This window comes from Anopheles marshallii, chromosome 2, assembly GCF_943734725.1.
Source record: "Anopheles marshallii chromosome 2, idAnoMarsDA_429_01, whole genome shotgun sequence".
Lineage (NCBI taxonomy): Eukaryota > Metazoa > Arthropoda > Insecta > Diptera > Culicidae > Anopheles > Anopheles marshallii.
In genome coordinates, this window is record NC_071326.1 from 51,348,636 (window position 1) to 51,490,277 (window position 141,642).

Sequence of the window (141,642 nt, forward strand, 5' to 3'; positions counted from 1 at the left end):
GATAAAGCTATGAATTGAGATATTCGTATAGATGATCAAAAGTGAAATAAAAATATACAGCTCTGTTCCTGTGCTGTGTTCCTATTCCATCTCCGGATCGTTATCAACAGACCCTGTTGCTTGTCAGACTTGCCTTCCACCATGTGCCAGGTAAACGTGGAAAATGTGATCCTTTGATTAAAAAAAAAAGTATGCACCAAGATGTTCATCTTTTCAGATCTTTTCGGGTGTTTTGTTTCTGCCAAAGTCGTTGGTCGAAATCAATCTGCTTTTTTAGTTTATCGACATGGACATCCGTTATCGTAACCGGATAACGGCACCGGTTATCAGAAGAGCTGATAAATTCCATGACCCACGTGTGCCAAACTAGAAAAAGGTATCCAGCAGAAGAATGTGCTGCGTGCTTCGCTTTCAATATAACGCTAACACAGGCCAGCTGAAACTCGGAGACAGAATTTTACGGTATTTTCTTGTTAAATGTTATCTATATCCTGGGACACGGGCAATTAACGCAAAGGCTAGTTACATACAGGTGATAGCACCATTGTGATTGTATAAAAGTCCCCCTATCTCGAGTTTTTTCGATAACCTCGTTGATGTTGAGATACGTGTAAGTCAACTAGCCATTTTACAAACTGATGAAATTTAACCTTAACATTGGGGCGGTGGCATGATGAAAGCGGCGCCGGTCTTCACACGAACGGACAGGATCAAAATCCCATCCGGACCAAATTCCCGTACGCAGGACTTGACAACCAGCTACGGGTAAATAAAGACAGAGAAATCCAGAAATGGCAGACCCTCTTGAGGTTGTTGTGCCGATAATGAAGAAAGTAAAACTTAACCGCTCAGAATATTTATCGCAAAGTTAATAGCTGTGATTGTACAGAACTGTCTATAGTTCCAGAACTGAAATACACCAGCAAGGCTTTAGGATACATTCTGGGGTAGGGGTGGTGCGCTAACACCTCCCTCGGTGAATTGCTCGTACGATCTGATACCTAACACGAGTAGTCACCGGCAAGTCCTTTCTCAAGCCTCCCCGTGGCGCTGCTGGATACGGATACACTGGGCCTCACTAACTCAGAGTGTCTTAACTAATTGAGAAGGCTGCGGGCCGCGAGATGTATAGGAGACTGGCGGTGGTTTCCACGAACCACCAACGGTTAAGCCTAAAATCCGTTGTGTCTGCACAAAGGCCGTGAGATGCATAGGAGCCGGATGTAGATCTGGACAAGCCTAAAATCCGTGTTTCCCATACGAGAGGGGCAAAAACATAAAAATTCGTCAATAGCTATTTTATGTAGGCCATATCATGGCTCCAGCCGGGAGCAGAAACATGGATGTCTTGTGTCTTGTTGTTCGAACGCCTGTGACTTAGCACCACCTCCTCAGTCACGAGAGGCCGATGCAACATTGGGGATAAGCGCGGCCCGTCTGTGTATCTCCAGCATACGTGCCAGCGAGTACTCCATATGGACTAGTTATCCGGAGTCTCGCACAAGCAGCAATGACCTTGATTTCCATGAGGCGAACGCGTGAAAACTACTGTTGTGAAACCTTCGAAAGTGGTCATCGGTGTCAGTGACCAAAGCTAACAACGGTGGGACGAATGGCCTAAACGCTGTAGGGAGCGACGGGTCCAGCATCTGGCGAGCTGGCTCGATCCTCCAGGTCCATCTACAGTCGTTGACCTGCATAAAGTCTTCACAGTTAGCCACACGCAGTAGTTGGATGGCAAAGGACGTGGTCACAAATACACCCCCGGCAGTCGAACGCTGACGTTGTCACATCTCGGATGGACACGTCTTGTAGTCAACAAGTGGTAGTTGGCTGGTGTATTCTGTGGCAAGTGTACTTTCGGTGCGAGAGGCATCGTAGTATGCGCCCGCTGTAGGGGAACGCCATGTGGGCAATCCCGCCACTGCAGCATAGACTCGTGTGGTAGGTATGTTGATGCGTGACTTTGAGGCAATGGGGCTCGACAGCCCCCAACCTCTAGTCTATACGCGTCTGTATTACCGTACCAAACACGAGGGGAGTAGGTTGACGCACTGATGGTTGCCTTGCGTAACTGTCCTTGCTGATACCGTGATCATCTCGAACGCCTGACATCTAACCAATGTCACCGCGCGGCGCCGTGGTAGGGGTTTGTCATCTTCGTGCAAGTATACAAATGTACCCAAGCAGACCTATCGCTGACGTAATGTCTTAACGGACCAACCGGCATTGGTCCTGAGGCCTGAGGAGTTTTTAGTCCGTAGGCGCTCCGGCAAATCGGGCAGTTCCCTGGGTGTGGTGCCCCCTGCATACGAGCAGGCGTCCTCTGGACGTGGGTTCTCTATGAAGATTTTCTCCTCCGACAAGTCCCTCCCATAGAAAGACATTGATCGAACACATTGAAAGATCTTACCAGCCATAGTATGTGAGGAAGGAGGACCCTTGATGCTAAAGACACTATAGAAGGGGAAACATAATACGTAAAAAATATGATGTCCAGTACACACATACTCCTTTGTATTATCTCCTTTATATTGTGTATTATCAGTACACGATTTACGGAAATTAAAAAGAAATTACACTACTATTGCAAGTGTTGGATGAAACCTTTTTACGTGTAAAAACTATTTAGATTTTGTTTTGTTTTATTACTGTACTCCACAATGAGTAGCTCAGGAGTGTTCCTGTGGGGATTATACTATTTGTTCTTTTTATTCTTCTTCTTTAACGACACAAATACCTCAATAGGTCTAGGACTGCCGTTTGTGCATTTCTTTGACTTTAATTACCTATAGCCTGGATAGTCAGTCGTGCGCACGGGGGATTGGTCCGGGTGGGATTTTAGACCGTTTTTGTCGTGTGAAACCGGCGCCAAATACCTCACCGAGCTGCCCCGTGGGCATTATACATCTATTATTTATTCTACAACTAATGAGAAGCAATCGTTCCACGTCCACTTCACGACAGTGCTTGTTCCCCAGGCATATAACCATTCATCAACATTCGGGGAGCTGAAATATGTCAATCAAACGAAATCAGTTCGTTTGATGTTGAGCTACCGCACGGTGTGTCCTTCACCACTGTAAGCAAACGTGTGTTGTTTCCCTGTCGTAAAAGAATGTTTACTAAAGGCTTTAGCATTGCGTTGCTGTTGGCACACGTGTGGTTAGGATCTTTGGGACGGCTGGACAGTATTCTTGAAGAAATATCCATGGATCCAATGGTTGAACAAACGATGCGTGCGCTGATGTTGCGCTACTTTCGAAGTGTACGGGTACTGCTTCTTGGCCGCTATCGTGAGCTTGGTCAACCATCGGTCGAATGTAAGTGTAGTCGAATGAGATAGATTAATATTTTTGAATTTTGGTATTGTTTGCTGCATTTTTAGTATTATTACTTCCAGTATTCGCATCACTTCAATTACCGTTGTTGATGTTTACTCACGAACTGCAGAATGTGCCAGCTACGGAATGTATGCAATCGACAGTGGAAAACGAAACCCAACGCAGCCAAATTGGAATTGGAACTGCTACTGTTAGCGCGAATGAAAATGTCTTTATGTTTCCGGAACATGCTGAGGTTGGAGTGGTACTGCTGTTTAGTACAGTATGTCACTTTACACGTTACAGCCAAGAGTTCCATCCGCTGCATGAACGTGAGCGCTATGTGCATGGAAACTATCTGATCTTCATACAGCAGCCAATACTGTCGATCGCGAACCTCCGCACAGCCGTTTACTGACTGTGGCGCTATAATTCGGTATTAAATTTGGTGATATCTATTGGTCCATTATTGGCCGAAGCTTCAACGGGCATCGTAAGCTTCCCAAGTGACATTCTGTTTAAACTTAATCCATAAATAAAATATAAGCTTTATTTATGTCCTTATAGAAGCTGCATTTCTTTAACCCCTTCCATGCAGAGGAGATTGAGCAGCTTTTGCCGTTTTACATCCGGGAGGATTTTGTCATGAGTCCCACCGCTAGCGTCAAACTGAACATTTTTAACGGCATCCCGATACGTTGCACAGTTTTTCCGCGAAATCCAACGCTTCTGCCGTGGGATAGCCTACCGGAATCTTTTCGCAGTGTCCAGTATGTGCAGCAATCTGTCTACGCCTCGAACGGATCGGGCGGGCTCGATGGAATGCTGCTCGGTAACATGGCGGAGGCGATGAATTTCACTGCTGAAACAATGGATGCATCCGACGGATTGGAATATGGATATAGGCTGAATAATGACAGCTATGTAGGATCGCTCGGCGATCTATTACAGTACCGGACAGACGTTTCGTTTAACATTCGCTTCATGAAGTATTACGACACACATGGAATCGAGTTCCTGCATCCGATATACTCCGACCAGCTGTGCATCCTATCTCCAAAGTCGTTGGAAATACCTCAGTGGTTGGCCATCTTTCTCTGCTTTCATCCCAATGTTTGGGTGTCATTTGTGGCGATTGGATTCTTCGGAGGCTACTGTTGGTACGTATTACGACGCTGGGGACTATGCAAGGTACGCCGCTACAGGCAACGTTTGCGCAAAGGTGACCGTACCCAATGCTCCGTGCTATCGATCGAGATGTGGCTGGTACTGCTGGGTGCAAGCTCAACGCATTTGCCAGTTCGAATGATCGAGCGGTTACTTCTTACAGTGTTTCTCATTGCGAACGTTATTATATCTGGAACATTTCAGGTACTTTTCTGTAATGACTGTAGTATAGTCGAAATATTGTGTTGATGTGTGTATCGCTTGTTCCTAGGGCACTCTGACCACAGCGTTCAGCACCAAAACTTACTACAAAGATCTAAACACCTTGGCGGCACTCGATCAGTCTGCGCTGCCGATCGCAACGTCATCCCGTTCACTGTTGGACATATTCGGAAATGCTTCACTCAGTCCATTGTATCAGTCACTCAAAGGAAAGCTTCAAATACTGAACGAATCCGCTCGTCACCGAGCAGCCTATCAACGGGATGTGTGCAGCATCGAGCGTCATTCAGACGTGCATCTGATCATCAACACTGAGTATAAACGACCGAACGGACAACCGATGCTGCACGTCGTTGAGGAGTGTCCTCGCGTGTATTCGCTGGCCTACATCGTCCGGAAAGGTTGGTCATTCGCACCACTGTTCAATGCCGCCATATACCGCTTCGTCGAGTCTGGTCTGTGCATGAAATGGTACTCCGATACCGAAGATGCACTGATAGTGCAGAAACGTATCCAGCAGCTGATCGAACATCGCGAGGAGCCAGCACTGCGGAAACTTACCGTCGTTGACATGCAAACATCATTTTACATCATGGCAATGGGAGTATTTATCAGCTTGATGGTTTTCGTGGTTGAAACGTTTATCGGCCGGCGAGAGTAAATGGGAACATGGCATACATTGTTTGATTTTATCCTTGGAGTACTTTTACCCTTAAAAAACATAATAAAACTGTGAAAAATAAAAGTAATATGTAGAACGCATCCTTAATCGAATGTGAGTGAATTTCCTGATGTGCTGCCTGATGACGCAAGTGTAGGTGATAATTGAATAAAATATCATCGTTGCTGATGACGTTTGAATGCGAGACTAATTTTCTAGCAGGCAGCGGGTACACTGGAAGGAGTTCTCGACACTCGACACATACCACATGCAAACATCATCATGTCCGGACGTCTATCGATTGATCGTTGTGAAAATAAGGTTTCCACGGTTGTGTTGAAAGGGAACCAGAAAAGAATGCAAGGAAGCGATCAATGATGTGGATGGAGGAGGAAAATTAAATTATATACTCACTTTCATTGGACGAGTCCATCGATAGAATGTAGCAATGGGCATAATATACCAGCACACCAATTAAGGAGGAGTGCGTCAATCGTGTCGACATCCGGTTAAAGGGATGTCTTTCGCAACCTTATCCCAAGGTAAGCATCTTCGGTCGACTTTTTACCATTTTATCAACTAACGCAGCACCTTTCCGCGCAGAGGGAAATAAGTGCTTACGATCATCTTTTCATCACAGCCTTCCGAAACTTTACAGTCAAACAGTTCCGCTGCCGGACGCGTCCGTCTGTTTCCATGAGTTGTCCTTTGGTGGGATAAAGGCAAAGAAGGGAAAAAAAAAACAAATCAAGCCACCAATGTAACGATGTTGCCCGTGGTGCCAAAACACTGCTGACAAAATGATGGGGCTCCCGGTTTCTGATTACCCTGATTGATGGTACATCACGTGGTGTAAACGTGCGAAACTTGCCGGCAAGGACATGGACGTGATGTGGTGCGGAAAACGGCGTGCTAAGTACAACACGAACGGAAAGTTCGGAACCTCCCTTCCCGTTTCGACATTCGGCGAGTTCAACTCTTCAGGTACCTAAATTACATTTTTTTACCTCTTAATCATCCTTTAAAGTAAACCCAGCGGAAGGGAGCGATTGAAACATACGGAGAGAAAAAATATGCTTTGTGTCGGACTACTTTGTGCAAAAGTTAGCAGAAGTAAGCAAAATTGTTGAAAATTTTCCGCATTACACAGCTGGGTGCTTATGTACCTTATTTTCTCTTTTTTGTGAGATGGGGTTCTAAAAGCTTTTTTATTGTCTGAGCAAGTGCTAACGTTACACATTTTTAACCCTCTGGTATAAATATGTATATCTATTATATCTATCTTGATAGACAATTCATTACCCGTTTGCACATTAACTGGATGCCGTGGAAAGTTCCCATTGGAGCTTCTTATTTCTAATGGATAAATCTGTTAGCCTGCTAATCAATTGAGAGAAACCACAACACATTGGATAATTTCTACGACCGTACCGGCAAATCATCCGGAACCTGGTGAATCTTCCATGTGTTCCGGTGCCGACGGGTGCGATAATATATCGAACCAGTAAAACAAGGCTACTTCTGCCGGAATTGCACGATGCCATTGCCGAGAGTCAATTAAAATGGTATTGATTGAATTTGCGCCAACCATTCACCCACCGCTTCCTCCCCAACACGTCATCCATCAAACCGTGGTGTGACGTAGGAAGGCTTTCATCCAGGACCCGTTTCCCGAGTGGCTCCACAAGAATGCTTCTGACAGTTCCAAGTGGTACTTGTGCGTGGCGCCAGGATCTGAATTCAAATATCCCGTCCGTGCTCTGGCATTGGCTGGCATCGGGCAACCTTACCACCACCTCGTACGCGTCGAGTTATCATCGAACATCGCACATGGTTGAGTGAAATGTTTTCCTGCTGAAATGTTAGCCGGAGTACGGAATGTGTGTAGAGCATTTTTTTTTGTTTGGTCTTCAACTCACCATTTCACGGCGTAGATCATATTTTGAGCGGAAATTGTCGCATGAAATGCTGACAGAATAAGCACATGTTCCGTACATCTAATTGTACGTGTTTCTATTTTCACTAAAGATTATGTCATCGGGTTGGAAGTCAGTAATTCATGGTTTGTGATGGAACATGTTGGTTATATGGTATACTGGTTGTTTTATTTGTGTGAGACACTTAAGAATGCTTTGAATGCATATTTCTAAATATTAGATGTGTGAATGTTTTGCATGTGTCAAAATTATTAAACTTTTTTTTTCGTTAGAACGGCCGGGCCGTATCGACTTGTTTTACCACGTAGCCGGATAGTCAGTCCTTGCTACGGGGGATCGGCCCGGATGGGATTTTGGTACGGTCCGTTCGTGTGAAGACCGGCGCCGCTACCATCATGCCACCGGGCCGCTCCAAAAAATTATTAAGTTATTAAATGTTAAATTGTCGACAACGAATTTGTGTATAAAATGAAAATTTCACTGTTACTGCCACATTTTCTATCCAAATATCGTAAATGAAATGGCCGAAGAAATCCGCGGCGAATTTTTGAACTTAAATCCTCGGAAGAAATGTCGGTTCACTTGTTGATTAACACAGTGTACGCACGACGGTATCAGTAGTCTCAGTCCAGCTTAACCCAAAGCTGGTTGCAAGTAAGTGTCAACGAGCGGAACGATAAATCTGTTATGCAAATTGTGGTAAGTGAGTAACTGATATCATATTGTTGTAATTTGAATTTCATGGGCACTAGCCACACGCAACAGTTTGGTAGCGCAACAGTTTCGTACACCAAATGGGGGTGGGAAGGAACCGATTGGGGGTAGAAACGAGAGGACAGCACGAATCCATCGAATCTTCCTAAAAGGACTACCCATCCCTTGGCTCCCTTTTTCTGCGATTCGTGATGTATAGCGGACGGAACTGGATGCCGGATAAGCATTCAGCAGCACACCAACCACTGCCATGCTCTGTATGGGATGTACTTTTTGTTTCGCCTTTTTCCTACCAGTATCCTCGATCTGACGATAGATTCCGGGGTGGAAATGAACGCACATAAATTTTCATCACATTTCTTCAATTTCGGATAAACGGTCTGGAAGAGGATAACGAAGATGCAGGATGGTCAGGGGAACGACCAGAATCGATGGAATCTGCCTCAGACTACCGTCCGCAGTCGAATGGTCGAAGATGTCCTTGCTGTTTTATGGCACGAGTCTGACCGAGGTATACAGCAACAAGCTGGACGAATGGAGGTGCAAATGGATGGAAATAAACGTAGCAAGCAACGGGGAGGGTTAGTGGTAGCGGTAAGAAACGGTACGCGCGGCTGCCACTTGTTGAAATTGTTCTGCAATGATTCTTTTTTTTTCCTTTCATCCACTGCGTATGGGGTGGGATGGATGCTATTCATACGGGTGTACTATTTCACCCTGTTGCGCTCATCTTAAACTGCTTCGCAGGAACCTTTTCCACGCTGGCGAAATCCTGTTCCGGTGCGGAAAGGTGAAGGTAAAAGTTCTGTGGCGGCTTGCGGAAGCAAAAACCCCAAGAAGCAGAAAAAAGGAAGAAAGACGATTCTGTCGTCGGAAGCAGGAGCGTTCTGTGGGCAGCTATCTAAAACGCGAGAAATACGAACGCCACACATCCGAAGACATTCTAGCGAACTTCCTTCCACTAGCAGAAGCGATATAGTGTGATGATGATGATGGTCGCTCGGTATATCGTTTCTATTTTCCTGGGTGTTTTAGTTATTTTTTTTATTTTGCTTTACACCCATTTAATTGAGCTCGTGCGAATCAAACAAGGACGAACTCTGAGACGAAGCGACGAGGTGACATGAACCTTTTCCCATGGAAGCAAAGAAAGGGATGCCTGTTTTGGGGAAGACGAAAAGGAGGATTTGGCTTTGGCAGTGCAATAAAAGAACTGTACCGCTCGCGGTAGACATTTGCGTCCCTTCGCCGAAAAATACTGATGGAGAAAACTGTTGCTGGTAAGGTTTTTCCGAGCTTTGTTCGCTTGGGTGTGGAAACGGGACAACCATTTGCTTCGTCCCGAGCGTATGATACCGATTCGGAACGGTTCGGTAAATGGTTTCGGTTGAAGCGGATTCCTTACCAGCATCCATCCTGTTAGCAATCGACCATTCGTCGGACGTCTGCTAGCGTTGCTCACAGTACGAGACTGGATCTCGTCCCAGCAGCAGGCCGCGTTTCTCTCTGTTCCAGTGGTGAGCATCAAGCCAAACAGGGCCTTGTGTCGTGTACGGCATTAATCGGCATTCTGGCCTGCTGGCACATTCGGTTCGGTTTATAAGATTACGCTCGTACATTTTCTGAGTTTTTAGTTCACGGCAAAACTCTTGCTCAAGCTGCATACGGGAAATTGTACGAAAAGTGTGGAAAAGTGATAAATCTCAGACCCGGTACGGTTTTCGTTTGGTTCCGCGTTACATGCTGTTAACATAAACGAAAAGATGAACGATCTATGTGCTTCAAAATCAAACAATTATGAACTACGATTGCCCAATTTTTGAAACTTGAAGGTGATTTTCGCAAAAATAAAGTGTTTTCCAGTTAACCGCGCGTGCAAAATCCCCGAACAAACCTTGCTCATAACGTCCATAATGTTACTGCCCACCAAACATTACGCGTGGAGAAGAGTTATTACGTAGCCACCGTTCAGCAGATTTTACGTTTCATTTCAATATCATTTTTCGTCATCTCGCCTCACTTGTCCCAACCACTTCCCTTCAATAGTTCCGGGTGCGGTACCTAATCGAACGTTAACGCAAACGAAGCGAATCTGCAGGGTTCAATCTGCCGTCGCCCTGTTGTGCCGTCGGAAAATCGTGGGAATCCAAACAGAAACCGAAAACATAGCGTTGACTCTGTTTCGATTCCAGTCGATTTTGCGAGATTTTTATTCGTTTGACCGTTAACGTTCCGCAGGCTGCAGTCGTTTCGTTTCGAATCGCAACAAAAACAACACACCTGCACACGCACAAACACAAAAAAAAAAGCATTAGTGAGAACACGTGGTGTTGCTGGTGTCCAGTGAAGCAGACTCCAGGTGGGTGCCGTTCCCGGTAGCGCCAACGTCCCTGACTTCCGTGCAAGGAAGTAAACCACAAACACACGCCAGGGAAGGAAAACATTGTGACGTGAAAACTCACAGAACCGCAACCGTCGGGTACTCGAGCGGTACGGTACTGTCGCTGGCTTGCAAGATGAAGTGACATTAATACGTAGACTACCGGTTCTTTTGCGATCCCTCCCGTAGACCCACAACGAAACCGAATCATGTAAGTAACCAAAACGGTGTGTTGAGTGTAGCGAGAGCGTAAGTTGCGGAATGTTCACTGCCAAGTTGCTAATCCCGCTGTGAAGTAAACTGTTCCTAAAGCGCAATCTTTCCTTTCGTATTGGTTTTTGGTGGAATTTTGGGAACTGTATATTTGTTTTTCCTCCTTGTCATTACTCCCTGAACCTCTCTGTGAATCCAACCATTTGAATCCAATTAAAACTCACTCCCGAAAGTTCCGACTCCAGTTGCTAGTTGCCTAGCAACGATGGCGACGCTTTTCCTTGCAAGCTTTTCTCAGCCGAAGCCAAACAAGTATTGTGTACCATCCGTGTACCGGGTACGCGGAGAGATTTCGGTGATGTATCTATTTATATTTCTGCTGAACTTGAAATACCGGGAAAATGTACGACAGCAAAAAACTAAACCCAACTCGTGCTAGCACCCGCAGACGTTTGAGCAAGCATTCCCTCCCCGCGGAGACACAGAGCCACGTGCGACTTTACACGGTGGAACAATATTTTCCACCTCTCCTAATCGAGCAATCTATTCCATACCGCACAAACGGTGCATTGCAAATGGCTTCCGGTATGTTTGCCGTTTTGCTTTCCCTACTGCTCGCTTTTCCCCCTGACGCACCTGACTTTGTGCTTTTGAGAGCCAAACGCGAAGAAGAAAAAAAAAACACATCATGAAAACTTGCAAAAAATCGAGCTCTTTCACAGTCGGTTAGGGACCCGTTTACAGGTCGTTATCATCGCTGATTGTTGCTATAAAAGCGGTCGCTGAAGAAGAATCCCGTCAGACGATGGGAAAGCCCCGCGTAACCGGAAGGAAGCAAGGACTCGAGGCTAGCAGAAAAACAGCAAATCACGGCGACAATCGAGAAAGCGTGAGTGCTACACTCAAAATGTATGTTGATTCGTAAAGCGGCTCAAAGACGGCACTTTCCATTTACCGCCGGTTATTGAGGTGTAGCTTAACGGTTTTCTCTTTATTGAACCTGATCGTTCCACCGAATGCCCGATTTTCTTTCCGTTCAATCAAACGGCTAGAAACAAGCACAATTACGCTGTACGCGGCATGCAGAAGCTTGACAGAGCAGTGGTGCACGGGTCAAGTAGAAGTCAAAATGTATCCGTGCGAACCCAATCTGGTGACGGTAGAGCAACTTTTTACATTAAAATTTCATCATATTTTACCGGCTTTCCGTCCGGTTGCGGGAAAACTTCCGTTGTATCTCAATTAATCTGTGAGGACGAGATAAAAAGACCAAACGGTCCTACCGTAGTACACAAACGTGGTTTCGCTACGGAAAACACCAGCCGGAAACTAGTCAGTTAGATTCTAGGAACCTATTGAAACCGACAGCCTCGAAAGCTGTTTATGTTTTAGAGTCTTTTCAAACCTTTTTCCAATGTGTTTTTCTCCGGTCGTAAAACGTACCTGTAACACACAGTTTAGCAGAAACAGAAAGGTTAAAAATGTTAATATTTACCATAAAACTAAACCCATGTAACCTATGAACCTTTCAAAAGGATGTTTTTATCTTTTATCTGTTAGAACATAAACATGATAAAAAAACGATAGGATGACTGTAAGCATTAGGATTAGTTCTTCAGCAAATATTAATTTAAACCAATTAAAAAATTTCCTGAATTGCAATATTTTTCATTAAGTACTGTAATGATTGTTTAATTATATGGTAACCCATTTGTTGTTTTCGGTTTAAAATTGTACTGTTCGCTAAGTCAGTAAATTACACTGCCAATCGGTTTATGATGAAGATCCACCATATCAGACAGTTGCTAGAAATACTGATAACCGATCTGTACAAACATAGCCAGAGTTCTAAAACAAAACAAAAAAAACAAGTTTCAATCCACTAGCCCTGTAGCCAAAAAAGTTCTCGGAGCAAATAATCAACATAACATCAACATAACATAAAAATACACAAGAAAAGAGTTTCAACACTATAACTTGTAAATGAGTTTAGAGTTTATAGTAAAAATTCATATAAGCAATTGCAGTGGTCATTCTGGGGTAACGTAAAATTTCCCTTACCTTGGGTCAAAGGTCAACACCGATAACAAGTTGCTGTCTACCAACCGGCCTTTCTGCCCGTTTCTTTCGAAAAGAGATGATGCGTCTGGGGCGGCACGGTGGCATGATGGTAGCAACGTCGGTCTTCACACGAACGGAACGGACCAGAATTCCATCCGAACCCATCCCCTGTAACAAAGACTGACTATGCGACTACGTGGTAAAATAAGTCGATACGGCCAAGCCTTTCTAATGAAACCAGAAAAAAATGATGAATCTAAGATACTAAATAGTACATTACCGTTTGTTCGAAATCGTTGTTTCAACATTTGTTAATTTTTTACATAATTCTCTGAACTTTAACATACAATAACAAATAAATGTTAAATTTTACGGTAGAATTCTTTTGAATTTCTTTATTCCGTTTGTCTTATTACATAGCTGCAATATTTTTAATCAATCATATATCATATAAAATTATTCTTTTGTGTGATAAATAACTATCCCTGCAATTATTTCATTCAATGTATCTAAGGAATTTAATAACTGTTGATTATTAGACGAGCTGTTGGCTAACAGTACAAGTAATGTAACACAGTATGCATATGTATTGTACAAAAACTTAATAGTCAAACATTCAATAATTATACGAAATATGTGAATATGCAATATATTAGCTGATTAACTATCCTAGAACAGTTTGCCTAATTCTTGAACCTGAGAGAATGGAAACAGAAAATGATTTTTAATTCACCATATAGATAAAGGAGAAAATAAATAAATAAAAAGGCAATTCAATTTTTTATACAATAAATGATAAATGGCAAAAATGGCAAATGGTAAAATTCTTATTGAAGGAACAAATATTGAAAAGCTTAAAATACAATAAAATGCATACAATCCCTGAAGAATTATATCTATAAGAATTAAACTTTTACATTTTATTTTACTTGCAGTTTCAAACTTTAAATCTTTCATTGCTAAACATGCAAGATATTAACTCATAAGAGTGTCATAAGATTGTATAAACAGCTCTGAGCTTATGCAATGCAGTATTAATTTTAAAATAACTCGCATGTCTTGGGAATTTTTAAATTCATCCCACTCACGATTTGTGTTCGATACACGGTTCTTGCAAACTTCGCGATAGTTCAAGGTGTAACAGTGCGTGATGCCACCACCAAAATATTTTTCCGCTATGTGATGCAATTCATCAAACGTTGGCGCAAAGTCATGGGCTTTCCTTAGCATTGTGCTTGATTCGGCTGATAAACAGCTACTTGTTGCTTGCTGCGGGAAAACGTTTCAGTGCTACTTGTTCTTGGTTACTTTATTTATTCTAAAAAAACACGTTTTACTGTGTTACTTACTTACCAAAAATCTTCAAAGAATTTGAGGTTAATAAGTTGTTATAAGCATTTATCATATTTTTAGTATACTATAGCACCTGTACTAAAATATTGGTGTTAAAAGCATAAGTACGGATATAAAAAAAAACTTGCACAAAAACCTAACAATTCTCTGCAGAAACTGCAGAATTGGTGAAAATGATAAAATTGACCTTGACGCGTTGTATTCCTTAAAATGGAAAAAATAAAACACAGAACATTTGCCAAAACATGATTTTTTCGTTTCACCGAGCAGAACCATCCACCGGTTTTAGCCGCTCTACATGTACCGCCTGCAGGTGCTACCATTTCATTCTAAGCAACAAAAAAAACAATACAAACCGAAATTTACTTCTACTTTCATGTGTGATAGAGCACAGTAGGTATGGTGGGAGACTGCCTTGCCTTGGATGTGGAAGCAGTGATCCAAAGTGATGCGCCCCAACAACATCGGCTCTGGCTAGAAAGACAACACACAAATCACCAAACACCTCTCGCAGTTGAAACTGAAAACTAAAACGAGGAAAAGAAAGATGTGAAAATCGTCCCAAAACAGGTTTTTCATCCTGTCGGCGTTTGGGAGCCCTGTTATGTTTGGTGATGCTCGTTGGGGCTCTTTCGACCAGGAGCTTTTGAGGCCTGCTCATGCTCACATGGGCAGTAATTGCCATTGTATTAGCAGAAGGAAAATGTCATGCCTATGGTTTTCTCAGATGAATATCAATGTAAATATGCCTAATTATGAAGTTATGTCTTCTGAATTAGTTATCAAGAAAATCGTATTACAACAGCAATGTTATTGAACCGCTTTAGTGTGAGCAATGCAAACTTCTAGATACATAATGTATTCAACCGGGCATTTCAACAAAACGTCTGTAGCACACTGTAGCGCTGCAAAGATTCGGCTGACCATCCAATAGAACCAACAGATGAAAGTCATTCTATGGGAGAATGGAGAAGCGAAAGATGCTGTGGCGTGAATCTCGTTCGGGGCGTTTAAAGAAGAACCAGCAACATTAGCAGCAGCCAGCATGTATGCAGGTACCTGTTGAGCTGCGTTGCCCGTGTTGTTCCAACAAGGATTATTACCGTCAAACGTATGTGAAGCTTTGGAGGTTTGACCGGTCTGCATATTGATTGCCGAACTCGAAGAACGTCCGAAAAACCCGGCAGATGAAGAGAATGCATACAGCTTCAAGCTCTAATGCCTGTTAGGGATGAGTTGAGATAAGTGTAGCCTTTTGTTGCTGGACAAGAACTGGTATCTGTGGCTGGTTGATGTGCGTGCATGTAACAGAGCTTTATCGTATGCGTGTGCGCGCGTGTTCTGACAGAAGCTTTGAAGAGTAAACGAGAGATAGAAGGAGAGACAGAAACATATCGAGAGTGATCTTAGAAGCTGCCTGCAATAACTGGTGGGGAATAGTGACAAAGATAACAGAGACGTATCGACGGGAGAAATGTGTTGTTAGTTTTTCTTCGCCATTCACGCGGCAAGCATCGGTACGCCAGTTCCTATCGGCTCGAGCGGTAGATTCCGCCGAACATTTGATTGTGTCGGTATTTTTTTAAATCATAACGACGCCACCAACGATGCGATAGCGTGGCTTCTTGAACCAACTAACCCAACTGTGCGTTTGCATAAGTGTACAGTGAAGGTCTTTGTGGCTTAGAATCAGCTTACAAAGTGCCATTTATCGAGAAAATTTGTGATTATCTTTTGGGCTACAGGACGGGTGTGTTTTGTATCAGTGTTGTGAATGATTGGTACGGTTTAGATGCCTCTGTGCATTTTTGTTTGTTGATCTGTAGTATATGTTGTGTGTGTGTGTAGGGTGAAGAAGCTGCAATTTCACGCTCGTTTTTTCCTCTATTCCAAGCAGGTAATGTGCGAAAGAAATGTAATCTATTTACATGCTGAAGGTCGCTTCTCGATGACATTTCATTCATAACGATCTTGAAGTTCACTAAACCATAAACGACACATTTTACAAAACTTGTTCACACCGATGTGCTAAACCGTAGAATTCACTATTTGTGTCGGCATGCTCTGTTCGCGGTGGATGTACAGGATGAAAACCTCATAAGTCTTTTATTTTTTGTTCTTAAATATTAAGTCTTTTGTTTTTTGTTCTTAAATATTTATTACTTCAAAATAGTTTTTACATAATAATGATTCTTCACCGTAGTGTAATTAATTGAAAAATAGTTTCACCAAATATTTCATACGGGAACAAATATTTGCTTCGTTTGATCGTTGACGTTGGCCATCGAGATATTCTACGAGAATAGTGAGTGTTTTCTTTTCTTTTTCAAACAACCAACATACCGCCAAACTGAGTACATTTAACGTCTCTCTGATTTATGGCTATTTGAGGATGACATTTTATTTTGTCTTCTTGAGACATCTGATTGACTGTGTACTTTGACCAATCACGAACTGCCTCGGTTTCCACTGGATGCTGAGACACGATCGTCATTTGCACTCAGACGTGACGAATCGAAATTGCCGCATCTGTGCTACCTTATATATTTTATTGATTCTCCAGTGTTATTGTATTCTCAAGAAAACAGTAGTTGCTTGTCCTTCCCAACGGAAGATTTGGTTAAAAACGAGCAACAAGACGATAAGCCCTTGGAGACGTAAAAACGGCCACTCTCCGTGAACCGTGCCGCTTAATTGTCAGAAATGAGGAAGTTGGCAAAATATAATCAAGCTAACACACATACGGACACCGATCGCCGTGAAGCAATTCGCGACCACATTTAGCGACTCACAAACGTCCAACAATCTAATAACTACATTTCACCTCACTTAGCCTGCGCAAAGATCGTCCAAACAAGCCGGTGACATTCATTGACCACGGTCGAGTGATTAGCACGTGACGACCCGTTAGTTCCAGTTTTGGTCACAGCGTCCGGACGGTGGCCGCCCAGCGAGATGCAATACGGCGCAGTTACCTTTTGTCTTCTCCACCGTGCGGTGAACTACCGGTGCACAAACGGGTTGTGCAAGAGGCTCAATCATCTTTTACCACGCATAGTTCACATTAGATAGGAATCTTGCCATTCCGTCCCACACGACTCTGCCTGCTGGCCGTTCGACCCGCTAACCTCAAGCACCGGCACCTGTCACAAACATCATCGAATGTAATCATCTCGCATAGGTGACCACGCCGGAGTTGGCGGTTGGCGAAGCAGGGAGTCCAGAGTCATTTGCACTGTGCTGTTTAGGCGCTAATCGGTGCATCGCGCACCATCCGGGAATGGTAGTGAAAAAGTGTGCTGCATTGTGAGCATCACGACCTACGCAACGGTTTGCATGAATTGAAGCGCGCGTGATAGTGAACTTGAACGTGGAGCTGAGCATTGTTGCTGATGGCAATGGAGGTTCTAATTTGGAACGTGTGTACTTCTGCTACACCGGCCCATGCGTTTGTGGTGAAGGTGTGAGCACTTGTAAATGGATACACAGTGTATTAATGAGGGCAGTGTTTTGAAGCTGCACAACGAGAAGCAATTTCGTTGAACTTGCACGAAATAGGAAAATACATACCATGTTCGAAACATTATAGGAAATTCGGTCGAGGCAACTCCATAGAAAACCGTTATTGTGGCTGTAAGATGATGATGAAAAAAAATCATTGCACATTGCTCTGCTACTGTCCAGGCACATTCCATACGGTAGCGCATAGGTATAACATGTCAATATTGTCAATATCTACCGAGCATTACCACTATTTATATTATAAGTGAGGTATTTTGATTTTACAGAGCTTGGCATTGTATTGAGGCATATTTATTTTAACCTGATCGTAAACGTGAATTAGCTTTATGCTCTCGTGTTCATGGGGCTGATAACTAATGAACTTTTATTCTATGTTCTAGTAGGCCATTTACGCTGCTTGCTTGTAATGGATAATATTATCTTGTGTTAACAATTGTTTCAATTAGAAATAAAAACCATTTCCAACTGTTTGCCTAAATCTTCCAGTTCAAAGCAAAAATTTAGATTGATCAAGTCGTAGAAATTCACCCTATGGTTTACGAAAGTTTGCAGAAGCCATATTGGCCCAGTTACAGGGTTCACAGCACTACGTGATGTACGCAAAAAAAAATTCTTCCAGGCTGATTGAAAGATTTATCACATCAAGACAGAAATCTTCCTATATAAAAATTAGATTTTGCATTGGCGGCGTTTTACAGGCTATATTCAGACTTCTATTCTATTTATTTATTTAATTATTTATTTATTTAATGATTTAACTCATGGGGGTCTCCAAACTACGGCCCTCGAGAGTCTCCAGTGCCCACGACGCTATTGCTAATATTACCATTGTAATGAAAATGTCTATTTTTGGAAAGTTTACAAGTTTAGAAATTGTGAAATAAAAATCATCTCGAGAGCAAAATCTCTCTAAATTATCCGGAAGATACAGGGTTTGGCAATAGATAGAATCCGACGAGTGCAACTGTGACGAGTCTGTTCATGTGATTCAGTAAGTTGGATTTGCCATATCCTGTCTAATGTAAATCCCTGTAATGTGTAAGTGGCCCTCACGCTAGCATAGTTTCAACCAATGCGGCCCGCGGACTGAAAAGTTTGGAGACACCTGATTGAACTCATACATTGGTTTAATAAGTAAAGTAAAGTAAAGTAAAGTAAAGTAAAGTAAAGTAAAGTAAAGTAAAGTAAAGTAAAGTAAAGTAAAGTAAAGTAAAGTAAAGTAAAGTAAAGTAAAGTAAAGTAAAGTAAAGTAAAGTAAAGTAAAGTAAAGTAAAGTAAAGTAAAGTAAAGTAAAGTAAAGTAAAGTAAAGTAAAGTAAAGTAAAGTAAAGTAAAGTAAAGTAAAGTAAAGTAAAGTAAAGTAAAGTAAAGTAAAGTAAAGTAAAGTAAAGTAAAGTAAAGTAGGTGATACTATTTTTTCACATGCCCTGGTGTCCTTTCTTTTCACTACAGGTATGGCTCCGAATTCCATTGTGCGTCCTGATATGGATAATACCTTTTCCACAATTACAAAAAATCAAGATTCCCCAATGCCGTCATTAATAGAATATTACTGCCTCAGATCGAGTGAAAATTCTATCTCGTTTCCACCTATGATTACTGAGACCCATCTCAATAATCTATATTTTCCGGGCTGCATAATATGCTATTCTTATGTCGACTGACTTAGTAACAAGGAATGACTATCCGGCTACGAGGTAAAATAAGTATAGTAAATGGCATAGTAAATATAAGAAATGGCAGGCATGACTTAGTAGGTCGTTACGCCAAGAAGAGAGCGAGAGATATCGATCACTTTTAGTGTTTAAAAAATGCCCGTGGACAATGCTGACCCGGTCACTCCCTCCCGACTTCACTCCCGTCATCTTCGCCGGCTATTGACTGTGTTACCTTTTTGCTTGCCACTGCGTCACGTGATATTGTTTTCACATGCCGATTGAAACATTTCCTAACTCCTTGTACCTAATATATTGTGTACATTTTCAGGGTTTCGTAATTTTAACCACCTTCACAATTGCAAGTTTCGCGATGTACGCTTAAACAATTTGTACGTTAAAATCATGCCACCAGGATAGTTGTTCCGTAGTATCCTACTACGAAACATCTAACTTAGACATCCAACGATCATCTCGTGATCATTGGCATTTCATTGGGTAAAAACTGTACAATCTGCGATATTGTAAGAAAAACCGAAGATAAACCGTACTCTTGACGAAAAAATCATAGAAGACGTAGTAAAATAGGGAAATCGTAAATGCATGTCAATCCAAAAACCCGTATATTTCACACAAATCGGCGAATTATGGACGTTGGAGGCATGGGGGAATAAAATTAGTTATGTGATTTAATAGTCGGAGTTTTCGTTCAACAACTAGTAGTAGAATAGTGAAATACCTATAATGACAATACAACAACTCACAATTTATCTTTTAACATGCATAAAAAAGTGTAACTACATGACTTTCAATATATTATTTATAGGAGAAAAAGGATTCATAGATCAAAATAGCGCTAGGTCGAGTTTCAGTGTGCAACTATCATTTATTCTAGTTCTCGTTGTAACGAGTTTTCCTAATTGGCCGTTACGACAGATGACCCACTCTTGGTGAGATATTCTTCTTCTTTATCGGCACAACAATCTTAAGACCTTGCCATTTCTGGCTTTATTTACCCGTAGTTGCGTATAGGAGATTGGTCCGGATTTTGGTGCGGTCCATTCGTGTGAAGACCGGCACCGCTACCATCATGCCGCTGGGCCGCCCCGTCTTGGCCTTTGTGATACCCTTAACCATTTAATTATTGGAAACGTGGTAACGCATATTAGAATGAATGCTTGCTTTGGTATGGTATGCGAAGACCAAATGTCAAACATTGAAATGTCGCAATTGTTTGGCGAATGGATTCGATTTCAAAATGAGATAAATTAAATGAGTGTGACAATTAAAGACATAGTTTTAATGTTCCTCCAATTCACTTAATTTATACAAAAGTAAACATTCGGCATAGTTAAAAAATGCCCCATATTAAATTAAATCTTTTCCAGTCGTATTATGGTCTGTGGGAACGTCTTTCCCTAATTTCTATATTATCTAAAAGTAATTGGAATGATGATTGAAAACACAAAAAAACTTATTTCAAAATTAGCTTATAATTGATCGAAACATCCCATGTCCGAATAGTTTGGCTGGCATCTCCAGAAACGTTATTATAATGCAGCGTGGCATAACCGATTCGTGGTAGCGGAAATAAAAACGTCACCTTGGGAAATCATGAGATATGAGACGGGATACTTTTCAATTGTCGTAAGACAGTACGGTCTGCTGTCGTTCGCAACCGTGCCGTAACCATCCTAATCACCATTAGATCCTTCCACAATCGTTGCGTACAGAGTGGGCCCCCCTTTCCGAAATCCCCCTCCGACGTCATCATTTGTTTTCCGACAGTTCTTTTCCCAACATCCCGTGCAGTGGGATGTCCTTCCAGCATCGCCCGTTCCCCAGTCCCTTCCTACCAGTAGTTCGCCAAGCGTCTTGGGCGGCATTTTACTTTAATCTCGCCAGCAGCATCCCGGTTTCCGCAGGAACCGACCCATGCCAGCAGCAGTCGGTCTTTGATCCCACCTCGCTCGTTTCGCTTTCGCGCATCCTTTTCTTTGTCCGCGTACATCCCTGCCTTGCTGCCGCTTGCATCGGCACGCTCCGCAGTGGCAAAAGAAAGTAATCCGCTTTTCATTTCAATCTCTACTTTCCTGTTCCGCTTTTTGGCGATGGGCGCCCAACCACCAACAAACGACCCAACCTGGACCATCGATGTAAATGCGGGTACGACAACTGACAACGTTCATCACCCGGCTTCTTCAACCCTCGTCCACGGCATGTCTGGCATGCCTTGTTTTGGGGTACTTGCTCTCTGTCGTTTGTACGCCACCCTTCAGCCACTGGTGTTGAGTAAGCTGAAATGCAAGCAACGGTCTCGGAGGGAAACGGTCAGGGACCCAACAGTAGCAGCAGCAGCACCGGCCACAATCACTGCTCCTCACCGAAACCACCGCCGCCCGGTTCTTGGGCATCGTTGAAGGCAAACGTGATAAGATGGCGCGGCTCGCGGAAACTGGTGCTCGTCATCGTCGCCATCGCACTCCTGCTCGACAATATGCTGCTGACCGTCGTTGGTAAGTGCTAAACATTGTGTCAATGGGAACAGGAAACCGAGACTAATTACATATGAACTGAAATGAACAAAGAAAGCGATTATGTATTATGTGGTACATTCTAAACTCTGGAAACATGAGAATACATTTTTAAAACAATAGAAAAAAAACACTTTTTAAATTTACAGTTTGAAAAATTATACTTGGGTTGTTTGATATTTGGACTTAACTTACTACTACTCGTCAAAATAAATGAAGGAATAGTGCTGTATAGCTCTTTCCCATTAAGTTCAATTACTACAGGTGGGGTTAATTTTCCATCTACATCACAGTTAAGAGCATGTCACTGTATAATAGCCCATCCTTTCCAGTTGGAGCAAATCAATAATGATGTTCTAAGCTTAATAACATAACGAGAATACGTCATTGGATCATTAATCTCGAAGTACTTCGTACATACCTTTCCATTAGGAGCGAAGAAAAGCTTTTGGTTAATTACACATCAACTGCGGAAAAAAGAATAGGTGTAGAGTGTACAGTAAATACGCAAGGTTTCGACGTTGTAAAATGATTTTCACTCCATCATCGCGCGCACAAGCTTCACACCATTTTTCTACAGGAAGTACGCAAAAACAGCATCTTTAGCTAATAGACTAATAAGGTAGCCACGGCAACGCCAATGAGAAACGATGAATCCTAATACCCTTCCATCGCCTACTCACCGTGGTCTGCCATTGCCTCCTCGGTCGATCGATGGAAAATTACAATCTTCACAATGCACGCCACTGCTGATGAATGCTATTTTCATCACCACTATGACGGGTACAAGGCCACCTTCTTCAGCTGCTCACGATATCGGAGAGAGCATCGGTTCACAGAAGTTGAAGCAAGCAAAGCTTAAGAAACCGTTTTGCTGCCATTGGATGCAAAGTGAAATCATTTCCCTTCGCACAGGATTACCAATTGCTTTTGGGTTGGGTTGGGTCGCGAATACACCAATCTTCCGATCCCCACGCTGGCGCTTTGCTATTTTGCCGATTCCTTCCATTTCCACTGACAGTAACTTTAGCCGTGGATTGCTACCCGAAAGCGTCGCAAAAAGGCAACATAATAGAATGAAAATTGTTTCTTTTAAAGCAGCTTCATTGCCACTTACTCGGCAGCAGATCCTAATCATTTGGCAGGGACGTGTCTATTACTTAAGCGAGTGCCGTTTCTTGCTGTGCTTCGAACGGTACGGAAATGGAACGGAAAATGGTCCCACCAACCGGAATTTGCTGGCAGTACCGGATGCGAATCGCAATCCGGGCGACGATTGTAGAAATCGTTTCGTCTTTAGTCCTTTGCCCGTATTACGTACGATCTTTCTTTGGTAAAGTCTTTATGGCATTTTCATGCTCATCTGTTGCATTCGATTGCGTTCGTTTGTATGGCTTCCGTTGGATTATGAACGCTAGGAAAACGTCCTACAATCACCATGTAAGAGATGAACCTTTAATTTATGCTGATAAGATTGCTGTTTTATAGGCAGAGAGTTCATAAAGCGACTTTATTTAAACATGGTGGAATTTGTATCAAACTTGTATCAAAATGTGTATAAATACCCCATAGAAAATGTGTTCTACACCACGAATGTACAGGAAAAAAAAATTGCACATAGCAAATAAAGCTTGATAAATAAATACCGGGACCTTATGAGCTCTCGAGTGCTCGAACACATTCCATACATGTACCCTGTCTGAACAATGCATGAAAGTCTATCAAAACGTATGACAAATGGATAAACTGTTTCGGTCATTCCAAGAACGAGAGCTTTTTAAAAAAAAGTACGGTGGTAAATTGTTGAAGGACCGATTCACGCTCATAAGTAGCACCAGTACAAGACCATAAGTACAAGAAAGATAAAAAAGAAAAGGAAAAGCGGTTCTTTCCTTGAAAGTTCCCCATGCCATCAAGTGCTGCATGCAACTTGTTGCATTTTACAGCACACGACCGGCCAGAGGAGTGGAATAGCAAAAGAAACACATAATTTCCCTTTTGTTCACTGTGCTCCGTGCAAGTGGCACATGGTTTCACCCGGAAAACGATGCATAATAATGCTGCTGCGACTAGCTGCATTCATTCAATTGTGCAATTAATAAAGAGAATGCTGCCGAATCAAATGCACTACATGAGCATTCACTCACTTAATTAAGCTTTTGTAACAGCCTCAAACTGCAGTTGGATAGCCTGGAGTGCGCATAAGTTAATTGAATCATGCTTTTGATGTTGCTGTTGTTTAAGATAAATGTGATTTTCCTCAGACTAGAAAATGTAGAGTCTTCCTGACAATAAGACAGCATTACGATATATTTGACAATTATGTTATTGTTGTAATTCTCTGTACGTTTAGAAAATGTTTCGGCATATGTGAGTTAAGAACTCCAATTTTTTTCTCGTAAAGATGTAATTCGAGTAGGTTGATTGTTCAATACGATATAAAATAGTATTGCGTTTACTGTTAAGTAGGAAAGTTGGATAACAATAACTATTATTTTGAAATATACGGTTTAATCTCATTTGCTGTAAATCTGGAGATTTTTTTCATCTCCGTTGTCAGAATTGGTTATAGTGTCCTTATAAAGTGTGGCAAGCAAACTATAAGCATATTTCAGACAATGATATAAATTTGTCCATGTTTATCGCTGCTTTTCACACATTGGAACCAGCTTTTATTGATTATATTAGTCAAGTACTGGGCGTCTCCAGCAGTATGTGGTGATACATATACTCTCTGATATCCGCTGTTAAAAAGGGTCACAATATACGCGTATTACATTCGAGTGCACATTTTCTGCGCACATTGAGTTTCTGTTGGTACATCTCAAACATAAGCACGACATTATTTTTTAGCTGTATAAGATTTTTTTTTTTTTGCAGATCAATCACAAATTGAAATGTCAAATGGATTTGGTTAAGCCATTGCACACGTAAGAGTGCTCTGTTTAAAAAAGCTGCGTTTAGCGTCTTCGTTGGTCAATTTTTGTAGATATTTTGTGTTCAGTAGTATGCAAAGTACGGATAACATCGCGTCGTAAAAATGAGCATCGTAAAAATGTCAACAATTGGCATTTAAAGGATGCGATTGTCATGTTATTTGTAATAAAATATTAATAGATTTTCGCAAGAATAACTCCCAACTCTGCAAGTTTTAAACCAACCCATAGTAGCTATGCGGAGCTTATTATTATAGATTTTACGCGTGTTTTAAAGGGCGCGATGACTCTTTAGTGGAATATACATCTCCAAAGAGGTTCTCCGAGGTTTTAGAAGCTCGCTGGCACGATGCCGCGTGCGTGGTCCAATATCATTTTCTCCGGCACGATAATACACCCAGCAGAGGATAATGAAGAATAGCCCCATTAGCGATTAATCCCCAGTTATAACGGATGTAAGGATAGAAAAGGTAACATCGTACACTCGTAAATGTTATGGGTTTTGGGGCATGCGACGCCACACAGCAGCATAACAATCCTTTTGGCCATATAACACATTTGCTATTCGCATTGCGACCATCGATCTGCTGTACTTCGGCTCGGGAGAGTCGTATTTCAGGTGGCTAGTAGATTCATCACCGATTGGGAAATTGAGCGTTTCTTGCCAATGTAAAAATGGGGCGGTAGGGTGGCGATAAGAGCACACATCCGTCCTCCCCGAGTCGACTCGAAATTGCCAGGTATTGCAAAACAGCTCGGATGGGTTTCTTTTATACGACGGTTATTTATTTACGTTCTCGAACCACACTTCACATAAAATTCCAGCAAGTGGAGAATGAGTAGCGAAGCACCGAAAGCGGTCCCGAATTGTACGAGGATTAAATTAAACGGTATTATTGGGTGATATTATGCGGAAACCGTTGAAGTGGGGCAATGTTATCGATTGTACACTTGTTAAAACACGGGCGCGGATTCAATACCTGTTTGTCCATTGAAACATTGTGGTCAGTGGTACATGATGATGCTGGACCAGGATTTTTACAAATTCAAACATGTCGGAACGTCCTTCGTCCTTCTTGAAATGGTGGATCAACTAAAATAAAAGCAATCTCTGTTCTTGACACACGGCACCACCTGTAACCGGTGCGAAAGTGATCGATTCGAAATACTATAAATCATTCGGATGGTTTGCTATTGTGTTCGGTGCACTGCGCCTGTCCCCGACAGGAAAGGCCAAGTGGTTCAATCTTTGATAGAGTATCACGTTCTATCGCTTGCGACTGACAGGCAGAACACAGAGCAACGGGAAAAATAAGGCCACACAGACGAGTGATACTATTTCACATTTGATACCCGTTCTTATTGATGAAACACTAGCAATACAATTGTTGTGCTTTGTTTTACGATAATCTTAATGACATATAACACAAAATAAAAAGTTGTTTGTTATTGTTGTTCTTTTAATGTACTTAATTCGTTTGGATTTTTCATTCGATCAGTGCATAATCATTTAAAATCAAGACTCACCATCCTCACCGTTACTACCGTTACATGAAACCATCATAGCTCTCGATATTGCCAGAAGTGTAACGGGGGATTGTTCGGTGGTTAACCACCCAACATGAGCAGAGACACGCATTACATACATACGTCCGGTCGTTCATTGTGCGCTGTTGACGTAGCAAGACCAGACGAAAGGAACATAATTTTCCGATTAGCAGCCATTATGAATCGGTCGGTAAAAAAAAAATGACAATGAATCACGCTCACCGCCCATTTCCTTCGATTCTGCTACGATACCCCTACCTTTCCGGTCATCCATATTCAACAGTTGTCCGGATAGTAAAGGGAACGATCAAACGTTTCCCCGTCGTTGCTCGGAAATGGCTAGAGCGAACAAAGTCAACGAGCTGGAAATTCGGTTTACTTTGGGTGCCCAGTCCATGGTCACAAACGCTTCCTGGACGTCGTACGGCACCGTTTCGGTTCTATAGCCATTAAAAATGTGTGGATCAAGCGTAGTGTGTCTTCGGTTGTTCCTCCAGAATGTAATGGAGGCGCCTGGTCGTGTGGTGAAGCTGTGGTATGAGTGCGAATAAAGCTGCACTACAAGTGAAAGGATAAAGGCAAGGCGTGAAAAATCGTTGCTTTAGTGGATTAGATCTGATAATGAGGGTGTCTTTTTCCCTTTGTTTTGTTTTCTTTTTTTGGCATTCGATGATCTCACATTAGAATTGGTGATGTGAACTGATCCCACCACCATGAACACAGGTCGTACTGTATTATTGTTTAACACATCACTTTGGAAGAGGAAACTCTTTCGGAAAGCTCACAATACTGCTGCCGTTTCCAGCATAAAAACCGTACTTTAATATCATGCGGTTTGTGTGGCGCACCTCGCCTCAAACATGAGTCGAATGCAATGGTGGAAAGGGACGAGATAAAAGAAGTGCTCAAACACCCTCCCAATCACCGAGGGTTGTCTTCTCGACCAGGATTTGCTACGTGCCTCGTGAGGATCATATGGATCTCTCTTACCCTTGGCGAGCAGCAGAAGCAACAGACAACGCCATTAGCCGTAAGCCGTGCGAAATGGTGCCAGCTAGTGCTGCCAAGCTAGGGCCCATATTGTTTCCCAACGTTCCGGCAATGGAAAAGCTATGTCTTTCGGGTGCTTTATAATGTCTTAATCACCATATAACTCCTAGGAATGTGATAATATTTCGCATTGTACTTTTATCGTGCTGAAAGCATACGTATGTTTCATGCCTGCACGCTTTGCGGATGTGCGAGACAAAGACGATGGCCGGGCTATGACTAATCGTGCTGTATCTGTCAAAGTCACCAATGCTTTACTATTTTTGAGCCGGGTATGAAACGAACATTGGGTGTAATGCGGGCATTATCACCTTTTTTCCCATCAGTTCCCTTTGAAGCGCAAAAGAACGAACTTCTGTTTGGTGAATACAAACTGATAAACGCAATTTGAGGCCTGGACGTTGCAAAAACTTATTTATAGTCCAACTATGAAGGGTATGTTCAGAGACATGTTTACAAAGACATTTGATTAAAATTTTTCTGGTAAATTCTCTTTCGATTTCGAAGTTCGTTTCGTTAGTGATCAGAGTTAGTTAGTGATGCTGACTTTGATGTGTCTTTTAATGTATCCTACCAGCATTATTGCTTCCAATCCTTTAGATTTATTTAAATTGCATGACAATTGATAACATCATTAAACATAAGCGAATTTCATGCTTTGACCGAGAAAAAAATACCTTAAACCTCCATAGTAGAACCAAAACTTGAAGTAGAACAAAATATGACTTGAAAAAATAAAATGAAATGTTCTCGTAGCTTCATTCTTTGCGGTCATGGTGGTTCTTACTTACAACCATGATTTTCACCACGAATCATTTGCTCTTGTACTTTACTTCTCGAACAAAGTAAATACACGTTTCGCCAAATAGCTTGAAATGTACTACTTTCCTTGGTGCGGGTACTTTCTCTCTCTCTCTCTCTCTCTCTCTTTCTGTCTCTCTCTTTTTCCTTTCTTCCTCACTGTTACTCTCGCTGTATCAAACACACCGATTTTTTTGCTATTGAAGCGTCAAAAAATTGCGGTGACGATGACAAAGTCCGTCATCAGACACACTCGGAGAGCTATAAAGCAGAAAGGGTAAAGTAAAAGCCATAAGCAGCCCCAAACGGTCACTTGCTAGACGAAAGCCGGAAGGCCACCAGCATACTTTATGAAGGAGAAATGAGTAGCTGTCAGATGTGGTAAACGAAGTCCCGTTCCACCGTGGTTTTGGTTCGGTGAGGGAAGAAAATCATTTATAATTTACCGCACAGTCGTTAGCCAACATCATTGGTTTAATTTGGCATTGTTGGGAGAACACTTCCTGCTACTGCTGTTGACCCACCATTCGCCGTCCAGTCGTCGGTATGCAGGGTAGCGATCGTTTGCGATGTGGATGTTCGTAAGAAGGGGCATTTGCCTTCAACATTGTTCACATTCCGGACGCTCCAATGTCAATTCCATTGCCCGTATCCGTAACCCATCCGTGTCCACTGGGTGAGATAATGGAGCGATTGATAAACTATTTCCCACAGAAATTCCAACGCTCACTTTTCATATGGTAGGAATGCGCTACTGGATCGATTTGTCGTTAAATAGACTGTCTTCGATGAAGTAGGCTACAGATTCGCTTGGAAAACGTGAAAATAAAGACGCTAATACACTGATCAGTAAAGTAGAATAAATAATAAAGTACGTCAAATTACGTGATTGAAATACTATTTACCACAATTTTACATAGATGAATGAAAAACTGGCTATTAATGTACAAGGTGTTAAATATTCAACATTACATAAAATTTGCCGTTCGTGTATTTTTTTTTTCTTTAGATCGGCCTGGCCGTATCGAATTATTTTACCACGTAGCCGGATAGTCAGTCCTTGCTACGGGGGATCGGCCCGCATGGGATTTTGGTCCGGTCCGTTCGTGTGAGGAACGGCGCCGCTACCATCATGCCACCGGGCCGCCCATACATATCCCTATTTTTAAATTAAACACTCTAAGCGTTGTCACTATAGCATCGAAATTTGGATATTTGTTTTCATTGTAATCATATCCTTTATACATTTAAATTTATTCTTAAATTTATTATATTTTTAATTCAAAATTACTTAAAAGCCTCGAGAATGTTGGACATATCCGCAGTTATACAGTGAAATATAATATTCATAACATTACAAGTTTATATTCTTCATTCGGTCGGATCCGCTATATATATCATGTATTGTGAGCTCAACGATTCAAGTGAATGTATTACGAGTTGAATACATCAAAGTATCGGTACTGACCACAGTCGATACGTGTATAAGGAAAAGTACGGTCATATTGCAGTTTTACAACTCAATCTTTAATCCTTAATATGAAATATTTTACCGTAAATACAATGCTACTACTTATTACAATCATTAGAACACGATTTGGTTCACTAGCCATCTAATACAATAATTTCAAAAGCGTTGTTACTGAAGGTTCGAAACGAAATATTTCCGAATGTCGTAAAACTACACAGCATTAAATAATAGTTTATGTTCGGCATGCAACAAAATACACAATGCAACGGTAAAATATAACCAAATAATAGAAACAAGCGAAACTTTTGCCCTTCATCTACCGTTTGTGGTAAATTGTGAAAACATTAATGATGCACGCACATCGGCAGCTTCTGCCGAAGATGTAAACGAAAATAGATAGCACAGATCAACGCGAAAGCCAAAGGGAGTGAGGATTTCGGCGCGAAACAAGCTGTTAATGTCTTGTTTATTAACAGCTAAACGAGTTAAAGGGTAATTTAATTGGCGGACTATGGTGGACTTTTACCAGCAAAACAGTACCTGCCGGCGGCAAGTGATGATAGCGATAATAACGACAAGCTCTCGTGGTTGGTAGGAAGCGTGGAGTGGAGGAAATTATTCTACGAAACGAGCTGTAACTAATCCTTTACTCCTCCGGGCACTAGAGAATCGGTGTACCGGTGCTAACGCCCACGGATCTCAGGTTGCTTTTCGCAGCTTCCCACCACCCACAGGATGGAGTTGCTTTTTCTGACTAATTACCGTGCAGACATCGATTGGCTTGGGTGTTCACTCTCCAGAAGATTGCTCCAAAACCGAAGGTAGCACAGCGATTACTTTTCCCGTTGGGATAATCTACGGAAAACGTTTACAAGGTGCAGTGCAGCACTGGCGTTGAGTGTGGTTTGTTTGCGATAAATTTACGACATTTTATCCACACTATCAGCAGGGAAAGACGAAACAATTTTCACACATCCTGCCTGAAAACGATGAAATTCTGAGAACCCCTTGCTGGAAGCAATTGCAAATAACGTTAGAATGGGTGTCGATGGCTTTACTTCTAGAAAATGTGCAATGTTAGACGAAGCAACGTCAAAGGCATTGCCAACGATCCAACGAAGTGTGTTGAAGAGTGCCCTGAAAGCACTGTTGTAATAATTGAATCATCAAAATTTATTCGATTACAAAATGGTTCGCTTTCATGTGCTGCCATCATACAACGCCTTCGAGCACTTCATTTTAGTCTGATTGTCTTTGATACACCAGGGCCCAGACGCTGGTGGGCCAGTGGTGGGCGCCAATTGGCCCAATGGTTTGGGATGTATGATAAAGGGAAAGATTGTGGTTCTTTCCCTTTTTTTGCTAGAACCCGAATGAATAGATCAATACATTACACAGACCGTTCGGTGAAGATGGCACAACAAGGATAGGGCGATATCAGATGTAATTGCGCTCCGTAATGCTTTGTACATCAAGCGGATGGTGTTCGATCGGAGATGATGAACCTTTCGATTGAAGCGATTGATTGAAGTGTCTTTTACACTGAAGGTGTCAAGCGTAAAGCGCTTTTGCCATTTTATCCTTATGCATTGTACGTAACGATAACGTCTTGCTAAAATGGATGCGTTTGCATCGCTAATATAAAATATGCCCTTTAATGTGAAATATTTAATGTTAAAATAGCGCATATAAATGTATGAGATGTCAAGATTGGACAACATACATTAATATTAGAAGTAACTATTTATATATAAACACAACATAAAAAAAACGGAACCACAAGCAGTAAACATGCCAGCAAAGGTTGTAGCAAAATGGAAGCAAATTTCCGTATCCCACAGCACTGGCACTATTATCGAAACAATTAGAAGATAATTAAAACTCGCACTGCCAGGAAGGTGGTTTGAGTTAAAGTAAAATCTCAATTAAACACACAATCAAAAACTAACAAACCAAACTCAGTTAGCTGTCTATCTTCCGCTTCCGCTGCTACGAACCAAACCGTGGCGAACGCAATGTTTGCCTTACCGGTAAAAACCATCGGCAAATGGGGCCAAACCACCCTACTTCCCGTACGTTGCGTATCCGTGATGCAAATTCTCTGCAATGATGCGACCCGTAACCGGGCCTTAGACAGGGAAGGAACAGAATTGACAGTTTAATTTCAACTTTCATTTAAAACTAAGATAATTCAATTACCTCACTACTACGGGGAGAGGACGTGCACTGCGTATACACGCTAGTCTCAGCTAGTCGACGGTGAGTTACCACTCTCGCTATGATCATCATCATTTTCTTCACCGAGAACGGCAAATGATACTGGCTCTTCATGGCCTCCAAGGTATCCGTGTCGTGGTGGTAGACAGATGGGTGGGCTCCGTTGATTTTGTTATTACCAAGAGGCTAAGAGAGCCTCTGTGCCTGTAGCAGATGATGCTATCGATGTAGTACTTTGTCTTTGAAGAAATGTGCTGTGCTGAGGTTCAACTGTGTCCGGAAAGTTTGTACTTGGTGCACATGGAACAACTCAATGTTGTGGGCAGCTTCCGTTTGTACGACCTTGTGAAAATAACTGCCCCAGGGTCATAACAAGGCTCTGCTTGTTGAATACCTTACCGAAATGGTGTGTTTATGGTGACCTGCCGAACGAAAAAATCACGCTCCATCCGTAGCGCATCATGCTAAGGCACCTTAATATCACTTCGTTAAAATGAACATCTGTGGGACGGGTTTGGAAGCTTCCGTCCGCCCATCGATTGCAGGTATTTGCTGGAACAGGTTTTACGATCTACGTTTCGACCTGGCCAACTTCCCATTCCGTGCCATAACATCCATCCGTTTCTCTTCCCCCACTACTCCTGCAGTGCCAATCATTCCGGAGTTTCTTTACGACATCAGACACCCGGATGCGCCGCTGGCCAGCTTTCCTAAGACACCGCCAACTACACCGTGCGAGAAGGAAGTGACGACACCGTACAATGGAATCGATATCACCACGCAAGGTTACGGTAGGTTATGGATGGCGAGCCTTCTGCCACTGTGCCATTATATGACGTGAGCGATTTTGGTTGATTGGTTCGTTTTAATATGTCGCCCCATCACATTGCGCTTTGCAGATAATGCCAGCTGGTACGCGGAACGGGAGGAACGGCACAAGGAGCTGGTTGAGGAAACGGTCGAGGTTGGGCTTATGTTTGCGTCGAAAGCATTCGTCCAGCTGCTGGCTAATCCGATCGTTGGACCGCTAACGCACAAGTACGTACCTTGGGGTTGTTGGGAACTGCAGGACTTGGCCCCGCTCATTTCTTGAATCTATTTTCCTTCTGTTTGTTCTCCTCACAGAATAGGTTACAGTATTCCAATGTTTGCCGGATTCGTCATTATGTTTATCTCTACTTTGAGTAAGTAAGCCATTGCAGCGCAGCTCACTTCGAATTGCGAACAATTGAAATTTTAACAACTTTATACATTTGACCATTCCAATTTCCTTTGTGCAGTTTTCGCATTTGGAAGAACGTACTCCGTTCTATTCCTGGCCCGAGCATTGCAGGGTATCGGTTCGTCCTGTTCGTCGGTATCGGGCATGGGAATGCTGGCCGACCGCTACACGGACGACAAGGAGCGTGGCAACGCGATGGGCATTGCGCTCGGTGGGCTTGCGCTGGGCGTACTGATCGGGCCTCCGTTCGGTGGTATCATGTATGAGTTTGTGGGCAAATCAGCGCCGTTTCTAGTGCTCTCCGCCCTTGCCCTTGGCGATGGGCTGCTGCAGCTGATCATGCTCCAACCGTCGGTCGTCATCGAGGAGTCGGATCCACCATCGCTGAAGGCGTTGGTTACTGATCCGTACATTATCATTGCGGCCGGTGCCATTACGTTTGCGAACATGGGTATTGCAATGCTCGAACCATCGCTACCGATCTGGATGATGGACAACATGGGTGCGAGTCGATGGGAGCAGGGCGTCACGTTTCTGCCCGCCTCGATCAGCTACCTGATCGGTACCAACCTGTTCGGTCCGCTGGGACATCGTATTGGCCGGTGGCTAGCTGCTCTGCTCGGTCTGGTTATTATCGGGCTGTGCCTGCTGTGTGTAAGTGTGGCCAGGATCGGATGTTTAGCCGTGTTCTGTCTGCCGTTTTAATCGTTTATGTTACTACTCCTGTAGATTCCAATGGCTACCTCCATCAACCATCTGATCTTGCCGAATGCTGGCCTCGGTTTCGCCATCGGTATGGTCGATTCCTGCATGATGCCCGAGCTAGGCTACCTGGTAGACATTCGACACTCGGCCGTTTATGGTAGCGTATACGCTATCGGTGATGTTGCATTCTGTTTAGGATTCGCCATCGGTCCGGCACTCAGGTACGCGAGCGTCTATTTGTGTGGAAATTGAAACTCAAGTAGCAAAAACCAACCAAATGTTTCGACCAGATTCTTTATTTACCAAAACGCTGACCCTTTTCCCACTTTCGGTTATCTTTTCGTTCTAAAGTGGCACCTTGGTAAACACCATCGGCTTCGAGTGGATGCTGGTTGGGATTTCGATCCTATGCTTCGCTTACGCACCGCTGATGACTTTCCTGAGAGCACCACCGACCAAGGAGGAAAAGAAGGTAAGCATTAACGGTGGCATCGACAATGCTGGACTTTCGCTTGAAAGCGGACCGTGCAGTTCGTCTAACGCACCGACAGCGGACCCTACGACATGCAATACCGGCGGAAAATCTCAACCGAATGGGAAAATCAAGAACGGAAATGGTAGCGCCAATGGAGTCTCCGACACAACAGTTGTTTGCCGTGACAGTCCGAAAGGGGGTGAAAATTACGTGACGAAGCTTTAAGTCTTCCAAGTCGTAAAACCCCATTTACTCTAACTTTGCTCTCAGGCTCCCCCATTTTCCCTCCGTTTCTTAAAATACACAAACACATTTATCGTAAGCGAATAAACTCGCCATCTTAAGGATACATGCAGAGTGTTTTACAAAAAAACATAGCGTGATTTCTGTTTTTAGTGGTGATTCAGTTATTAATTCCTTTGTTTCCTAATTTTCTGTACATTGAAATGCATTTGAGTATCGATTGAATTTATTGCTACAAAGTATTTTAGTTGTAAGAAGCAACGGTGTACCCTGTTTGGAAGTGAAATAAAGATTTGAATAATAATTTTCATATATTCTGTTACTTTCGTTCTGTATGATTTGTACTTTTTATTTTCTTATATTTAGCTAGTTATGGTTTGTATATTGATATTTTTTTTATTTGCTGCGCATAGTTTAACTCTTTATCATTTAATTGATTTCAGGTTTTGAAGATTCGTAACATTCCTGTATGAGATATATTCCATGGCATTGTTCCTCATAGTTCGATGTAACTCGATCACTTTTGGGCGATGGATCGAATCTTCTCTGGATCCTAATTCACCTTAGTAGTTTTTGCATTTTGTCGTCGTCTAGTCTTGTCTCGTAAAAAACGTATATTGAAAGCATTAAACAGATCTTGTTGAAGATCATGATGAAACTCTCAAGCAAAGGTCTCTAGCAGTTTCACAAATGGCTGAATAAAACATGGAATAATATTGTATGCAAACATTAACACACTTTATAAATAACACTTCTGCATTCCGTTTCTTTTCCAGTCACTCATCGTTGGAGAGCGCTCATCAGTCCGTTACGTCACCTACCAGAACGAGGAAGAGGACGAGTAAAACTATACCAAACAGCATTTCAAAACATTATCCAGTTAACCAATATGCCTCGAGTGTGTACCACTTGACGCAACTCCAATAAGAATCGCTATGAAACAATAACCAAAACCAAGAGACCAGACACATTTTAAAGACTGTTACAAACAAAAACAACGTGAAAATGCCACACAACAATCATATGTGTATAAATGCAAAATTTGTCTAAGCCTAACAGCAATGAATGATAGAAAGGAACGCGCAACTATCAGGAACAATAATTTGGCCCCAATGGGGGAAAACAATAACCACACTTGTTATGCGAAGCACAGAAACGACCGTTTTCCTGTTGATGAAAATGACGATTACTGCAGGTGGGACAGAAGAATCAGCCCATGGACATTAGCATGTGGCTATTTACCTTACAAAACAAACGAACGATCACGCACATGTCCCTCAAATTCCACCATTTACCGCATATAATGAAATATCTAGCTTGTAGTATAATTCCACTACTATGAGACACTTTCGAACGGAAGATGGAAGAAGAAACTCTAAGCTTAAACAAACTATAATTACTCCCTGCAAAATACTAAGTCAATCGGTTTCGTCCCTGATTTTGATTGGCACTATATTCGATGCTTTAAATGCGATCGCTAACGGATATGGATCGTTGTGCGTTAAGCAGATCAACCGTCTCAGAGGTTGTCATAAGTAATTGAAAAGTGACATTCAAAAGCATGGACCGAAATCGACCTAGCCTGCTGCGACTGGACGAGACTACACTAAACAAGGAGTTCAGTAATGAGGGTACTCCTTCGATACTTCGAACGGTTTGACAGCTCTGTTTGTGCGTATTTCGTGGTGAGATAACGCCAATCGAACATGCGCAAACACGATCATGCGGATCCTTCTGCGTAAGTGTTTAACGTTTGCTCTATTGATGGAATCGTTTGCAACCGATAGGTACAGATAGGATCGATTTCTATTCGGTACGATATTCCTCAACTATTGACAAATACTACTCCAATGTGCTTCTCGCAGGTAAAACATCACACCATGAAAGAAGTTACAAGACATCGTCTGGTATGCGGCGTGGCTGTATCAATGCTGGAAATCATTATTTAAAATGAATACATACTCTCTCACATGTTATCTACTTGACAACTTCAAGTTGTACTATCGAACTGTTACACTTTTTGCAAAATATCCTTATCGCTGTTTAGCTGTAGGATGTTGCAAAAAAGAAAAAAAAAATCTGACCAAAATATGGGAAAACAAATACGATACCATTTGCATGCCCCGGCGAAGCAGATTTGCAACAACGGGGTATTGCTTGCACTCTCCACAACTAAAAAGCGTTCGGTAGAAACAAAACGCGCTACTAATCTCTCCTAAAAAAAAATACTGCATTGTTCGTTACCATACGCTTGGTGTCTATGGCTTGTAAAACTTAGAAACATGTAACGCAACGCACATAAGTGTGCGATATCCGCAACCCAATTAGAGTAAACATATGAACGAGAGACTACTTCTTGCAGATACATCGGCTGGCAACATTGAAGCCCTTGCGTCGCTCAACATCCACGACACACGCAGCGACGGTGATAATCTCTTTGCGAAACTTGAATGGCTGCAAGTTTTGCTAGACACTATCCCATCCCAGCCGAAATGGAATGTAACATTTTATAACGCATTACTACGTAACTATCATTACAGTGTACATTATTAGTTACCAATAACAAAATTAAACCAAAATACATAACTAATAACTAATCCTAGAACAGGTATCAACAGGCAATACAAAGGACTACTACTACAGGACTACTTTAAGTAAACTTCACCTTTCTCCTTAAAATATGACTAATACATCAATCAATCAGCTGGTGTAGAAATTGAAACACGTTCACCAACAAATTGAAGTTGAAGAGCTGATGCATTAATAACTTGCGCTACGTTGTGCCAAAGGACAACTAAACGCATAACAATTATATATCTCCCTATTCTTAACAAATGAAGAAGAGAAACTTCACTGAAATAACTACAAGAACCCAAAGAATTGAACTCAATGATGATGAATTGCTGACTCAATCAAAAACTAACATCAATCGAACATCGATAATGCGTTGTACAGGTTTTGTAATATCATGTCAGACAGTTGCAAACGAGATGAATTTCTTGTTCCAATTATGTTATTACCTGCCTCTTGCATATCTTCTGCCTGCGAAAAGGACAAAAACTGTCAGGACGATCGCAAACAACAGCAAAACAAAAATTCACAAAATATTCATATATTAGTAAAAGGCCAATGGACCTGTAACCTCCCAAAAAAACAGCTTTCTCCATGTACTACCGATTGTCGTGTGCTAAACTTTGTGTTCCGCAGTGTGCGTACGTTGTTTGGATTATCTGTTGTCAATCGTTGTGCACATCACTGTTACAATAGGACGGGTGAACACAGCTGTAGAAAAGAAAATTCGGTCCACCGTGAGCCGTGTTATTGTGAGTTAGACAATAACTTTTTGCTGATGTATCTTTGAACGAGGAAAACGTTTGAACGAATCTTATCCACACATCCAAAAGCATGAACGAATGTTTCGAATCATCCAAACATCCAAAGGCGTCTAGTAACTTGTTTAGTGCTAAAATTGCATACTAAAATAGTGCTACTAACCATCGTTGTATTTAAGTACCGCACATCTAAATGTTACCGTTCATTCGTTAATGGTTGATAATTAATCTTGCAATCGAAATAATTTTGTGCATTACCTATACTCTCTTACTCTACTGCTCGATTGGTTTTACTTTAAGTTCTCGCTGTTATGTACCGTGCTAACCGAAAAATCATGCACGCGAAACATATGTATGTATCGAACTAACTATCAATACAAGGCTGGTATGGGGTCACAGATTCACAGAAGTTCGTATCAATGGGTAGTTGAACGAATAGACTTAAAATCACACTAAGCTATTTAACATTAGTCCATTAGTCGATAGATACTAATGAATTACATTAGTCCATTCATTTCATTATTCGCTATAAAATGAGCCAAACCTAAAAATTTTAATGAGAAAAAAATGCTTATTATACATTTTGTATGATTGATTCTCATATAGCCCACACCGTCTCCCTTATTGTATACTACAGTTTGCGTATAAGATTTCACAGTAAAAAAAAACAAAACTACACTCATTAACCAGCGCAAGTAGAATTATTGTCGGGATATGATGCATGTTGTTAGACATATTTTAAAAATGTAATTCAAACGATCGGGAATTTTATTGTCCTGTGTAACCCGTGTTTTAATTATTTTTATAAGTTGTTGCTCTCATTTAAAACCTAAAAACTAACAAATCTACAATCAAATGATCAACACAAAGACAGTTCATCTATATATCCATTTATGCGAAATATAATACCGAACAGCTTTATGAGTAGTACGTGAAACATTTAACTGTCACTAACAGATAACAAAAAAACCAAAAAACGAAAAAAATGCGATAATCGCGTACGCTCCAAACAAACGTGTAGCTTCGCCTAACCTTGGTGTTGTAAAGCATGGTAGCAGTAATCTACATGTTTTTAGTGCTTTAGTGACAGATTAATGGAAGCAGACGGTGGTAAAAAGAGGTTAGACAAAATATTAACAATATTTACAAGTTATCGAAACGCAAGATATTCCATTTGTTGTACTGTTTGATATTCAAATATGACCTAGGAATATCAATAAATATACAAACGATCCGTAGATTATGCTGTCAAAAAGGAAAATTGGTGGAGGCAAACGAAAAAACATCATATGCTATACTAATAATTGGTAATAATATATACACAGTTTGTAATACCAAATCAATCGTGTAGTAGATACTCTCCAATATATATATATATATATAAATATAATTATACAACTATACACAGTAGGTATGGATATATTATACATGGTGATAGAAATCTATGGGAACGATGTTATAGTGCGAATGGCAAAATGTTTTGCAGTGGACCGTAATGGTTCTTTTTTAACACGCGTTTATCAGTGTATCCATTGCTGTGACTAAGGCAAAGACAGGAAATGTAACATTTAACTAGTATATAACAGTGGTAGCTATTGTACGTGAACAGAGGCAAACGCCTGTCAAGCAAACCGCTATTATAACCATGCTGATACTAATATGTACAATCAAGACGAACAAAATGGGGAACACAGAATAAAGTTGTTGGTGACATCTATTGCGCTGGCGTTGTTTATTTCTTATACCCTTGGTGTATGTTTATGCAAACATATTTACATATTCCAGTATCTTTGGATCGCAGCGAAAATCATGCATGATGGTGTATTTCAGCATACAGTACTTTTTGTAGATTGCTATACTCTCCTCGCTTACGGTCGGAATGGCAATGTCGTTCTGAATATCCTTCTCCATCGTTCCATTCGCAATAATAATTTCATTGTTACATATCGAAAGTCCACCACTTTCGTTCATTTGTGCGTGGCGGTTGTACTGATGAGGGGAGGATGGTCGAATTGGCCCACCGAATGAGCTACTGATTCGATTGATTTCAGCATACTTTTCGTACCTAGATGAAACAAAAATAAACAATACACTACTATCATGCAGTAGAAAAAAGTAATCAGTAACCCCAACACATACTTCAACATGTCCGCTTTTTTGGGCATTCGTATTTCAAATCCGTATATGTCATTCGTCATCGGGAACATGGAGCTCAGCGTTACCGGATCCTCTGCACGGCTGCTATTGTTGCTGCTGGTTGGTGCGGTGTTGCGATTACTTTTATCCTCCTCATCCGACTCTGATTCATCGTCAGAACGATCGGACGACGAGCTGTTGGCCGAACTGGTCGATGATTGACCAGTCAGGGAAGGATTCTTCAGTGCCGTGCTTTGCTGTCGGCGAATAGGCTCGAAAGGACTAAAGTGGGAGCGAAAAGCTGGCGCAAGGTTTCGTGACAGATGGCTCAGTTGATAGTCGATGTGCTCCTCGAACGAAGTGAGCTTGTAATCGTAATGGAAGTTTGAATAGTAATCAATTATTTCAGCATCATTCGAATGTATCTTGATCAGCTCCTTCACGACACGATTCTCATCGCTCACTGCGTCGGGCAAACAGTTCAATACGAATGGACTAACCCATTGCGTGAGCGGTGTGGATGATATTTGTCTAATTTCATCGAATCGTGAGTTATGTATGTAAAAATCCGTCTCCAGATCCCAAATGTGTAGGGGTTCTGTAATAGGCAAATGTTTGACCAAATGTTAATACGATAAAAAATTTTAAAACAAAACAACTATAACATTCGATACTCACTGTTCACCTCCGATTTCGAAGGAATGTAGTAGCCGAGAAATAGATTGATGCTGTGTTGTTTTTCCGTATCGCTAAAGGTATTGCTGTAGTATCGACTAAGCGTTTGCATTATGTCATTACCTTGCGAAGCCCATACCGCCGTCTTCCGATAGGTTTTAATCCGGTGCACCAGTTGCGAACCACCGTACTGCAGCGCCAACGTATCGCCATGATCTTCATACAGATTCTCAAGCATCGTTATGCAATCCGACTCGAACTCCAGTTTGCGTTCCTTCAAGAATCCTAAGTCATACAACTGGTGTGCCAAAACACATTTCCCAATCGCAAATTGTGCCGTATTGGTACGATCCAGACAGTCGACACAGTTCACACGCACAATTCCGGTCTGTCTTTGGCTGCACTCATCGTCCAAATAAAACATTCCTGTCTGCTGGATTACTGTTTCAGCAATTTTTGCCAGCTTTTCCATCACGTTTCCCGTACCTCGGCTTTTGCGAGCCATATCGAAATCGATGTAGCGAATGCGAAGGTTCGGAGGGAGAAATTGATTTAAATAACTCACCGTCGTTTGCATTTCTTCGCTAAGCAAACTTTCATGGCGACGTTTTTCTCTTGTTTTCACCAAATTCAGTATGATAACCGGTGCGCCATAGTGAAACATTAGGCGGTGGTAGTGCTTACCTGCCGTTTCCCCGTATGGATCGGAAAGGTCGATAGCAATCTGGGGTTTCGGTACCATCTTGCTAACGTCTTGCGACCAGTGTGAAGGCACCGAGCCCCGAAGCTGCGTAAAGCTACACATTCTATTGCCATCCAGCACAATCTGCTCCGTTTCTACCTCATTCGCAACGTCACCGTGAAAGTTAGCACCACGTTTGAGGAATCGTGTACCAGCATACCGAGTGCTGCGGCGCGCTATCAAGCAAACGTACACTTGCCGTCCAAATATACTGATGCTTGACTGGCTAATGAATCCATGTATGATTTCTAGCATCCAATCCTTGTGAATAATATCCCGCATTGGCTTAAGATGAAACGAATTCCACACGAATCGTTCCCGCGATACTCCCCGGAATGCATACGTAATTTTTTCTCCGGTTCGGTTCTGCCAAACAAGTGGTTCATCCTTGACAATATCGCACCGCGTACCAACAAACTTGGGTGCGGCCAGATTATATTGCAAGCTGTGGGTAAGGTCGTAACTGTAGCTGAAGTAAAAATTACTATTTAGATCTACGTTATTAAACATCTTCACGTAGCGCTGCTCCAGCGGGTGCATCTGTTTACTGGAAGATTCGTTCACGCGAATCATGGCAGTATCCTTGATGGTGTAGATTATATGCTTGCCAATGAAGGCGCAGCGAGTGCGCTTGGTGACCAGTATCAAATAATACCCTTCGAGGAATTTAACAAATCCCAGAACGCCGTACGCACTGATCGATCGTATGAAGGAACGCGACTGAACAAACTTACGGATGTCGCCCTTTTCAAGTTCGTTGGGATTTTCATAGATCGTCAGCTCCGGAGCACGCCTATCTATTTCTAGTACGCGAAATCGCGTCTCCTTACTGTTGCTCCCGATAAGGTACAGTTTCTGGGATGTAGATGTTACACAAATTAGTCACCATAAAACGAGCCATTGTTAAATATCAAACATACACCTACCGCTTTTGTCTCGAATAAAGCCACCTTCTGTATCGAGCTTATTAGTGGGTGAAATCGAACGTTTTGATCCATCGTTAAAAAATTACTATCTTTTCAATCACTTCGTTACCACAATTAATCCAACCCAGTCGTTTTCGCACTGTTTACTGTCTCCACTTGTTGTGAACAATTTAATCGACTGCAGAAATTGTCATTGTTTCATCGACTACTGTGTATGCTGATTCATAACATTCGACGAACACTTGTTTATGTTTAAAGATTTTTACCTGTTCCTAATAGTAAAAAAGTATTGTAATTGGATTTACATCAAACTGAACCATTTTATTCTTGCTCCCGATTATACTTTCGCTTCCATTCCGATTTTTAAGAATTAATTTCTATTTTGCAACTGGGAAGCGCTTGCTTTAGCGTTTTTTCCACTTCTTGCATATTTTTCACATGTGGTAAATCGAAGGTTTTTACGTGCTGAAGCTTCGTTAGTTGCTTAAGGTGCAATAATCCATGATCGGTAACATTGCCACACTTGGAAATTTGTATTTCTTCCAGTGTGTTGGCTACGTAACGCAGCTTCCATAGCGCTTGATCGTCAATGTACACACAGTTGTGAAGTACCACTTTCCGAAGTCGGGTCAATCCTTCGAGATGATCGAAGCCAATATGCATTATTCCCGAATCAGTTCCATCAAGCTCCTCCATTAGCACCGGTAGCGATTCTTCCGGCAGCGCATTAAAGTGTACGTGTGTTCGGTTATCCTTGACAAATTTTGCCTTTGCTCCATTCTTCAGTAACCATTCGGCACAAAGACGATCGGGACCAACTTTCTTCAGCCGGGCACGATCCACACGGTTGAACATCATATTCACCCAGCCCCAAAAAGGTCGGTTCATTGGTTTTGGCAGAGTCATCGAGACCTGTACATGCAAAAGCACGCCCGACATGGTCCTTAGTGTTAACATTGTCTAAAATCTTAGAAAAAAAACATGAACTAGATAAGATACAGGTTTCCATTCCAGCGTTTAGCATTAACTTACACAAAATTATTGTTAATCCTGCAGAAAACCCGGTGATGTGCCGGCACAGAGCTTTGTATTGAACTATTTGACAGTAATGTGTAAATAAACACAATATTGCATAATCGGCAAGGGGAAAACTAAAAAAACACAGTAACGCGCAGAATCGTGAATCAAAACGTTTAGCAGTATCGAAAAAAAAATCGCTCACTAAAAATGCTGTCAGGGGTCATTAATAAAACATGAATAATTATTTGAATTTTTATTTCATTGTTATATATTCCTCTGCATAGTACCTTAACATTCTTAGCTTTCTAAGCGGTTTTATTGTACGTAAAACATTTAACGAATCATTTTTCCTTTGGCGTCCCATCAGCATTCCTTGTGCTACTATTACTTTGCTTTGTACCGGTTGACGTGGAAACGATGTTGAATTTTTGCAGCATTATATTCCGTCCTACCATCGCAGATGAAGCGCTCGCAGCGGAAAGCGCCGAGGTGGTAGTTTTAATCAAAATCTTATTACTTCCGACGATCGGAATGCTACTGGTCGCGCTGACACCACTCACGGATGTACCCTGCATAATGCCGCCACTGGTTGATTCTTTACCAGTCAGGGCTTTTTGCAACTTATTTCCGCTGTATGAATTGATGACGTTGATGGTCACTGGAGTTCCAGTGACAGTGCTTTGTTTCACGCCACCACTACCACCAGCACAGTTTACAAACCCAATTTTGCTGCCAGATAGCAACTCGCCCAAATTCTTTACTACACCACTGTTGTTGACACTGGTCGTCAGCGGTTTGGTCAAAAGAACCTTCGTAAATTTGGCTTTACCACCTGCTCCAGTCGTCACTACCGTGCCCGTAGTGTTCGGTGGTGATGCGCTGGAAGCGACAGCTAAGGGCAGATTAATTTTTGTTCCCACGGGCATTATCATACTGGGATCAACGGGTTTTAGCGTCCCCTTATTGATGACAACCAACTGTTTTGACTTTCCAATCGCTAGAGGCATACCTCCAGAAGGTTGTTGTAGCGTAATGAATCGATTACCTGACGGCTGCACCGAAACGACACTACTTTCTGTATTTCCAGACGTTGGAGAACCTCCTAATGTTGTAACGGTGGTTGTTGCTGAAGCTGCAACACTGGCAGGCCGAACTTCTTGCTTTGGTTTTTCAGGGGAACCCTCTTGAATAACTCCATCGTTATCGGCAAACACAATTGGAAGATCAAAAATGTTTGTCTCGGTCAGATCCTTGGTAGCTTTACTACCATTTACATCTCCGGCAGAGCTGAAAACTGTTGGTGTAGATCCCATACTGCGTACGATAGTAAACTTTGGCGGGCTGCTAACTTCATTTGAGGATATGCCACTTTCATTCACACCTGTACTTGCATTTCCTATCACGGAGACGACCGGTTTGGAGGTTGATTTGATAGAGTAAAACTTCTGCGTCGTTCCGGTAGCTGGTTTCAGATGAATGAGTTGATTAGATTCAATCAACTTCACATTCACATTATTCTGCTGTTGCAACACCCCAGTGGACATAGCCGAATCTCGCTTCAGTGCAGGAAGCACAATAGGTGTGCTAGCCCTGGCGGAGATGATCTGTGTAGCACCAGATTCATATTTCAGCACTTCGTCGCTATTTGCGAGCGGAAGAATTATTTTCTCACTCTTTATTTGTTTCTCAGGTGTTGTAGGCAAAATGCTCTGAACAGCAGTGTCCAATAGATCCTGCGAAGACAGCGATGTAGATTGGGAGAACTCTTGGTTGGATTTAGTTGGTCGTCGATTGTGTGACTTTTTCTGTTGTTTAGAATCAGCTTTATGATCCTGGACATGTTTTCGCTTGCGCTGTACCGCGAGATCAATTTCGTTGCGCTGCGTTTGGACGTGGGGCTCCGATTGGAACGCACCGTTTACGAACTGTCCAACCACACCGGTTTGTTTCGTTCGTGGCGGACTGACCAAGCAGTTCGTAGCAAATTCTGCTATCTCGTCGGCAACCATATTATCCACCATCGACTGGGTAACTCCTTCGATTTTACGTTTCGTTTTAGATACACGAAGACATTCGTCTGCTGCTCCCACCACAACAAGTGATGTTTGAGTAGACATGCGATCTCGTAGCATTTCTATTTCTTCATGACTATAAAATAAAAACCGAGATGGAAATTCGATTTAATATCATTTTAACTATGATCGATACAATATTTTAAACAATAAATTAGCATTCTTACCTGGCGCGAGCAGAATTTTGACCAATGACGAATAATACAGGACAAGTAATGTCAACAATGTGATCATCAGGTGTACCACGGACTCCGTTGTACGTGTGGTATGAAAATCCCAAGCAAATAACACAACTTACGGACTCTACCAATCCGATCTGAAGGGCAATAGCGGAACCAGCATCAAAACCCACCAAAATAATGGATCGATTGGGTGTGTTGTTGCGTACATGTTGTATTTTAGCGCGAGTGGAAGTTATCATATTTTCCGCTAAAAGCTCTAGCGATTGTTTATCGATATTTGTCTTGTTCTGTGAACCTTGTATTGGTATCACTGAAGACATCGTGGCAAACAGGCTGAACCACTTCTGTTGACGAGCCGTCGGTTGCGAGAAATTGGGAACCGATGGCACTATAACGATGTACGGCTGACCGGGTAGTTTGCGATTTTTGTGCGACACTATCGGTTCCCATGGCTTCTTCAGCACCGGCCCGAGCAGCTCCTGGCCTACATTGAGTGAGCTTCCGAAGATCATTTTGTTCACCAACAGTGGCAGTTTAGCGTGCAGAGTTTGAAGTATATCGATGTAAATAGCCAAATATGACGGTGGCAGATTTTCCATCAACAATACATGGAGCCATTGCGTTAGTCTGGTTTCCCACGAAACGCTCGCCAGTGCCTGCCGCAGCCGGCTTACTGATTTATCAATGACTGTGCGACGATGCACTGGCTCGTGTTGTTTTTCCGTGTTTGTAAGTCTTGCCAGGCGGTCCATATCCAACAGCCGTGCTACACGGTCGAACAGATTAAACTGTTGCACAGTCCATCCGAACCTGAAACCGATACGATACTGTCAGCACAACGAAAGATCAAAGTAAATTCCATACAACTCTTACGTGTTTACTCGTTCCTCCCAATCTTCTTCATCCGACACGGAGTTTCTAGCTGTAACAACAATGTTTTCACTTTCCTGCATAGCCCGTCGTGCGCTTTCCTCATTGTATGACGGAATCGGTGGATTATACGACTCCTCTAAATCAATACGTTCGTCGTGAGAATGCGTGTGACACGAGGGACACTGTGGCGGCCGATGTATCATCAGTGTTCGGGTCGTTGCAGTTTGACTGCTTTCCAGCAGACGAAAATCTCGCGTATAACTATGTTCCATGATAGGCGTCGTCGTGATGTTTGCTTCTTACTTCCTTCCCAAACGCACTCTTCCAGAAACCGGTAAATCTTTGTTTACTGTGCGGTCAACTGTTCATAAAACGCTTTGAAGAACAATTGTAAAATTGGTGGCAGATAATACTCGAAACTATACTCGGTAGAAAGTATATCAATTGCGTTTTACAAACACTACACAAGAGTATGCTGTTAGCTTGCACAAACAAAATAGCGTTTTTCACAAATGGCGGCACACTAGACCGCCTCAACGGTCATAGCGAATGACATTAGGAAGAATATATTTTAGAACATGCAGATCGCCATTTAAATTAGAGTAAAAAGTGTTTTGGGTATTGCTTTCATTTGTTCTTGGACAATTTGTTAGAAATAATCGTATCGACAATGTATATGATGAAACATTCTACGTAAATATTAAAACATGAACCAACCTTTGCATCGGGCTTCATGATTGGCGTCCTTTTTCCCAAAAGAAACAGTGTTGCCAGTTTCATAATTAGTTGTTCGTACGCACAATCTGTTAGCAAATCACGGACTTCGAACTGATATTCGTTTTTCCTCTGTTGTTATTTTAATTACTTGTTCACACATGCAGGAACATTTTCGATCGTTCTTTCCGTTGATTCGATATTCCAGCGCAGAACTTTGAACCATTCGTTGAGATATTAATAAAAAAGGTGGGCCAAGGTAGCTACACGCATCTGCAAAACTGTACACACCTTGTAGGGGATTGTTTTGTTTTTACCCATTATTTGGAGGAAAGCGCGTGTACAGCTGCTGGCATAAATAGTTACCTATTTAATCTACTTGCACCCCTACCAACAAGTGAAGATGGACTCTGCTCCGCGCATTAAACAGGAACCAAGTATGGATTCGCCATTCATAGAGAAAAGTAGCAAACTAATTAGCAGCGTTCCGATGGAAGCAACAGTGAAAACGGAGCGCCTTCAATCATTCCGTGAACCGCGGGATCTCACTCTTGCCAATGGTCGCCCAACAAAACCTCCGGTAAACAAAAAAGTTTACACTCCAAATTTGAACGCAGTGAGAAACAAAAATACGTAAGTTAAGAGGCGACAACAAAAGAATAAATGAAATATCTTTTAACGACAAAATGTTATCCATTGTAGAGACGTGAAAACTGCATCCACAGGTCCAAAAAGCAGAGTTAAGACTGATCGCAATAAAAATGATAAAGATACTAGGAACAAAAAGGCAACGATGATTCAAACATCCGGTATCTTTTCGGATGGTTTAGCTCAGCGAAGTCTGATCCGAGCATCCAAGTCTGGTACGTTGCCGCTCGGTACATACCCTGCATGATCTAATCATTTGATTTGTTTTATTTATCTATGCAGACAAATCTAGTTCTTCGAAAGAACCAGGAGACTCAATTAGGAAACCTGTATTTGCGAAAGCAGACAACAAAATAAATGTGGAAGTTGAGCATAAACTGATACAAAATTTGTACAACGATAATGATGAAGATGTAGCGGAGCTGGACCAAAAATTGGAAAATGGATTAAAATTTCCAGTAAAGCTCGAAAACTGTGAGTTTAAACTAAACGATTGCCATCATCCAGTGTCGCTAAGCTGCATGCTTTATACTCATTTTAGCTGATTACAAGATCAAACCACCGGAGGTTAAGGCGGAAAATATGGCAGAACCAAAGTTGGATCCATTGAACTCGGTTGAAAACGTCCTATCTGGTGAACAGTCGAACAAGATCTTCCTTTTACAACTTCCCGATGCATTACCCGGAAAAAGCGATAGCGTTGACAAAGGTGTACCAAATGGCAGTGATTGTAAGGTTGAAGCTACGGCAAATGGCGAAGATACTCCACAGTATTGTACGGTTCGTGATTTGGCAGAAGGTTACATCGGTAAAATAATTAGGTATCGCTCAGGAAAGGTGAAACTAAAGCTGGGAGAAATCATGTTTGACATCAACCTAGGCATGGATACGGGATTCTTGCAAGAATTAGTTTCTATCAACACTAATCAAGCAGAACGCAATGGCAACATAATTAACATCAGCACTATCAACGCAAAGCTGAATGCATCCCCGGACTGGGAATATTTATTCAAGAATTCTACATGAAATATACGGCACTAGGCGGATATCTAGCTTTGTTGGTTGGGATCGTTGGGCGGAGTATCCGCTACTCGATGCAGGTTCCCATCACGGTCTAGAGCAAAGTTAAACGTGGTAGGTTGGACCAGTGCTAGTTCGATCGCCTTATCGATGTTTTCGCGCGTGATGAATGTTTTCGACAGTTCTTTCTCCATGCGCACCTTCGCTTCAACCTGCTCCTTTTTATTTATTTCCCGTTGCTCCTTCAGGACTATCCTTTCCAGTATATACTCCTTGCGAGCCGCGCGCTCTACAGCCAACCGTTCTTCACGTTTAGCAGCTGTTTGCTGGTTCCACTCGTCGTTTCTGCGCAATGCTTCTTGCCATTCCGCTTCCTCTTGTTCGGGAGTTTGCAGTACTAGACCGGCCCGAGAAACAAGCTTGTACGCTTCCACCTCATCACGCAGAAAGTTGCGTACCGCTTTCATTTGAGTGCGATAGTTATTGTGCAATCGTTTTAGCTCTTCTATCTCCTCCTCGATCTGTTTCTTGCGTTCCGGCACACGAAACAGTTTGCTTTTGGCTGTACCGAGCCAGCGTGGTTTTCGTCGAAAGCGAACTGAGGTGTATTGAAGAAGTGCCACTGCTCTCGATTTAGTAAAAACACCAGAAAATGCTGCCGCTAAGTTTGCCATTGCTAAAATTCTTTTCCTCACGGTAAATTGGACACGCTTGTTGACTCTGTGTTGATATTGAATAATATTACTTTGAAGTTTAGATGCGAATGCGATTCAAATGACATTAGAGGATACCAAATTCCGAAGCACGCATTTTTCAAATTTGTACGGACTCCTGTTCAAGGTTAGAATAACAAGTTCATGATCGGTTTCGGTTGAAATTCAAAGTCGTTTTACAATTTATTTTTCGTTCAGAAATGAAGCAATTACATTTATAAACAATACTTTTTTATCCGAAATGTTGGAAGCGATTGTCAAAATAACTGTCATCGACGCGCGTTGGGTTTTGTACATTTCAAATGAAGCCATTCCGATTATCCGTGGCGCTGAAGTGTTGGGCGAATTCCACGGATAAATGAGATTTTATTTCTTGTATAGCTTCCGAAGAGTAGCTTTGGCCGTGCGGAGTCCGCCTCGTCAACGTAAATAGTTTCGCATCCCGTGTATTCTGTGCTGTACAATCGGATCATCATCGGTGCGCACATAAATGGTAACAGTTTGTTGTTCTTTACAATAAATATAAAGCACACGGTAATGAACAGTTTGTTAGTGACGCGTTGTTGCTTCTCCGCAATGTGTATTGCATACAGAGGGTCGTCGTATGGAACGGCGCTAGTAGGTGTGTGCGGTGAAACGAGAAGAATGACAACTTTGTGCCGACCGGTGTGAAATAGTTTGGTGTAGCCACAGATGACTGTATTGAGAAGTTGTGATATATTTTACAACAGTTCATCACGATTGGGTATACAGAAGTGGGAAGTGTAGTTGTAAAGGAAGCAGTTTTAATGGCAATTTGAACTAGATATGCAAAGTGCGCTAATGACAGTTGCTGGCAGTGATAGAATTTACAGTTTCAACATTTCATACTGTGGCTGTTGCGTGTGTGTTAGTGTGTACGTCGCTGACTAACGCCAAGTACCGATTATATCACCCCTTTCGGGTACTATTCTCTCGCACCTTTCCCCACCCTTCGGCACCCCTTTGGGTGGGGTCTTGAGCGATCTTCTCCGCAACAAGAGAAACGTGCCCGACAGCCACAAGAACGAACGCGATCAAAGCAAAGATACTAGCGTAAAAAAAACCGGGTGCGTCCAATGGTTTTCTCGCCGCTTGCTTGACTGTGGTGGGAAGTATTCTGCATTTACGTGCGCGTTCGGGTTCGGTAAACCCTCAGCAATAAGCGCGTGTGTGGCTTCTGTTGTGTATGTGTGGGTCCGTGTGTTTTGCATATAAACGTATGGAAGCAAGCAAGAAGCGTTCGTCCCCGCGCTCGGGCGCGTACGTTTTCCGGTGACCCTGCCGGCGGATGTTGCTGTTGAATGTTTATAGTTTTTCGTGTGCTTCTGCACTGCCTAAGCCCTCGGAACGTTCCGTGCCGGAAATTATAAAACCGTGACTAGAAAGAAAAGCTCATACCACATAAGCTGCAAGAAAATGTTGGGTTTTTCCTGCTGCATGCTAGAACGGTGAAGAACGATCGAAAAAGTGCAACGTGGTCTTTACTATCATGTTTTACGATGTGTTTATTAGAATATTGTTTCCTTTTTTGCAGGTGTTTGTGTCTAGTTTCGGAAATAGTGCCTTGTGAAACTTAAGATGCAAAAATATCAATGAATTTTGACCTTGTTCCATCGTCGCCAAAACAGCGATCTCGTTGGCATATATTTGGAAGTGGAAAGGTGAGTAGTATTAGTGTAATGCATGTGTTTGGTTTGTTGTGAATTGAAAAGATGCTGCGAAACACCTGTTGCTTTAGAGTTTGGAGACCCCTGCTTAAGATGATGGGATAGCAGTTTAATTCTATGTCTTGTTCTTTTATTTTCATAATAATAGTCAGGCCCTACATTTACCATTTCACGCTATGCAACATATTGCAAATGCATTCCCATGTTATTTATACGATAAGATTAAAAATCAAAACAATGGTCAGCCTTCGGAGCTAAAGGTTTCTTACATGAACATGGTTGCGAATATCCTAATTAATACTAAATTTAATTATTCATTTTAGTTTAAAAGTTAGTTTAATGTGTTCAGTTGTTTCCTGTCTAGTGTTTTGGGTGAATCTGATTTGGATCCATGAAATAACCTTAACTTTGAACACTTTTACTGTTTGGAGAAGGAAAGGTCTTCAAACGATTGTGAATTGTATCTTAGATTAAGCTACCTACAGTTGTAAGCAATACGGGCCAGGCCCGTATTGTTGAATAAAAAAGAACCAATATTTAAGCTAAGACTTCTGCTTTCTTCTGCTTAGCTTCGGAATCAGGAATTCGTATACTGACCCATTAACCGCAGTAAAACCAGCATTGAAACGTTAATAACGTTGGAGTATTTATGAACATTTTGAGAGTCGACTTAAGCTTTGCATGACTACTCATTGATGATTCATATAAAGGACTCTTTTCGAAAGATTCATTCAGCACAACATGGTTTTGTTCCAAAGTGTTCTGTGCCACGAATCTTGTTTAATTTCTTTCGGAGTGTATCGAACCTATACCTATACCAGCCTGGGATTTATGGCAATAATTAGAATAAGGCACAATAATGTTCCTGTGTTCCTTTGAATGCTCTTTGCAAAACGTCATGACCATGTGTGGTGGGGCAGGAAATGCAGAAAATGGGTTTTCCTGTTGACAGGTAGTTATCCCAAACCGAAAAAAAATCCTAAATGTTCGATAGAACTACAAGCGCATCAGACAGAGAGGGTGACATACAAGCTAAGGCAACAGGAAGAACAGGCAAACATTAATGTTTAAAGGGAAACATTACAACGGCATAGGAAGATGCACATCTGTATCCGTTTGATTGTAATATGAAAAGGTACCTGTTCCTTAAACATGGATGATATAGTGTTTAAATCATTCGAAAATAGCAGAATTCGAAAACTGTAACGTGTAGGTATTTGTATGCGATTTGGTTTTGCTTCTCCCCACATGAAAGTGGATACGTTCTTCAGCATTTTTATGGTTTGATCGTTCGGTTTCACCCACCTTCCTGTCCGCATTATAAATCTGTTTCGTCTAGTGATTTCAGTTCTTAGTTTTAGTGTTTATTGCAGCACTTTCCATACATTGAGGTATGAGATTATAGAGAGCATATATGCTAGGATCAAGGATTACATTAAGTAAATAGTGTTCGATAGGTGATACACGGATTTGTTTGTCTTATTGGGGACAGTATTTGTCTAAGCATCGCTTATTAAATTAGTGAGACAGCTATTTATATGTAATGGATTGGGTGGACCATTTTTCCCAACCAAGTCTTTGATGCATGACAATCGCCTCGATCAATAATCATCTCGTAATATAATAGTCAAACCGAACCCGTAGTTGTTGATCTATTAATAAGCGTCAGCGCAAAGGTTTGTACTCGTTTGATTATTTTCCGCCGATACTGTATGTATCACCCAGTTGCGATCAAAGTAATGATCGAAACACGACGACGATGGTGTTTTTTTTTTGTTTTGTGAACACACTTGCGCGGCACCTCCGGTTATCCACCCACTTGAAACGACGAAACCAGGGGCTGGAACGCATCCTGCACACGATTCTCGAATGACTTCAGCTTGCTCTGCTCGCTTCTTGCTTTTTATGTTGCACGAAGTTAGTGCATCACCCCAATACCACCCCTTTTCAGTGTGCAGCCATTTCCGTTCGTTCCCGTTCCGTCACTTGATGTTAGCGATGACCGTGGTGGTGATGGTGTGGCGTGTCATTCATCGGGAATGATGTCATACCTTTCTTCGTACCAAATTACTTGCTCACCACCACGTTATTTCTTCATGCTGCTGGGTCATTTTCACCACCTCCCGCATACTACGTCCTCTGCACCGCCAGCACACAATCTTGAAGCTTAGACGATGCTAATTTTCATCCACCCAGTTGCTACCTTTCATGCTGGGGTTGGGGCGTCATTTGTTTGCCGTCGAAGCATTTAGGTATTAGTATATTTACTGCCGTGCTTTCACGTTATGATGCTTCAATGTATGAGGTTCGGTTGCAATCAACTTTTAGTAATACAATAGTTGCCTTTTTTTGTTTTTTTTTTGCAATGTGATCTTTCCACTGCCGGCTGAGCATGTTCATTTGGACAGTTTATGTTTGCAGAATCATGAACAAAAAAACATTTTAAAAATAGAAAACAACTCGAGAGTGGTGGCGCACCCAAATCTTTGAAGTGGCCAGGGCAACGGAGCGAAATCATGATTCTTAGCGCGTGAATACGAACGGCGCGCGTATCAAATGGTTGTGTTGCTGGATGTGTTTGCTAAGAGCAGTCGGCTCCTGCTTCCCGGGCAGAGGAAGTGTTTATTTTCTAAACAAATTATGTACCGCAATTGTATATCAGATCGCATTTCGGGAGAGCCACGCCACGCGGGTGGAAGAAATGCCAAGCAGGAAAGAGGAGGTGCGCATTCGATGAGATGGATGGGAAGGGGTTCCAACGCTGCCCAAGAAAATGATCGTTGATGGATGATTGGAATAGGATGTTTGTATGGGTTGAATAACCGGTTTCTCAAAGATCGAAGTGATTTCTTAGCAAAATGAGCCCGAATTTGATACCTTTCCCAATGTTAGATGCATTAAATGTACTTGCTTGCAACGTTTTATTCTTTAAAGTTCATGAATTTGTTCTTATTTAAAGACGTTGTTCTGTTGTTGTTTTTAAGGTTGACGTTGTTTTGTTGCTGCTTGGTATATCGTCATGTTAAACATGTATGTATTTATTATTAACCCATCGGCTATCGGTTTATATAGTCATTACTAATGTATTTAATGCACAATTTTGATCATCATCGATCGATCGATCATTTCAATAGTTATGACAGTTAGAACCCTGCGATTCCGTAACATTGATTAATCATTTTAAATCACACGATAAAACAATATTTATGTGCATTTCATCAATCGATTGACTAATATATATATACACATTTTTTTATTCTATTTATTTCAGACATCACCTGAATCGCTAAATTGCCTTGATTGATCTTGAGAAGATACGTCATATTGGAGATAATATTCGTACTTTAGTAACGAAATACATCGAAACTCTAATCCACAGTGTGCCTTTCACAATCTGTTCTAAAAGTACAACTAGGAAACAAAACCAGCATCGAAGTTAAAGAAAACGTATTTTATAAAACCTAGAATCATTGCGATTCCAATCCGCAAAACAATCAATTGGGTAGATGAACTTCGCAACTGAAATTAACAATTCTACCTATCTTCAATACAATTCGTTCATACATCTAATGTAAATAGGCAGTGGAGGTGGAAAACATTATAAAGGAACTTGTAGCACAGAGCATTGTGCAAAAGGGGCTGGAGAAAACTTAAATTTCAATCCAACGAAGCTGCCTCACACGCTACACGGCTAGCAGTGGAAAGTGTAATCTAGCGAAAAGCCATAGAAGCAACATAAAAGTTGCTGGTATTTTGTACCGAAGTAAATCCAGTATCTCCATCATAACCAATTCGCTCATCGCAAACGCTCGGCAAACAACAGTGAAAGAACAATGCTGAAGTTTATACGTGGAAAAGGCCAACAACCTTCGACGGAACGGCAGAAGCTGCAGAAGGAACTGTTTGCATTTCGTCGGGTAAGTTGAGTTCAGTTATTTAGGTTTACACTCTAATGCGTTCGATCTCCGTAGATTGTTTGAGGTAAAGTTGCATTGCAACACAACATTTGTTAGGTTTTTTATTGACGCGTCCAGCCGTATACACCCGGGATAAGATGTTCTTTCACTGTTTGGAGAAGGAAATACCTCCAAACTATTGTGAACTGTACGCTAGATTAAGATTCCAATAACAGTACGGCCAGTCAGTATTTGCTGAGTGACCTTGTACGTGCTTAAGTCACGTAGATTAAAATAATCTAACTTAATTTAATTTAAAATTTTGTTTTGTATTTTATTCGCTGTTGTTTTCTGTTGAAGGCTTATTATAAAATTACCCACCCGGTTGGCTATCTCTAACTTAAATTACCAATAGAAGAAAAATCAGTTTTTCATAAGAGTGCCATGGTTTAATGTGTCATGGAAACTTGAAACCCAGAACAAATGCGTGCCTTAAAGGTCGTATGTTATCGACTACACGAATTGTTCAGGGCCTAACGAATTAGTGGTCATTGTTCATCAAGGCAGTATAAGCGAGATCAGTTTTGAAGTCGCTGGAATCACTCCGATTTGGGTTTAGAACCGTTGAAATTCTCTCAGATGAGTCACAAACAGCATCGATTTGTTCGCAAACACAATCTTATCTGCAATCGACATAAGCTGTAATAATTACGTGAATTATACATAAATTAACAATAGACTACATTTGATGCTATTCGATAGTTGGCATTTCCTTAAAAAAAGTCTAATGTTATTCACATCTCATAAAACAATAAATAGAATATGTAACAAGTCTCTTGAACAGTAAAGTGCAACAGAGAGGTTCTATCAGAGAGGTAAATTATAATCTCAAGTAAAACACTGTTGAATCTGGCGCGGGAAATCAATTAAAACGCTGAGAACCACGTGCAAGTGTTACCACACCTGTGCGTATCGGATGTACAGATGAATGAATGCAAAGCTGCTTACGCATATTACGTGAGTCATGTGAATAATTTACCCAATGCTACTCACATGCAAATGCTTAATTGTGTGTTTGTATTTATGTTTTTTTCTTTTACTGACATTGCACAACTGGTGCGCGTGGTTTTCATACACTGCGTGTAATAATAAACAATATGTTACTTTCACATTATAGATAGTACGTGACGCGTTTATGAAAATGAATGACAATGAATTGTCCAACCGATTAGAATGTTTAGCTATTTGAATGTTTAGACTGCTATTTGATTTAAACATTATGTAACAGTTGTTATAAAGATAATTGCATTGTTGAATTAGTTTTTGTGCATTTATATATTATTAGGCAAAAGAACAAGGATTTGTTATGCTGCATTTGACCTTTATTTCAATGATAAAATACAGTCTTCTAAAGTCGTAGACAAATTGTGTGCATCATCAAAAAGTGGTTCGGGTATTGGTTCTGTATTTGCAGCAGCTCACGTAGGGTTGAGTTAAATTATGCCTGGCCGTCTATACGCCTACGCATCAGTACCTTTTAAGGATTGGATCATGAACCGTACAGCTTCACAACACCGTGTAAACGGAGAAAACAAAAAAAAAAAAAAACAAAAAATAACAATAATGAATCACTGTTCACTTTCTATCCTTCTTTCTTTCGGAGATACACTTCCGCCTGTTTTATTCGATAAGTTCTGTAGCGTCGTTAACGTTTGAGGTGGTGGATCTGGAACGGACCGCAAAATCTTTGACTCCGAACTGTGTTGGCGTCTTAGTACGCCTTTCCAACGTGATGGCAGAGGGAAAAGTAAACTAACGGGTTTTTAGCGGTGCCTTCCTCAACTTTCCCATCTGCGAATGAGTTGTTCCAGAGCTTTAAAACTTGTTAAATTACCACGGCTGATAATGGAGATCGTGGATTTGCGCGGGTAGGAAGGTGCTATGCTTTTCCCTGAGATGATCTTAGTCTAACTCTTGCTTGGTAGACCAAGTAGAAAGGTCACCGGAATGAACAGCACCACCGTCATGAGGAGCAAGTAGAAGACGAAAAGATATAAGTCTTTCTGTGGGTTTGAGGCGCATTCGGGGAAGCAAACGATTTGGAATACGTCAGTAAGGAAACAAAGAGCACGTGGATCAAGAAAGCGATCTGTTGTTGAATGTTTGGCTAGTGTTCACTGCCCTGTAGGTATAGGTAGACTGGGCGACTATCATAATTGCGACATTAAGCCATTGAATGTCACGACTGTTTCACCTCGACGAGCGTTTGGTGAGGCACATTCTTTCCATCTCCGCGTCGTGAAGCCGGATGATGAAGAATAGCAAAGTTATGGTCTAGAGAAGCATGCACCCTGAAGACGTTGTCGGTGAGTAGGGTAGGAATATCCCGTTAGTCTGAAACCACAGCTCTGCTTCAATCTCGACAAAACAGAGCAACCTCCTTGTGGCCACCTAGATGGCGTGCCATCGCCTAGTTCTACAAAACATGCCACACCTTGGAGACCGACCGAACACCAGTGCGAGGTGGAAAGAAAAGAAAATATTCGTTTTTTTACGCCATGGTAAACTGGTAAACTGGTCCATCTTTACGTTATATTGTCACCAAGTGGCGGAGGGGTTTTGTTGTGTTAGGGAGTGTTCTAACCATATGTTGATAGAAAAATCGATAAAAAGAAGCGTTACACGGTATGGCAAAAGTAATGCGAATCCAAACTTCACTCAGTGTTATTGTGTAACTAGAAAATGTTCTGTTGTAGCTGAAATAAAAGGTCCTATTTCAACTGTGTGATTTCATGCAAGGGGACAGATAACATTGAGGAACTGTAGCAAACAAAATGTTACATATTTGGTAACGGGTAACGGACGAAGTGGTTGTTTGGTGATATCATGCTTAACCTCGTTCTTCCACTTGAAGGTATTTACTTAAGATAACAGGCTCGAACCCAGTCAACGAACACTTTCCAAGGTGCACGCACCATGCTTCCACGACTGTATGTTATCAACAATTTCAAATTGCTCTACATGTTTGCCAATGCTTATGATTGTGTGCAGCGAAAAGTATAAATATAAAGTATTGTCATTTTGAAAACCTTAACCAAAGTGTGCCTTGCACATTGAAATCAAATATTGGCATGAATGAATGAAAGCTTATTTGCACATCATTATGTTAAAATAATATAGAAATGTACAATTTGTTCCTTTTTCGCCCTATTTCCTTTTGTAATATAAAACAGTATGGACAACTTAAACGATTGCAACATATTCGGTCGCTTATCATTGGCATCGTATCATGAAACGCGGATGTTATCTACGAAGGGATTGTTTCTTTGTGGTTTGAGCATAGAGCGCTTAATCATCGTTTCGGGATGTACCCAGGTTAGACCGTAGTCGCTTGGTACTTTCAAGGGCCAACTCTCGAAACGCACCTCACCAGTCTGTGTCATATCAGATTCGTGTCGTTATCTTTTGATTCACCTGTTTCTTTCGCTGTGTTTGAACAGCGATAAACCCCCGCACCCTTTTTTATCGATGGATCCGCTAACACACAACAGCACACTTTAGGGTTGGTTTCGGTTATCAATATTCTGTCGGTGCACTAGCTACGTATGGTCCAGCCGGAAGGGAAGATATGGACCCTGAGATTTCCAATGGCGATAAATAGAACAAAAAAACGACCCTAGGTTTACAGATAAATTCATGTGATGATGTGGTAGCTGCGGTGACCGTGAAGGAATCGACAAGAAAGTATCGATAAAGAGTAATGATTTCAGTATTGAAGAGAAAAAACCGATCATAAAACTGTAATGTGGTAAATAAGTATAAGGTACAAAACTAAAAGCGTGTTGATGATAACAAATATGTCGCTTTTAGTCACTTTTTCAAAGATAATTTTATTTTTACTTAATCATGCTATTTTTTTAATTAATCGTTTGTAACTAGTCATTGCTTCATCTGCTAGATTTAAATCGTTTATTAGTATTGTTTTACCTATTTATTAATATTTATGACTTTTCGGTTTTGCTTTTAGACCGCCCAGCATGGCTTCCCACACAAACCATCCGCCCTGGCGTACGACCCGAAAAGCAAGTTAATGGCCATCGGTACTAATAGTGGCGTCATCAAAGTGTTTGGCCGTCCCGGTGTAGAGTTTTACGGTCAGCATACATCGCCTGGCAACAATCCGGCCGACTTAATCGTGCAAATGCTCGAATGGATCCCAGGTACAGGACGGCTTCTGTCGTTAACGGCTTCAAACCAATTGGTACTATGGGAACCTGCTGGCACGCTGCTGGTTGCTATTAAGAACCTGGCCTTTGACGGCAAACTGAAGAAGATTTCTTCTCTCTGCTGTTCGTATATGAAGGACACGGTTTGGATTGGCACCGAAGGTGGCAACGTGTATCAGTTCGATGTGCGCAGTTTCAGCGTAAAAGAGTCTGTTATCTATCACGATGTGGTACTGGAGCAATTACCCACTTCCTACCGATTGAATCCGGGAGCGATTGAATCGGTAAAGCAGCTGCCCAACAATCACAATTTGCTATTGATCGCTTACAATCGTGGCCTCGCCGTCCTATGGGATCTGGAGAGCGCGAGTGTAAAGCAATCATTCATTTCGCCCGGGCACGGGCAAAGTGTGGGACTGTTCATTGCACAGGATGCTACGCAGTTCACTTGGTATCATGCGGATGGATCGTACGCTACCTGGGACTTGGACAGTCCGATACCACCGGAAAACCAGAAGTACGTCCCTTACGGTCCGGATCCTTGCAAAGCGATCGATCGCTTGATTCGGGGACATCGTGGACGGTGTGAGCTGGTTGTCTTTTCGGGCGGAATGCCTCGGTCGGCTTACGGTGAACATCAGTGTGTGTCGGTACACTGCAAAGATGGCACAAAGGTGGCTTTTGATTTTACATCAAAAGTAATCGATTTTTTTGTAACGTTCAACGATGTCCGACCGGAACAGGCGGAAGTGTTAGTGGTGTTGCTGGAAGAGGAACTGGTTGCGTATGATTTGACAGACGAAACTTTACCACAAATCAATGCGCCCTATTTGCATTCTTTGCATGCATCTGCCGTCACCTGCAATCATCTGGTGTCACAAGTATCACCGGATGTGTATGCCAAGATCAGGCTGGCAGGAGAGCTGCAGATGGCCGAATATAGTTGTAAAATTTGGCCCATCACCGGAGGTTTTCTGCCCAACGAACCAGCGGATGATGACGAGCAGCCGTTGGAACGAGACGTACTGATTACCGGTCATGAGGATGGATCAGTGAAATTTTGGGACTGTTCGGATGTCTGCTTGACGCCGCTATTGCACGTCAAAACCGCACCGCTGTTTAACAATAGCGATGATTTCGAGAACAACCTAAACGCATCTACCGAACAGTTGGATGATGGCGAACCTCCATTCCGTAAGGCTGGTCAGTTCGATCCCTACTCGGATGATCCTCGATTGGCAGTGAAAAAGGTGCAGCTGTGTGCGCAGACGGGCACGCTAGTTATTGCTGGCACAGCTGGTAATATAGTAATGGCAAACTTTGAAACATCGCCCCACGACCCAACTGATGAAACGCAAACACACGGACCGTTAATCGTGACTACGATGAATTTAGTTAGCGATCGTGATGGATTTGTCTGGAAGGGGCATGACCAGCTGAAGGTAAAGCGCGCACTGTTGGAAGAAAATGTGCCTATCATCGAGGGAGTGAACTTCACGGGTGTTCTTCAGGTCCTACCACCAGCTGCCATCACCTGCATTGCTATGCAGAGTAAATGGTCACTGGTTGCAGCCGGAACAGCCCATGGCCTCGTGCTGTTTGATTTCAATAATCAGTCTCCCGTGCTGCATAAGTGTACTCTAAATCCGAATGGTAAGGATGCGCTATTACGCTACTAGTTGGTAATTGTTCTAATTAGTACTCCTTTATGCTTTCTTCCCCTATAACAGATCTCACTGGTGCCGGGGAAACACTTTCTCGTCGAAAGTCTTTTAAAAAGACATTACGCGAATCCTTCCGCCGTTTGCGCAAGGGTCGTTCGACAAGAAACAATCCAAATGCTGCCGGTGGTGGACAACATCCGCAGTCGGTTGCAGAAACGCGTCCGGTAGAACGTCAAATCGAGGCTCGTCCAGTCGATGACGGCATGGGATCGATGGTTCGCTGTTTAACCTTTGCGTTAACTTTCATTACCAATCAGAATGTGTACATTCCGACACTTTGGGCTGGTACAAATTCCAGCTGCGTGTCGGTATTCGTCCTACATCTTCCCCCGAAACAGCCTGCCATAACAGCAGCTACAGGAGAAAATGGAACTGACGATCCGGTACAATCGGTAGCAGCACCGCAAGGGCTTCCAGTTACTGGCAAATTGGCCAAGGAAATTCAAATGAAACATCGTGCTCCGATCATTGGGATAGCGGTTGTTGACAGTGTAAGTGATGTGATGGTGGACGCAAAAAACGGTGTTTTTGAATTTAAAACCTTTTTGCATTATGATTCAGAGATTATAATGTTGCTTTAATTGCTTCCACTTTTACAGAATGGCGTTCCTTTGGAATTTCAGAACGTGCCTGGACCGGCACCACATCGGGTGCTAATTGCATCAGAAGAACAATTCAAAATTTTTTCGTTGCCGCAGCTGAAACCGGTCAACAAGTACAAGCTAACCGCACACGAAGGAGCACGTGTACGGCGCATTGCATTCGCTACATTTATGTGCACGGTTCCAACTTCTTCTTTGGTGCACTCGAGTCCTCCGAAGTCCATGCCAAAACCGGTCTCATCACCGCAATCAACAGAACAACCATCCGCCGACAACAACACAACAGTGGCCAACGAATCGAACGTTGGTTCTGATGTGACGAATCATTACGAAATAAGTCTACTTTGTCTAACGAATCTGGGCGATTGTCTTGTACTGACTGTTCCGGAGCTTCGTCGTCAACTGAATTCGGCTGCAGTACGCCGGGAAGATATCAAGTACGAGTGTTTGTTTCGAATGTGTTCTACATAAGTAAACTTAACATTCATTTTGCTTGGAATTTATCTTTTCAGTGGCATTTCATCGCTGTGTTTCACAAGCCACGGTGAGGCATTGTACATGATGTCATCTTCAGAGGTGCAGCGGATCAGCCTTTCCGCTACGAAAGTTATTGCTCCGAATGGTATGATTGATGTGGAAGATTGGTCAACACCGATCGAAAATGCTGCATCAGCCGAAGAAGGCAACGACCAGGAACCACAGACACAAGAAACCCCTCAAGGTGAAGCTTCATCTGAGCAGGAGGTTGAAAATGTCTCTGGTTCCGTTGCCGCTGCGAAGAGCGAACCTTCGGTTTCACGCGAAAAAGACACCGGCAGTTCGATGGCTCTTACAAATGGCACTTCTAACCCGAGACTTAGCAATGGTGTTACTAGCGGAGATGAAGCATCACCGAACAAAGCCAACGAAACGATCACCAGCTCGATTGGTGACATAACGATCGATTCCGTGCGCGATCATTTGAATTCTACAACGACGACCCTTTGCTCTACCACGACTGAGGAAATTGTCGGTAAGATTCTTCAAAGTCATTTCGCACACTGTACCAACACCTGAAGACATTGCTTTTTTTCTTTTTGTTTTAGGTCGGCTTTCCGTATTGAGTACCCACACAAGCCAATCTTCGTCCACGGCCAAGAACAGCGAAATATTGAGCTTAAATTCATCGAACATAAGCAACCTGAAAGGAATCGGGTAAGGAGAGATTATATTATAGTTTTTTTTTAATTTCTCATTTATCATTTAAAGATATCAAACATGCAAATGATAGAAAAATGTTTCATTTCTTTAGCTTATATTGGTTGTTAATTATATTATTGTGTTTTTTTTTCGTCAATTTTGTAGTGATACGACGGAGAAAACATCCAACTCGGCAATTATAAAATCAATCATCACCACCGTAAAGCATGGTTCGAACGTAACAAATGGCGAAGCGAAAGAATCGAACAAAACGTCCACAACCACTACTACGACCACAGCAACAAGCACGTCCGTCAACGGAAACGATTCCGTTCCACCGCCGCTTCCAACGACGGCACCGCCACTTATCACCTTGCTAAGGAAAGAAAGTCAATTCTAAGAGCTTTCAACGCTGGTAAATATTTCTTTACTCACACCCGAACCCGGTTGTTAGTGTAAATGGAATAATGAATGGTTAAAGTTTATAAAAAATCTAACGGGACAGTATTTTGTATACTGATGCATTAGTATTCCGAAGGGGCTGTTACAGATGTCGGGGCGCTAATAGTAACTTAACTCGACACACAAGTATTAGATAACTTTCTTATCATGTGTCAACTATACCGATGACAAGTTTGCTTTGACAAGTTGTAATGCACGAGGCATTACACAAGACGTGTGTGAGAACAAACCAGAAAACACAGAAGCCGTCACCAATTATGCCTTTCCACGCGCTGTGGATAACACAATGAACAGAGAAATATAAAAAATTATCAGCAAAGTTAATGTTTCGACTACCACCCTAATGTCAGGTTATTATTATATGTTAGCGATAGAGAAAATCCTTTGTAAGGCATCTGCGACCAGGAAAACAATAAGACAATGGCGTTTTTATTAGATCTATTCTTACCTTGAAGCTATGTTTTTAATAGATAAAAATATATTCAGCTGTACGAACTGGTACGAAGTGCAAACAAAAGCTCTTTCACACCATTTATAGAACGCAAAGAATCGAACGATCATTGTAGCTCCATAACCGAAACTGAACAAGTGCGGTAGTGCATCAAAACGATTTCGAAATTAATCTGCACAAACACTCCACAGTTTTATACTATGTGGAAATCAACACACATCCTATATAATGATGTGTCCATAGTTTCAGACGATTCTTATGTTGTAAATCCATCGATCTTTGCGTAAATGAAGTGACAGCCTTAGCGAAATGGAAGTAAATGATAGATTTCTTAACGTTAACAAAAACGAATATTTCTTATTATGAGTGGGTAACGTTCCATCATGCCAATCTGTTGATACCAATTTAAACGGATTTTTACAACCGTTGTACCAACAATGATTCTTCCCAACGGTAGAAATTACTGCATTCACAACCGTTCCGTCTTCGGTTCAAAACAATTAATGTTAATGTTGCAAACGAAGTAAAACAAACGTTGGTGTTTAATGTAGAATAGTATCGACAAGAGCATATAACTGTTTACGAACATCTGTGAACCCAACAAAAAAGAGAACACAGAGCATTTTAAACCTTATACAGTTGGTGAAATTTTATATTTTAAAACGAAAATTATAAGAATGATTGATTTATATATTTCTTTTTTTATTTTTAAGCAAAACAACAATACGTTTTCGTAAACAGAATTACATGTGTCTATTTAATCGCATGGAAACATGGAAGTATTCGACGCACCAGGTGTATGTTTTTTTTTTACAGAAGTCCGAAAAAAAATTAAACCCAAAAAATTTATTGGGTTGTTAACTCCAGTACCCAAATAGCGCAGCGTCAGAATAAAACAACATTTTTTACATGTATAAACATTTATTTATGAAATTTTGTCATCGCCGGTTTCCCATTTGTTTGTCAGTATCCTCTCTAGTACATATTTTGTCGTGCTATTAATTCAATTATTCTGTTAGGAATTGGTTTGAGAAATTATTTTCCACCGTAAATAACGCCGAACTAGAGCCTTTTCCTTATTTTCCCCAACACATTTTCCTGTTGCAACATCTCGTGATCAACTATTAACATGTTTATGCTTCAAACCACTTATCTAAAGCTATCGAGTCATGCAGGCTTTGCGTGGCGCCACCAAAGGCAGGCAAAAGTAAAACGGATTTTACTGTAAAGTAATGTAATGACACTCTGTTGCATCAACATATTTCTGCGTGTTTCGTTATTTCCGATTGTCCCTTTTATTACAAATGAGTGAAGTTCTCCTTTTTCGTGTTTTTTTTTTGTTTGGTTTGTTTCTTGGGTGTGGGCTGGGGGGTTGGGTTTGGCACACGGGAACCGCACAAATTAAGATGCTTCTGCGACACAGCTTACAGAAAGAATTCCACCAGTGTATGTGTTGCTCCACATTCCACCTGTGTTGCTAGTGTATGTGCGTTATTATTGCAAAAGAACAAAGAAAACCCTAAATGGCAATGAACTTAAGTTAATCTACACGAAAGGATTGGATGTATAAATTAACCCTGTAATCAAGTAAAACAAAAACTCATAAATTTCAGCTAGCAAAATCGCAAACAAATGCAACAAAGAGCTTTCTATTGACTTTCTGTGTGCTCTCACCCTTTCGTGTGGTTTTCATATTTGAACAAGAACATTTGAGTCGATTAAACATGATGATAATGCTTAATCTCTACGGATTTACATACGATCGTTCAGTTTTTTTTGTTCTTACATCTCAATTACATCGCAACCATGTTTTCGCTGTATGTTTGTTTTGTTTGCTTATGTTTGCGCGTATTTGTGTGTGTGTGCTTTTTCTTCTAAACTTCCCACTTTTGCATCATACTATTTTATTCGTTTGCCAGATATTGCATAACTGTATCATATGTACTAAGGTATGTTTGTAACTTGCTTTGTTTCATTACCTTATGATGCTTTTTCCTACTCGTTACGGGCTGATTCACAACCACCCCAGTCACTAGAGAAGCCCTTGTGGGTTATAATTTTACATTTTACTACACTTTCGCTAGCATTATCATGCGATGCACGTTTTGCACACGCACATCACCGGTTCGTTCGTGTGTCTTGCTTCTGTTAGGTTGCAGACAATAGGGAATTTGGAACCATTTTATCAACGGTTCGTTTCTTGTACATCATTGATGTCTCTAACATCAGCGATCGTTTGTTCGCAATTATTTGACGCTTTTCGTGTATTTCTATTTCACGAACTTTATATTATTTTTTTTACTATCTTTCCTATCTTCGAATAGTTCTGCTTAAGCTATACGAATCAGAATACTTTATGTGTGTGCGCATTATATTTTCGTTTCCTTCTTCTTGCTCCTTTCACGCCGTCCCATCTCTAGATAACACTGGCACTGCCTTTCTTAGCTTGCTGGTAAAATACACGTTGCCTATCTCCATAGAGCTCATTCACGACCATAGGTAATCTATCTTATGTTTCATAAAAATTAAATATAGTTTGTTGCTCTCAGCATAATCAAACAGTTAGTGTCTAGGTTTATCTTACGTGCTATGCCTTCGGATTACATCTGATTTTTTAGTCTCCTCCGACATCCTTCTGATACGCGACTGCCATCACTTATATTAAAACATAGTGTCCTATTTGATGCTTTTTCTGTGGTTCGTAACTGTTAAGCCATCAAACATGGTGAATTATTTGTTTTATCAGATTTATTTTTGAATATCTGCAGTAGTAGTGCATGATGGCGCGGCTATCTTATTGCCATCACTTAACGAAAAGGCTTTAAACAAGAGCTAAAATAAACATGAAATCTTTGAGGTTTGGGTTGTTTTTCTTGTTCTTTTCGTTTTGTTTTCACATGAATCACGCATATGGCACCTCGAACTGGCACTCGCAACTATTGCTGCAATGTGCGTTTGGTGATGCTGCTGAACATACGGATGCAATTGAACATGGGCAACGCAAACTATGAAGAGTCTTTGTGTATTTTTTTACTGTTGTTTTCCAATCATGTAATTGCAAGCCATCGAAAGGTTATTCCATTTCGGTAACATAAAAAAGCGCTTGCTCCGCTTTCTATTCGTTTTTTACTGTTTCTCTTCAAGCGGAATGACATTCATTTTAAATATGTATCTTACTAGAAATGTCAATTCCATTTTTGCTGTTAAATTCGATCTTCGAATACATACTGGGTTAACGGATTCCTTACTAAGCTATATGTAGCAAGCCACCTGGCCACCAAACGTATAGTAATCCGATAAATATATATATATATATATATATATATCGTTATGTGCCTGAAATAACTGACCATCTCAATTGGGTAGTTGGGACAATTATATTTGTCACTATTATGTGCACATCATTCCCTTACAACATTTAAACCAATACTTCCGCTTCCCTTTTACGTCACGTTTTACATCATCATCTCTTTGAAATAATTCTCAATGTACACATTACATTTTTCATCTCCTTAGCGCTGATTTACTGCGTTTTCTAGTTGGCTTGTTTTCTTGTTGATGACTTACTTCTCAAGTAATGTACATTTATGTATGATCTTTTCATCGCTACATTTATTATTTAGGCCTTGTATGCATTCCGCTAAATGATTCTTTTACTGTGTACAGTATTGTTAAATTTATTTTTCTTGTTTTAATGTTTACCATCTTAAACGACAATTTTTGCTCTTTTTATACGTGTGTGTGTGTTTCTTTACATTTATCATTAATTTAGCCTCAGGTCACACAACGTGCAACGGAATAAACCAAACATTATTGAATTATGACTAGATTAAAATGACACTATGGATCCATATCCGCAACCAACATATGAAATGTACAAAATTTGACCATTTTCTTTAAAACGCATAGTCAAATAAGCATCTTATGAGTGAATCACATTACTATTAACTGTTTGAAATTTATCATTAGTTTTAGCGTATGTTTAATTCCAAACCGTTCCTTTCCCCCTTTTTTTCGTTCATCGTTCAAAAGCTTTAAATTCGTTGCAGTTCGTTTCATTATGTAAACTCGAATTCCTTATATTGCATCTACTAACTTTCAACACAAAACCTTGTTCCAGTGGGTGCAAATGAATTAAACTAAAACATAAGAATACGATTTCGGCATTCTGTTAATATTAGAACGTCATCAGTGTAAAATACCAAGTTAATAGTAATATATCGAACAGTTTACGTATTTTCTCTTCCATAATCAAAAACTAAAACAGAATTATCGCTAAGATCATCAGTAAAATTGTTCCAAACATATGGTGAAAACGATTAAAATTGTTACCTTTATGGTATGCTCGAGGGCTTAGTGTTTACGCGAATCCTCTTTCAAAAGAAGTCAATGCTTTTCGCAGAGATCATTGAAAATTTCCAATAAACCATTGAAATGTACGCCACATGTCAACATATTTCTTACAAAGGACACGCAATGGTTGAATGGTTTGTAAAAATTAACTTTTCATTCTAGCGTACGTTGGAGCTTTCCTTTGAGTATCGATCGTAATTCAGTACAAGGTTTTATGCCAGTGCAGCAAACCAAGACACGTAACCAAGGAGTCTGAAACGAGATAAAAAAAGAATACAGCATAAGTTCTCATTTTTTTCTTATTCTTAAGTATTAATCGGTCATACGAAATAAATATTTTGAAATGATGTTCAAATGGGATTTACTTTACGGACTAGAGCTTAACACTGTTTTCACATGGGAGCGCAATGACACTACGCGAGCGTTTTTAGTACAAAGTAGGTCTGGACTAGCGTAGCTGTCATCCTCCACTGCGTAGTTGAGCCGTTGGAGGAGGAATTTGAATTGAAAATTATAATTTTAATTGTTGAATTGTCGAAATATTTATGTAAATTCTTGTACAAAATATTTGTGGAAGGTCTTTTCTTCTTGACCTTGGCTGTAGTTCTGTTGGCAATGTAGTAGTGATCCCACTGATACGGTGATGGATGCAAAGACTCTAGAAAGATAACTTAGGCTCTCCATTCCTTACCCAACCTCGTGGGAGGATGGGTGATATGGGTAAATTTGACGGAGGAAGAATAGTCAGCGCCTGCTTTCCATATCAAGGGTCACTTTCATTGCTACCGGACTGTAAACAACTAGAAAGCGTAAGTCCTCCAACCGGACTGGTGATTGGGGAACAGGCCTTGCAAGCAACCCTCAATACACACGAAACTTATGGAAACCAAGAAAATTCGAATAGGAATAACAGGACTCACTACGAAAAAGGACTAACGATTGAAAACTCGGAAGTGAAACTGCACATCCCTTGCATCACCAGGAAGTAGACCTTATTCTTCCGGAAGGAGTGAGTGTCCGCGGCTTCGCAGTATTAATTTTCAGACGAACCAGACGTTAAAAAAGTTAGGTAAAATTTTAAATCTTAACTTACAATCATTCAGACAGTGTCAAATGCGCGTATTTCACATCTTTGCGTGTCAACACGAGGGCTTCGCGCGTATTATCAAAATCCATAAAAAATCCTGTTGACAGCTACGTCGTTGGATCAAACCTCCCCCGTGTGAACACAATGTAAGAGCACGTTTTACGCTTGGCAATCTCTCACTGACAGTAAAACGATAAGGTTTGCACCATGCAGATGTGCTGCTTTCGCACGCTGCATGTGGTATGTGGCCGAAAGAGACAACACAACGTGTGTCGGTGTACGGTGAGAAGGAAAACGAGCACAGGAATGATTATGGTGCGAGCGAGATACTTGAGCAACTGAAGAAGAATAGGTCCAGTCCATTTTAGCCTTTCCTTTTGCTCGAAAAGCCGTGTCCGTGAGGTTGGAGTGTTGCAAATATTTTAGGTGCAAAGAGACCATTTCACACCTTGAATAGGAGGTAAAGTTAATAAACAACTGTAGTTCCAGCTAAACGTTGCAAGGTGTTCAACAAGGTGTAATTATTCGGCCTAAATCCACATCGGTCCCATTGCAGTTGTCGTCGTTGTGCTGCTGATCGTTGTGTAGCGAAACAACACAGCACCACACACAATTACCTATTTGATCTAGTCTGGTTGGTTTCAGTGATAGCCCACTAAACACACTACACATCTCGTTTACACAGTGTTACCCTGGTCTGCTTAGACGTTTTTGATTTTGTGCACATTTTAGTGACCGTCCATCATGCAGCTGCTTTCCGGATTAGTGAAAACAACCGTACCAAACTATCTGTCGGGTTTGCCAATCCCGGACAGTTTCGGCGGATGGTTCCGGCTGGGCTGTAAGTATTAGGTAGAATTCCTTCAACATTCGTCTGTTTCATACCTTACGCGGCATACAGTGGATTTGACGTTGATACACGAGCACAGTTTTTAGGCCGTTCATGCGTAACTTATTGCTCCATCGAATCGAGCAAGCAAGAGGAAGATTAAACACAGGGTAGACGTAAAGAAATTAAAAAGTGGGGTCCTTCACCCGTGCTAGATGGCTCCATCTTTAAAATATGCCATCATACACTAGTATCGTGCTCTAATCTGCACTCACTGGGAGGAGCTGTGGGCTTCTAAACAAGCATGAGATTCATTCTGCTCGTTATGTAAGATTTGTTTGTAGTCAGATACAGACAGTAACCTTAGTGGGACGCGTTACACATTGCTTCGTCACATTCATCATGGAAATTTAGGATCCTATGATAACTCGATGATCTATTTCCTTTTCGAATTCTTCCTACAATTGCCATTATGTTTTTACAAAAACACTATACATTTTTGTTCGTTTGTATTACAGTTAAGGATTGGCTTTCGTTGATTCCACCGACGGCAGCCATGGCCGGAGTCGTTTATATGTCATATTTGGCCTTCTGCCCGGAAGCTCGTCCGAAGCCGTCAAAGAAGGCAAATAGCAAGATTCGGCTGGAAGAACCCAAAGTCGTGGACATGATCGATATTGAAGACATTGCCGAGAAAGCCGCTTTTTGCCGATGCTGGAAATCCAACAATGTAAGCGTTTGACATCTGATCGTATGCCTCGTGCCTCATGCCGAGGCACAAAACCCTTTTTTGGGTAGTAAGATAACATATATCTTTCTTAAACACTAATCCCATTCTGTTTTTTTCTACAGTGGCCGTACTGCGATGGATCACATGGTGCTCACAATAAGGAGTGCGGCGACAACCTCGGCCCGGTTGTCGTTCAGCGAAAGAAGAACTAAAATTCAGCAATACTTTAATCAACTATCCATTGCACCATGTATTGCGGAAATGGTCAGTGATTTCACTTACACCAGAGTTGTTTGCACACTAAATTCTGTACGGTTACGGTAACGGACAGTTCAAAACTTATTGGAAACGTGCTATTTCTGTCCCCTGTTGTGATTTCCCTTCAAAATTAGCATATGTAGAAGAGGTGCATTTGAGTAGAAGATTGATTAAATCAATTTTAGCTACTACTGAAACAGACCACTTTACTGCATCTAGAGCTTACTTCAAACAACTTGTGTAAACTTGTTAGCTACAAGTGCATGGTGTTTCATACGTTAATGTAAAGTAGGTGTATGAAATAATTCGAAACTGTATGTTATTTGAACATTTCGCAGCATTTTTCTTGAAAAAAAAAACAAATTTATTCCATTGGGATGTTTTCTTTTCAAAATAAAAAAAAAAATCTTTTTTCGCAGACACTTGCCATGAAACTAGCCAAAGAATACATCCGAATATTTTATACAAAACAATATCAAAGCCCACGCACTGTCTCCTATCGTCTGTCGATTTGGATGTTATCTTCACCCTGATCAATAAGATCGTATACAACTTCAAATTAAGAAAAGTAACGAAGATACTGTATGCTAAGTATCTTGACATATATTTTTGAAAGCACTGTCTTTAAATTGGTTATAGTAATTGTTTTGGAATCAATATGTCCTTAACTTTCATCAACAGTCATAAAAGTTTTATTTACCATTCCTGCGTTGTAAATTGCTTTCATACGTATATTTTTACAAAATATGCTGAAATGATAAGGTTTAGGGTTTTTGTAGCTCTTTAGTCTGGGTAGCATTCAAAACCAAAAGAAAAATGTAACAGTTTCAAATCAGGAAAGCTAGCTAAGCCTATCTGTCTGCCTTATTTAATTCGCCAAATTGTGACTGCAGCATGTCTCAGTGCAAAGTTCGCAGTATGTTCGGATCTACCGTGTGTTCCAACATGATTTATGATCATGAACGTGATATATGATCTGTTCTGATCATATGATCTGAACGTGCGGGACAACAATCTTGTCCAAATATGTGGTGTTATAATATTCAACGTTAGTTTTTGCTTCATTATCGATAGATGGCGCCTCAAACCATCAACAAAGTTGGATCGTTAAATCGTGGAACATCAATTTGGGATGTAAGCATATTTGTCTCGGATACTGTTAATAGCCGATCATTTAATGTCATAAGAGTTTTATCAGGACAAACAGTATATCATTTAAAAAAATGAACTCATGACCAACGTGCGATAGTATCATCTTGCCACTATACCTCTTCTTTAGTTTAGATGATCCTAAAACATCATCAAGTTTTAATTCCAAGCTCTTGTCGGACAGAATTATGAACCGATCTTTTAAGACATGCTTAGACGTGTAATTTTTCACAATGAATATTGCTACTTCTTATAATCTTAAAATGATGTTGTATTTATTCGTGTCGGATTGGAGATAACTGGAAATTTTGCTCCCTTCTAAAGAAAACGTCTCCTGGTATTGCTGAACACCGGGTCATAATCGTGCAAGACGATTTCAATAAAGCATCACTTGATGATGTGGCGCTGAATGTGCTAATGGCATTATAAATAAAGTAGCGACAACCAGGTTTCAAGCTTTTGAATATTACAAAAAAAGTTCCTCTTAATTGATTCATTGCGTTTTCCATGAAAAGCTTCATCTGATATAATCATATATGTTAGTGAAAGGAAAGGTAGAAAAGCTGCCTTCAACGCTTGTACCAGATATACTAATCGCATGTCTTTAAAGCGAGTAAAAAGAAGTAACGGCTAAGGTGTAGATGAATAGAACATTTAATGTATTGTATTTACAATACTTACCAATTTTGTAACTACTTGTGACGATCCATATCCATCTATTGGCAATTACTACGCAAGCATAAAAACCCAATTGTCGAAAAAAACATCATTTGTTAATTTTCACCAAACACAGTAAATACGCACGCACTTTGCGTGCAGAGTGGTTATCACTATTGTCACATTTGTTCTTCATTTCACTATTGTCGATAAAAAATTAAAAAAGTTCATTTCAAACAACACCACTACGGCAGGAACAGGAGATCAACTCGAAAGTATTTTTCGTTCACAAACACACACGCACACAGAGTTTAAGAAACAAACGATCGATGTTCTTTATAGTCTCCCGCTTCGTTCCTTTTTAGTAATATGTCCTTGATACACCACACTGGTATTACACCTTCATTTATCATCTGCACTGTACGCTAATTTGACGTTCCACGCAGTAGTACGTTTTATGATGTTTTTTTTTTTCTTTTGTTTTGTTTCGTTTAATAAGCAATAACATTAAAGCTTTATTTTAATCACATTGATTCATTTTGTTTTTTTTTTTGTTTTTTTTTTGTGTGTATGTCCCTTTTTCATGCGTGCACACATTGCACTTAAACGCATTTTTTCTGTGATTTTCATTCGTTACAAATAAATTTGATTTTTTGGGATTTTTGTCTCGAAGAAGGAAGTGGCTTTATGCTTTTGAGATGAACACTTGAACGTAAAACAGTGCAGTAAATAGAATACTTTCCTTTGCGCACAAACAACACACCTATGTATCAAGAACGGAAAGAACTTTCCCCCGGCTAGGCCGAAGCGCACAATGAGACATGGGCACGGTGGATGAACAGCAGCAGTTTGTACGTATACAAAGCAGAAACAAATCGCTCGCGGCAGACAGCGGTCCTTCAGCCAGCAAATCACATCTGTCGGTAGGGCGAATGAAGTTTAAGGTACTGTATTACGAGGCTCGGTCCACCACTGACAACTTCCGGCGGTAGCGCCGACAGGGGACAGTTTTCGATGCTCATAATCGCCAGATTTTGACACAGGGCCAGCTCGTACGGTAGCTTTATTAACGACGGATTATCGTTGATGTAAAGTGATTCTAAGTTCTCCAACGTGCCGATCTCCTCCGGCAGGAACTGCAGATTGTTCTCCCCAACCGACAGGTACGTCAGGTTCGTCAGATGACCGATGGTGCGCGGTAACGCGCTAAGTTGATTCGACTGTAGTATCAGCTTCTGCAGATCGTGCAACAGTCCAATCTCTGATGGAAGTGATTCTAGTCGGTTCTCTTCCAAATCAAGCACGCGCAGCTTCTTCAGGTTACCTATCGTGTTCGGTATTCGTTTCAGTAGATTGTTGGAAAGGATCAGTATTTCCAAGTTTTGCAGGCAGTGTATATCGTCCGGTAGTTTCGTCAGCGAGTTTGTGCCAAAGTTTAGTTCCACCATCTGCGTCCACGTACCGATATCGAGCGGCAGTGAGGTAAGTGCATTTTCCTTCATGTTTAGCTTAGTTAATCCTTTGGCACGGGAAAATATTCCATACTGTATCTTGTCGATTTGATTGTGCTCCAGATTGATGCTCGTCACGTTCGTGAACTGCGCTGGTCCACCGGAAGGGTAGCTGTGAAATGCGTTCCGCGACAGCGTGATCGTAGTCAAGTTGCTCAGACTGGCCAATAGCCCATCCGGTAGCTGACTAATACCGTTCCCTTCCACGTTAAACTCGTCCATATGCGTACAGTTCTTTAACGATACTGGAATTGACGTGAGCTGGTTGTACCGTAGCCCGAGTCGCATTAGGTTCAACAAATTTCCTATCGATTCCGGTATGTCCAGCAGATCATTGTGCTGCAGGTCCAACGCAGTTAAGTTGACACAGTTACCGATCGCTTCGGGCAGGTGTTTCAGATGATTGTGCGAGAGATCGAGTGTCGTCAGATTAACCAAATGGCCGATTGCTGCTGGCAACTCATGGATTTTGTTCTCGCGCAAGCTGAGCATCGTCAGATTGCTTAGATTTTTCAAATTGTCACCAACCACACGAATCCGGTTGAAGCGCAGATAGAGCGTGGTCAACGTGTGCAGCTTGTAGATCACATCGGGTATGTCCGATAGTTTGTTATGTCGCAGATCGAGTACTTTCAACTGTTTCAGGTTTTGCAGTGAGTCAGGTAGCGACGTTAGCGAATTTTCATTCAGTGCCAACGTTTTCAGATTAGCCAAGCAGCCAATCTCCGGCGGAAGGGAAGAGATCTTGTTGCCGTACAGATAAAACTCTACCAGGCTCGTACAGTCTTTCACCGAAGCGGGTATGACGGTGATGGAGGATTTGCTCAAATCGAGCCGTTGGATGTTTTCCTCTTTGCAGCGCTGAAACTCCTTAATCACGTCAACGTCGGCCTGGATCGCTTTCCCCTTCTTGGTGGTCGGTTTGGGTTTGTTCGATTCCGGGTGCTTCACCGTCACAACCTTTGGGCGAATGATTTCCGCAGGCATCTCACTGCCGGATCCTCCACTACCGCTACCGTAACCACCGCTGCTCGCTGCTGTACTAACGCTAGCACTGTTTGCACTTCCGGTACCAACACCACCACAGACGGTCGAATAGGATCCTCCGCTACCGCCGCTGCTGCCACCAGAAGTGTTTGCTGAGGTGCCGGTACCGCCTCCACCGGAACTACCCAAATTCATGCCGCGAGCTCCACTGAGTGCTGCACAATGCTGCAATATGATCGGTTGTTTTGAGATGTTAACGTACTGTAGGAATTGTCTTTTCTTTTGCCGCACACTTCGAAGCACAGATGAACAGCTGATACGATTCTGTTGAACAGATTCGCTCAAGTTGTCGGTACGTGCTGACTCTACGCGCTGTTGCAGTTCCGTTCACAACACGCAATGCTCCATTAACGCGAGGAATTACTGTGGGGAAGGGAGGAAAAAATAATGTAATTTTATCTTATTATTCTACCAAAGCTGGTGACAGATTTTCCGATTCCAATAAGTTACCGTAGAGTTTCCCTCCCTAGTACACCAAACAATTCGTGACACGATGCTCCCACACCCATTCGGGAAGGTTGGGGGTTTAAATAGGGATGGTTTTTGCCGGACGTAAGCTCGAACCATGGTGTCCCACCCCACACTCATGAAAATCCTTGACGAATTCTTGTAACTAGCTCGTGAAGCAAGGAGTCAGCGCCCGAAAACGTGAGAGATTGTGAGAGTGCGGAGGAAAAACATGTAGTTTCAGAGTCGGCAGTGAAAAACGTTGAGCAAATAAGGGAGTCGTAATTTTAAATGCACCCGTATTCAAACCCCCCAAGGTGTGAGTGCAATGAGAGCGAGGTGGCGAGAAATGGCGAGAAAGAGAAAGGCTCAGATGAAGATTGTTCGTTCGGCCCACAATGAAATACAACACAACCAAAGGACGACCCCAGGGATTGTGTAAGCAAGCGGGCAACTAACACACAAGGACGCACCAAAAATCAGCTAAATGTCGGGCTAGTACACACTGAAGAAGAAGAAGAAGAAGATGATGAACCTTCCCCCCGTGACTCAGAAGAGCACCTGACGTCGGAGAATGGGATTGGTTTACACATCTTCCAGGGGGTTGAAAAGAAAACATCACGAAACTGACTCACCAAAACCGTTCTCATAGGTTGCTTTTACTTCGTGAATTCGAATGTGTAGTTCAATGAAATTTCTAAATTTGCTGCTTGGTAGAGTTTGCTCACACTAAATTCTCTCCAAGATGCCCAACTACCAATCGAACCGGATGATTTCACTTAGTTCGAGGACAGACATCACCACTTTAGCTCACTTTTTGTGTTTATCGTTTCTACACTGCTATGCTGGTTTCACTCCGTTAGGGGTTGAATTGGCACAAGAAGAGAGGATGCAATGTAATCGGATCCTTTATGTTTCAAGCATCCTGTTACCAATTTCTGTCCACTCAAGCAGAAAGAATAGGTTTACTTTCGGTGGTCAGACAGGAGACGCCGTGTACCTGGGCCGCGGCGGTTCGACACAAAATTCTGCCTGTTCGATTAAATCTCAGACAGCATTCGCAGCTAATATTCAGAGCATGTTTCTCACACACAAGGCTACCTCTGCACCGGACGCACAGTTCATTCTCTTGAATTTCTCTCGCCGACATTTTATCAACAGCATTCAACAAAACTATGTATCCCTCCCAAAGCCATCCCACCTGTACGTGACATTGAACCTTCGTGAGGTAAAAATCTGCCAGAACCCCCCTGTAACCAGCACCTCGACAAAACAGGGCCCTTGAAAATCTTCTAGCTATCAAATGAACTGCACTCAGGATGTTATTTAATTCGATGAAATGCATGCGAAAAAAGCGCGAATATGATTGCGCGCACTGTCTGATACGCAGCGGCGATTTAGTTGCAGTGAAGCAATCAGTAAAAACACCCTCACTTGCTATGGCCATCCTATGACATTCAATTTGATAGAAAAATGGAACGAACGGTACGTCCGCCTGCTCGGGAAGGGTTACTATCCCCAAATCAGATTGCTGTTATTGTGGGTGTAGCTGGTGCTGAGGTTTGTTTCAATGCTCATCTGATGTTACCACCCGATGCGTCCCCGACACAGCCGGGCTCGTAAAAAATCATGAACCATTTGCTCGCTTTTGGAAACACTACTCACCCCAACAATTAGAATTAGGATGTGCTAACTTTGCCACACAGCACTGGTTAGTAGCAGCAGCAGCAGGACACACAATTATCACTGAATGGCGCACGTACGGTGTACGGCAGGTACGGATAAAGTCGGAACGCGAATTCTCGTCACTTTTTCGCTAGTGATGATGCTTCCCTACGTTTTGAAAATTTGACCTGCTGTCAAAGGAGAATCTTCGCTCGCGCATTCTCACACATTCACGCACACTGATAAAACATCGTGAGCGTGAAAGAATGTACGACGTGCGTGCATCTCTTCTTCTCCACAAAACATTTACTCGTGCACCGTACGAATCATCTCCGGAGCGCAAGGGGAAAAAACATGGGAACAGAGTGAAACGTTGCTGCGAATATAATCCGTTTGCTAGAGAAAAAAGGCAACATGTGTTTATTGAGAATCCAAACATTGAGACACGTAGAGAGGCATGTATCGAATCTTTCGCACTTTTTTTTAAAGAAAAATACGAATAAACTTTTAACTAAGAACAGACATTATGTACCAAAATCCGGCTCTCACGACAAGCAAAAAACGACCTAAATGGTGGCTGTTTCAGAATTTAAAACGATTTTCCTACACTAACTATTTGTTAGTTATTGTTGAAAGTGTTTAATCACTTTCATTTAATGCAAACAATCATTGAAAACTTTATTTTAAAAAAGTTTGACAGTGGTACGGTGATGAACGAACTTTGGCAACAGTGTGGTCGCACTACTTCTGTCAAAACAAAACAGCCATTCATTTCCATACGTCAGTCGCGTTGTATGTTGAAGTTATTTCACGAGTGAATTTTTCGTGCTCGTTGCGTACGTACGGTGAAGATCGCGGGGAGTGCAGTTGCCGTCAAGGTAGCAATTCCCTTTTTGCCCCATCCAAGTGTTCAGCTGAAAGGGAGAAAGGGTAGCTTTCTTTGTGGTGGCTGCCGCAACAGAACGACAGAAACGTACTTGCCTGTTAGTAGCCACCATTTCCGGGTACGTTCACTAAACTTAGCCAACAAAAGCCACACTCCTTCTCCAATGGCAACATTACTTTCGTCTGTGCTACTGTTGTTTTGTCCTTGATAGTGTGCGCGATTTGGAAGTGCAATAGATAGTGCTGTGGTTGTGTGTACGCAATTTAAAGAGAAGAAAAACCTCAGCACCATTATCCAGCAACATGAAAATTTAATTGTCCACCATCTCTAGCGAGAGTTATGGTTTGGGGGCATCCATTAGTGTCGTTTTCTCCTCTGACCCGAACTTCATGTGAATGCGTTGAATTGGGTAGAGTTTTCCGATAGATCAAGATGCTTTCCCGTTGAGTTGGGTCTTGTATGCCGTAAGGAAATGATAACGTACATGTGCTAAGAACGTGCGATGAAGCGACGAAAAGCTTCATCAATCCCATTTCGACCTTATCAAAAAGTAGCAGTGGGTTTTTTTTATCAGTGTTACAAACTACTGAAGCTAGCTCGAGCTTCTGGTGCTGAGAGATTCGTTGTGCAATCACATGATCTCACCTAACATTCGGAAAGGTATTAGAAGGAAATAGCTTTCTGATGAATAATTGGAGTTTTAGCAATGGAAGTGCAATAAATAAAACGCCTGGAGATCATCCGCCTGTAAGGGATTTGTACGGTGTTGAAGCATGTGCAATGCTTAGATAGCGGAATGGAAAAGGAAGGAACGAATTAGGGGTGACGTAGATTATTGATTTTTCCTTCGCAGTCGCATTACCTGGCCTAGGTTGCAACTGTGTGCGAGAGTTAGTGTGTGTGTGTCTGTAGTGCGAGGGAAGGTTTGTTGTGTACAGTTTTATGTGAGAGGCTTAGCACTTTAGCGATATATCTAAGCTTCGTGACGAATGATGTTTGACGAACCCCATTGATTTCACTTTGTGTGTTTAGTAGTACGAATTACCAAAGCAGCGGCTGTTTTTATTTTGTGTAAAAAGTCCTCGTTAGTAACTTGATAAGGAAGTCTAGGACCGTGCAATGTGATATAGAGTTTGAAGTCCAAGGTGATCAAACTCTGTACCTTAACGGTTAGCGAACGCAAAAAGAAAAATCTGTTAAATATTAGCACTGATGCTTTTTTTTTTAGCAAAACTACGATAAAATCATTTTTGTCTACGCTGCCATGATGCTTTAGTGCATGATGTTCTGAGTGTGATCGTTTACTTTACGGCGTGTTAATCAACTTAAGACGCAGCGGTGAAGTACTGCGTAATATACGACCAGCACATAATAATTGAAGTATTTATTAACAACCATGTATTTTCGAACATAAACACGTTCCTAAACAACGTCATTCAATGAAGGCTATGCTAACGTGATTGTAATCTTGTATAGTTTACTACACGTGTGAGCTAAAGTTATCAGTAGCAGAGGGTAGGACGGAACACTAAACGTGCTGTTATAGAAGCAAATCTTATCAATTTGAAACGATTTTTTATAATTAGCTAACACTTTCCCAAATTTTTCTCAAGACTGAACTGACACACGATGTCTTCGTTGCGCTACGAGATGGACGACAGCATTGAAAGCGGACTGCAGCAGCAGTCAGCATCGGGCAGCGGTCGCAAAAGTGCGCTGAATGCAACGCCAGGCGATGATCTGTTCAACAACATGATGGGGGCCGACTTTAGCATAAGAAAGCGCCGCGTTTGGGCCCCGGAAGAGGTGTCGCTCGCGTCCGAAGATATCGATCTGCTGGACGATGATGACGATTTGGAGGAGGAGGAAGACGATGGGGTCGGCTGCCCGTTACCGTCGACACCGGAGGATAATCAGCTGCTCGAAGCAGAAATGACCGAAGTGCTGAAGGCAGGCGTTCTCTCGGACGAAATTGATCTTGGTGCACTGGCGCACAATGCGGCCGAGCAGGCCGAAGAGTTTGTGCGCAAGGTGTGGGAAGCTTCGTGGAAGGTTTGTCACTTCAAAAACCTGCCGGCCTGGCTACAGGATAACGATTTCCTGCACAAGGGCCACCGGCCACCGTTGCCTTCGTTCAGCGCTTGCTTCAAATCCATCTTTCGCATACACACCGAAACCGGCAACATATGGACGCATTTGCTGGGCTGTGTGATGTTTATCGGTGTCGCCGCGTACTTCCTGACGCGCCCATCGTTCGAAATTCAGCTGCAAGAGAAACTCATCTTCCTCACCTTCTTCATTGGGGCGATCATTTGTCTAGGATTTTCGTTCGCCTTCCACACGCTATGCTGTCACTCGGAAATGGTTGGAAAGCTGTTTTCAAAGTAAGGTTCCATGTTTCCCCGGATCGATTAGAGCACCCCAATAATTTCAGTTGTCTCTTTCTACCTTTTCGTTTGTGTCTAGGCTCGATTATTGTGGTATCGCCTTACTCATCATGGGTTCGTTTGTTCCTTGGCTCTACTATGGGTTTTATTGCCACTATAAGCACAAGCTGATCTACCTGACCGTGGTGATTGTACTCGGTATTACTTCGATCATTACTTCCCTGTGGGATAAGTTTTCTCAACCAAATCTGAGACCGCTCCGTGCAGGTGAGTATGATCATGTGTGTCATATCCCAGCTAGACTAGATCATTACAGCATTTTGTCCTTTCCTTCGCAGGTGTATTTATGAGCTTTGGACTGTCTGGCATCATCCCAGCTATACATTACGTGCTTATGGAAGGATGGTTTAGCAAAATTTCCCAAGCAAGTCTGGGGTGGCTTATACTGATGGGACTGCTGTACATTCTTGGCGCCCTTTTCTATGCCTTGCGCGTACCCGAACGGTGGTTCCCGGGCAAGTGTGACATTTGGGTAAGCGTGAATCGGAGCATAATATTCCATCCACGTTGTAATTATGCGCCGGTCGGGTAATGCTTTCATTTTCTCATTACAGTTCCAATCGCACCAGATATTCCATGTGCTTGTGCTGGTGGCTGCTTTTGTGCACTATCATGGTATCAGCGAAATGGCAATGTATCGGGTAACAGTCGGTGAATGCGATATTCCTCATCAGCATCCTGCTATCAGCTTCTAAACATGCAGACACGGTAAGCAAATGTGTGTACCACCACCATCGAGCTCAAGATCCGATTCCAACCTCTACGGACGGGCATGTCTTACATCACACTCATATAAAGATACAAATAGTATATTAACATCTCAGTGAAGCAGTGAGCAGATCACAGCGTGCGGAATCGGATTTGCAAGACTATTGGGAAAAGGAAGGAAACACAACAGCAGCAGCAGCAGCAGGATAATTTATTGTAGCATTGTATTTGGGAAGGGTACATGTTTTTAAACGCAAATTTTGCCTTGAAATATGAGTAGTTTTTGTTTTCGCAAAAAGGTTATTTTTCCATCCTAATACGAAAGTTTGTTTCGGAATATGATTTTTAGTACATATAGTTCTCAAAACTAATCCAGAAACATGTTATTAATTGCTACCATTTATGCTAATCAACAACAACAAACACTAGGTTTGCGATACTATGTCCCTGAATGGATGAGCAACATTAAGTAATTGATTCACGACTATAACATAGACCATTTTATCCAAACAATGTTTAGGTACTTCGCGCCCGCTCGACGAAACATAATTAGCTCCAGACGTATCCACACTTCATTAACGGCAAGCGAAACACTTCTTTATTTGCATACGGATGCATTGCAGTAGAACCTTCATTGCGCGCAGTTGGATGATAAATGTCGTGAGTGCTAAATGATTCTGGTTTGATGAGTATTAATTTTCACACGCATACATACAACTAATAAATGGGAAAAAAATCTAGGGCGGGCCGCATTTTAAATAGACAGTAACGAGTAACTCCTTCATTTCCATACATTTATCACACGGGACTTACTTTAGCAAGCAATTCATACACCATTCAGCAAACGTAAACAAATGTAGCTATTTGATAAAAAATCATCAAACATGCATCAAGAAAATTGAACTGGCGCGCGCAAGTCGACAAGCAGCGTAAAGGGCTTTGCGCCAGAAGGATACATTCTGTTTTGCGATGTTGCTGTGTTGTTGGTTGTGTTCATTGTTTGAATACACATGGGGAGCTACAAACAAGAGGGTAGTGAGATAAAAAAAATCAAACAAATCTTGGGAATATGAGGATTTCGAATCGGGGTAGACGGGGAGGGAAACATAAATGTTTAACCATTAAGTAAGGGCTAAACCAATTATTACAAACACAAGGCACACGCAAACACACTACATGGTAACACGACAAAAGTGTACGAACTATGGGAAAGTTAAATACAATTCATGTGTACCGACAAAACCAAACGAAATGGATCGTATTATGTATTATTTGGCAGAAGATGACAATTTGCTCCGGTTTTGTGCTACGTTTAGAAAATTCTTTCACATGCTTAGCCACTCCGACACGAACGGGTCCTTTAATACAGTTTGTCGTCGTTTTATTTATTTCATCAATATTTCATATAAATTGCTATCGACTTGTACGCTTCGCACTGGATCATGCAAACTTCGGTACACCATCCATCTCAGCGGAGTCCATATGATGCGGTCATCGTCGTCTTTTCCGAGACGGAAAGAAATAACAATAATCGTATGTGTATAAAGAGTATAGTAGAAAAAATAAAATGCCAATAGATTCCTCTACTAGTATGCTATTCGCGCTCAACGCCAGTGTTGGATTAGGTGTTTCAGTTTTTCTTTTGAACGCACTATCATTTGCCTTAATTATTCTTTGCGTCACAAAAAAACTGGACCAAAAACATCTTCTACGTGTCTCTGCGCATAATATGCTCCGAGTCTTATACAATATACATGTTTTCTTGTTGTAGATGCATCGACTTGTTTTGAATAAAATGGTGATAGTTAACGATAATGCAATATATAATTCACAATGATTTCATTGAATCCGAGCGTAAACGCATTCTCATAACTCATAACAAAGGTAATATATAAGGTCAAATATTTAATATTTGATGGGCAAATGAATCAAATAAAAACAAAAGAAACGAAATGCGAAACTACCTTCGCGAAGATTGCTTGCAACAGATTTATGCTCTCCCCTCTTCCTAATCTAAACAGCCAACAATAGAATGTAATAATGCGACCTATGACAACGCTGCTTTCAACAGCTTCCTGTAACTTCTTCACTAAAACATTATGCTTGATGTTATGGGAATAATGATATTAGACTACGGAAAATTTGAGTTAGGAATTTGAATTCTTCCTATAACGCCTTATGAAATGATTCGATGCGTTCGTTCTTGTGTTCATGTAGATCTCATGCTTCGACTGCTCCAACTACACTGGTAGATTACTTATCTATCGTTAATGCCTTTCCCTTCGACATTTCCAATCATTCGTTTTCACTAGATCACGTTCGGCCGTTGTCAGCGGATTGGTCCGCTGGCACATAGAGCAGAAATATTGTTCCACAAAGACGGCTACGTTTTTATCGCGTTTGCTTTACCACTTTTCCGGGTATGGGGGGATTTTTGGTAGTTGGCAATCAACAACCCTTAAACCAGCTCTTGTAAGGCAAGTAAAGACTGGCGCAATAGTTCATACTGCCCTTTAGCGTGCTTTATTTCCAACTCTGCCAGATCGGTCAAACTGCAAAGAGACATTGGATTTGGTACTGTTGACTAAGTCCTGATCTTACATATACTGCATAAATTACCTCTTCTTAAACGCAGCCACACGGCGCAATCTAAAGCTGACCAGCTCTTCCTTTCCCCGTGCCGACATGGATTCAAACTTTTCGCACGCCTGCGTCTGTGCACTTTCCGCCTGCAATGACAATAAACACACGATGATGTTAAAATTCGACGTGCCTAGCAAAGTGTTTGGCTACATTCACAAATGCATGCAACTTTTTTAGAGTAAAACCATTCCCACCTCCTGCACTTCCAGCGGCTAAAGCGGCCATCGTGGAAGAAAGCATAAAAAGAGAGAAAAAGCGTTGACAAATGGGGAAAGATAGAAACGTACGACGTGAGAAATAGTATTAACATTAAAATGATTAATGGTAGTTGTGATGCGTGTGTGTGTGTGTGGGTGTGTGTACTGAAAGGCCAGTCCGATGCATGCTGTAGTTGTGTTCCGGTTAAATGCGCGAGTGTTTTTTAAATTCTTACCGCGTGAACGTCCTTGTTCTTGGCCCGTGCCTTTTCCAAGTTTCGGTTGGCAGCTTCGTACGCGGCCAAGCAACGCAAACGACGAATTAACAATGCTTTTGCGGCATTGCTATCCCGCTGATAGTACCGCAGAGTGTCGCCAAGCTTAAGGTCCTGATCGCTCGCGACACGCCCTTCCATATTCTAGCAAAAGGGAACAAACAGGCAACCAAAACAGATGAATAGTTTCGTCTAAAAATGTTGTCTCGAATGCTACCAATACTCACCCTAATTTTCTCAAATATATCAGATGTCTTCGCCAGAAACTTCTCCATTGAACCATGTTCCGCAGTCGATAGTGCTAGCAGTTGCGTTGAAATGCGCACATGCGAATCGGCCACGTCCTTGTGTTTGTTGGTCATTTTCTCCGTCCGTATGGCAGCCTCTTTCAGGTGTCCATGATACTCGCCCAAGAACTGCAGCTCGTGCTCGAAGAAATCGTTAACATCCTTCACCGTAGCACCGAGGTAGATTTCATCCGTAGTTTTACCGATGCTCTTCACTAAACCGCCAAAGATGTCGATCTTTTTCTTCATTTTCGCGCACAGATCCTGATCGTACACAAGAAACACCTTCAGGTGCGAATCTTCCCGAAACACCGGATGCGTGGCAAGGCGCGTCAGGAAGACTTCATGCATAGCAACAGTCTTTTTAAAAGTGGCCAAATATTCGGCTTCCAGCTCCTGTTTCATCTTTTTGAACTCTTCCTTGGTCATGTTCCCTTCGCCTTCACCTAGCCGTTGCAGCTTTTCGCGCGATGCATCGAAATCGGGCCGGGGAGGACAGGGTGGAATAATGTAACCGGCATATTCCTCGTTCTCTTCGAAACGATCGTGCAGCCAGACGAATTCTTCGTGCTGTCGGACCACCAGAAAATCGGGCTTGTCAAACCCGGACAGATTGGTGCGCGTGTGGACGGTAAATTTCACCCGTTCCTTTTCGCTCAATGCGTCGGAAATGTCGACCTACAAGTGTAAAACAAATCGTGAGACCCGACTAAGAATACGGCGAAACAATGCGATTAGGATAGAACATATTAAGATAGTTGGATGTCTTACTAGGAGCGAGTTTTCCGGAAGGGCGGCCGTCGAACCAGTAGTGGATCCACCCTCTACGGAACCCTGCCGGGATGCGATAGTTTCCGGCGCTGTAACGTTTGGGCTGGTCACTTGCTGTGGCGATTCATTTTCTTCGATTCCATCCTGCAAAAGCCACCATAACGATCACTAAGCCGCCCACATATGCACGGGTGCTCTTATCACAGCACTACGTGATGCATACAGCTATGCCTCCATAATGCTGTGCCAGCACGGCACACAATTTTATTATTACAGTTTATACTTGCCATCATCTTTATTTGATTTTGGATGATTCTCTATCTCAGGATACGCTACACCCGTATTGGTTTTTCTTCTTTTGGGGGAAGTTGACTATGTGGGTTGCGAACAAAAAAAAGTACAGCTTATACTGATAAACCAAATAGTTAAACGAAACTAATTTGATGAATCAGTCGTGCGGTGCACCGAGATACACTGCTGTCGGGGTACGCTGAGTTGCAAAAAATCAACAACTGAAAGTAATGACTAATGTATCTTCACACCCCAACGATCCATCAAGGGTTCCACGCAATAGGGGCTGATTTAAGTGACTTTGTGACTCGATAATTATTTTTTTCTACTATCTTCCTACTGTTCTCTGCAAAAGACCTCGTCAGCACAATATGTATTGTAAACTTCAGCTTTCGACAGATAAATTGATACGAACGAAATGGTATGTATGCGGGCGAGTGCGTGAATGTGTGTGAGTACGTGATTGCGCATGGGTTGGTTTTGTATTTGTCAAAACGAATAACGGTAACATTTATTTGTTCACGAACTTTGACATAATACAATCAATTTCGATATAACTTGTTTAACAGCGGTTTGAAAACTCAATGTTAAAAAGTTTTGGAGAACTATATTGTTATGATAAATGAGGCAATCAGTACAAAATTCCAATGCAAATCCGGCAAACTGACAGTCAAGAAAAGAAATGTCAGATAGAAAACAAACAACAAACAATCTTCAGCGTTTGTTTGTAGACAAAAAAGGCAAACCTGCCCGGTGCCGTGGAAATAATCTTGCACATCGATACAGGATGGAAATTTCAGCAATAGAAGATCTTAAAATTATCCCAGATGTGGTGCAACCATATCCAGATCCGTCCGTGGGACGCGAAGGTGTCATTGTAATAGACAACGGCTCATTCAACTGCCGCGTCGGCTGGATGTTAAAGGAAAAACCAGCGTTGATATTTCGCAATCTACTGGCCAAGCCTCGGAAGGATCGCACCAAAAAAGATATCGATGTTGCGACGGTTCCCGTAACCCAGATCGGTAACGATATAGTAAACATCGAGGCGATGCGCTTGCAGTTGCGCACCCAGTTCGATCGTAACGTCGTAACACACTACAATGTGCAGGAACAAATTTTTGACTACATTTTCACAAAGCTCGGCATCAACTCCGAAAATGGAGTACCTCACAAGGTTATGATTACGGAGTGCTTATTCAATCCAAACTACTGCCGCAGTTTGATGTCGGAGCTACTCTTCGAATGCTACGACATACCGGGCTTGTCGTATGGGGTGGACAGTTTGTTCGGCTACTATGCAAATCAACGACCGAAACATGGTCTCATCATTGCCACCGGGTACCATACGACGCATGTCATACCGGTTATGAATGGTCGCATCGTCGTAGAAAATATACGGCGCATAAACATAGGTGGATCGAATATGATTGCGTTTCTGCACCGTTGCTTGCAGCTTAAGTACACCTTCCATATAAATGCCATCACGTTGAGTCGATCGGAGGTTTTGCTACACAAGTATGGTGAATTTGCGTACGACTACATGGAAGCGTTACAAAATTGGGCTTCCCTCGAGTACTACGAACAGAACGTGAAGAAAATTCAGTTACCGTTTAATCAGACAACGACGACCGCAACACTAACTACTGAGCAAAAGTTTGAGAAAAAAAAGGAGCTTTCAAGGCGCTTGGTTGAAATCAATGCAAGACGTCGTGAGGAACGTTTGGCGCAGGATGAAGAGCTGCTCATACAGCTGCAGCAGTTGGAGGAGTCTGCAGAAGATGGAGATGACATTCGCGAGGCTCTGGCAGAGCACAGTCTCAAAGATGTAGGCGAGCTGAAGCGAATGATAAACACCGTGAACACTAGAATCGATAAAATGCGTCAAAAAATTAATGCCTCTACAGCAACCAGCTCTCATCAGATACAATCAGAGTCGGACAAACTGTTACAACCCCCACAAAATATGTCCGTGGCCGAATGGGTCGAAGAAACACGCCGCAAACGGGACGCCATTATAGACAAGCGACAAGCACGACGGCAACGCAAGCAAGACCTTGCCAAGCGACGCACGGCAGCTGCCCAGGAACGTATGCGCATCATTTCACATTTGGCTCGTAAGGAGAAAGGAAGTGACGATTTCGGAATGCGAGACGAGGATTGGGATGTGTACAAACAGATCAGTCGCGATGAAGATAGCGACAATGAGAACGAAAACGAGCGTTTGCTGGAGTGCGAAATTATTCTCAAACAGTACGATGCTACATATGAGGATCCGTTGCTGACGATGGCTGGCAATGCGGCTGAGCTGTACCAGTTGCACGTCGGCGTGGAACGTATCCGTGCGCCGGAAATTCTTTTCCAGCCGAGCATAATCGGCAGCTACGAGGCAGGGCTGGCAGAAACGATCGATTTTGTGCTGAAGCTATTTCCAGCCAACCAACGGCACTGCTTGGTGGAAAATATTTTCCTTACCGGAGGATGTGCAAAGATTCGAGGCTTGAAGGACCGGCTGTCGAGGGAAATGAGAGAAATGTTACCATTTGAGACTAGATTTGATATCGAAATTGCCCGCGATCCGGTATTGGACGCGTGGAACGGAGCGAGTAAGTTTTGCCTAACGGAAACGTTTCGCCAATCACTAATCACACGTTCAATGTACGAAGAATATGGGGGAGAATACATAAAGGAACATGTCAATGGGAACGTATATTTTCCGACTCCAAAGGTTTCTGACGAACAGATGATTAGTTAAGATCCAGTAGTGTGAACATTGATATCGAATAAAATTGATAAAGATTTGATGATAATGTGTTTTATTTTGTCCAAAGCTGACGAAATCCTCTTTGCCGTGTTCGTGCGAAAGATGCTCAGAAATATTTTGTATGTGGAAGGATAACGCAGCAACTGCTACAATGATGGTCTTTATGAGCTGTACAACGAACTCGCTACCGTACAGTGATTTAGAATCAAATAAAAAATCTCAAAATAAGTGTTTTTGGTTTGCTCTGTAGAATAAATTCACCTCGCTTGGCATGGACCGTCAAGTGATAACGATCGGTTCAACGATCAAATACTCCTATTGTACAACGTACAAACTATTGTAGACCACTAGTTTGGAGGACTCTCGCTGGAGCCAATATCGTGAGGTTGTTGTAGCTCCGTTTAGGTAAGCAAGTGAAACTTCTTTATTTTGTATGAACAAATAGTTTCGTTTTAGCTGTACGAAATAAAGTTTTATTGAAATAACTCGCACAACATCAATCGTGTGTATGCGCTAACGGAAAATTCGTATTCCTACACGTTGGACCATTCAGTTTGACAATTCAGCCCAATTGTTCCAAAGCTCGAATAAAAAAACACACACACATTTGTCAGAGCACTGCCTCATTACTTTGGTTTCGCTTTGCAAAGCCAGAAGGCCAGCTGAAGCAAAACAAGTGTTATTTTTCTGTTGTGATCATCGTTTTATCGGTGATGGGCCGGTGCAATTCAGCCGTGCTAAGGCAGTGATTGTTTATTTGGGTGTCTTTTTTCGTTCCTGTAAACTGCACACGTTGCGGCTCCGTTATCAGCTCAGGGTTAAAAGTGATCTTTCGTATTTGTGAAGTGTATCGAACATCAATAGTACATTGTACAGGTTTGGGAAAATTGTCATCGAATGTTCATGCGAGGGGACAAAGAGCAATTTTGATGGGGCTAGAAGAATTGGGCAATAAAATAAACCTACGGATGCATTTCACCCGATACGTAATTGAAGTTGGAAGTTGTTCGGGGTGGAACACTGTACGCTCCGTGTCGACGTCTTTAGTAACTCCCTCCTAGATTATTTGTTTAGGAGAGAAGGGAAACTGGATGCTTGCAGGAGCTGCAAAAGCGAACCAAGTTAAAGCGTGACAAAGTTGATCACTGGAAATAGCGGAAGGGATGATGAGTTGGTGAAACTGTACGCACAAAGCTGGAAATAAGGCTATCCAACCGTAGTAAACCCGTTGCGTATGTTGAGTGTCCGTCGTGAAGCGTGAAGAAAGAAAGGCAAGTCTAAACTAAGTAGGACAGTACGAGAATGCCAAATTCTTTCGAAATTTGCCGTAACTGTTTGAGACGTTGTGGAAGATGTTTTGGAGCATAATATTCAACGAATTACGAAACACTCAGGCTATAGAGTAAAACAAATATCTGCTACGACAGGGGTGTAAGCAATTCATCACCAACTAGTTCAGCGATGTTACGACTAGCCAGCGAATGACAACGATTGATAAACCTACGGTCCGACTTCGTAACACAGGAAAGTGATCGCATCGGACTTCCACACGGAATCACGTAAATCCGAACGCGTTGGAGCTATTAATTTGACCCCGATTGCGTAACCCTACGATAATAAGTGGCCTACGGAACCTTTTATGATACCTTGAAGTTACCGTGCGAAGCTACGTCCTACGACGGCTGAGTGTGATTAGTTAAAGTTCGAATTACGAACACAGCACAATCGACGTGTTGGTAATATCTGTGGAGAATTCGCAAATCCAGAGTAGGCTGATTCGATCGCAAGATGTCGATTGAGCAACGATTTAATGCGGCTGTTAATGTGATCAGGGGACTGCCAAAGAATGGTAAGCATATTAATCCATGCCTCCAAAAAAACAGCGATCCAGTTCTTCATCCAAAGAAGACCATGAATCGGCCCAAGGTACGGTATCTTATCGGACAAATTGTTTGTTTTCAGTATTGACGGTCACTTCCGATAAGATTACAATGGTAGTAGATAACATACGAGCTGTATTAAATAAAGCCGAAATGTTTATTTGCGCGATGAAAGAGATATTGATTGTGGATGAATATTTAATGAAAACTAAATCAATACACTTGACCGCGGTGTACAAATTGGATTTAAACAGGCGATGACAATGACATAGGCGCTATCTTATAACAATTGTTCAATATAAAATAAAGTTTTTTCATGATCAAATTTTTTTTAGTTCGAAAACTACGAAGTAAAATTTCGTGCCACTGTATGTAACGCACGTAAGCAAGGCCCTCCATAAATTAGCGTACAATTTTGCACATACATCAAGTTGCGAGTTTGAATAAACGTTGGACTTTCTTCCAAGCGTCAAACCCCTTCCTTTGGATGCGTACAATACTGAAGCGAAATGGAACAAACGTGTCCGCCACAGCACTGGCAGAGGTTTAACCTTCATGGATGGCTCGAAGAATTAAGTGGCTCAAAACAAGTGACTTGCAGGTTGCAACCGACGTATTCAGCGATATAAAAAACGTTTTTTGACACCCATGGCCGGAGGAGCGCGAGATTCAGCCATCGCCGCCGTGTGTAGGGTAACGATATTGTACTGAAGTGTCTTAGTTGCTCTTGTACCAAACCAAGCCGCACTGAGTAGCAAGGCCAAACAAATCTTTGCGTTTTTTATTTGAATAAAACCGCACAATAAATGCGTACTACAAATGGGATTTGGTGACCATGGTCATTTTTTGGTATTTGCTTTATGTTACACCTAAGTTGGTGTTGGAAAATGTTTTTAAAAATATGAAACTTATCAATGGAAAGTAGGAGATGTTCTTTGAAAACCCACACACATACACACACAAACGTACCTTCATTTTGATTCTTTGCTGAAAATTAATTCTTTCTATTTCATGTTTCGTTTTCCATCAGGACCATATCAACCGAGCAATGATATGTTACTACGATTTTATTCATACTTCAAGCAGGCCACAAAAGGAAAATGTTGCGAACGTAAACCAGCTTTCTGGGATGTTATTAATCGGTGAGTGAACGGTATTTCAATAAATCGTCTGTTCCTATACCAATGGCTCTATTTCGATTGTTTTACCAACAGTGCCAAATGGGACGCTTGGAATCGGTTAGGTGACATGGAGAAGGAAGTGGCTATGCAGAAATATGTTGACGAATTGAAAAAGGTATACCCTGCTGGATGAGTTGGAAGTGGTTTTTGAGTGGTGAAATCTAATCTGATGTCTTAATCCATAATTGAATATTTCAGATTGTTGAAACAATGTCCTATACTGACAATGTGGCCAACTTTATGGAGTACAGCATGAGCGATTTGGACAACGTGAGTATTCAGGATTTAGAAATGGTTGCTCCGGAAGCAATTAAAAAGGTTCGCTCGCGCCCCAACTCACCATTTGCATCGCGAGAAGCCAGTCCGAATCGACTGTCGCCAGTCACACCTTCGCCTCCACCAATGATGTCCTCGCAAACTGTACCGATGGTAAATGGACATGTGCATAAGCCAATGGCGATCAATGGGTACACCCATAACAGTAACGGTTATCACACTGGTCAGAATCAATATCATCAGACGAATGGTGTTGTTTCGTCGACGCTCAGTAACGGTGCTAGCTCTGGGCCGTCGGAGTTAAGCGACGACGAGTACATCGACACGTACGATGATGACTTCGAAAGCGAAACAACTACCGTGTTCCGTCCAATTGAGGCCGTAAACCACGTCCATTACTATCAGAATGGCGTGTCCAATACGGCGGGCAACGGACTGCCCTTGGTTAACGGTGGAGGACCGTACCTCCACGGCTCGGAAGGAGCTGGATTTATGCGAAATGATGTGGCGGCTCAGATTACACGAACGATCGAACGGCTAAATATCAGCGTACAGCAAGTTAATAACCGTGTGAGCGTAATCGAACAATCCGTGGCTGAACTGCGAAAACAGCAACAGCAACAAGTCGCAAAAATGCGTGCTTCCTCCGTGCGGTCGTCACGACCCACCTGGTGGCCCTTTGCAGAAATTTCGCCCGGACTGTTGGCATTCGTGATCCTTTGGCCGCTGGTGATTAATCGAATAACTGGCAGCTGGGTACAGCGGAAGAATCACTGAAAAGGTGTAAAAATATAAAAATATCGTCAAAACGGACACATGTCGCTAATGCTTTATAGTCGGACGCCAATCGCATTACTGGAACGATAGAACAAAAAAAAAAGAAGTTGTGAATAGTTATAACTTTTAGCCGAACACACATTGCAGCGTTTTTATTCGCTTAGTAAGTAGACCCATTAACCAGTGCGAATAACACTTTCGTACTACGGCGCCGTAGCAAGACTAGCCGATACCGTTTGATGTTTCATTTCATCGCAAGACCAAATTCCAATATTCTGCAACGCAATCACTTGTACGCTTCAAACGACGTATAACAAATTAAAGCAAAGTGCAGCATGTGCTAACAGCATGATATGGGTGGTACGGATCGGCATCGTAACACAATAGATTTTGGTTTTGTAAATGTGAAGAATTAGTTGAAAATAACATTCCATTACATCCAATGCTGATGTAGGGAAACGTTAGTAGTTTCTATGGATGAGGAGCTAGCAGTCAAGTAGAGTGTTGCTGTAAAACCTGGTAATTTATCTATGTCTCCACACCATTATGTAATAGCCGAAGAATAAGTGCAATTTTTATGTCATTTGTTGTTGCTGAGCTGACTATAATATAGCATATAATTCTATTGTTGTGTTTGTAATGGTTATTAAGACAATTGTTTTATGGTGCGGACACTTTTGTTATCGACCTTTTTTTTTATTTGTTTGTTATCATTATCCTTTTGGATTCTATAAGAAGATATTATTCGTTGTGTAAGGTTTGGGTTTTCTTTTTGGTGACATTATGGAATTTTGCAGTTAAGAGAAGAAAAATCAAGTGATGGGTGGTTATAAATTAGAGGAAAATGGAGCGAGGAGAGGGCAAAAACATTGATTCTGTGCGATAGAAAATGATAACATTTTCAGCGATAGTTAGGCTTTTGCTATGGGTAGGCGCATTGATAGAGAAATTGTAATAAGTCTACAATTGTTCTTATGGTCCGATACTAATAAAGGAAGCGCTATGAAATGAAAAAATAAGCATTTGAAACACTTTGAAAACGGTAACAATATCCAAAATATAATGTGCCGTATAGGCACATGCATGGCCTACATGGCTGAACGAAAAAAAAGAAAATTACAAAGGAAAACATATTCATTATGCATGTACCGATGTCATTCATTTCTTAATAGATATGGATACTTTATTTTTTTATTTGAGATAATTTTAATAGAGAATTAATTTCAATAACTTATCAAACTCAATGCAGGTGTAGAAACCTTCATATATTTGTTCTCGTAGATATATTAATCATGCTGCAGAAGTCACGAAAGCTAAGAAATCTCCTGCAGGTTCGGGTGGGAAGAAATTAATTTATTTTCCAATAAGCTGCTTCAAACAAAATACAAAATTAGCAAGCAGTTCTGCGTTCTGTCAAAATAAAATGTTAAAATTGGGGATGTGAAAAATACTAGGCTACGGTTTTCAAACAGCTTTCAAATCCCATAGGAGGCTACGATCCACCAACAAAAACAAAAGAAGAAGAACGCTCTTCAAACAGTTGATGTTTTCTGCAGTGCACTGTGGTTTGGTGCTGTCATTCTTTGACACATATTGATATAAACAAAAAAAAACGAGAAACGTGTTTCTTTGTCGCAATATGGATTTTGCTAAGAATATTTTACAAAAATATGGCTGGAAAGAAGGTAATGTTACTAACCGATAGTTTGAACGATTCGCAATCTGTTCGTACATCATTCAACGTCAACGTTTTTAAGGTGATGGGCTTGGCAAGAAAAAGGATGGAATTACGGTTCCCATCAAAGTCAGTATAAAGAAAAACACTAGCGGATTCGGAGCAACTCAATTGAGTGAGGCAACTAACAACTGGTGGGAACGTTGTTACAATGAGGCGACCGGCAATATAGAGATACAATCTGGCAAGAAACACAAAAACGGAGAGGTTACCCTTCATCAGGTGAACAAAGATGCGGTTGAGATTACCACCAAAAGTTATTCCGTAAACAAATTGAAGCGAATGAATCAGAATGGCTCCAAGTATGGAAACGTATTCCTTAAAGCTTCTACGTTGTTAGGAAATACGGGTCGAGAGGAAGAGGATCCTGACCACATCCGTATGGAGGATATCAAGTTTAATCCCGTAAAAACACTTACGGACGAAGAGTTGTTTGCAGCCTGTGGTGGTCGAACGGCCCACAAGTAAGCTAGAGTTGAATTGAGCAATTGGGAGGTTGAACGTAATAAATATGAAATCTTCTTGTTTCATTCGCACAGAGGTGCTCGTCATGGATTGGGCATGAATGGTAAGCTGGCACGCATCGACGAACAGAACAATAAGCTTTTGCAGCAGTTGGAGAGCAAATCATTCGAAACTGTGATAAAATCTAACGACTGGCAGGTACAGCTAACTAAAAATGGGCGTAAAAAGTCGAAAAAACAGAAGCGAAACGTACAACGATGGATTGAGCACAGTTCAGCGGATGTTGATGAGCAAGTGAAAGATATGGTCCATCATGCAGATTACGTGGTGGCGAAAAACAAAAAGAAAAGAAAAGCCCAACAAAAAACCGACCAAGAACTGGCAAATGAAATGGTGAGCATGTTTGCGGGATTACCGGAAGAAACCGGCGTAGAAGAGAATAAGACGGATGTACAGAAAACTAAAGCGAAACGCAAATCAAAAAAGGCTCTATGTTTGAATGATGAATTAGATCTTCTGAGTGAAAAAATTCGTAAACTGGACCACAGTTCGGTGACGATTAAAAAAAAGGACAAAAAGAAAGTGAGCAAACTTAAACAGGCGATGAGCAATGTTGGAGATGATGATACTGCTATGCTTGATCCGGCAGCCAAGTATCGCAAGGACTATCGTACCGACTTGAAACAAAATAATCGACTGCTAAAAATGCAGGTGCGTCACGAAGTTGCGGAGGAAAAGCCCGTCAAAAAGCCGGTCACTCTGCTGCGATCTGATTCCAGTGACCAGGAGGAAGAGGACGTAGTGCAGCGCGTAAACGACGAACAGAACCAGTACAGGTCGAAAATGCGTGCCACAGTGCCAAAGATAAACATTATCGAACCAACGGAAGATGATTGTTTTGCTATGGGGCAGAGCTTAAAAGAGCACCATAAGAACGATGTGAAGCGTGTGGGTAATCGATCCTCGAGCGGGAAACGCAAGAAAACTAAGAAAAGGGAACGTCAATTGGCACAGCTAGCGGACAAACTGTCCAAAAATTTGTAAACGAAAAGCAATAATTTGTTACCAACACCAACATTTGGAATGGCTTTATTTTGAAAAGGAAAGCATATATCGTATCTACACGCGTATAACATCATCTTTCGTATCCGCGATTTTAATCCACCACGGTGGGGCTGGTATTATACATGAGATATAATGCTATTTTTTCATTTTTTTTTATACCAAGTCAGAAGAAAAAAATGGTGTTGTTACACACTCGGTACGGTATGCAGGTGGTCGAATGAAACAACTGTCGTTTTATTCTATTGCTGCTCTTGTTTCGGAAGAGCAATTCCGGTGCACCTCATGGATAACATATACTTATCCACGTGAACATAATAAAGTGCATCTAGAAATGCAATGTCCGAAGCTCAATACACATGTGATTAATTTGATTTCGAATTTGAAGGCAATAGAATTCTTTTGTATTGCTGGAATTGACTCGCTTAACCTTTCGTTGCTTTCAGTTTCCAAAACAGTATCTACCCTTTTAAATTCGTTTAGTGGTGATGACTAAACCCCAACACTCACCAAGGTACCATCTTTTATTTTTTTTCATATGGCAAGAGCGAATTATTTGCAAAACGTGCTAAAACAAACGAATAATAAGTAGGTAAACAATGCAAAGAACATATTTTCAAGTAATTACGTTCGAACAATGATTATTGCCATATCCATATTTGCAATTCATTTATCACTGTCATACACATTGTGCCAAATGTTTGACTACCCTGTACTACCTGAGAGCCCACCTCATCTTTGGTAACTTCGATCAAATGTGGTGCAAAGCACGCTCTTTGGGTCGGCTACACGGATACATTTGCAACAAGTTATTAAAGTTGGAATGAGAAATAAACAATTTTCCTTAAAAATGTAAAACATATAATGTTTTCGTAGAGATCGCAGAGTGTAAACTTGATAATTTACAACCACGGACAAACTGCCAAAATTGTCACACTAGCTGTCGCCCAAATTGCTCAAAACGTCAACCAACGTGCATTGGCGGGAATTGATTCGCAGCAGGTAAACAAAACAATGGCAAAGAAGTGGTTGTAGAAAGTGGTCCGCAGGTGAGAATAGGAAATAGTCCATTATATTGGACGGTATCAAAGAAGTTTTGAGATAAAGGAGCTGCAATGGGTATTACGGGTCTATTGCCATTCCTGGAAAAGGCGAGCAGTGCTTGCCACTTACGTGATCTGCGAGGCAAATGTGTAGCAATAGACACGTACTGTTGGTTGCACCGGGGAGCATTTGCATGTGCAGAACGGCTAGCACGAGGTGAATCCACTGATACTCACATATTATATTGCCTAAAGTATGTCCAGTTGTTGCTGTCGCACAACATCAAACCGATTCTCGTTTTCGACGGTCAACATCTGCCAGCCAAAGCCGCAACCGAGGCGAAGCGGCGCGAGAGCAGAGCTAATGCTCGCAAACGTGGAGCAGAACTATTGCGTCAAGGGCGTATCGAAGAAGCACGAAGTTTCCTGCGACGTTGCGTCGATATTACGCACGAAATGGCACTGCAGCTGATACGAGAATGCCACAAACGGGGCGTAGATTGTATAGTAGCGCCGTACGAAGCTGATGCACAGTTAGCGTATCTCAACCTCACGGACATCGCACAGTATGTCATCACGGAAGATTCGGATCTGGTGTTGTTTGGCTGCAGTAGAATCCTGTTCAAGCTGGACCTGACGGGGAATGGACGGTTGGTAGAGGCAAGCAAACTGCACCTTGCGATGGGTTGCCGGGAGGACCGTTATAAGTTTGAAAAGTTTCGATACATGTGCATCCTATCCGGATGTGATTATGTGGATTCGTTACCCGGTATTGGCCTTGCGAAAGCGTGCAAGTTCGTGATGAAAACGGAGGATCCCGACATACGACGAGCTTTGGCAAAAATACCGGCTTATCTAAATATGCGGCAACTGACCGTGACGGAGGAGTACAAGGACGAATTCCTGAAGGCAGACGCTACATTCAGGCACATGGTGGTGTACGATCCCCTGCAAAGGCGACAAACTAGACTGACGGATCCGGATGAAGTGGAAACTCCAGAACAGTACTGCTGCAATGCAGGCAAATTTTTGGATGAAAATACCGCATTTGAGCTGGCTGTCGGAAATTTGGATCCCTTTTCTCTGCGCAAAATGGACGATTGGCATCCTGACTCAGTGGAAAAAGGGGAACTTACTGCAATGGGTAGAAAAATGTTGAACCTCAGCATCTGGAGGAAAGATTTCAATGCACAGAAGGATGCGAAAGCTCAAATGCAAACACAGAAAATTTCATCGTTGTCTGCATTCGTGAAACGATCATTGCAAGCCGTGGATCAAACTGACCACGAGTGCAAGGAAACGATCGAAGATGTCTTGCAGGCTTACAGTATTCAGAGCGATGAGCCCGTCTCGAAGCGATTATGCCAGGTACAGTCGGCTATGTCGACTACCGCATCGAAAGTATCAATCGAGTACAAACACTTAGAGGCACTAGATGTGCTAGGACAATTAGATCAACCTGCCACACCGAAACGGAAGCGTAATCCATTTGCAGTTTCTCCTAGTAGACTTGCTGCCAGAAGAGCCGATTCGGCTGATGAATTGCTTTCACCAACGAAGATAACGGCGGCAAACCGATCACTGTTGCATAACATAAGCCCGGTAAAGAGGATAGATTATACTCAGCAACGCAGTCAGCTTGCAGTGAAAGAGTCAACCAATGGTGCAGCTACTGTAGGTCGATTGGGTCGTTTGAAATCGACCCATAGCAAAGGTGTGTCGGGTCTTGCTGATGAACCAAAAGTGATTAGCCGATTTTTCTGCTCACAAGCAAAGTTACAAATGCCTCAAACGAATATCAGCTCTATTATAGGTGGTCCCATTAGTAGCCCCAGTAAGAATTGCAGAACATCTGGCGGTAATATACTGGTGTCGCCCACTGCCATTGTAAAGGAAATAAAAAGTAAACGAGATGCCCAAGCTCTTAAAGCGACTGCGCTTTATCTCAGTTCGCCGGAAGCACGATTACAGTGTCGTGGCGATCGTACGCCAGTGAAACGTCGGCCCAATGCATCGTCACCCGAAACAGATGCGGAAAAGGGCGAGATACTAGGTAAGCTGGATGGTGGTATGGCATCGGCAGTTGATATTAATGCGCAGGTCGATGAAGCAGCTTCAATGGATGAAGATATTAGTACAGGATTAAGCTCTTCACAGAAAGAAAATGACGATGTTGAGATCACTGTGACTGAAAAACAATGTTCAAACCAAAAACCACGTACCGCACGATTGGCGTTGTTTGAACGGCAGGTAACGAAAATATTGAACCAAACTCCGAATCCTTCGGAGACCGTGGAAGAGGAGCTTGCAATTGTTCTTGACGACGATAGTAGCGATGAGGATAACGTAAGAAAGCTTCAAACAAACGACCGACAGCAAGTGTGTGATGTAATATTAACCGTGAAACATAAGACTGAAGAACGAAATTCTGCACTGCCCCATCACAGCACAGCAAATGTAGAAACATCAACTAAAATTAAGGCACGTTCGTCGTGTAAACGGCCAGGATTGTCTATCAATAGGAAATTTACCCATTCCAAAACGGATAACAGTGCAGGATTGACTCAAACTCGATTGTCCATGTTCGGGTTTCAGAAAAAGGTAAGCTTCAAAATCAAATAAATCAATTTATAATCATTTATCTGAAGTTGGAATATATATTTTTTACAATTTCATTTCAGCCTTCAATGCAACTGAACAATTAATAGCTCTACTAGCGTGTGCCATCTGTTTACTTTGGAATCGAATGCGGATAACGACGGATAAGGATAACGGACAAGATATATTTTCTCTATTGAAGTTTTACCCAATTGAAAGAGAATGTCTGCTTTATTTTGTTCTAATTTTAATTAAAAATCAGATTCCTTGTGAGTTTATCACGCAACAAACGGTACGTATTAGTTAGTGTACAAAACACCCTTAATGCATGTTTCGTCGGGTTGTTGATTAAACAAATATTTGAAAATCATGTTTTAGTCAGTTCAAGTAGAAACAATTTTGCAAATGATTTTTTTTATTTAGACATTACACATTGATTTATCGCACGTCTGTTAATCCACTTTGGTACCATGTTCGTATTCATGGTACTAGTACGATTTCATTTTGCTGCCACATTTTCGATTGAGTTTGTTTTAAATGTAATACAAATAAAGAAAAATGGAAAAAACGGTCCAGTTTTGCCAAGATCCCAGCTCTAAATCGAAATCGTTTGTTCATTACTATGGATCTTTTATGGTAAAATTTGAAAATGGATCGTTCAATTTTAAGTGTTGTCCCTCCTTACATTATTGGCTGGACGAATACACATTCGTGCCTTACCTAATCGTTTTACTATCGAGTCTAGTGGTAGTTACACGTCGGTCAAGGATAGCTTCTACTTCGACAGCAGAGTATTGTTGTGGATAATCATATAGAACACGTACCGTTTTTACAGGCAAAGAATGTATTTTAATACTACTTATTATTCGCACGCTAACTAGCGATATCTGATTTTAGTGAAGAATTGAAATTCGGGACAATATGTTATAAAGATTCAGATCGATTAATCTGGTTCATGAATGGCTGTGCAATCTTTTCTGGCGTTAGGGCCTGTAGCCTGTCCTTTCGAGTAGTCAAATTGTTGAGCATATGTCTTCGCTTATTTTGCTCTGTGTTTTGCGGATGACGATTCTATGATTTTTTTTACACTGTTACTAAATGATTTCTTTAAATTTGGCCTACCGTAATTAATAGTTGGTTACAAATTACTTGAATCACGTCTTACCGATTCATCTCGCCATAAACGAAAGAACGTTGTATACGGAACGACATGGACTAGTTGAACTTTAAACTAGTGAAGAACGTATTTTTATTGATACCATGGAATCGGCACCCTATCGGACAAACTACACAGTATCGTAAAATTTTTACCTTATACTTCTTCATTATTGCAACCGACGATTGTTTCGACGTAGGAAATATTAGCGATTTGCGAGGAATCGTCTAGCATAAAATGTTGGTTATGGAAAAGTGTACCCTATCAGCACTGCTTACGGAGCAGAAACCATACTAAAACTAGGCATTTCAGCTTAAGCCTACCAGTGTGACCTAATCCTTAAAATGGGGCTTAAGATATTTAAGCATACCAAACGTACGGAATCGCTTGACGCCGATCACCTTCTGCAGATCCGCATCGCAGATGGCAAACTGTCTGTTTTTCGGATCGTACAGATTACGTTCCTTAATGATGGCCCAAATTTTTTTCACTACCTCATGTCGAGGCAACGATTCTGCACCGCATATTGCCGCCAGATCTGCGGACAGTGTGTACGGTCGTGTGTATCCACTTGATTTCTTGGCCCCACCAGCCTGCTTCGGTTTAGCCGCTGGTTTTGATCGTTTCCTGCTTCCCGAATCTGAATCCGAGTTGTTCCTTTTTTTCTTACCACCCTTGCCCCCTTTAGCGACTGCTTGAGGTTTGTAGTCATCGTCGCTACCCTGTTCCTCATCGTCATCATCGGACTCGTCATCGCTATTGGATGTGCGTTTCTTCTTCTTGGCTGGACCCCGTTTTGCCGGCGTTCCGCGTTTTCCACCGCTTTTGCGTGCTCTCGGGTTTTCCTCCTCGGATAAATCCTCTTCATCTTCCTCCTCCTCATAGTCACTATTTTCCTCTGCCTTACGATTATTTTTACCCTTGCCGTTACCTGTATAGTCCTCGTCTTCGTCGTCCTCGTCATCGTCGTCTTCATCGGAATCGGAAGCTTGTGAATTTACGTAGTCCATTACTAGATCGTCAACTTCCTTCTTACGATTCGACAGATCGCATTTCAAGTTTTGTTCGAGCTGTAGGCGCACTTTCTTGGCCGCTGTTTCTTCCAGATTGGCATCCTTCAGTATTTCTGTGGGAGGATAGTATTTGTATCAGAAGTCGTCTCAACAATGTGTAGGCATTGGTAAGCAGGTGCAATTGGTAATTTGCGCCGGCTGGTTACGAACTTACTGCTAATTTCTGCCTTCAGCTCTGCTTTTGTAGGATTTTTAGTCATTTTGCCGTGTTTGTCGGTGTTGATTTTGTGGACTGGAATAGGAAAAATAGCGTAAGTACGCGCTTCATACCGTGCACACTTCGAAACTGGTAACTCACATGGTTGTGTAGAGGTTTTGTTGCGCTACAAATTGCCGCACTAATTTCACTGGTGTAAAGTTGCCTGGTACACTATAGCAGTTACACACCTTTTCTGAATAAAAATATAATTGTTTCTCTATATTTCGAGCTGTATATTAGCAAGGATGTTAATAAATACAGCTTTGGCGAAACGAGGAGATCGATGTTTTCATAAAAGAGATGAATACCGGGGTACCGAAGACGCTTACAGCAGCGCTTCGTGCGGTTGTTTGCGGAACCCTACAGACGTTGGTCATTTTGACAGCAGCTATTAAAGACTGTCAATTTATGCTGTTGCTGATTGGCAATTCAAATAAATCGTTGATCGTTTTGGAACTAGCTTTTTAGCATAATTGAAACTAGTGTTTTCACGATTCGAATATTTTCTATTTTCCAACTCGGACTTCGGATGCTGTTTAAAATATGATTGTGATTATAAAAATTTAACAGTCTCACAATAATCAATAAGTTGAAGCGTAAACTGCATGCTGAAATTGGCAGCGAGTTCTTGATTATGTCTTGAGTATCAGAAGCGTCGTGCAGTGGATTAGACTCGCTAGTGAACTCCGGTGGACAGGTTATGTCATGAGAATTACACCGGACGATCCAACCTATAGGTCGTTCACATGGACAAAGGAAGCGTGGTAAGCTCAAATTGAGATGGATTGATAGCATTGATACGCCTGTTATAAAGGCTGTGATGATGGATTGGCAGTCGTCGGCACTTTCGTGCTTTGTTTACACCGGCTTGAAAAACACACATGTAAGTTTTAAGGACGATTGCAGAATACAGGTAAGGGAAAGAAACTAACCTTATTTACTTCTGCTTACTTACCTAATCCGTGCATCCGAATTATTATTGAGGTATCGGATAGTGAATCGATACCTTGTGATTGGAATCTTTATACCACCTACCCTATATACAAGAAAGGAGATAAGCTAAAGTGCAGCAATTGTAAGGGTATTGCGATGTTGAATATCGCCTACAAAATATTCTCCCTTATACCACAAGATCGTCTTACCCAATTCTTAGAAACGATAGTTGGAAACTATCAGAAGGGATTACGAAACGGAAAATCAACCACTGACCAGATCTTCACTTTGCGGCAGTTCTTGGAGAAGATGGCGGACCAACAGCTTCACTCCTTCCATCTATTCATCGACTTCAAAATCGCATATGACAGCAAAGCCAGGAAAAAAACTTTACGATGCATTGAGCTCTTTTGGAATCCCGGCCACACTTACCCGACTAGTACGAATGACAATAATAAACGTCACATCCCAGGTGATAGTGGATGGAAAAGTTCTCAGGGCCCTTTGCGCCAAGGAGATGGGCTAGCTTGTCTACTCTTTAACCTAGCGCTATATAGGGCTATCCGCGACTCTTAGGTGGAAACTTTGGGGATCATCTTCTACAGGTCCTGGTATATGCTGATGATATAGACATGTTTGGTTCACGGCTCACTTAGTGGATTCCTACCAAAAGATTGAGCAGTCGACAGAAAAGCTCGGGTTGGAGCTTAACGAGGCAAAAATCAAATTGATGATTTCCAGTTCGGGTGCTGGCTGCCAACCGTTCATACTACAGTCTGAGGAAACTTCTCCACTCAAAACACCTGTCACGACGAACGAAGCAGGGACTATATAGAACCTATATAGTTCCAGTACTCACATACGCCTCTGAGACATGGACTTTGTCCAAAAATGACGAAACTCTCTTAGCCGCGTTCGAGAGGAAGATGCTCAGATGGATTTTTGGCCCGGTATGTGTGGAAGGTCAATGGAAAAGCCGCTACAATGACGAGCTTTATGAGCTGTACATATATGTCGTACATTGGATTAGACTCGTTAGGCTCCGGTGGGCAGGTCACGTCATGAGAATGACACCGGAATGACAACCATCCCGTAAAGTCCTTTAGGCCGAGGGGAAGAGGAGGCGTGGTAGGCCCAAACTGAGATGGACTGATGGCGTTGATGCGTCTGTCAGAAAGGCCGGGATAATGGATAGGCAGACGCTGGACGCTTGACTGTGGGCGGTTAAGAGAGCTCCTATAGTAGGCCAAGACCGCGAAGCGGCTGTAACGCCGGATTATTAAGTAAAGTTTTGTATGACAAAGGAAGCTTTTTTCGATCATTTGTTCACCTTTTTACTTAGATTTGTGCTATAAACTAATTCAGCTTTCAAACTTTCAAACTTTCAAAATGTCGTATCTTCGTATCCGTGTATAAGAGGAACTGCGTATCTCGGGGGACTGCCTGTACACTCCTTTTTCATATAAAATATTTGTTTTTATTTTTTGTTAAAGTTTCCGTTGAAAAAGTCGCCTGATTTGCTAAATAAATGAATTGCAGAGAAGCAAGTCGACTTTAAACTTTAAAGCATAAATCATATTGAACCAGGATTTGACTTGCACGGAATTTCGAAATACGCAGACCATTCCCGGATTATAGTGGTCCGCAATATTAGCGTATCTCGGGGACTGCCTGTATATTGGATTTGGCTGTTGAGTTGCTAATGAAGTGAAGCGGGCAAAACCTTAGCCAAATCCAAATAGCGGTTTACCCAGGCTGCAAGTGCTTTAAACACCCAACAATGGTGGAATTGGTTAGGAAGTTTTATGATATCGTTTGGTGTATGCAAGAAAAAACCACATCATTTCGATTGAATTTGAACCGTAGCTTGCCTTGCAATGGTACTGGTGCACAAACGATCATTAGTGCACACTAGAATTAGGCCAGCACAGTTCCTTGGGCATCGTACAAGTCCTTGAAGGTGGCATTCTTTACCGTCACCGTGACACGATAATCCGGCAGTTACCGAGATTGCCGGTAGCAGCGGTAGAGGCCCACATGCGCGCATAAGCATGTGCTTGAAACCTTTTAATAGGCACATAATGAAAAATACGCTCCGTGCGCTAACGGCATACATTGCAACAGGTGTGCATGCATATGAACTGTCGAAGACTCGTTTAATTGGTAGCACGGGTATTTTTTGGCTTCAAACACTTCAATACACCGGAACGGAAGTGGGCCGTTTGTGGCTTCAGCTTGAGGTGACATTTGAATAGGGAGGTGTTTTATGTTCGGTTCCGATCAGAAATGTGTCGGTTGTTTTGTATTCCGATGTTTGGGTCAGGTAATGGAAGAACTAAAAAGTGGTATGATTTGATTAATTACCCGCTTGTATCGGATCTCGTGATCGGTTCATGTGGAATGTTTTACGAAACGTTGAAGTTTTAATCGTTGCCCACCGCACGTCATGCAAACGCTCCATCTACTTCGTTTGTGTTCCGAATTCCTCAATAAAAATGTACATAATTTATTTGTAAAAATCAAAAAGGATGTCAAAAGTATAAAGTAATACATTTTATCTGTTATTTCAGTGCGATACAGGTGTATATTGGGATGAAGTAAAGATGGAGGGATGAACGTCATCTTACAAGAATATGTATTTTATTCTGAGTTTAATTGATTAAATTAGGATTACAGTAATTAAGTTTTCAAACAAAATGCTTAAGTTTATCGGTTTTGTAATGTGAGCAACGTAATATATCACACATGTGTCCATTAAGGATGTCTGGAATTTGTTATGCCCAATGGTATGTGACTGATCCGTAGCCACTTGTTGCATAAACCAATTGTATAATTATATTGCGCCAAGATCCTCAACAGTGAAATCGTTTAAGGTAAAGCACTTATATCAACAAATAACATACTTACGACTATTTTTGATGAAAAACCACGCAGTCAAGATAATCACACGTTGCGTGAAATGAAAAGAACCAGCGGTAAGAGCGCTTTTCTTCCAACATTTTGCTGCTGTCGAATGTGTTGACCACAAACGGAAATTCTTGCAAAAGCAACCGGGCCGGAAGATGGTACGAACGCGAACCGAGTGGATGGAAGAACGGGCACGAAAATTGCCACTTTTTCAGCTTCCGTTCATTGCCGTACACAGCTGAATCGCTTCCTGCCGAGCAGCAGCCTACCGCAATTTGATGGCGATTGGGCTCACGCGGTGTAGGTCAGTTAAGCCTGCCCGTTTGTCGGGAGCCCTTGAGGCCTTGCACCGTTGTCATCGATGCATTGCTGTGTCTACGTCGGTGAGACCTTTTTGCGGCTATCTTTGCCGGTATTTAGCCCCGCGCTCTTCATTTGCTGTGATCGGATGCTGCGGAAGGTTTGGTTGCCATCGGAACAAGGTGTATACACGGTGTTGATTTTTTTTCCTTCCTGAAGCTGCTTTTTCGCTATCAATATTTGCTTCTCTGGTCGTGGTTTGTTTGGTAAATTCTCTCGTATCTTGAGTAATGAATGCTTTTTTTACCTCGATTGCCGGCACGGTTATTGGCAGAGGCGAATCATGGCGAATAAACTTCCTGCAACCGTTGGCAATTGATTGCTTAAATTAAGGCTTTGGCAAAACGCACAGGAAATATGCTTAGGCTGAATGGTGGATGCCATTGGAGAGGCGAACCATTTGTTTTTGTGTACCGGCCGTACGGTGCGTGTTTTTTTTTAAATTCAGTTCAAACAACGAGCGGGACTTGGCGTTGGGCGCATGAGATTAAGGGTCTCCCAGCGAAGAGTACTATAATTATGAACGAATCCCACGTGGACACAAATGTTTTCGAATTCATAATTACAGGTATGCATTTCCAGGCTAAAATATCGCCGGATGTATAATAAAAAAGAAAACTTATTAAATCATATATTTACAGCACATGTATAAGGGATATTGTCACACATTTTCTACTGGAGGGTGACAATAAGACATTACGTTGCTTATGTTGTGAAGTCTATAATTATAGCTTCTAACCTTTTGGATTACGTCATTTCAATGCATCCATGAGTTAGTTCAGCTAATATTACTTATTTGAGCGAGAGTATCGTACACTAGCAATAATCTTTGGAAAGCAAGAGAAAAATCAAACAGAAATTAAAATAATGGACGCAGCTATTGTAAAATTAAAGTTGCCTGCATTAAATATACGAAAATAAAAATAAAAAACAGAAAAGACTGACATAGTATCAAATAATATCATATATTATTGGAACCTGTGGGAAATGTCCAAACCACTACGACTAAGTGGAGAGAAAATGGAAACAAAACAAAAGAACGCGAGAATGGACAAACAAGGTAGAACAGAAAAGGCAAAGAAACAAAAACTCTGCCGGGCATTAGGTTTTGCTAACCTTTCGGCCTCTTTTTGTTTGGTTTGTTTGGTGCTGTTTCGTTGATTGCTTTCGATCGCCTCTAGTTGCCGCGGTGCAACGCGCCCTTTCGGATTTCGTTCTAAGATGGCGGTAATGTTAAACTATCTATCCGCCAGCCATCATTGTGCAGGTGTTAGGATGGAAAGGGAGCAACAAAAATGGCTAGAACATTAAAGCGATGAAGCAAAAACACAAAAAAGGCACACACTCAACGACCTGCATTAGTTTGATCTCGGTGCGATGGTGGCATGGTAGCATTTTGGTAGTGAATTACAGCAGCGCAAGCAACCGTCAATCATCATCTGATACGCCCTTTGTTGTTTGTTGCGTTTCGTTCTTTCTCTTTCTTGCTCTCTCTCTCTCTCTCTCTCTCTCTCTGTTTCTCTTTACTTTTTGATTTGAAATGTGCCTTTTTACCGTGGGGTTTTCGATTACCTGTACGCAATATGATCGCGCGAAAAAGGTAGCTTGCGTTGGCTGTGATCATCTGTGGACAATTTTGTTGCCGTTGTTGCTGCGGTGAACCCCGTTCTAGCGTTGAACGATCGCGAATGGGTGCCTGGGGGGACAAGCAATTCTAGTAGCACTGTGTCGAATCACCATCGTTACCAGCTAGGATTTGATAAAAACTTTGCGAAGCTCGACGGCGGATACGGAATACGGAACGGATGCAGTGGATGAGAAAGCTTGATAAAACGAATAGCAACCAAAACAACAGCAAAATAATAGTAATAATAAATGATAAAAAGAGCGTTATCTACCGGGGTTTTTTTTATATAAAATTATTTTGCTAGTACAACCTAGTTTCTTTGAAGCACTTTAATTTTTTTGTGTGCGGTTGATCGCTTGGTGCGTTGCATTCAAAATCGTTCCACGTCCAGTTTATCAGACATCTTAAGTTATTCGCACTTTAAGTTGGTTCAGCAATTTTTCTAGTTTTTAACATTTTTATCAAGCTTCTTCTATCGAGTGCCTGAGGTGCATTATTTTTTTTGCAGCCCTTCTTTTTCTTTCTCTGTTTTTTTAATTTCTTTTGAGTTGTTTTTTTGTTGTTTTCGTTAGCTTCATTTCGTAGTGATTTGTGCAAAAAGGTACGCGTGGTACATTTTTTATCTGCAAAAACCGTTTCCAGACGTATCTGCAACCGTATGTCCTGAAGTTGCCGTTTAAAACTGGTGTAATTTTATATAATGAATTCCTAGCCCTAGCCGTTGGCAAACAGTTTGGTTTAGTATTTTCCCCTTACCCCTTCCAGCACTCCTGCGTGCCCCCTCCGCTCTGTTGGCCCTTTTTGCTATGGCTGGTGCAGTTTTGTAGCTGTCTTCTGCCACACAGTGTCTTGTGTTACTTTTTTAAGTCATTTTCTCTGCTGTCATCTTTTTGGTCTTTCGCGCACTGGTGGATGGGGAGGCATTTTTTTTTGGTTTGTGTAGATGTATCCATTTTTTTCGTTCGCTTTTGGTCCCCATCGCGTTTTCCGATTGAACGTAAATGGTGAGCAGTTTTTGTTGTTGTTGCTGTTGCTGCACCCCATCTTCGACCGCTGAAATAAGTGCGCAGCGTGGCGCGGTTTCGTTTTGCGGCAATACACAATACACTTGCGCCCGATGCCGTCCTGGAACCGGAGGCTACGCTTCTTGTATTTTAATTCCCTATCTTCCCATAACCACTTGCTAACTGAGCTACCGCTTGATGGGGGGCTGCCAGGCATCACAGCGTTTTCCCGAGCAGTGAAAACGCTAGCACTCGCCATGTAGTGCGGTGTGCATGCGACTGGTTGTTGCGTTTGCGTTCGTGCTATTTTAATTGTTACGAAATACTATCACGTAATTTGATGGAATCAGGTTCTGCCCGCTCAGTTCCGTTCGGTTCGTTCGGTCAGTTTGCTTCCTTTTGGACGTTCGTTCCCATCCTTGTTTTCTACATATATATTCTAAGTTTTGTGTCTTTCTGAAAGACATCTGTTTTGGCTGTAAGCTTTATGTCTATATTGTAAGAGTTTATTTCGTTCACCAGCAGTTTTACTTACTTACAAAAAGGTTAATTTTTCAATAGAAACAGAGAGCGAAAAGGAGAGAAAGAATAAAAAGAGAGGGAAAACAATATGAAATGTAATTAAGTGTCATGTGTTTTTTAAATAGATATTTTCCTTGTTGACTTATACATTTTTTCATTAAAATATCTTAAAATCGAGAATATTTTCATTTTTTACACTATACACTAGACACATACACTCCAGATGTTAAAAAATTCTAAATGTCTCCGGATTTATGACAAAAGTATCATAGATGAGCGAAATTTTGAAAGATCGATAACATTTTCAATCAATTTGACCTGGGTTATTTGTTTGTTTGTTACGTTGACAACAAATACCTGGGCCGATTTTTAATTTTTAAAATGAAAATTCTATATACATGTATAGTGACGGGCAATTGATAAACCCATCTCATTGTTTTTGGTGCACTTTACACTAAATGCTGTACAATTTTCATTATATTTTGTTATTTTTATACTTTTTTTTTAATTACAAAAGTAGAATTTTAAAAACTATAGAGGATTGCCTTAAAAAAAATGTTTTTTTTTTTTTTTATTCAATAAGAACGGCCAGGCGACCTTAAAAAAAATGTTATGACGAAAACATTTTTTTGGAAATAATTTTATTGACCTCCTTTATCCTCTAGGGTCTGTTGTCAATTGAGATTGATGAGCGGATTTTGCGGAAACCTCCCAGCGCAATCTTTGGTCTTTGGTTTGACAAACTTCTTTAGAAATACGATGTTGTCTTCAAGGAAGGTCTAGATTAATACATCTACCAGGTTTTCTTACAAGATTTTGGTTTAGAAATCTGCAATCACTATCCTGTTAATTTTCATTAGACTTACTTGTTAGTCTTTCTTAGGGGTTGTCCACTTCTTCTTGCCACTTAAGCCCTGTTTTACAATTCAGCTAACTGAAGAAGTTTTAGGCATAGCGAACAATTACTAATGAATTCATCCTAACTTTGGGCATAATGTTGCGATCCGTTGTAGCCTTCGTTTTGCAGTTCCAGTTTTCTCTAAATGGGATTTTATCCGATCGTTTTCCGTCTACCATTTATTCGAACGTTTTTACGTAAAAAATCCTTCTGTTGGCGTGCCTCCAATGTTGTATCTCTAATCGACAACCTAATTAAATTTACAGTCACCACCAACTTACAGAAACACAAAGGAAGTGATTTTAGAGATAACCTGTTCTATATTATTTCAACTGAAATAAAAGCAATGACATGGGTTAATATATGAACTCGAGCCGTGTGTGGATCATTCCAAGTTCAAATCTCAACACATAAATGGAAGGACACTAAGTGAAACCTGTTAGTTGATCTGTTGATTTTGCTTTTGACTCTATTTTATTACTCTAATTTTTCAACGAAATTTTCGAAAACGAAACTGCTTTACATTGTAGAATCAAATTGCAAATTTAAAGGAATATAAAAAATGCAAAATATGAAAAGCTTGATCCACCCAGTTGTAGGAGCTGTAATTTTGTTTACAATTAAATAGGTGTTAACATTTTTTTATTAGAATTATCATACTCAAAATATAATTTGAGGATTTTGTAAAATTAGGCAGAGTAGAGAAAAAAAAAACAATTGAAAAAAGTTTCGTGTAACACACAAATAAAAACATCACATGAACATAAGGCTACCAAACCCATCCAGCAAGAAAGACACTGCTGAATGTGAGGATCAAAATTGTAGATTCGATTCAGAATTTTCCAAACCTTGTTTCGATACATTGAGCATGCCCAGTCGATGTGCGTATTAAAATACTTTTAGTCAAATGTAAAGTCTACGCCCTACGCTCGCGTTGCATCGTTTGCGCCTGTTTGTTTTAGTTTACGTTGCCTTGCGTTCTTCGCACTTGTTGCCAGTCGGGGTCTACCAGTGTCCGGTACTATCATCATCGTACGATAAGACGAGCGTTCGGTAATTTAAAACCAATTTCAAAACGCGAAACTATAGTACGAGATCTAGTTCCTTCCTCCCTTAATCAACCCTTCGCTTCCAATGGAACATCTCACCGTTCGGTTTGGTACAATCTACCGAAGTGTTTCGTTGCTGGCAGCACCCCACAGTGTTCCGCAGTTCCCAGATTTGTGAACCGATTGTGGCGATCGGATCGGGATGGTTTGGTCGGACGCACCGCAATGGTGTGCATCATTTTTGCGGGCGTGTGTAAGTGCATACAGCATTATTGTTATTGCTGTTTTTCTATGTCGTTTTGCTTTTGGGTCCCATTCGCGCCGAGCATTCGTTTCGTTGGGCCGTTTTCGTAGTACTTTCCGTTCGTTGATGCGTTCTGTTGCATTGCGTTGCAGTGGAGTGTAGTGCAGTGCGGCGCATTTCGAGTGTTCGACCTGTGCTGTCGGTTTTATTTTCGTTCGCGGTGTTATTTTTTCCGTTTTATTGTTTCGCCTCTCTTTCTGCCCGACTGGTCCGTCCTGTCGGATTTGGCGAAATGTAGCTTCGCTGGAGAGAAGGGCTAGGAGGGCCCCGTTGCGGGTTGTGCAGTTTGCTGGCGAATGGGCAGGAGTAGCGCGGACGGGAAACTTGTTTTTTACTTCGATTTGGTTGTTTATTTTTTAAAGATTGAACCGCAAAATTGGCGAGAATTGCCCTTGCTCGAAACTGAACCTGATGTGGTAGAGGTTATCCCGGGAGGAGATATTTTACGACGGCTGGCAGATACATTGATTCGTATTCGCTGGGCTGCATGTTGGGGAAGGTTAAGGTTACGAATGAAAGCTATATAGTACTGGTGAGCACGGCCTCCTGGTAAACTCTTCGTGTTTAAATGGGGGGTGCTGAGCAGAATGATTTCTTTAATAGCTTTTTGTTTTCGGTTTGTTTTACACGTCACCGATTCAACTATCATCTTATTTAACTTATTTTATGATTTGATGGTCTTCATTTGCGTAAAATAGTTTAAAATCATACATGCAATGGTGATCCCATTTTATACATATTTGTTTATCCCTAAAGTGTCCAGTTTTCATGAATGTTTTGAACATTTCCACAACATAAGATGAACTAGACATGTGAATGATGTGTAAGAAGATAATATTTCGTATAGACCAATGTTAAATTCATTGAAATGTTCAGAACAATAAGTTTGTAACGAAAAAAAAAGCAAAAAAGCATTTTTTAGCACTTTCATCCCATAACGGTACTAATTAATCAATTTTACCAACGCGGGATACAATCGGACCGGCTATTCCGTTATTTTTCCATTAACATTTCTTCAGTGCTTCGGCTTTCCGCGTTAGATGCGTCATCATCTCGAGCATGTCTGCCGTTGCAGCATTTGTCCATTCCGAAAATAAAAGATTGCAAATGGCGCAAAAGAAACCACTCAAAAGACTAACAGATGCATACATACACACACGCACACCACACAATCTCGCATAAATACACCACCCCAACCTCCCGATGTATCTCGTACTCGTAAAAGAATCTTCTCAACGGAATGGCCGAACCGCTGAAGGATGCTGCAGTAATAATAATCGGCGTCATGATCAGCATCATCAGCGGAGCGCTGGTCCGTTTGAGCAGGATTTTGTGTGAATCCATGGTCCACATGGTCCAATTGGTCGAAACGATGCGGTACGGTGGTGCTGGTGCTGCATTTTAGTGCGTTCTTCAACCGGGGCTGGAGGAAACCCACCCCCACCCCACCACCCCAACCTCTCCCCCTATACGATGACCAAACGCTTTGTGGCTCAAATGTGCAAATTCCTCGCCAAATGCCACCCAAAGAAGGCATGCCATCTTCCCACCATACTCACGCCGCCTAACCCTTGTACTCTGTGCGGTGCAACTTCAAATCAGCCGCACTATTGTATCCATCGAAAAACTTGGCCACCCTCCTGTGCTTCCCGTTGCGAAGTTTGTGTGCACAAAAGTGAAGAAAAACTGTGCAAGAGGAAGCGAAGAAGAGAATGATAGAGGGAAAAGAGAGAGAGAGAGAGAGAGAGAGAGAGAGAGAGAGAGAGAGAGAGAGAGAGAGAGAGAGAGAGCGTACGAAACGCGTCAGTATCAACGAAAACAGGAAATCTTGGCAAAAATAACTGCAAAAGTGACAGGCGAAGGCTACGGTTGGGCCCGCCGTGCAGAAGAAACGGCACACAAAAGCACAATCGCCTGCGAAGAAGGCCGCAGATGCTTTCGCGTGATTGACGAGATCTGACCGCGACGGACGAAGCGGCAGCGCTGAGGAATCTGCTTTGCGGGGGCAAGATGGACCCGGGAGTGGCCGGGTGTCGTGTCGGATGCGAAGGCTTGGAATCAGTTTTCACTCAAAAGTAATAAAATAATTTATAACATGTGAACTTGATAGATAGCTTCTCGAATCTTGCCCAGTCGCGGTAACCGGTGGGGGAACCATTCGTTCCCTTTGGTGAATTTCTTTACCACATTCGCGGGATTCGATGCTCGTGAGCGTTCTTTGACCAAGCGTTTACTATACCGGCCGATCAAGAGGATCGATGTTTGCTGCTTGATCTTTTACAGAATAGCGTGGTAGCCTTTTTGCAACATTGAACACACACGCATTTGGGTGGGAATGGTAGTTGAGAATTGTTGAAGAGAGCAGATTTACAGATAATCCCCGAGATACAAGCATTCACATCGAGGTTAGGAAAAAACGGGTGATAACAGTTTCTAATTCGATCCAAATACTAAAATAACATATAAAAAAAAGTAAATAAATAAATATCCAAATAAATTCTGGAATACAAATACTCAGATTCCACAGTGCTTCTCGGGGACTTCCTTTTTACATTACGACTTGGAGGGAATGGGGGTGTTAAAGACTTAATCAAACAGATATTCGATTTCAGGAACGCATTTAACTATTAAACTTATCTAAAAATTTCATTGCTTATTTATTCGTAAAAAATCATGTACGTCTAAAAACATGGTCATCTTAACCGGGCTTAATATGTCTCCACCTCGTTTGGTGGTTCACGTAAGCCATTTTGGCTCCCAGCACGCACTACTTTACGTCAATCCAGGCTCTCGCAACTGCGTCCCTTCGATCCTGTCGTACATTACTCTACTCATTTTCCTCCGCCAAGGGTTCAGCTTTACGATGTATGGTCACCCACCCGTCTGCTACACTTCTCATTCCCCTGTCTCTGTCATTCCTTTCCCATCGCGGATATGACCACCGGTCTCCCAAGAGATCGGGTCGGATGAAGTGTGTACAAAGGGAATAATTGCTGTACATTGACATCAATCTGCGCTGTACGTTTCGCTCGCCACTCTTCGCACGTCTTGATTCGACAAATCTCCACTCGTGGCACTCATCTCGTTCGTCTTCCACCGACCGAAACAATCCGCCAGCAAATCCGGCAGTGGGTCTGTACACTTTTTCCTACTTCATCCCTCCCGGCTGGACAGTTTGCTTTTTTCGCGTACTGCACATTTGAAGAATCTGACGTCTCTGACTCCTGCGTCTCTATGGAGTACCTGCTACCAACAGCTCTCCCCACATTGGTCATCTCTGCTGGATGCATTGGGGGTACGGTAAAGGGTTTATGTTCTACCATCGCTATTTGTCTCTAGCTTTCTCGCTCACGTGATCTCGTTTTCGTACCATAGCCAAAGTTTCTGATTACGTACCGTCTCAACACCCCGACCAACTCAGCTCGGACCGCACCACGAACTGGGTGCGTCGTGATTATTTTGAAGCTGACACCAAAGCGATGGGGGTCGAGAACGGACAAACTGGCATGGATCAGGATGATGCTTAGTTTCAGCAGATGATGAACGATGGCCAAGTTGAGGTAAAATGAAATCTAAGCGCAGAGAGATGAGTGGAAGAGACAAAATGAGACTAATGTTGGCATGATTTAGCTAGCACAAAATGAGATGATGCAGAAGGAAAGGAAAGAATGAAGATGATAGAGAACTTAAGGTACCGGTGACAAATGCTACCATTGTAGTGTGGCATGAAGTATAAATAGTAATTTAATTACTATAGAATTATAGAATTGTTAACTTCACATTTTTTTCGGTTTGAGGTAGTATCAATTGAGGGAGAACTGAAAAATTTAGACTCTGTTAATTTATTTGTACAATACAGTTTTAGAAAATTAATTAACATTTTTCCTCCTTTTTTGATATAATAATATGATAAATGTTTTTAATCATTTTGAACGCTTACATCTGAAATAATTTTCAAAGCACACCTACAAAAGACGATAAAGAACATTTGCACAAACTTTTAAATGACCAGTTCAAACGGTTCGTTTGTACAATTTTAATCGGTTGCAGAGAATTGCAACGGTACTAAACCACTGAAGAAAGTAGAATTTTCAAAGAGTTCCCTTCTCATTCCAATAACGTTTGTTCCCGTTAGAAAACCGAACCATTTCAAGCTGGCAATCGGAAGAGAAACCTTTCGAACATATTTCGTACAGTTTTGTCATTTTTATTGCAGGTGGGATAGGAGATGTAGATGGAACAATGTTGGAAGGGGCCTTTTCGAAAGGTATTCGATAAAATGTTCTTCTTCGAGGAATAGACATGGTTGCCCGAAGAAATAGTGCTGCTATTTCCATAGATATATTTCTTCGGAAGCTTTCCGATCGATCTTCTGCTGGAAGTCATCCGCATGCTACAAGGGCAAGGCATGGTGATTCCTATACTGTGAATCATAAGCTAAATAAATTAAATTGAAAGGTATTTTGTAACGTTTAGTGTACTTATGGCTAGTATTAATTGATTAAACTCAGGAGTCGAAAGATGATTCAATTATGAGTTAATTTTAATTTTTTAAAAAAGAATACCTATCACATATGCTTATTTATAACAATTTTATTACAATTCTGCATCTAAACCCTCTAACGGGGACCGTTACGTTACAGGCAGTTACATACCACTTCTCACTTAAAACAATTCACTCTGTGTAATAACATTACCTGACCACTCCCTGCGCCAATAAACAACAACTAAAAAAAAAACAAGTAAATTTATACTTGACGGTTTACACTTTGCATATTTTCTGACCTACCCCAAAAAGAGTAAAAACAAAAATCGAAAAGCCAACGAAACAACGCAGCACGACAGCAGTAACGCCAGGCAAGGGCGCGGCTAGAGCATGACATGCAGTCGATTCAATTTTCTGAGACCATTTGGCGGTTGCGTTTTTTTTTTATTTCGTGTTGTTTCTTCCATCTGTTTTTCGTTAGAGTGGCCATTCGAAACCGTACGGACACTTTGGACGCCACCGTATCGTCGATCGTTGTTGTCCGTCCGACCGGTGAAGTACACACACGGCTATAAAGTGGCAAAGTGGTGAGGAGAGTGTGGTGGGGCGCAGTGCAGTTCAAAGGCTTGACCGTGGTCAGTTACAGTTCAAAACGCAGCCAAACCGATTCGAACCAATTCGATGCGACATCATAAAGAGAAGAAGGAGGAGGTGAGAGTAGAGCGAAGGGGGGTTGGGTGGGTATGGTATGGAAACCGTATTTAGTCTTGACGGATGGACATTTACCAATGCCGTCGTTCACTCCACCACCGTCCACCGTCGCCACACCGATTTCGCACGTTCCTTTTGGAATATTCTTCCTTAAGGTTGACTGTCGTGTCCATTTCGTTCCTATTTCGCACATGAAAACCATCGCCGTAAAGGAGGCGAGAAGGAGAGCGAACGGAACGGGTATGGTATGTGTGCATGTGTGAAAGGAAGGGGAGACTGCGGTGGGAGTGGGGGGATGGCAACAGCGGGGGTTGCAGATGGTTTTCGTTCTTTGGACAGCGATTTTCGTCCTCGTCATCGCCATCATCGTCTTTGTCATCGTTGTCTTGTCGTCTCATCATCATCATCATCAAGCCCGCTTTTGTCGTACAAGCTCCACTGTCCAGAACGATTGCAGTCGCCCCTAATGGACAAACCACAAAACATCCAACCCCCTCGCAGCCCAAACCGAACAGGTCGTTGACCAAAACACTATGCCGTAGTCCGGGAGAGGGTGCATCACTGTTGTTTACACAGTGCCGCACCATGGGGCAAGCGTGTGTGTGTGCGCGTGTTTATGAGGAAAAGAACTCGATATTCAATGATAATGATGATGATGATGATGGTTTGGTCAATCGTTGTCACTTCACCCAACCTTCCACTTTGCATCTTAAGGGAGGTTAATAAAAAAAACACGTAAACACACACACACACACAGACACACACACACACAGACACACATCCACGCATACAGAATGCATCACAACGGTTTGGTGCAATTTTTCGCATTTATTGCACTTTTCAAGTTTACTGCAGTGGATTCGTACACCGTTTCGCACATTTCAGAAGTGGTTTATAGCGCACGCATACACGCTCAGATTTCTTCCGCGTATGAGCGCAAACATGCGTCAGATAACAACTTCTTTCCGTGGTGAGCGCGCGCGAGAAAGATGATTTATCATGATCGATGGCCAAAAGCCGACGAGACCTTGACGTAGGTCAGTGAGCACCGGCGTCTCGGCCCCGGCCCCGGCCCTGGGGGTCTGCTGGTTTGTATGGCTTTTATTTATGACTTTTTGTTTTTTGAGTACGGCTTATTGGGGAAAAGCAGCACTTAATTTCAGCAAAACAAATAAGACGACGTGTCGTGTTGAAGGTGACGGTTTCGTTCTTCAGAAATTTTGCCAAACTTTGTTGTTTTTTTTTTCAATTTAGTTTGTGTGGTTCTAATAGCAAGGGATGGACAGACAGAGGCAAAATTGCCTAATTAAACATCCCACTCCCGGCAAGTGGCGCTGCATAGTGGAATGTGTTAATTAAATGACAAAAACTTGTGCTTCTTCGGCAGCGCACCAGTGGGAAGTTGGTCGATGGGTCAACAGCTTACGGAATTTAGGGAACAGGACAGAACCCTGGAAGTAAAACACAAAGTCGAACATTTACATTCAGCATCACATTTATACTACAAATCATGTGTTTAAACTGTTGTGTTACTTTAAACTTGAGAAATTGGTTACATGGCCAGCGTAAGTGTTTTATAACTGATGCAGAATTCGAAACTCGCTTGAGAAGAGTAATGCTGGCAAAGAAAGGTTGAAAGAGTTGGAAATAAAGTGTTTTGGAAGTTAGAAACAGTGTTACAACCACTACTTGGTTAAAAGCGTACTTTAAAACATTCATTATTTCGTGATGTTTCATCTTCCACGCTGGCTTGCAATAATGTTCGGTTGTTCCACATTTGCTTGACATTTAGCCCGGTTGGCACAAACTCCAAGATTATGATTAAACGTTGTCAACCAAACGCAGTGCCGGGTTTGCTTATCAGGAGTAATTTGCTCGCAAAGGAACCTGCGGCGGAGAAGAAGCCATCGGCAGTTGGAAGTCATCGGCTGGGAGCCGGTTTCTGCCATTGACTTCCGGTGCGCTGTGCTCGTTGGTACAGCGATATTTTTCAATCTCATGTCATCGTGCTCTTCGCCCGGTGGTTTGATGAGTTCTTCTTGAACCTACCCCATTTTATCCTTCTTTTTTCGGTACGATATCTATGCGCGCGTGTGAAGTTGGTTGTAACCGTCGAGTCAAAGAAGGTTTGCAGAGCGCAAAATGAGCGCAGGAAGCGGAGAATAAATAGAGGAGCCGAAGCAACAGCAACGAAAAAAAAGTGTATGTATATCGTAGAAACATCGCCGATAGCCTGTCAGAGACGATGGACTAGAGAGTGTACAGGGCAGGCAACTAAATCGACTGGTTAAAATGGCGAAAAATGGAACGAACCAAACGGACGAAAAAAAAAAATGTAATAAAGTAAAGATCAATCATGTTGCAGTGCGCTTCTTCGGCGCTTTATCGACGTCGGAAGTGTTCTGCGGGCGGTCGGAAGATCCACCAAAGTCTGCACGGTCCCGTGGCGGGGGAAGATGGCCATGTACGAAACCCGAAAGCAATAAACGATCAATCAATTTTCATAAAACACCATCCAGCACCAGTCCTGGGATGGAGTGCGCGGAATGGCCACAGACATAATAAAAATAAATTACAACTTAATCTAAATTTTATTGAGTCAGGTCAGTGTCAGTCAGAACGTGGTAGATGACTGGTTGGAAAATCGTTGTCGGTTTGTTGGTTGAAAACCCACAAAAAGTTTGCATAACATTTGTGAAATATTTAAGTACCGCTTATATCTACCATCGTTTAGTAAAGGTGTATGGGTTTGGCTCATCGGTATTGCTGCCGCTTGGCCATTTCTTTCACCTTTCGCCACTTGTGTTCTGTTTGTTTCCCTTTCTGTTTGCTGTTTGTTTCGCTGTGTAGTGGCTTCCAGTAGCGAACATCGTTGCACCGTTGCTGGCAATTTGTTCCGTTTTGGTTCGTTCGATTTGGTTTCGGTCGTGGAATCTCACACTGAACTCATTTATTTACTGCCGCTGGAACCCGCCGTGGGACAGAAAGTTACCCTAATGCGTACGTTATGTCGCCACCGCCACTTGTCGTCTTCCTAAATCGTCTTAGAACCATAAGCTAGCCGCTGCCGAAGTGGACCCCAACAGTAGGAGAAAGACAACCATTGTCTCAGCTGGTCGACCGCGAGGGTGGATAGTTTCCCCAGAGTCTAGTATTAATTTTTGCTCGCCCCGAAGTGGCACGGTCGAATGCGAAACAAGAGGCAAACGACCAGCATAACTGAATGCTTAAAGTAAACCGAATCTGTTGGTGTCCACCCCGGTTAGCATCAGCTGAAAACTGGGCAAAGAATGGACAAGATTGTGCTAATGGTGATGATCGCGCTGCTGCTGTTGCCGCTCAAGTGCAAGATGAAGATGCCCATGAAGAAAACGTTGTTGATGACGGTGATGATGATGCTGATGTCGGTGGTACTGTTTGGCAATGAGGCCGTGGAACGGAGCAAAAACCCTTGGCGTTCGCATCTTCGCATGCAGCATCGCAGCAAAACATCTGCGCTGGCTATCAAAATACGTTTCGCATTGGCGTAGGTCAGTAACATTCGCAGCCAGCACAAAATTGCACTCCCGGCGCGTCGACGTGAACGACGTGAATTGATTAACGAGGTTATGTTCGACAGATGACTGTGCTTTTTCTTCATGAATTGTTAATTTGCGGCGGGCCTGCTTTTGGATTCCGACCCGGAGCGCGACCGGGTGCGTGCGTGTGCGGACGGACTTCCCTTCCCGTGCGAGTGCAAATGCTCGATTGATTTGATTGTGTTGTACTCGACGGAGATGGTTTAATGTTGGCAGGATTTTTCCTAATGTTTGTGTGTTTTTATACGTTTGATGGCTCTTTACAAGCATTGCTGTAATGTTATCTTCTCACTTACAATCGTAATTTTCTTTCGGTTAGTAACTTAGTTTATACTAATAACTAAAAACAATAGTAATAGTCTTTTTCTAAACGTGACACTTCCTTAAAACCGCTGTTCACTAAATCAAAAGCGAGAGTCAGTCGGAAATGTCTGCGTTCCGAGTGTTTTCCGTACCGGTTATGTCGTTTTACACCCGGAAGGAAATCTTTAATTCCCAAGTATTTTTCTTTCCCTGTTACAGCCAGGTACGAAATGAAAATGGATGGAGTAATTTCATCGCATTCGACACCGAGCAAAAAAAAAAAAATTAATATTATTCTACATCAACGCATCATAGTAATTCGTATCGATACAGTATCGATCTGTATTACTGTATAAATCAAATCATATGCCTTTAGTAACAGTAACATTTCTAGGGTAAATTCCGATCGATTATTTTGTGCTATGTTTGTAGAGTGTGAAAGTACAGGTAAAATCACGTCAAAAAGTGAGCATCCAAAATAAAAAAAGATCATTTTAAAGGTTTTAATATTGCTTAAATAATTATAATAATTAAACAATAATGCATAATTGTCAGAATAAAGTTTTGCATAGAAAATAACGAAAATAAAGCAAACATTTTTAAATGCTTCGAATTGTATGTCATTTTTACGACGTCTTGACTTCTAAAGATGGTCAAGTGAAAATTGTGCGCTAGTACCCTACTTTGGAACATTTGTAGATGACCTACAAGTAGGGGCGGATCATCCATATAGCAGACTAAGCGGTTGTGGAGGCCCACGAGCTTTAAGGGGCGATGAGATCCAAAGTTTCCGAAGAACCTGGTTGAATTAAAAACAGACGAAGTCATCATCTAGCCATTTGTGCGTCCAGTGGTGTAGTCCCCGGCAAAATTTCCGTCTAGGGCTTCCGCCAAGGTACTGCATCCACCTACAAGGTAACATGCCATTTGAATAAAAATTTTGTACATTTAGGATTCATTGAGTTAAAATAATTATTGTGTGTGTGAAATGAAATTATTTGTTTTTAAATAAAGTTAAAAGTTTTCTTTTTTTTCGATTTTTTTATTTCCTGCAATCACACGTTATATTGTTTTAGAACAACAGCTCACAGAAATAATAAGAATTTAGGTGGGAAATGCACTCAGAAGGTAATTTTAGAGTTTTTTTTAAATAAAAGCTTTCTCTTACTATGTGCGTGTTTTGTTTTTCCAGCTTGATCATTAACATTTTTACGGTGTTTTTTTTCGGAGTGGCGGCACTTAACTGTAGTACCTGTCATAGCGGATATTAAAATGTCATGCTTTTCAAAATTAAAATCTATGACAAGTACTAAGAAATTGTGGAATGAATATCGGATGAAAATTTGAAAATAAATAGGGTCTCCGAGATATTTTGGATACCGATTTGAGAAATTGCGTTTTTGTAAGGCAATGCTCCTTCGGCTATCTGATGATATTTGTCGGTATATTAATGTGACAATTTTACTATATAATCCTGAATTATTGAATGAATAAGTACACAAATAAAGAAATTATGTACAGAAATAAATTTTGCTAAAAATACATTAATTAAGGTTATAGAATATAAAAGTATTATAAAAATAATTATTTACCTTTAGACATGGCGTTTCATTTTCTTGATGTATTGAACTGCTATCTATTTTCAATGACCCAGGCACATTGTGCAATACATAAAATAGAATAAGTTTTTTTTTTTATGACGTTCCATTTCCGGTGATGGTTCACAACGGTACAGTTTTGAAACATCCGTGCTTGCCAGGCGGGATATAAGTTTAAAGTCTACACATGTGTGTCGTTTGCTGGATGAAAGCAAAACGGTCAAGCAAATACCGCGCGTCAAGGGGAGTCGTAGCGGCAGCAGATTAAAGCAGACGGGCGGGGGTCGGCGAAATCGGTCGTAAAACGTGCTCGGCTCTCGAATCGGATGACGATTTTGTCGCATGGGAGCGGTCGTTGTGCGATTGAATTGTGGCAAAAAATACGAAAAAGTAAAGAACGGCAAAACACATGGAACGCGACCCAGAGAAACAAAAAGAAACACATTTCAACCATCCATCTTCATGAGCTTCATTGTGAGTTGGAGGGGATTTCCTTTTCGCAGATTCACGCGAATCCGTGTTCTTGCATCGCTGTGGGGTGACACACCGGCACACTGGCAAAGGTTTTCCCACGACACACGGGCTGGCAAAAATGTGTGGCAGGGACGGGCGCTGGTGGAAGCTGAGTGGAAAGTTATGATTTATACAATTTATAAATTTTTATCTCAATCCAATGCAATCGAAACCGCGTTCGATCGCGTTCCGTTCGATCAAGAAAAAAAAACGATCCCTCAAACAGCGAACCATGGCAAGTAACGCTCTCATGCAATCAATCAAAGGCGCGATTGTTTGCAATTTGCGAAATTCAATATTGTCTGTGTCTTGTGCGAAATCGCGCGGATATGGATTTGGAATGGATTCGGATGGAGTTGCAATTGGATAGTATTTGAAGGAGATCGATTGAAGCGGATGAGGAGCTGAGTTGTGCATGTTTTTGTACGCTTTCATCCCCTTCACACTGGCGAATGGGTAGTGTTTCATGGTGGATGACGAGTAGACGGCCGGATTTTTAGCCTGTTTGACGAGTGGGTTACACGGGCGTTGTCACCATTGCGTTTCGCCTGCAGTGCTTTAGTGGAAAAATGAAAGAGGTATCAAATCCATCGCTAAACAAGGACGATTGGTTTAGCACAAAATGGTCCTTAACGTGTGAAGACAGCGCTTGAGTCACTGAGAGTCGTTGCTTTGCGAGTACGAGGAAATCCTTCGTACAAGGTGGGTGCTAGGGCTAACGGAAGCAGGAGCTAGGAGATACCTTCTGTTTTTCAATCTGCCAAACTTGGTGTAGCCTGTATCATCTCCCTAACTGGGTCAGTCTTTGAAAACTGTCATCATTTTGCTGTCAATTTGAAAGACGACTAAGGGAGGGTGCTGGTGCAATATGGGAAGGCGGTGGTGTGCCCGAAACAAAGAACTTCACTGTACGTCCGCAACGAAGTTCGAACTAGAGCACTGACCATTTGTGAGCGGGTGAAAATGGACATATTTTGCTATTTGTGAAAATGTAACCATAGTTGCCGGGTGTGGCAGTAGTGGATTTGGAATTGTGCAGCGGTGAACGGGCAGGGGTTCTGGAAGGAAATATGGCTGTCCTGGTGGCTAAACCATGCTTCCGTTTTGCCACCGATCAACACATCTCCCAACCCAACATTCTGACTGACCTCGCTGACTAAAACCGGGCTTCTGCTCCAGGGCACGTCGAACGCGCGAGGAAAAAGTATATTGTAAAAGGTATTGGCAAATATTTGCCAGCTAGCAAACAAACGTGTTGCATGTGCCATTTTCCCTACGAACCCGTACCGTCTTGCCTGCTTTACAGGGTGGTTTTCTCTAGAAGTTGACAGTACGTTGCATGATTGTTTGTGTAGGTTTTTGTCTCGGTGGAGTATACATCTCTGTTCTCATGCACCCGCTCGGTAGCTTTATTTGACAGGAAATGTGTACAAGTTTTGTTGAAAACAACTTTTCTAAAGTTTTCATCAATTCAAGACGTTGAATTCGTTCGTTGTTCTTCAAAGGTAGTTTATTATTTTTTAAGCAGTTGCTGCTTTGTGAATTATTGGAAAATTTATCGTCTAATGGAGAAACTGTATTAACTTTTCCTTAACAATAGAACAATATTTCCGTTAGTTAAAATTTGCTTTCATATTCCAACAGTATCAATTCATTTGAGTGGCCTTAGCGTTCCATATGCACATCGCTTCTCTGTTTGTTTAAATGTGTCGCAGGGGATTACTTTTTGTCAATTTATTCAATACCGCGTATGCACCGTAACAAACGGTTCCATATCAATTGTATCAAATATCAGGTTAGTCGCAGAAAAAAGCAGCACGCAAAACTGGTTCCCCGTATCGAAAGGCGTGAATTTTCCACAAACTAACCGAAAACAATCGCGAACGACCGTAGCTAACGAATGCCACTTATGGAAAGCATTCGTCTGGCTGGTATGTTTTCCTATTGTGGAGTAGTATTTCGTGCTGCTTTATTTTTGGTTTTGCGAAACTACCGTAACAAAGTTCTGTGTGTTTATTTTATGTTTTATTTTTTGGTTATCTCACCTGTTGCCTGTTCCCGGTATACAGCTGAATGGTTGCCTATAGCCCTGGTGCTACACACCTGACAACGGTACACAAAAACTGGCACTGTAGCGAAGTGAAAATGACAGCTCTCGCGATTAGGTGCACTCGTTGTTTGCCGGCGCCGGTTGTGGCACAAACGGTGGAAGGACGAAGGAATAAAAATAAATGAAAGACAGGATACGGTTCCGCGGACTGGATGTCCTCTCGGAGTGACGTTCATTAACTCAATTGAAGAACAGCACCGACGGATCCGATGGCAACGGCTCCTGTTTCCATTGGCAAACGGTAGCAATTGAATAGCGCCGAATGGTGGACAGGCGGATCGTGTCTGCCGGTGGGCGACAGACTGGTGATAGTAAACGAAGATGTAGGATGCATTGAAAAATTAACTAATGCTCTCATTTTCGCCTCAGCCGAGCGCTTTAGCGGGAAAATCGCTTCCTTGCTGTCGAGTGGGCGCGCCGAGATGGATAGATGCCTTGAATAATTACAAGTGATGTATCATCGTAATTTTAATAAAGTTTGCCTCTACCACAATTTTGCATTCCGGTTCCCATTTCATCATGGTTGACACGGTTAAGAGCCGGCAAACATCTTCCACTGTGAGTGATGTGAGGATGCGATGTTAGCTACAGAGCTGATTAGATCCCATCATTCCATCCTTTGACGGAGTTCTTTGGCGAATAAAAAAAAAACACACACTATTCAATTTCAAAGTGATCCTCCCTCTAGCATCATTCCTTATCCTTGGTTTTTATTCCCATTGCGTACATTTTATTTTTGTCATAACTTCGCATACGTAGCGCAGCGAACATCATCTTATGTCACATTTCACAAGCTGACAGCTTTAAGAATTGAATTATTGGGAAAATTATTGGCTGTTCTTGGCCACATAACTTCAAGAACAGCAAGTAGAGGGAATCGTGTTCAAAACATTAAGATATGATGAACTTGAAATGGTTATAAATACGTTAGTTCTATCATTTGAGTACCTAAGTATAGAATTATCTCACCTCATAGATCAGCGAACTGTGATGACATCATTGTCTTCTCGACTAAATATACAGATTTAAGTCCCTTACATACATTTCATTCCTGGTAATAGTGTCACCGGTCTTCCACATAACAAAATACAGCTTTTTCCAGGCATATAATCTAACAGGTTGTTACACTACCATCCTCTCGTAACTCTTACTATTATTTGAGCTTTTACCATCTACGAGTTCTTGGGTTATTATTTCAGGCTTTCTTTAACATGTATTTTCCCTCAGTAGGATGGTCTATTCAGAGTCATGTGAGAGACCACTTCCACTTTACCATGGGGCCGTTCCTACCTTCATATATTCTGTGCATATTAGTAACTCCTCCAACCAATGTAACAAATTCAATCTAAAATGTATGGTTTTCATTTCCAATTTTGCTATAATTCTAGTAATTTATCATCATTTATAAAGGAGTAAAGAAACATGCGGCGTAAAGAGAGAAAGAGCTTGTGAACATCATATTCTCACGACAAAAACTATGACCTCCGAACAGACACATGGTTTAATGTGTGTGGCCGTTAGAAATGAAACTAATTTGGAAGCAATTTGTCTAGCGAAAGGGTTGTCCATCGGAATAGACGGTGTCGGTTGGCACGATGCACAATAAATCAATCAACGATCAAATCGATGGCTGAACTTTGCGCCAAGCGGTTGAACAACGTACACTTCGAGGTTCAACGTACACTTTAATGTATGCGTCACTAAAAGTGATCTAAAAAGGATCGATCATGACAACCGAAGTCATTATAATATTAAAGTGCCCAACAGTTTGGGGTTCCAAAACATGTCCAGAATTGTGAACTGGAAATTGAATGAATAGTAAACTTCCTTGTTGAGTATCCTTCAAAGGATAATAAAATATTGTTTTTCCAGCGAAGGTGTTTTTGCTTTTGTAGTGAACTGTTGTTATATAAATGAGCATAACAATATAGTTCTTATCTTCTTTACAATGCTGTCCATGTCCAGGTGAATTGTGTGTTCCGTACCATGCATACATCAGCTGTTCTTCACTTTCACTACCGAAGCTTTTCACGGTCTCGGTGACGCAATACCATCTCACTAACCCCGAAGGGAAGCTTTAGAGTTTAGTAGACCAGCGGTGGAAAACGCTATCGTAGAATATACTCGCGTGAAGCGTTGATGGTGCAGTCGAAAGTCATAAAATGTGTCGATGTCGGATGAGTAACGACTAGAACGGCGACTAGAAGGCGTTAGAAAGAGATAGAGGGAGGCAGAGAGCGAGCGAGCACCACAAGGATGGCAGTAAAATGCTTGCAAAGTAGTTGGTCAGTAGGTCTAGTGATTCAACTGTCAACTGCCAGCAGCAGTTATAGTGTGCCAGCTTACGTGCTGCCCGGTAGAGCTGTTTGCCGCAGCTCACAAGGAGACGCTACGCTACGGATAACCGTCGTTAGAAGAGCAATCATCCTCGGCGAAGGTATCGCGCCGTCGCGCCCATATTGGGATGCATCCGGTGCAACAGGGAAGAAGCCTTCGTGGTGACGTCTTGCCTGTGTCACGTATGGGTTATAATAAATACAACTTCATTGCCGACGCATTCATTGAATGGCGATGTGTAGCGGTCGGTCGGTGGTGCATTTCGAGGCAGAAATGGTGACGGCCTCCCTGGTACCGTGTTGACTCTGGCAAATCGAAAGCGAGAGTGATTTACGGCTGGCCGAATGGTCAGTGGTTGCAGCAAATGGGAAAGTGATGCGAACGTACAAAACAGACGCATTGGGGATGTAGGTGGTATCATGCCTTCTCACTGTTGCTGATGCTGCTCGCGGTACCATCATTAGAACGGCTAGACAAATGCACTGATGAACTAAGTTTCATGAAATCAGCCGAATTAACGAAGAATTGTGGGTTTTCCATTCGAATATCAAAATCAAAATATAAACGATATGAAAGATCTCACCTTAAATGCCAAATTTGATGAATTAAACATTCATATTTGAAATTAGTTAAAGAAACTGTGAAACTTTCTGCAACATAAAAAACGTGAAAATAACGAACTTTAAGTTCGTTGGAAAAGGTGCATCAGATAGTCACAACGACAAACCGCTCAGCTCGTTCGGTGTATCTTCGCGCTCGATTCAGGATGATAAATATTTAATTTTTCGTTATAATTCAATAATCGTCCATTTCCTTTACAAATAGCGACAATGTTCATCTTGGAGATAGGCCGCATGCGCCTTGCAGCCATGGGGCCGATGATAATGTAAACGGACCGGATTGATCAACGAGTCGATCGACATGAATGAAATCAGAACCAGAAGGCTCACGGTCACTTCCTTCTTTCCACGTCGTCAACACTAACGCATGCCTTACCTTCGTCGAGAAACGACGATCGCAACTATCGGGTCGAGCCGATGGTGTATCTTTTTTGCTAGCTTGCCACTCCACAGGGTGAAATTGGATTTGCGGGAACGTGCCACCATGCGCCCTCTGTACGAGATCTTTCCGGCGAGATCGATGTGACGCGTTGATCGTACGTTGCGTTGTATGCCGTTAATAAATAGTTTAGTGGTCATTTTTGCATTGTAATTTGTCCCTCGTTCCCTCCGATCCCTCGTTGTTGATGCGAACAGTGTGTGGTGGGGTGGTAACGAGAGCGACATGTTTGAACGTCCTACACCTACCTCCCTGCAGCTTAAAGTAAAACACCAAATTGAGAGCACGCCAAAGCGATCCCCCCCCTGCACAGTGATGAACTACTTGCCCGAAAGGGTTCACAACGCGTTTTGCCGATGTAAGAAAAATACAAATAAAAAAGGACGGAAAGAACTCGAACCCGATCCGAGGCGGGAGGGGTCGCTCCGAACGGAAGGCAACTACTACTGTACGGGGCCCTTTCGGGTCGGTCGCCCCGAGGAAACTAGACAGAATGGGGAACGCACCAGAATGTAGCCACTTTGCCTGCACCGTGTCCCATTCAGGTTTGGTGCTTCGGTTTTCGACGCTGCGGCAGACCGTTGTTTGTCCGGGCAGGCGTCCGGCACCCGGCTGTACGTTGGGGTTTCGATCGCGAGAGGGCAACTATTAATGGCAGAATACTTAAAAATAATTGGCCAACCGGGGGATAAAATTACTACTTTTTTCGCCTGTTTCGTCGTCCATCGTCGTCATCATCATCGCCGTCGTCCTCTTTATCGTTGTTGCCACTCCTTCCGCAGGTGGCAGTTTAATTAAGCACACGGTCGGTGGAGGTAGTTTGCCGCGCGGAGATCGACGGAGCAGTTTGGAACCGTTGTGCGTCCACCCTGCTTGCATTTTCTGTTCTGTTTTTTTTTTGTTCGACATCGGTATCGCGCTATCGAGAATCGATGATGGTTCGCTGATGATTGCAATGATGGAAGGGTGCGAGAGTGATGGTCGGTTTCGGTTTGGGGCCGGCAAAAGCTGCGGGTTTTAATTTGAGCTACATACAGCGCAGTAGCCAACGTGTACGCGTACGCGTACGGTATTTTTATTCATTAATATTCTTAGAACCGTACACGCGTGTGGACGCTTTGCTGTGAGGAGCCCACGAGGAGCTAAAGAGAGCAAAAAAACAAAACGAATGCAGGGCTATAGAGAGAAAGAGGTAAAGTTTTACCTAGGCGGGTAAAACGCAGGTTGCAAAAACAGGACCACGATCAGATCCGATCAGTTCGCCAAGCGCAATCCCATCCGTTCATCCATCCAAGCCACCTATCCGGTGGCCGTGACCATGAAAGGTGGAGTGTGTTATTTGGAGCAATTGGCGTGATTGGCAGCCTTTTCGCCGGTGGCCAAAGTAAGGGGTACAAAACAACAGGTGTCCGGTATTGTGGAGGCTTCGCGAGGGCATCATCATAAGCACAAGATTGGGAGTGCCACCAATTGGGTCCGGTTGGCTTCGGAAGCAGGTTTCCCTCACGCCATGTTGTCTATGCTTGCGATTGGCTTGGGGATAGTTTTTTTTCCCCCGCAGTATCCGCAGTTCCCTGTGATACTTGGGTCACTGTACTGGTGATGATTGCCGTTTGTCCTTTCGGAGACAGGAACGAATTACTTAATACTGTACGAATAAAACCGAACTAGTTGCATAAAAGAAGATGAATGCGCTGTTAACAGCTTGGTTCTATTTTGTTGTTTCTAGCTGGCTGATTCACGTTTTTTAGATCATTCGATTGAGAACGTTAGATGAAAGATGGTTTCAAACAGCCATATCGTAGTGATTGAGCACAATTGCATAAATACTGCAACGGTACCGCACTAAAGAAGGTAACCCCTTTGTTTAGTATGTTTTATACTACTATGTATCAGTTTGATTGGACGAAACCTGTATACAACAATGCCGGGAAGCCACAGATGGAAGAAATGCCCAAACGGTGCCAATTCCCCGCAGGTCATGGCCATGTGTTGCTACGCGCGCAAGGGCTGCTTTCTTTAAAAACATTTCCCCACCCCCAAACAATCCAACACTTCTTCCCCATCCCCATTCTCTTTTGTGCATATTTTATCGCACAGGGTGGATAGGTTCGCTAGCAAACGAGTTGTCAATGGTTGTTCTCGAAGCAGATGTTTATTTCGTTTACAAGGCGTCATGAGAATGAAGAAGAATCAAAATGACTCACGAAATAAAAGAAAGAAGAAACAATAAATAACATAAAGTATATTATGGGAGCGTGTGATAAAATGTGTATTGCGATTTGCTCCTAATTTGTTTACTTGTTCGTGAATTGTAGTACAAAAAATGAGAAAACTTTTGTTATAAGTTTGCTCTTGTACAACAAAACCAATAAAATCCAACTATAATGTTCCCCAAATGCAAGAATGTCCAGATGAAAAGAAAACCAGCGTACCGCACCGTAATGCTCTCCGTCGTCGTCCGACAAATTACATATTGCCGTACAGTCACGGGACACCGGTAGTGACCGTCTGGTGTCGGAAACCCGAACCTATCCTAACAAAATAAAAATTGAGACAGGTTCGTTGACCTTCTTTCCGGTTTCGAATCGGCTGTCGGTTCCTTGCGCGACCATTATCTCGTCCCCAACCCTCGGCGCCAAACCGCTACCGAGTGACGGTTCTGCTAGCGCTCTTTACGCTTGCTTCCCTGCTCTTGCATTCGTTGTCGTTCGATCTGAAGGAACTCATCCGCCGTCTGTGCTCCGTACACCACCAGCGTCACCCGATCGGGCGGGTCCCATCCGTTGGCGCATTGGGTTTGAGTGATGGAGACGCACGCTGGATCCGTTTCGTACCGTCCGCCGTCGACACTAACACATTGATACTACCTACCTTCACCGCGAGCTTCTTCCCAGTGCCGCTGCGACGGCCACGGGACGCGGGAAGTTGTTTCCGAAACAACACAAAAAATTCAGCCCGCGAAATTATTAGCAAGTCCTCTCGCTTCAACCCATCACAACCGCGGAATGGCGTGCGTGTGGCAGAGGTGGAGATTTCGGTTTCTTAGTCGGATGGCGGCTTTATCGTACGGCTGTGTTCGTTAAACGTGTGTAGACGGGATTTTTTGCGTTTGCTTATCGACCATTCTGAAGCTCATTCGCACCGGGGTTTGTTATTCGTTTTTTTTGTTGCTCTCTGCAACCATTATGGTTTGTGGTCGACGTGTTGGTTTTAAGACGTTATAGCGTATGAATAATAAAAATAAAAATATTGACCCATGCTCATGGCACAAATATTATAAAGTTTTGTTCTTATTGTTACATATTGTTGTTTACTTCTATTGCGATAACTGTAACCTCATATAATAGACATAGTTGTATGTATTATATTTTATTAATATTTTTTGTATTAGTTAGAACGGGTTGGTCGTATCGCCTTATTTTACCACGTATCCGGATAGTCAGTCCTTGTTACGGGGGTTTGATCCGGGTGAGATTTTGGTCCGGTACGTTCGTGTGAAGACCGGTGCCGCTACCTTCATGCCACCGGACCATCCCAGAAAGATTGATAATGTGATCGTAACAAATTTTTCATGGTATTTATTTTAATTTTCCATTTGTAGATTGAATTTTTAGAGCATTTTTTAATTTTTTTAACAGGTAAATAATGAGTATGTAAAGGTGAAAAACCTGTAAAATACCAAAATAATGAATATACTTCCTGCCGTTTTACTAAGGAATACTCGATAATAACTTCATTTCAATTCTCTGACAATTAACTTTCCAGACACTTTTTGAATGAAAATTCGTTCTTTTTTAAATTTTGATCATTGAAATTACACATCGTACTTTCAGGCCAGGACAATGCCTGAAGTATTAAATTGAAGTAACGATTTTCTTAATATTTTCGCATTTTGTTCGGGATGGTTTTGAAAGTAAAACAAAATTACGAAATAACTTTATTCGAACTTTATAGCGTAAGCTAAATTTTTCCTTGATATTTTTAGTCATACTCTTCAACCACGTATTCAGCTGAGTAAATTGTCTGTGCGTAATTATTGGTTAATAATGCTTTAACATATAATATTGACCTAAATTATGTATTATTAGCATAATATATTCTTCACAAGCTTCAAAACAAATCAAACTTCAAACGTTATTCGAGTTTGAGAAATTGAACATCACAATGATATGATTGGAGTTGATTGAAATAATTAATAATAAAATCCAATACAGCGTTTTTTTTTTACATACGTTCTGTGGTTGTATGACTAAAATGAATGAAAGCACTGCACATGAAAATTAATGGCGCAAATTCCTCATTAACATCATTACCGGTTCTCTTTTGTAGAAGTTCCCATTTTTGCCCAATGCCATAATCAAGCGGTCCTAATGACATTCCAATCGTAGCGTTTGCTCATTTCACATATGAGCCTTATTTTTATGTTTTGTTTATATTTCACATACCATTCTACCACACATGCAATACTGTCACTACTGGTACACCCGAGAGGTACACCCGAGAGTAACGATAGCGATACTCCATACGTAATGAGGCCAAAAAGCGAGATTTGATATGCATGCATTTTGGGAAAGATGCACAATCTCCGCGCCAAAGCTAAAGGATGAACGTACCATCTATCTACTGAGAGCAAGTGAGCAAGAAAATTATAATTTTCTAATTATGACGATTTTTCACGTCAGTCACATTGAATAAACGGGCGTAATGAACGCGGTGCATAGGTGCAGCCTTTCACGAGCACTAGTGTGATGACTTGAAAAGACATTTTATGTGTGTGCTTTTTTCTGGAAATCCACGATAGTATGTGGAGCCCGAGTAGAAGTGGCAGAAAAGCAAAGGTCTTTTGGTATGTGATGATATATTTATCATGCGAGGTGCTTGGTTCGCTTGAAGGTTTTGTGTTTTTATTCATTTTCACTATTTGTTTGGCACATGACGAATGTGGCCTAGTGTTGCGCACAAGATTGCTGAAAAGCTTTCCCATTCTATCGGGTTGTTGCACCCGACTCTTTGGCGGTTAATGAGATGTTTTGTCTGCCTTGCAAACATGCATTCATTCGGGTGAATTGATGTTCAACGGTGTTGTTGATCATTGTATTCTCGATGAAATTCTTTGGTTTCTCTATAATGCCCATGGAAGGATATTATGCAATCGATAGTTAACACTAGAACGAGCAGGGCTGGGAACGTGCCCCTTCGACCGAACCAATCAACATGAAACCCAGGCTATCATTTTTTTATCTACTCATAGTTCCTAGTGCTTAAAAATGTTTGAAACCTGTGAAATTCAAATGTTGCATCAGTTAGAATGACTGGTACGGATACCCTTAAACTAGGACCCAAACAAAAGTTCGCTTATATCATGCCACTATCTATGTGTTTTGTTCTGCATTTTGTTCTCATCCATTTAGGATGCTCACTAAAATTTTTCAGCTGTAGTTTTAAAATACACTGTTAAATCAAATAGGTTTGGCAGCTGAGAAATACGTATTAGGAATTTCGGCATCATCTACCGCAGGGGTTTACAAAATACGGCCCGCGGACGCTATTGCAATGAAAATGTATAACTTAGAAAAGTTGTAATATTTTTAAAATGTACAAATATTAATTACTGTTATGGTTAGTAGCATTTCATGCCAAAAATGTAACAAAAATTATCTCGAACGCAACATCCGTGTAAATTAAGCACAAAATACAGGATTTTACAACAGATAGAATATGACGAGTCCAACTAAATGAATCACGTAAGCTTATAAGTTAAACAGGGAGATTGATAGTACCAATTTCTCCTTCTTCTTCTTTATCGGCACAACTACCTCAAGAGGTCTAGGCCTGCCATTTCTAGCTTTCTGTGACTTTATTTACCCGTAGCTGGATAATCAGTCCAACGTACGGGAAAATTAATAATTTTAGTGCTTCCGGAGCACAATTTAGTAAATGACAAATCCTGCCGTCAAATCTGAAAATTATTTGATTAATTTCCAACTTCATTTTGTAGTTCAACTCTTGAATCCGTTTGTACGTAAACAGGCTGACCGATTGAGCAATCGCTAAATTTTGCACGCGATTCCATATCCAGTTTTAGCGATTCAGTAAAGTTAGTTGGGTTTGTGTCTATCTAATTTGTTTGTGCGATTCAGTAAGTTGGATTCGCCATGTCCTATCTAGTGTAAACCCGGTAATCTAGTGTAAAATGTGTAAGTAGCCCCCACGCTATCATAGTTTCAACCGTGGTCTAAAAAGTTTGAGGATCCCTGATCTATACCATCTACAGGAAGGAAAGAAAGCAGAGGCCGCAATTCCAGTGTTGTCACGGTGTTGAATATCGCCTAGAAGATACTTTCCCTACTCCTACAAGACATTGCACATCATTCGTGATTAACAATGTGTGATGGCTTGGTTCGCTCAGCATTGCAACCATACAGAGAAAAGCTATCACGTAGATATTTGCGTAGATATTTTGGTTTGTATTACTTTAGTACCTCAAATAAACCGAACGATAGTAAGTACATCGTACATTATGCGTGGTTATTAATGTGTTGACAAGTCGATCACTTGCCGCGTTCGTAGATGATATATTTGGAATCTTTTCATTCTTGTGTTGTCTTCAACATAGTCTTCAACATCAAGATTCTGGCTCACACTGATGACACATATGTCATTGGTTAACGACTCTCCCATGTAAAGGTAGCTAACCAGAGAATCAAGCAGCGGAGAAATTCGTTAAATATTTCATCTACTCTGGGTCCATCGACAATACCATTAATGTTGAAATACGTGCAGGGGAGTAGAGCTGACTAAGAACTGACTCACCCTCAGTATGAGGGATCTTCTGTACGGAAAACACCAGTGGTTTAATGATTAGACATGTCTAGTTTTATTTTAATATCAGTAGAATAGCACCGGATGACACAGTCCGTAAAGTTAATGTAGGTCGTCCGCAGAAGACGTGGAAGGCCCAAACTGATATGAAGTTGATGCATAAGGCCGGAACATTGTGTTTCAGGATAATCTTTGTACATTTATTGTATTAATTGATCCTGTCTTTATAATTTGTAAAACGATTCAGTGATTCGTGTTGAAATAACCTCTAGGAAATTAAGGATGATATTTGCAGCGTTGGATTTCCTGCAAAGTGGGTGTTGTTGTGAAATTATAGTCAGTAGAGTTCTCCATGCGGTTCATCGAAATCATTTTTCATGTGCCCCATGCAAAGGCATACATTGTTTTGCGTGTGCTTTCTGAGCGTAATAATCGATTCATCAAAAAGCGAACAGGGGTGAATCCGTAATGAGACCTTAATTTTAATATCCGTTTCACGCGGAACATTAATCGCAAACTGGCCTCCCATTTTTGTGTCTGTTATCTGTCAGAAAAAAGCTACTTCTCCTGCATGATACAAAACACTAAGGCAAAAAAAAACATCAAACGATTGTACGATTAAAGCACCTGGCTAAAAAATAGGCACATTAAGAACGGCACTAAACATATGCGTTGGGTGCTGGGGCAGAACGGACGTATTTCTGGCAAATACTCGCGAAATCAACCAAAGCGCGCTGAACGCGCGTGCTTGAGGGCCTGCGCAAAGGCTTAAACAAAAAAGGGCTGCGGGGCATATAAATATAAATAGCTGAAAGAAACAAACATCCATTAAAGAATAGAAATGTTAAACAACGGATGCGAGCAACCGGAACATGCCCCTCGGTGCCCACAATCATAATTGTGGGAGAATGAGTGATGGATGTGGATGTTTTTTTTTGTTTGTTTGCTTTTCTTTTTCTAGATCTTTTGCATCATGCGCATCATTTTTGTTTGTTGCAATGTTTTGATGCTAAAGGGTTGCTGCCGAACCGGCGGGCTAATCTCGCGAATCTGCCGGAACGCCACTGCAATGCAACACTCCCGAACGGAAATGGGAATGATCGAAGCATTCAGCAAACATTCAGCAGAGTGGGGAAGCATAACACAAACCATTCACAAACTGTTCACGCAGTGAAATGGTTTAAAAAGCATTCCTATGGTGCATCATAACAAGTGCAAAGTTTTTCCCAAAAGCTTAAAACCACACAGCTCACATGCAGCGGGGAGACGCAGTAAGGGAGGAGAAACTGCCGACGCTTACATGGTTCCGATTGGCAGTGGCGTGCCGCAGTGGCAGAGCAACGCCACCGATGTCGGCTTACCATCATGCGTGGTCTCATTATGCTTGTGTGCAATTTAATCAATTCTAAGTTGAACGCAGCAAACAGCACCGTGTACGCAGCCCGACCACCGTCGGAAATGGGCGAGAATCTTGGCGGAAAAGCAAGAAAATGGAAGTGCTAGGTACACCGGACAGGGTAAGGTCTTGGACATGGATAAAATGATGTTTTCGTTGTAGTTGCGTTTCGCGAAACAATTCGCGATTCTGATCGTGAGGCAGCGAGAGAGCGAAGAGGGTAGTAGGATGGAAGGGCTTTTAATTGAAGAGAAAAATCGCGACGGTCCCGTTAAAATAGCGTCGAAGGGCGAGGAAATGAGTAGCTCCGGAAATCGGAATTGTAGACGAAACTGGGTGTGTACCGAGAGGTGAGAACGCACGTCACAAAAGCGCGTTGACTTAGCCGGCCAACCCCGTGCAACTGTGTGTGTGTATGTCGGCTACGGATCGTCCCGTTTGGATATTGTTTTTGATACGAGCAGGGAAGAAATAAAAAAAACAAAGGTAATGGAAATGTGTAATGGTAATGGTAATGTGTATCATCGCCGCCAGCACTGTTGCAGCTTCTTCCTTTCAGAAGGTGCACCGGTGGTGGTGATGGTAGCGACATGGCCAGTGATAATGGTCGTAGGAATGGGCACGCACAAGACGGCAGTCGAATCTTGAGCGGCATTAAAAACGCAGCCGCGAAACCTGTCATCATGGTTGGAGCGCGAAACCAACAGCACCGAACAGTAGGGCCCAGGTTGATAAACTCTCCCTTCCGATCGACGCGGAATCCGCGCAGACTGGGTCGCCTCGATTGTGGTCGTTGCGCTTTTAACGCCGCGTATGGCATTCGACCCCAACGGGATGGGTGCATCGTACCAGAGGGTGACTGGAAATCTAGCAAAACATCCATCAAATTAGCATAATTATCCGTGTAAGCGACCGGTTCGAGACTAAAATCTTGTAAACCGTTCTGACGGTGTTTTCAAAACTGATGTCTTAATTCAACAGTGCTAGTGGATCCCGTGGGACTTGTTGTTATCAGGGTTCCTTGTTTTTTGTTTCGTTGTAATTGGCTCAAACATCAACTCTTTGTATAAACAAAAGCAAGGTAAGTGTAAATTTTATCATTATTTTCAGTAGATTTGTAGTGATAATCAAATGTTAAAATGTCGCGGGGGTTGATATCGATTAGTTGATATTTCACGAAGTATACAATAATCTCGTCGATGCATAACTTACAGCTTATGACCTTGGCACGGATCGAGGAGTTGAAGCATCGGACGGTGACGAGTGATAATGGTACAACAGCGAATTGGACGATCATCTAATTTTCCACGCGGAACCGCCTGCAGCCGTTACAGGCGGAGTGTCTTTGTTCCGGACCATTCTTAGAACGGTGGCGTCATCATCGATACCTTTGAAATTGCGTCGCAACTGCACCCGCCAGCCATTATTACCTGATCGACACCCTCCGAAACTAATCCTTCGATGGGTGATTCATAATGGGTTTGAAATTATTGTTTTCCATTGCATTTTTCTTCCAAAGCCTCGTATTGTCGCGCTAGAGCAATGAAATCGAGAAGGTCAGTAATTTATTTGCATTACTCGAGTATCTGGCAGATCGTTTGTACAACAAGAAGAGCGGTGCAAATGATGGTTTATAACCACGGCATTCCATTTGTTAAAATTGTTCATGCTTGGGAGGCTAATACAATTTAATCAGAAAATACTCAGAAGTTATGTGAATGTAAGTACATATTTGTGACCTTTCTGACTGTTCACACTCTAGTTCTTGTGTTACTCTCATTTGAGCATCCATATAACAACAGCTTTTAATACAATTCTGTTTGGAATCGAAATAACATTGCGTTTAGATGTGTGTTTTATGCGAGCCGATTCGTAAAGGGAGACACTTGCAATTGCCTATCACTTACGATGCTATTTCTATTGCTCGTGACAAAAAGGAATCTCGCCCTGGAATTGTGTTCCGAACAGAACGAGTCATTAATTTTTTGTTCTCACTGGCCGCACGAGCGAACTGGCCGCTAGGTACAAACCTTCGAAATAACAACAACAAATGCACCAGCAGCTGAAAAGCAGCGGGACAGCAAAAAAAAAATGCTTCGCCTACAAGGTTACCATAAATCAGCGGCAAAACTCACGGGAGTTAAGCTAATACTTGCCATTATTCGCCACAATAAGGAAGGCAACCAGGTAAAGGGCAACCAGCAGGTTGAGGTGAGGTGAGAAATCTAAAATTCTAATCGCTTCGTCGGTATAAATCATGCTCTGAACGTGGAAGCAAATCGGACGGCACGGAGAAGTGCGGAAAAGTTAAGGTTGCTAAACGATCATTGCTTCCACGCCAGAGGGACCAGAGTAGATGGTGTATGAGGGTGGAGAGGGGAGGAGGGATCTTGAGTTTAGTATCGTGATTGCACGTTGGATTCGGCCTGAAACTGAAAGCGTGCTGCCAGTTCGCGGCCAATTGGTTCGATCTGTTCACTCTTGATGACCATGAATGTTTGACGGTCTTTTGCACTCTTGCAACTTCTGGAGTTACAAGAAAGATTCACAGTAGCACCCGTAGGATGTATTTGTGCGGGGCGCGGTGAAAATTTTAATTCTAATGGCTCTTTTCCTACTCGTCTGCATGTCGTATTCGTTTCGTAAAGCAAACGTATAAAATATTATCACAATTAAATCCAGCTCGATTTAGCAATGCGCTTTGGTTTGCAAATAATAAAGATATTATCCACGTCCTTAACGATGTCATCATGTAATGTGTTCTGGTTTTTAGAACGAACAAAAGGCAAAAAGGCGCTATTATCATTCTGGAAAGCCACCGTGACGCGCGGCGTAACGTTGAAGTCCTAGCGATTGTCGTCGCAACTAGGCTTTCGTCAAAGACGCGGCTAAGGAATTTGATTGACAGCTAATCGGCACACAGAGCACTTGCAACACGCTTGACCCCGAAGTTGAAATAATGTCGCTTGGATGTTGTATTATTCATGGTGGGATTTGAAATTCTGAATTTATGGTTGTTTGTTTTAATGGAAACACATACAGCTTAAAAACCCATTTCAACACTAATCACACTCGATGTCCGGTTGTCCATGGACAACCGTTGAATAAGGTGCGTATTGATCGTTTGTGACAGGCACTCCTTTTGATGATATCCTTTTTTGTGATGAAGATTGAGATTGTGTCTGGATAGCGAACAATTGAATACGAGTGTACTAAAAAAATACAATGGCAATGGAGTTCACATAAATAAATATCAGCGGTAGAGCGGTTACTACTCTTTTAAAAATCATTTTCAAAATTCGTAATTAAAAAAAATAAACAAACAATTACATCCACAAATGTTTTCTTGTATGAAGTGCAGTGTTTACGAACTAGTCATTTACTTTATAAACAACAAAGACTATCTGCGTTTAAATCATCAGTTCATTCTCTGGGATGTTCTTCAACCCAATTATAATCTGTTTTGAGTTCATCGACTCAATTGCATTTTGATACAAAAACATTGTCAATGAATTATGATCAAACTGAAAGTGTTTTTATATAGGATTGAGTAAAACGCCCTTTTGCCGTGTCACAGTGTATATTGTTCATTTTAGTTTGATTCAAGAGATACTACGTATTTTGTTTGTAGTATGGCTTAATTTAATTGTAGTTTATCCATTATGTATCCGTTTTTCCGCAACGATATTTTTTGTTTAAGTAAATGTCACTTACATCTTTTCCTTTCATATGGAAACAATTTCAATTGGCGTTTTAGATCACTGTCAGTTCAATGTTTCAACCGATTTAACTGATTCATGTTGTTAAAAGAAAATGGAGGTTCTAATTAATTGAAACGATGTATTTTAACATATGCAACCATTTTTAGTAAATATATTTTTCGCTATATCGAATAACATGTAGTAATAGTACAAGTAGGTACGTAAAAATTGTAAATCAATATTGGCCATATGAAATGGTCGTAGTGCAATGAATTACTAACTAATTCCTATGTTACGTGTTTGATGACTTGACAATCAATTAGATTTAAAGATACACTTAGCAATAAGTTTTCATTAATAGGATACACAGCGCGGACACACTTATAATATTCACAGATATTCATTGGCTTAGGGAATCACATGAAAATCTTTCCATCCGTCATGATTTAAATAAACTGTAAAAAGATAAGTTTTTATGCATAATTTAAAGTTTGTATAAGTCAACATTCAAACAGGAACAACCGATTCATTAATATTACTTCTCTCAAATGGCTGCCAAGAAGTAATGCGCCAGTATTGAAATCTCCTCACTCGCTGATGTCGCTTCTAGCCGCTGGGCTGTCCATTTTGAGTGTTTTCTAATAATGATACAGCAGAGGCCAAGCTGCTGATGCCAATAGCAAAGATAATTTATCTCTTTGATTCGCTGCGGCATCGCGGTGTGCTTCCCGTATCGAGGGTCATGATGGCCGCAGTTCACGGATATCTTTTCTTACAACTGCAGTTTCAAAGACACGAACCTTTTGCGCCGACTCGAACGGCCAAGAAGCTGCCGGCTGCCGCTGCCATTAGCCCATATGTCAAATGTTGATAGAGTAACCCCACGAGGGCTAGTTCGGTTAGCATTTGGATGGCGCTTGTCTAACAGAGACAGAATGCGAAAACGAAATTAAGCTCCCGCCAGTCAAACTTTCAAGGCCATACTTCAGCCATTTTGACTCGACGGTTGCTATAAAATGGCAGTTGGGAAGGAGCTCCATTGATTGGACGTTGCAAGATCGGCACAGAAGGGGGTGCATGATGCTGCGCACCGGTTGTGGGATGGTCATGGTGGCTAGAAAAAGTGGTACAATTAGACTCAGAAAAGGTTGGCGGCAAAGGTACGGGGTTCACAAAAAGTCGCACCAATCGAGCAGGCAGCAAGTGTTGCGCAAAGGCCTAAACAAACGATGAAGTTCAATGCAGCAAGGCAGTGGCTGTGACCGAGAGCGAGAAGAAAGATGC

The 141,642-nt window shown here is 41.8% G+C and overlaps 17 protein-coding genes across 18 annotated transcripts; 10 read left to right on the plus strand and 7 right to left on the minus strand.

The window, feature by feature from the left end:
* Nucleotides 1-3,968: 3,968 nt before the first annotated feature.
* On the plus strand, nt 3,969-5,373 carry LOC128707866 (uncharacterized). The gene is made up of 2 exons (XM_053802825.1): nt 3,969-4,694; nt 4,762-5,373. The coding sequence occupies exons 1-2, from the start codon at nt 3,969-3,971 to the stop codon at nt 5,371-5,373; spliced, it is 1,338 nt and encodes a 445-aa protein (XP_053658800.1).
* Nucleotides 5,374-21,509: 16,136 nt separating this feature from the next.
* Nucleotides 21,510-34,391, plus strand: LOC128719100 (synaptic vesicular amine transporter-like). The gene is made up of 7 exons (XM_053812721.1): nt 21,510-21,723; nt 32,412-32,555; nt 32,664-32,802; nt 32,890-32,948; nt 33,045-33,640; nt 33,716-33,912; nt 34,043-34,391. The coding sequence occupies exons 1-7, from the start codon at nt 21,510-21,512 to the stop codon at nt 34,389-34,391; spliced, it is 1,698 nt and encodes a 565-aa protein (XP_053668696.1).
* A 5,108-nt stretch (nt 34,392-39,499) lies between these two features.
* LOC128707320 (polyphosphoinositide phosphatase) lies at nt 39,500-42,292 on the minus strand. The gene is made up of 4 exons (XM_053802272.1): nt 42,221-42,292; nt 40,556-42,149; nt 39,881-40,475; nt 39,500-39,806 (listed from the first exon to the last, which is right to left on the minus strand). The coding sequence occupies exons 1-4, from the start codon at nt 42,290-42,292 to the stop codon at nt 39,500-39,502; spliced, it is 2,568 nt and encodes an 855-aa protein (XP_053658247.1).
* A 291-nt stretch (nt 42,293-42,583) lies between these two features.
* On the minus strand, nt 42,584-43,159 carry LOC128718108 (ATP synthase subunit s, mitochondrial). Its single transcript, XM_053811781.1, has one exon. The coding sequence runs from the start codon at nt 43,157-43,159 to the stop codon at nt 42,584-42,586; it is 576 nt and encodes a 191-aa protein (XP_053667756.1).
* Nucleotides 43,160-43,581: 422 nt separating this feature from the next.
* Nucleotides 43,582-46,639, minus strand: LOC128718109 (KAT8 regulatory NSL complex subunit 3). Its single transcript, XM_053811782.1, has 3 exons — nt 46,368-46,639; nt 45,480-46,304; nt 43,582-45,388 (listed from the first exon to the last, which is right to left on the minus strand). The coding sequence occupies exons 1-3, from the start codon at nt 46,637-46,639 to the stop codon at nt 43,582-43,584; spliced, it is 2,904 nt and encodes a 967-aa protein (XP_053667757.1).
* Nucleotides 46,640-47,484: 845 nt separating this feature from the next.
* On the plus strand, nt 47,485-48,755 carry LOC128707841 (DNA-directed RNA polymerase III subunit RPC4). The gene is made up of 4 exons (XM_053802799.1): nt 47,485-47,714; nt 47,784-47,944; nt 48,012-48,203; nt 48,271-48,755. The coding sequence occupies exons 1-4, from the start codon at nt 47,485-47,487 to the stop codon at nt 48,753-48,755; spliced, it is 1,068 nt and encodes a 355-aa protein (XP_053658774.1).
* A 23-nt stretch (nt 48,756-48,778) lies between these two features.
* Nucleotides 48,779-49,423, minus strand: LOC128708571 (probable 28S ribosomal protein S26, mitochondrial). Its single transcript, XM_053803549.1, has one exon. The coding sequence runs from the start codon at nt 49,421-49,423 to the stop codon at nt 48,779-48,781; it is 645 nt and encodes a 214-aa protein (XP_053659524.1).
* Nucleotides 49,424-54,983: 5,560 nt separating this feature from the next.
* On the plus strand, nt 54,984-63,177 carry LOC128708698 (lethal(2) giant larvae protein). The gene is made up of 7 exons (XM_053803677.1): nt 54,984-55,067; nt 59,074-60,925; nt 61,003-61,487; nt 61,596-62,035; nt 62,111-62,610; nt 62,684-62,792; nt 62,943-63,177. The coding sequence occupies exons 1-7, from the start codon at nt 54,984-54,986 to the stop codon at nt 63,175-63,177; spliced, it is 3,705 nt and encodes a 1,234-aa protein (XP_053659652.1).
* Nucleotides 63,178-69,874: 6,697 nt separating this feature from the next.
* Nucleotides 69,875-70,901, plus strand: LOC128708699 (CDGSH iron-sulfur domain-containing protein 2 homolog). The gene is made up of 3 exons (XM_053803679.1): nt 69,875-69,971; nt 70,478-70,689; nt 70,812-70,901. Exons 1-3 carry the CDS (start codon nt 69,875-69,877, stop codon nt 70,899-70,901), a joined length of 399 nt encoding a protein of 132 aa, XP_053659654.1.
* Nucleotides 70,902-73,664: 2,763 nt separating this feature from the next.
* LOC128719890 (leucine-rich repeat protein soc-2 homolog) lies at nt 73,665-75,446 on the minus strand. Of its 2 annotated transcripts, XM_053813530.1 has the most exons (2): nt 75,377-75,446; nt 73,665-75,301 (listed from the first exon to the last, which is right to left on the minus strand). In XM_053813530.1, the coding sequence occupies exons 1-2, from the start codon at nt 75,444-75,446 to the stop codon at nt 73,665-73,667; spliced, it is 1,707 nt and encodes a 568-aa protein (XP_053669505.1). The 2 variants fall into 2 exon arrangements, with proteins under 2 accessions (XP_053669505.1, XP_053669504.1); XM_053813529.1 differs by having other exon boundaries at nt 73,665-75,446.
* A 4,492-nt stretch (nt 75,447-79,938) lies between these two features.
* On the plus strand, nt 79,939-81,451 carry LOC128718965 (adiponectin receptor protein). The gene is made up of 4 exons (XM_053812583.1): nt 79,939-80,693; nt 80,776-80,963; nt 81,035-81,228; nt 81,311-81,451. Exons 1-4 carry the CDS (start codon nt 79,939-79,941, stop codon nt 81,449-81,451), a joined length of 1,278 nt encoding a protein of 425 aa, XP_053668558.1.
* A 2,471-nt stretch (nt 81,452-83,922) lies between these two features.
* LOC128718110 (sorting nexin-6) lies at nt 83,923-85,930 on the minus strand. The gene is made up of 7 exons (XM_053811784.1): nt 85,925-85,930; nt 85,638-85,781; nt 84,807-85,544; nt 84,541-84,723; nt 84,302-84,319; nt 84,084-84,193; nt 83,923-84,016 (listed from the first exon to the last, which is right to left on the minus strand). The coding sequence occupies exons 1-7, from the start codon at nt 85,928-85,930 to the stop codon at nt 83,923-83,925; spliced, it is 1,293 nt and encodes a 430-aa protein (XP_053667759.1).
* A 785-nt stretch (nt 85,931-86,715) lies between these two features.
* LOC128708214 (actin-related protein 5) lies at nt 86,716-88,683 on the plus strand. Its single transcript, XM_053803174.1, has one exon. It carries the CDS (start codon nt 86,716-86,718, stop codon nt 88,681-88,683), a length of 1,968 nt encoding a protein of 655 aa, XP_053659149.1.
* A 1,797-nt stretch (nt 88,684-90,480) lies between these two features.
* LOC128707617 (acyl-CoA-binding domain-containing protein 5) lies at nt 90,481-92,806 on the plus strand. Its single transcript, XM_053802576.1, has 4 exons — nt 90,481-90,541; nt 91,603-91,714; nt 91,787-91,868; nt 91,952-92,806. The coding sequence occupies exons 1-4, from the start codon at nt 90,481-90,483 to the stop codon at nt 92,804-92,806; spliced, it is 1,110 nt and encodes a 369-aa protein (XP_053658551.1).
* A 1,639-nt stretch (nt 92,807-94,445) lies between these two features.
* LOC128708550 (G patch domain-containing protein 4) lies at nt 94,446-96,050 on the plus strand. The gene is made up of 3 exons (XM_053803527.1): nt 94,446-94,491; nt 94,564-95,005; nt 95,081-96,050. The coding sequence occupies exons 1-3, from the start codon at nt 94,446-94,448 to the stop codon at nt 96,048-96,050; spliced, it is 1,458 nt and encodes a 485-aa protein (XP_053659502.1).
* Nucleotides 96,051-97,183: 1,133 nt separating this feature from the next.
* Nucleotides 97,184-99,816, plus strand: LOC128707286 (exonuclease 1). The gene is made up of 3 exons (XM_053802238.1): nt 97,184-99,490; nt 99,524-99,712; nt 99,793-99,816. Exons 1-3 carry the CDS (start codon nt 97,184-97,186, stop codon nt 99,814-99,816), a joined length of 2,520 nt encoding a protein of 839 aa, XP_053658213.1.
* Nucleotides 99,817-101,197: 1,381 nt separating this feature from the next.
* Nucleotides 101,198-102,138, minus strand: LOC128707186 (mitotic apparatus protein p62). Its single transcript, XM_053802134.1, has 2 exons — nt 102,093-102,138; nt 101,198-101,991 (listed from the first exon to the last, which is right to left on the minus strand). The coding sequence occupies exons 1-2, from the start codon at nt 102,136-102,138 to the stop codon at nt 101,198-101,200; spliced, it is 840 nt and encodes a 279-aa protein (XP_053658109.1).
* Nucleotides 102,139-141,642: the final 39,504 nt, after the last annotated feature.

Bases quoted from the DNA above. Each gene is read 5' to 3' on its own strand.
- LOC128707866 (XM_053802825.1), top strand. From the start codon at position 3,969: ATGAGTCCCACCGCTAGCGTCAAACTGAACATTTTTAACGGCATCCCG. The intron at 4,695-4,761 runs GTACTTTTCTGT...GCTTGTTCCTAG, and splicing joins TTATATCTGGAACATTTCAG to GGCACTCTGACCACAGCGTT.
- LOC128719100 (XM_053812721.1), top strand. From the start codon at position 21,510: ATGCAAGCAACGGTCTCGGAGGGAAACGGTCAGGGACCCAACAGTAGC. The intron at 21,724-32,411 runs GTAAGTGCTAAA...CTACTCCTGCAG, and splicing joins TATGCTGCTGACCGTCGTTG to TGCCAATCATTCCGGAGTTT. The intron at 32,803-32,889 runs GTACGTACCTTG...TTCTCCTCACAG, and splicing joins GTTGGACCGCTAACGCACAA to AATAGGTTACAGTATTCCAA.
- LOC128707320 (XM_053802272.1), bottom strand. From the start codon at position 42,292: ATGGATCAAAACGTTCGATTTCACCCACTAATAAGCTCGATACAGAAG. The intron at 42,150-42,220 runs GTAGGTGTATGT...TCTACATCCCAG, and splicing joins CTTTATTCGAGACAAAAGCG to AAACTGTACCTTATCGGGAG. The intron at 39,807-39,880 runs GTATGTGTTGGG...TGTTTCATCTAG, and splicing joins AAAAAAGCGGACATGTTGAA to GTACGAAAAGTATGCTGAAA.
- LOC128718108 (XM_053811781.1), bottom strand. From the start codon at position 43,159: ATGTCGGGCGTGCTTTTGCATGTACAGGTCTCGATGACTCTGCCAAAA.
- LOC128718109 (XM_053811782.1), bottom strand. From the start codon at position 46,639: ATGGAACATAGTTATACGCGAGATTTTCGTCTGCTGGAAAGCAGTCAA. The intron at 46,305-46,367 runs GTAAGAGTTGTA...TATCGGTTTCAG, and splicing joins TGGGAGGAACGAGTAAACAC to GTTCGGATGGACTGTGCAAC. The intron at 45,389-45,479 runs GTAAGAATGCTA...TTTATTTTATAG, and splicing joins CAAAATTCTGCTCGCGCCAG to TCATGAAGAAATAGAAATGC.
- LOC128707841 (XM_053802799.1), top strand. From the start codon at position 47,485: ATGGACTCTGCTCCGCGCATTAAACAGGAACCAAGTATGGATTCGCCA. The intron at 47,715-47,783 runs GTAAGTTAAGAG...TATCCATTGTAG, and splicing joins GCAGTGAGAAACAAAAATAC to AGACGTGAAAACTGCATCCA. The intron at 47,945-48,011 runs GTACGTTGCCGC...TTATCTATGCAG, and splicing joins GATCCGAGCATCCAAGTCTG to ACAAATCTAGTTCTTCGAAA.
- LOC128708571 (XM_053803549.1), bottom strand. From the start codon at position 49,423: ATGGCAAACTTAGCGGCAGCATTTTCTGGTGTTTTTACTAAATCGAGA.
- LOC128708698 (XM_053803677.1), top strand. From the start codon at position 54,984: ATGCTGAAGTTTATACGTGGAAAAGGCCAACAACCTTCGACGGAACGG. The intron at 60,926-61,002 runs GTAAGGATGCGC...CCCCTATAACAG, and splicing joins GTGTACTCTAAATCCGAATG to ATCTCACTGGTGCCGGGGAA. The intron at 62,036-62,110 runs GTACGAGTGTTT...TTATCTTTTCAG, and splicing joins GTACGCCGGGAAGATATCAA to TGGCATTTCATCGCTGTGTT.
- LOC128708699 (XM_053803679.1), top strand. From the start codon at position 69,875: ATGCAGCTGCTTTCCGGATTAGTGAAAACAACCGTACCAAACTATCTG. The intron at 69,972-70,477 runs GTAAGTATTAGG...TTTGTATTACAG, and splicing joins CGGATGGTTCCGGCTGGGCT to TTAAGGATTGGCTTTCGTTG. The intron at 70,690-70,811 runs GTAAGCGTTTGA...TTTTTTCTACAG, and splicing joins GATGCTGGAAATCCAACAAT to TGGCCGTACTGCGATGGATC.
- LOC128719890 (XM_053813529.1), bottom strand. From the start codon at position 75,446: ATGAATTTGGGTAGTTCCGGTGGAGGCGGTACCGGCACCTCAGCAAAC.
- LOC128718965 (XM_053812583.1), top strand. From the start codon at position 79,939: ATGTCTTCGTTGCGCTACGAGATGGACGACAGCATTGAAAGCGGACTG. The intron at 80,694-80,775 runs GTAAGGTTCCAT...GTTTGTGTCTAG, and splicing joins GTTGGAAAGCTGTTTTCAAA to GCTCGATTATTGTGGTATCG. The intron at 80,964-81,034 runs GTGAGTATGATC...TTTCCTTCGCAG, and splicing joins TCTGAGACCGCTCCGTGCAG to GTGTATTTATGAGCTTTGGA.
- LOC128718110 (XM_053811784.1), bottom strand. The intron at 84,724-84,806 runs GTGAGTATTGGT...CCCTTTTGCTAG, and splicing joins ATATATTTGAGAAAATTAGG to AATATGGAAGGGCGTGTCGC. The intron at 84,017-84,083 runs GTAATTTATGCA...GTCTCTTTGCAG, and splicing joins GTGGCTGCGTTTAAGAAGAG to TTTGACCGATCTGGCAGAGT.
- LOC128708214 (XM_053803174.1), top strand. From the start codon at position 86,716: ATGGAAATTTCAGCAATAGAAGATCTTAAAATTATCCCAGATGTGGTG.
- LOC128707617 (XM_053802576.1), top strand. From the start codon at position 90,481: ATGTCGATTGAGCAACGATTTAATGCGGCTGTTAATGTGATCAGGGGA. The intron at 90,542-91,602 runs GTAAGCATATTA...GTTTTCCATCAG, and splicing joins CAGGGGACTGCCAAAGAATG to GACCATATCAACCGAGCAAT. The intron at 91,869-91,951 runs GTATACCCTGCT...TGAATATTTCAG, and splicing joins ATGTTGACGAATTGAAAAAG to ATTGTTGAAACAATGTCCTA.
- LOC128708550 (XM_053803527.1), top strand. From the start codon at position 94,446: ATGGATTTTGCTAAGAATATTTTACAAAAATATGGCTGGAAAGAAG. The intron at 94,492-94,563 runs GTAATGTTACTA...AACGTTTTTAAG, and splicing joins AAAATATGGCTGGAAAGAAG to GTGATGGGCTTGGCAAGAAA. The intron at 95,006-95,080 runs GTAAGCTAGAGT...TCATTCGCACAG, and splicing joins GGTGGTCGAACGGCCCACAA to AGGTGCTCGTCATGGATTGG.
- LOC128707286 (XM_053802238.1), top strand. From the start codon at position 97,184: ATGGGTATTACGGGTCTATTGCCATTCCTGGAAAAGGCGAGCAGTGCT. The intron at 99,491-99,523 runs GTGTGTGATGTA...GTGAAACATAAG, and splicing joins AAACAAACGACCGACAGCAA to ACTGAAGAACGAAATTCTGC. The intron at 99,713-99,792 runs GTAAGCTTCAAA...ATTTCATTTCAG, and splicing joins TGTTCGGGTTTCAGAAAAAG to CCTTCAATGCAACTGAACAA.
- LOC128707186 (XM_053802134.1), bottom strand. From the start codon at position 102,138: ATGACTAAAAATCCTACAAAAGCAGAGCTGAAGGCAGAAATTAGCA. The intron at 101,992-102,092 runs GTAAGTTCGTAA...ATCCTCCCACAG, and splicing joins GCTGAAGGCAGAAATTAGCA to AAATACTGAAGGATGCCAAT.